General features: G+C 38.7%; 6 protein-coding genes across 12 annotated transcripts; 3 read left to right on the top strand and 3 right to left on the bottom strand.

Annotated features, from left to right (window-relative positions):
* Positions 1-2,451: 2,451 nt before the first annotated feature.
* On the top strand, positions 2,452-21,596 carry LOC104608976 (secretion-regulating guanine nucleotide exchange factor). 4 transcript variants are annotated; one of them, XM_088902196.1, is made up of 4 exons: positions 2,452-2,796; positions 3,348-4,724; positions 18,636-19,024; positions 20,895-21,596. In XM_088902196.1, exon 2 carries the CDS (start codon positions 3,350-3,352, stop codon positions 4,397-4,399), a length of 1,050 nt encoding a protein of 349 aa, XP_088758322.1. In that variant the 5' UTR covers positions 2,452-2,796; positions 3,348-3,349; the 3' UTR covers positions 4,400-4,724; positions 18,636-19,024; positions 20,895-21,596. The 4 variants fall into 4 exon arrangements, with proteins under 4 accessions (XP_088758322.1, XP_088758323.1, XP_010273407.1 ...); XM_088902197.1 differs by lacking the exon at positions 18,636-19,024 and having other exon boundaries at positions 20,895-21,595; XM_010275105.3 differs by lacking the exon at positions 20,895-21,596 and having other exon boundaries at positions 18,636-19,128.
* A 1,675-nt stretch (positions 21,597-23,271) lies between these two features.
* On the bottom strand, positions 23,272-24,910 carry PDF1 (protodermal factor 1). Its single transcript, XM_010275104.3, has 3 exons — positions 24,653-24,910; positions 23,977-24,313; positions 23,272-23,882 (listed from the first exon to the last, which is right to left on the bottom strand). The coding sequence occupies exons 1-3, from the start codon at positions 24,798-24,800 to the stop codon at positions 23,549-23,551; spliced, it is 819 nt and encodes a 272-aa protein (XP_010273406.1). The 5' UTR covers positions 24,801-24,910; the 3' UTR covers positions 23,272-23,548.
* A 31,602-nt stretch (positions 24,911-56,512) lies between these two features.
* On the top strand, positions 56,513-59,950 carry CYP718 (cytochrome P450, family 718). The gene is made up of 3 exons (XM_010275103.2): positions 56,513-57,869; positions 59,240-59,427; positions 59,551-59,950. The coding sequence occupies exons 1-3, from the start codon at positions 56,903-56,905 to the stop codon at positions 59,851-59,853; spliced, it is 1,458 nt and encodes a 485-aa protein (XP_010273405.1). The 5' UTR covers positions 56,513-56,902; the 3' UTR covers positions 59,854-59,950.
* Positions 59,951-60,807: 857 nt separating this feature from the next.
* LOC104608973 (5'-3' exonuclease family protein) lies at positions 60,808-84,260 on the bottom strand. Of its 4 annotated transcripts, XM_088901186.1 has the most exons (15): positions 83,845-83,860; positions 82,972-83,091; positions 69,960-70,251; positions 66,770-66,893; positions 65,449-65,586; positions 65,086-65,295; positions 64,693-64,867; positions 64,491-64,564; positions 63,172-63,295; positions 62,732-62,928; positions 62,555-62,606; positions 62,104-62,468; positions 61,954-62,005; positions 61,283-61,490; positions 60,808-61,194 (listed from the first exon to the last, which is right to left on the bottom strand). In XM_088901186.1, the coding sequence occupies exons 3-15, from the start codon at positions 69,977-69,979 to the stop codon at positions 61,110-61,112; spliced, it is 1,824 nt and encodes a 607-aa protein (XP_088757312.1). In that variant the 5' UTR covers positions 69,980-70,251; positions 82,972-83,091; positions 83,845-83,860; the 3' UTR covers positions 60,808-61,109. The 4 variants fall into 4 exon arrangements, with proteins under 4 accessions (XP_088757312.1, XP_088757310.1, XP_088757313.1 ...); XM_088901184.1 differs by lacking the exon at positions 69,960-70,251 and having other exon boundaries at positions 83,845-84,260; XM_088901185.1 differs by lacking the exons at positions 60,808-61,194; positions 69,960-70,251 and having other exon boundaries at positions 61,289-61,465; positions 83,845-84,260.
* Positions 84,261-123,795: 39,535 nt separating this feature from the next.
* On the top strand, positions 123,796-127,021 carry SWEET2 (Nodulin MtN3 family protein). Its single transcript, XM_010275100.3, has 6 exons — positions 123,796-124,470; positions 125,664-125,700; positions 125,798-126,014; positions 126,114-126,272; positions 126,467-126,586; positions 126,704-127,021. Exons 1-6 carry the CDS (start codon positions 124,410-124,412, stop codon positions 126,815-126,817), a joined length of 708 nt encoding a protein of 235 aa, XP_010273402.1. The 5' UTR covers positions 123,796-124,409; the 3' UTR covers positions 126,818-127,021.
* Positions 126,704-134,391, bottom strand: LOC104609028 (uncharacterized). Its single transcript, XM_019199711.2, has 2 exons — positions 133,044-134,391; positions 126,704-132,192 (listed from the first exon to the last, which is right to left on the bottom strand). Exons 1-2 carry the CDS (start codon positions 133,515-133,517, stop codon positions 132,151-132,153), a joined length of 516 nt encoding a protein of 171 aa, XP_019055256.2. The 5' UTR covers positions 133,518-134,391; the 3' UTR covers positions 126,704-132,150.
* Between the last annotated feature and the right edge of the window lie 9,788 nt (positions 134,392-144,179).

Genomic DNA, 144,179 nt, shown 5'->3' with positions numbered 1-144,179 from the left:
TCTGATGGAGACCTAAATTGTCAATAGTGGATTTCAACTGTACTCAAAGTTAGATTTATAAAACATATTTACTTATATATTATATTATTTTCAAAAAAATGATTGCAAAATGTTTTAATCTTGAGATCCATTGGAGCGGAGAGTATGTCACTACATTTTGCAATTAGTGAAGAGGTCCTTCTTTACGAGTAGTGTTTTGATTATCATGAGCTGAGAGGTTAAAGGAAAGAAACCATTAGAGGGTTGATAACCTAATTGCCTTTGTCTTACATAAATAAATTGTTTAAGTGTTGGGCCCAAACTGAGCCCAAGCTGATTGAGTTAGGGATTCACTATTAGGGGTGATCATGGTCCGAGCTGGGCCAGGCTTTGCACTTATGATAAGGGCTATAGCTTAGGCCCGGGCCCGGCTTGACCTAGGGTTCTAGGCCTGAAACATAAGCCCTAGCCCAAGTCTATATGGGCTTGGGCCGGGCCGGGCCTGATTCCGGGCCAATGTCATTCATATATAAAACATTATATAATATAAATTATACATGTCATATTATAATATTTATATATAAAATATATAATATAATGTAAAGTAACATGTATACATATGTATACATTATACACAAAATATGTAAGTTTAAATATATATATGCGGGTCGGGCTGGGCCTGGGCTCGGGCTTGAAGTATTAAACTCAAGCCCGACCCTAAATATTGCGGGCTTGATGTGGGCCCAGGCCCGGGTCAGGCCTTAACACAAAACTCAGGCCCAAAGCCCGAAATTTTTGGCTAGGCCGGGCCAGGCTGAAATGATTACCCCTATTCACTACCCTTGGGTGGTGAATTCAGCCTGGCCCTTTCCAAGGGTATGATTGAACCCTTGTAGACTTGTATGATACCTTTGTGGGTCCCACACCACACAATATTCAGGCCTTAATGGCCATGTAACACCTAGAGATGTGAACCATTAGAGAATATGAGCCTTAGGCCCATTACAACTTAAGTTGTCATAGAACATAGATCGAATGTGGGTATGATTAGCTTTATCTTTGGGTTTCAAATCTGGTCCGAGTTCAATGCAAGATCAATCCAGAAATTTAGATTTCAAAATGCCAAGAAACCAATTTTCGGATTGGATTTAAATTATTATTATTATTTTTAAAATTTCAGCCACAAGCGACTAGTTTTGGAGGGTATTTGTCTAGACACAAAGAATTATTATTATTATTATTGTTATTTAAATGTGGTTCGAAGTCAGCAAAAAATGCATACATGATTTCAATTGTCACAGTAGTGGTGGCATGGCCTTTTGTCTAGACACATGACATCTCGCGTGAAAAAGGGAGATGATGACTCAAACCAAATGTGAATTTCTAATTGGGTATTTGGTAATTTCAAATATTCCCAAGAGAAACTGAGGCAAGAATTAATGAATAATACATTGTACATGTTGAACATCCCTTTATTTTTTCTAAAGAGCCTAGGTTAGAGTTTTTTTTTTCTTTTGCAACATGCTATTCAACCTCAATTTAGGAAAGTTTCTAGGAATATAACTGGATATGATGCTTCTAAAAATTTTCTGGTATATAAATAAGATTTAATTTCAAATCTTTCTAATTTAGATTCCAAAATTTCTCTTACATCTGATATATGGACATCCAAATATAACATTACTTATATTTGTGTTACTACACATTTTTTTGATCACTAGACTAGAATGGACACATATCTACACTGCAATTTCTAGTAGTATTTTAAATACTTTATATGAATATAAAATTAAAAATAAAAAATTTATATTATTTTGATAAGGCTAGTAATAATGATTATACAATAATTATGCTAAAAAATTTATATTATTTCAGTAATTTTGTATGTAAAATAATTTATAAAATGGTAGAATGGGTATTTGGAAAAAACTGGTGCATCAGTCTAATGTTTCCATCTAGGATGATGACGGAAGGGAGGCTTTTGTTGAGTTTCTCAAAAGTTTAGGGGTGTCATTTGTTAAAATGAAACTATAGGAGAGGTTTTTGTATTTTACCCTTAATTCAATGGTACGACATGGCCCACAGAGTTTGGCTTCAGTCAAAGCAAGCCCGTGCTTACACCGGTTAGTATAGAGATATTCCCAATATAAGGTTGTAAAGGCTGTTTGAACGGTGTTTGCACTGACTGAAGCCGAACTCCCTCGTTAGAGGTCTAGAGCGAGGGCACTGATGTCAACAAAATTTTTTTTCCCTGAAATATTATTGTCCTTTAGTGAGGGCTTATTAGGATCCGTTTGGCCTGCAGTTGGAATCAGAATCGGAATTAGAATAGAAATCCTCCAAATCGAAATCAGAATGGTCCATTCCCATAATCTGTTTGGTTCAGACATAAATAGGAATGGCAGTTAGAATTAACATCAATGAGATTTCATTCCCAAGGTAGTGGTAGAGAATAACCATTCCCTCTCAAACGGGTGAATGCTATTCTAGCAGGAATGGGAATGGGATTCCGATTCCACCAAATCAAACATTTGGACATTCCGATTCCGATTCCGGACCCATATTCCTGCGAACCAAAAGGGGCAGTAGTTGCGCGTCGTGGTAGCACTCCTCCCGCCTACTTCTGAAAGTCAGGCTGAGCCGCTGAGGCTACCAAACCAGATCAACAAAATCAAACCGTTTATGTTCTTCCCCGCAACGGCATCCCCCCTTCCCCCCGGGTCAGATTTATATTTGCTGAAACGCTATTTCTGGATCACGAGATTCCTTCTTCCCTCGACTTCTATCTTTCTGGCAATCATTCTCTATCCTGTTCAGGTAAGTTTCCCATTATCCGGAACCCTTCTCTTGATTTTTAGTGAAAGACAATAATGTCTATTACATCGATCCCTCAGGAATCAGAGTAACATCGGGAATTTTTTATTTGTTATCCTTATTCTACGCTTCCATTTTTGGGCATTCTAAAGATTGAGAACTTTATTCCAATCTGAATCTAATCTGACACAATAAGATACTGGATTCTAATGGTTTATTACATGCACCTGTTCTGGGTAATTCCTGTTTATCCAAGAATCTTTCTATTTTATTTTACCATTAGAGGCTAGGGGGCTTTTCGTTCTTCCCCTGAAACTTTTCGTTCTTTCTTAATTTCATTTTTTGGGTCGATTGTTAAGGTATTGGATAACCTCGGTAGTCTGATATTAATTTTCCTGAACACCTTTCTAGTGGGTAACTTCTTTTGTATTGAACAAACTTAATTTTCATTTTTTGTAAATCCTATCATGCTCAGACCGGAAACTTGGGATTTTTCTTTCATTTGATTACAAGTCTTGATCAAGTACATCGGGTTGCCATTTTCAATTATGCAGAAATGTTTAGGCGTGGAAGCAAATCAACAAGGCCATTGCATGGAGCCCTGAATTGCCGATTGGTGGTTCTGATCATATCACTGGTTATAGCACTTACTCTCTCCTTGTTGTTTCTAAGTAGCAAGGAAGGTCAACCCAAAATTTCACCCAACATTTCAAGGCAAAAGTGGAACAGCTTTCGGTCTTCTGTTCAATTCCAACCCACTTTAGATCTCAGTAATGGAAGAGATGTGATATGGCAAATACCTGATTCTCCAAAGGCAGTTCTCTTTCTGGCTCATGGATGCAATGGCAGAGCTGTGAACTTTTGGGACAGATCTCCTGGCTGCCCCAATTGTGTTGGTCTGCCTGAAGAAAGGCTTATTGTCCTACATGCTCTTGCTCGGAAATTTGCTGTTCTTACCATATCTAGTGCTGGGAGATGCTGGTCATTTGAAGAGGAAAGAGTAATTATAAAAGAAATTATCCAAAAGTGGGTTGATAAAAACAGGCTTGAAAAGCTTCCTATAGTGGCTTTGGGAGCCTCTTCTGGTGGGCATTTTGTTTCTGCTCTAGCTACTGATATGAAATTTAGTAGTATCACGCTTATGATTGCAGAAGGATTGTTTAGAGGATTGGATATCCCAGATGACTACCCACCTACTCTTTTTGTGCACATGCCAAAAGATGACGAGAGGATGAAACTGATCGGTAAAAATATGAAAGCTCTAAGGAGGAAAGGAGTAGATGTTTCAGAGATTAAATGCATGGAGTTCCCCTTGGCCCCTAGTCTCTTAGCTGACAGAATCCCAGGTCTTGATGATACCATCTCTGTAAAATTGTTTGAATTGTTTCGCAATAAAGGTTTCATTGATGATAATGGATACATGAGGAAAGATGGTCGTGCAACAAAATGGAAGGAGGCTGTCAGGAAGGAGCAAAACCTTTTACCAGATAAGTATGAGTGGATCCATCATATTCAGGAGGAACTTAATCTTGCATTTGCGTACCATGAGATGACTAGCTTGCAATCTGAACAGATATTTGATTGGTTTGAATCTCACATAAGTTGATCAGGTTCTCTGAACTTGTCAACCCCAACCACATATAACAGGCTAAAAGCATCACTCAATTGACTACTTATTTAGACTCCCAGCCGTGCTTGAGATTGCAGACTACATGGGTTGGAATAAACTACTGATCAACAGCCCGATCTTCTGTTATTGCTCGATGGTTGACTCTGGAATTTCATGTTATGTAAAATTTTTCCAGATTTCTGAAAGGGACTAGATATGAGGCAAACAAATGATGATGCATATTTCTTTGGAATTATTATGGTGGCATATTGATCTTTGATGCCTCTAAGAGATGTTTAACGACAAAACACTGATCATAAAGGTATCCAAATTCCATTTTTCTACTTACTGTTTTTCCTGCACTAACACAGTAACTCTTACTTTGCTTATCTATTAATGAACTTATGAACTTGTGTATTGATGGGCCACAAATTTTAAATTTGGTTTTGTTTATATTGAAAAAGGTGCAATTGTTTGGTCGAATGGTGAAATCTTAAACTGACAATCATGTGAAAATGGGTTTGAGTCAGAGAGTTGCTACATGCAAAAAAGTGGAGGATGGGTCTGTGTCCAATTCACCTCTCCAGTATCCAGGACTTACAGAACCAGCACAGGATAATGGCCTTCTTTATTTGTTTATATTAAAAAGCTTCTTCTTGCTTTAGTTTAATTTGCTCATCTATTAATGAACTTGTGTATTGATGGTCCACAAATTTTAAATATGTTTTGTTTATATTGAAAAAGGTGCAATTGTTTGGTTGAATGGTGAAATCTTAAACTGACAAGCATGTGAAAATGGGTTTGAGTCTGAGAGTACATGCAAAAAAGTGGAGGACAGGTCTGTGTCCAATTCACCTCTCCCAGTATCCAGGACTTACAGAACCAGCACAGAATAATAGCCTTCTTTATTTGTTTAAATTAAAAAGATTCTTCTTGCTTTAGTTTGTAAATCAAATGGCCGGAAGAAATTGTTTTCATGGACTTCTCATACTAGGTATACCTTGTTAAGGTCAAACAGTAGATGAAGTTTTATTATGCAACATAAGATCAACTCTATCAAACATGTTGTTTAATGTGTCAGCAGTATATAAATGTTTGCTTGCAAATTATAACAAAATCCTATTCACCACCTTTGTCTGCTAAATTGTAGCTTAGAGTCAAACCGCCCCCATAAAGTCCTCCAGAAGTGACTAAGGAACTCTGTGTCACAATCTGAGGTAATAGACTTTGGAATGCCATGTAGTCTAACCACTTCTTTAAAGAATAGGTCGGTGTTGTATCAGCTCTCTTCCTGCAAGGAATAAAATGAACCATCTTTGAGAAACAATCCACTACTATAAATACTATATCATGTTGCATATAAATTCTAGGCAACCCAAGCACAAAGTCCATGGAAAGATCCACCCAAGGACCTTCTGGAGTAGGCAATGGCATGTACAGTCCTGTGTTTTGGGTATGCGGTATGCCCCTTAGATGTCTGGCAAACATAAAAACCTTGTACAAACTTTCCAACATACTTCTTGAGATGTGACCATTAATAACACTTCTCCACCATTTCAATGGTCTTGTCTTGACCCAAACAACCCCCTCTATGCAATTCTTTAATGATTTTCTTCCTCAAGGATCCTCTAGGAATGCATAATCAAGTTCCTAGAAAGAGAAAACCATCATGCAAGACAAAATCATTATGTTGTCCCATTTGGAGTTTTCTCATTGAACCTAGAAATCTTCATCTATAGCATAGAGTTCTTTTATGCATTCAAACCCTATGATTTCTGCCTACAATGTTTTCATCAAAATAACTCTCCTACTCAAAGCATCTCCTACTTTATTCTATTCCCCAGATTTATGCTTGAGAGTAAAAGTAATTTCTTGTAAGAAGGCTATCCATCTAGCATGCATACAGTTGATAGTGTTCGTGTTATTAATATACTTCAAAGTTTGATGATCATTTTATAAAACAAACTCCCTTTGGACCAAATAATGTGTCCAATGCTTCAAAGCCTACACTATTGCATATAGCTCTTTATCATAGGTAGATCATTTCCTTCTTACTTCATTTAAATTTTCACTATAGAAAGTAACATGTTGATTCTCCTAAGATAGTACAAGACCTATACCTGTCATTGAAGCATCACATTCCACCTCAAACAACTTATCAAAGTTGGGCAAAGCAAGTATAGGATCTTTGACTAGCTTCTCCTTTATCAATTGGAATGCCTTTTCTGCCTCCAATGTCCATTGAAACTGCCCATTTTTTAAGCAATAAGTAATAAGACTGACAATGCTACTGAAATGTCATACAAATCGCATGTAGAAAGTAGCCAAACCATGGAAAGAGCACACCTCATGTACATTTTTAGGTGTAGGCCAGTCTCTAACAGCCTTAACCTTTTTCCTCATTAACCATAATGCCTGAATCATTGACCACATACCCAAGAAACACAAGCTGTTTGGCCATAAAACTGCACTTCTTAAGGTTGGCATGAAGCTTATTTTGGTGAAGAATTTCAAATACTTCTTGCAAATGTTGTAAGTGTTCTTTATTGTCCTTATTATACACTAGGATATCATCAAAATATACTATCAAACACATTCCAATTAATGGCTTCAAAACATAGTTCATCGACCTCATGAATGTGCTAGGGGCATTGGAAAGTCCAAAAGGCATAACTTTTCACTCATACAACCATTCTTTTGTCTGAAAGTCGTTTTCCATTCTTATCCAATGCAGATTCTGATTTGGTGATAACCATTCTTCAAATAAATCTTAGAAAACATTGTTGCCCTACGAAGCATATCTAACATATCACCCAGGCCAGGGATCAGAAACCAATATCAAATAGTTATTTTATTGATGACCCTACTGTCCACACACATCCTCCAACTCCCATCCTTCTTTGGCATAAAGCTAGAACAACACATGGGCTAATATTGATTTGCACCATTCTTTTCCTAAGAAGTTCATCCACTTGCCTATTTCATGCTCCTTAGGACTCATTCTACAATGTGGTAAATTTAGCAAACTAGCCCCTGAAGTCAAGCCAATAATTTGTTGTATTTCCCTCGTAGGAGGCAATCTATTAGGTAGTCTTCTTTTTATCTTTAATGAAAATATAAAGATTATCCTTGACCCTGAGTGTCATCATAATGGAATTGCCAATTCTTCACGAAATAATGTGGCTATCATCAATATCCATAACATCAAATAGTAATTCATCAAATGTACAAAGCCTATTCCATTCTACTACTGTTAGGGGGCTGAAGAAGAGAGGGGAAATTCTATGGAGATGTGTAAGAGCAGCTGTATGTTGGACAGTTTGGGAGGAAAGGAACCAAAGGATCTTTCATGGGAAAGAAAGAAATAAAGGTGTAATTACTGAATTAATTTCCATAAGGGTGATTCAGTGGGCTAAGACTTTGCACATTTTTGAAAACTAGTGGAAAGAAGTGGCTTGGTCAGTTCCAAGGACGAATGTAATTCACCCAGTTTGGTCCCCACCAGCTTCAGGGTTCACTAAATTAAACTTTGATGGAAGCAGTGAAGGAAATCCAGGTCTGTCGGGTATAGGGGAGCTTTCAGGGATGATGAAGGTCGAATTATCGCATTGTATTCGGGTCCTATTGGCTGGGGGGACTCTCTTAGAGCTGAAATATTGGCTGTTATGGAAGGGTTAAAAAGAGCTCGAGAATTAAATATCAGAAACCTGATAGTGGAAGGTGATTCTAATTTGACTATCAACTGGTTAATGAAAGATGATTCTAGTTTGTGGAAGTTTCTGAATGAAAAGAAGAAAATTAGATATCTCATACAAAATATGGAAGTCAAATTTCAGTGGACTAAGAGGTGTGCCAATTCCTTGGCAGATTCATTGGCTAAACAAGGGGTGGGAAGAGATAATTTGTTCTGGGCAACATTGTAATCTGAAATGTTCTCTTGGGAGGGTTAAGAGTTTTTACCCCTCCCTTTGTATTTTTCTATATTAATATCTCTTAATAAAAGTATTTGTTATTTATAAAAAAAAAGTAATTCATCAAAATATACATTACCAATAGAGAAAGCCACCTTGCTCTGTTCTAAAACTTTTTCTGGTTGAATCTTCTTCGCCCAACCATTAATGAAGGGATCGATGCTAGGTCTTGTTGGCAAGCCCAACTACTCTACATTTGATTTAGAAATGACATTCGCTTTTGCCCCACTATCAATAGTTAAGTCACACATCATATCTTTTATTCTAAATCGTGTCTTAAAGATCTTTTCTTGTGTGTCAAGTATCGATCAAGGATAAAAATTTCGATACGATATGCCCCGTATCGATCATATCATATCATATCTTTTGGGTTTTGAAACACCAGGTGTTTGCGTTTCGGGAACTCTTTCTTTTTTAATATAAAAATATATAAAAACTTATATAAAAACCAAATTTAGAAAAAAACTAAAAAATATATAAAAGTGCATGGTTTTTAGTACCTATACACCTCTGTTGGTATATAGAGGTGTATCAATACTTTGAACCTTAGTATCGGTTGCTGTTGCATGAAGAATACGCTTGACCACAACAGCAAACCTATCTTCTTCCGGAAAAGCCCAAGGAACATAATCTCCCAAAACCTCTTCTTCATCAGCAATAGACTGTTCATTTTGAGGTTGAAAATCTGGGCTGTCTTCAATTTGTTCAATCATATTCACTTCTTTTGTGCATGGTTGTGGGCAAGACTAGGGATGCAAATGGATCGGATCGGATTCGAATCAAGGTATATCCGAATCCAATCCGACACTATCCATGTCGGATCTGATCCAATTCGAAGATTCGATCGGATCTGATAGGACTCGATTTCAATTCGAATCCTATTGGTAAGTTGGATATTTGGATATGATCCAATCCAACTTGTTTTCTTCAAAAATTAATAAATTATTATTTGTATCATATATATACATGTTTTTATAAAAAAACAAATAATATAACAAATTTATAAAAATATATTTATAAATAAATAAATAACATATATATGTATTATATATATTGCCCCCCCTATTCCAGATGGACCTGGATTACCCATACTGCTGCCATCAAAATTTAGTTTAAGAAAGCCATTAGATGGGGGACTCCAGCAAGAGAGTGATGCCTTCTTGGCTGAGGCTAATTCTGCAATTTCCTTCCAGTTTTTTACCATCTCATCTACTGAGAAGTCTGCAAACAAGGCCAAAGTTTTCAGCCAATGTATCACCCTAATATGGATTACCTCCAATATTACTTCTAAGGTTCTCTCCTTTTCTGAGAATATCTGTGAGTTTGTTGAGGGCCCGAGAATAGGATCTCGTCACGGGTCGATCCACGGGGAAAACCTCCTGTTTTCCCTTGTTCCTTCCTGCTCTTGATGAACCTATCTTGGCGCCTTGGTGATTTGTTCAAGAGATCACCAACTCTCCTAACTCACTTTTTTAACTGAATATTCGATATCTTCATTCAATAAAGGTGTCTCCTTAAATAGGAGATTACAAGAGTCCTAATCTTAGGGAGTCTCCTTGCTGAATAGGGAGACTTCCAGTTCTATCTTGCTAAGGATAAGATAAGTTAATCATAATCTGATAATCCACTAATAAGATAAGAGCAATAGAATAAGATAAGAACAAATAAGAGCAAGATGATCTAATCTAATCTGGATGAGGCTGTTGTTGCCGAACTGGGTAGGGTGAGAATAATTGAATCACTGCTGCTGCCGGCGGTGGGTCAGGTTCCTGTTGCTGTTGGCGGCGATGATACTTCTTCCCGAGGAATGCGTCCATAACATTACTCCCCTTCTAGACTAAGAGCTTGTCCTCAAGCTCGAACTTCGGATACGTGGCTTGGAACTCTGCCAATGGGATCCAGGAGGCTTCAACCGATGGTAAGCCACCCCATTCCACCAAGACTTCAAGAATTCCTCGATTGAAACGAGAGCGGGTGAGAGCCTTAGGCTGGGGAGCAAGTTTGCCATCTTTCAAGGGTGGCAGGGAGGGAACTTGGTTCGGAGGAACACCCGTAAATGGTTTCAGCAAGGAGATGTGGAAAACATCATGAATCCGGCTGTTCTCCGGCAATTCCAGCTGGTAGGCCACACTGCCAATCTGCCGTAGGACCTTGAAGGGCCCATAGAACTTAGGGGCCAGTTTTGGGGCAGCCCTGTGGCGCAATGAGCGTTGTCGGTAGGCCAGTTTTGGGGCAGCCCTCCTGGTTCGAACGACGGTTCCCGGTGGTGCTTGTCATAGCTGAGCTTCATGCGGAGTTGGGCTTGCTATAAGCGAAGGTGGACGTCGGCTAGGAGGGCGTCGCGTTCTTGTAAGGATCGATCAATTTCTTCCAAACGAGTAGAGCCGGGCTCATAAGACAGCAAGCGAGGAGGGTCCCGGCCATAAACGACACGAAAGGGAGTCATGCAGAGGGAAGAATGGTAGGCCGTGTTGTAACAGTACTCGGCCCAAGGAAGCCATTCCACCCACCGTTGTGGTTGATCCCCTACGAAGCAACGGAGATACATCTCGATCGTGCGGTTGACCACCTCTGTCTGACCGTCGGTTTGTGGATGATAAGGTGAGGAGAAGGCCAAGGTGGTGCCGTGCAACCGAAATAACTCCTTCCAGAAGGCACTAGTGAAAACCGGGTCCCTATCGCTGACGATGGATTCTGGTAACCCATGTAAGCGAAAAACATGTGTAAAGAAGGCGAGGGCAACTGAAGTGGCACTGTACGGATGTGATAGAGGAATGAAGTGGACATATTTAGAGAAGCGATCTACTACCACGAAGAGGACTGATTTGCCACCTACCTTGGGAAGTCCCTCAATGAAGTCCATGGAGTCGGCCCATATCTGTGTCGAGATTGAAAGGGGCTGAAGGAGGCTTGCCGGGTGTAGGTTTTCCCATTTATGCTGTTGGCACGTGGAGCAATTATGGACAAAATCCCGAATAGAAGTCTTCATACCTCGCCAATGGAAATCAGCCCGGACGCGGTGTAGCGTTTTCTGAACGCCTTCATGGGTGGAGTTATGGATGCTGATGATGATGGTGGAAATCAACGGGGAGTCCGGCCGAAGATGTACCCAACCTTTATACAGTACCAACCCGTCCTGAAGCGACCAATTGGAGTCGGCAGCGCCGGACAGAATCTTTTGGACCAGGAGCGACCATTCCGGAGACTGTGGTGTTGCCTTCTTAATGTCGTCTAGAGAGATCCGGGGTTGGGAAATTCCACACAGAGCCGTCGCGTCTTCATCTCGCCTAGACAAGGCATCAGCTGCGCGATTGGAGGATCCCGCCTTGTATTCCACCCGGAAATCGAACCCGAGCAGTTTGCTAACCCAATGCTGCTGAGGGGAAGTGGTGAGATGTTGCTCCAACAGGTATTTGAGGCTGTAATGATCAGTTTTGACGACGAACGACCGCCCCCACAAATACGGCTGCCAGTGCTGGACGGCTCTGGCTAGGCCGATTAGCTCATGCTCATAGGCTGGAAGCTTCAGATGCCGATCGGCCAGTCTACGGCTGAAGAAAGCAATCGGGTGTCCTTGCTGCTGTAACACGGCCCAGATACCCATTCCTGAGGCATCGCACTCGACTGTAAATTCGAGAGCGAAATTTGGTAATTGCAGGACTTGGGTGGAAGACAGGGCGTCTCTTAGTGTTAGGAAAGCTGCATCGGCTGCGTCGTCCCACCGGAAGGAATTTTTCTAACAGGTTGGTTAATGGGGCAGCCAACAGTCCATAATTCTGAACAAATTTGCGGTAGTAACCCGTTAATCCGAGGAACCCGCGTAAGGCCTTGGCTGATTGAGGCTTGGGCCATTCCTTGATAGCCTGAATTTTGGAACTGTCGACCGACACACCTTGCCCGTATATGACGTGGCCGAGATAAAGAACCTGTCGCTCCCCGAAGGAGCACTTGGACCGTTTGAGGAAGAGTTTGTGTTGGCGCAGAAGCTCGAAAACGGTCCGCAGATGGTGCACATGCTCTACCCATGATTTGCTATAAACAAGGATGTCATCAAAGAAGACAAACAAATTTGCGCAGATGGGGCTGAAATACCTCGTTCCTCAATGACTGGAATGTGGACGGGGCGTTGGAGAGACCGAATGGCATGACTAAAAATTCGAAGTGGCCGTGGTGGGTTCGAAAGGCAGTTTTCTTCACGTCTCCGGGAGCCATGCAAACCTGGAAATACCCGGACCTGAGGTCCAACTTAGAGAAGTACTGAGCACCATGCAACTCGTCCAGTAGTTCGTCCACGACGGGAATAGGGAACTTATCCTTGATCGTCCGATCGTTGAGCTCTCTGTAGTCAACACAGAACCTCCAAGTTCCATCCTGCTTCGCCACCAACAGAACCGGCGAAGAGAAAGGGGAGTGACTCTTACGTATGATCCCTTGTTGCAGCATCTTTGTACATTGCTTTTCTATCTCGTCCTTCTGTAGGTGAGGGTAGCGATAAGGCCGGACAACGACTGGTTCCGAACCCAGCACTAAAGGAATTCGATGGTCGCATGCTCGGGGAGTGGGGAGTCCCTTGGGTTCCTGGAATATATCTGAAAACTCAGCGAGGAGTCTTTCCATGGCCGCTGGTTCTGTTTGAAGTGCATGGGCCTGTGGTGTCTTCTCTTTTACCCTGCAACCGTGCCATGAAACTTGCTTCCCATTTAGGTGGAAGGTCATTGTGAGTGCGCTGAAGTCCCATAAAATCAGGCCTAGGGTAATTAACCATTTGACCCCAAGAACAATATCGAACCCATCCAAGGAGAGTACAAATAAATCAGCAAAAAATAGTTCAGAATTGACCTGTATCGGGGTGTTCTTACAAATTCCCGGACTGTGGACTCTTTCACCGTTTGCGACGGTTACCTGTAGTTGTGGCCGGAGTTCCATTGGTAGTTTTAACTGAAGGGCGGTATGTTCACTTATGAAGTTGTGTGTGCTCCCTGAATCGACGAGAATGCGCATCGGTTGACCTGTTATCTGTGCCTATAACTGCATGGTTTGAGAGGTTTTAATACCGGTGATCGCATGGAGAGAGATCTATGGCTCGAATACGACGGGTTCTTCGTCATCCTCCTCCTCTTGCTCATCGACTAGGAGGCAAAAAAGCCTCTTGCACCTATGTCCTGCCGAGTAGAGGTCATCACAGTTGAAACATTGGCCTCTCGCTCGGCGTTCTGCCATTTCTGCCCTGGTCAAACACTTAATGGGTGGAGCGACCATGTTGCTACCTGCACTTGTCATCGATCTAGAGGTGGTGGTTGTGTGAGATCTCAGTTCCCTGCTGGTTGCAGAAGAGGGGGTCGCTGTTGCTGATTTTGGGGGTGTCCATGAGTTCGGTGGGCGACCCACATTGTAGGTCCCGCGGCTGAGCTGCAGAATGCGCTTGAGCGCGCGGGCTAAGTTCATGGCTGTAACCAAATTTGGGGGATTCTGCATTTTGACATCCACCTGTAGGGGTTCTGCTAACCCTGCCGTGAACATGTCCACCTGCTGGTCCGGTCGCACGGAGGATGCCCTTGCGAGGAAGGTTTGGAATTGGCGCTGGTATTCTGCCACCGTTCCGGTCTGTTTAAGGTTAATCAGCTCTCCTAGGGGGTTGCTGGTCAGTGGGGGTCCGAACCTAAGAAGGCAATAGGACTTAAACTGGGGCCAACCGAGCCCGGGTTCTTCTTGCTCTAACCGATAGAACCAAAGTTGTGCTTCCTCTGTTAAGTGAAAGGCGGCTAGACTTACCTTATCCCGGTCGTCTGTCCGTTGATTCCGGAAATTCTAACCTGCTATACTTGGGGATGAGTGCGGCTCCTTGGCTAACGGACTGCTGTTCACCGGAAGACTCCGACAGATCTGGTCTGCGGCCGCTAGTGGCTGTCCCCCCTTTAGTGTTCCTTTCCTTGCTAGAGAGGAATATCTCCATTAGACGCCGCAGCTCCCGTACTTCGTCTTTGATCTCACGTACTTCGGAACTGGTCTCCACGAGTTGGTGCTCGAGGTCGTGGACCCTGGATGGCAGCTGCTCCAGATCTCCCATGACGCCTTGCTCTGATACCAAGTTGTTGAGGGCCCGAGAATAGGATCTCATCACGGGTCGGTCCACAGGGAAAACCTCCTATTTTCCCTTGTTCCTTCCTACTCTTGATGAACCTATCTTGGCGCCTTGGTGATTTGTTCAAGAGATCACCAACTCTCCTAACTCACTTCTTTAACTGAATATTCGATATCTTCATTCAATAAAGGTGTCTCCTTAAATAGGAGATTACAAGAGTCCTAATCTTAGGGAGTCTCCTTGCTGAATAGGGAGACTTCCAGTTCTATCTTGCTAAGGATAAGATAAGTTAATCATAATCTGATAATCCACTAATAAGATAAGATAAGATAAGAGCAATAGAATAAGATAAGAGCAAGATGATCTAATCTAATCTGGATGAGACTGCTGTTGCCGAACTGGGTAGGGTGAGAATCATTGAATCACTGCTGCTGCCGGCGGTGGGTCAGGTTCCTGCTACTGCCAGCGGCGATGATACTTCTTCTCGAGGAATGCATCCATAACAGAGTTCCTCTCCCAAACAGTCCAGCATACTACGACCCTCATACATCTCCACATAGCCTTGGCCCTTTTTGTTGGCCGACTAGGCATGAACCTGAATAAACTCTGCCCATTCATAGGGGGGGCCCACTTGCACCCAAACAAAGAAGTACACCATTCCCAAATGCTTTTAGTAAATTGATAGGAAATTAGTAAATGGTATTCAGACTCACCATCAGCTTTGCAGAGAGTACACCAATGAGGACACAAACAATTGTTGGGTCTTTTTCTTTGAAGTATATCACATGTATTAATTCTTTCTAGAAAGGCTTTCCAACAGAAACTCCCAACCTTAGGGGGTATAGGAAGACACAACACCTCTTTAACAGGGAAAGACAGACCCAAAGAAGGAGGTTGAGCTAGAGCTTTAAAGAAGGAAGCACATGTGAAAGAACCGGAGGGGGTGAGAGACCAAAATCTACTATCTGTCTTTGTAGGCTCTAAAAAGACCCCTTCAAGAATGGATAGCAAGGATAAGACATAATCAAATTCTGTGTCCCTAATTTCCCTTCTAAAGCCCAAGTTCCAGCTGAACCCATAAGTTGAGTTAGAAGGAACAAGGAAGGAGGAGACTGGTTCATTTTTAAGAGTGGAAAGAGTGAAAAAACTCGGAAATTGATCTTTTAAAGGAGAGTCCCCAATCTAGATATGTTCCCAAAAATTGATGAGGTTTTCTGAGTGCAAGTCATACCTGATCCATGGAGAGAACAAAGGCAAAATAGCTTGAATAGCTTTCCAAGGTGCTGCTCTTGTAGTCCTTGCCACAATCCCAGAGTCCCATCCATTGTCTGCTATCCCATGAATGCTGCCCACTATCTTCACCCATAGCTTATCCTTCTCCAAAGAAAATCTCCATAGCCACTTCCCTAGTAGTGCCAAATTCCTACTCCTTATATTCCCAATACCCAAACCTCCTTCCCTCCCTCTTGCTCCTACAAACCATCTCCCACCTAACCTTATGGTCCTTCTCCTCCTCCCCCGGCTCCCAAAGAAAATCTCTCATTTGTTTTTCTAACCTGCTAGCCACCTTAGTTAGAATCTTAAAGACTGATAAAAAGTAAACAGGAAGGTTAGCTAGAGTAGACCTAATTAAAGTGATTCTCCCACCAAGAGACAAATAGTTCTTCTTCCAAGTTGCAAGTCTCTTTTCAAACCTCTCTACAACCGACTCCAAAACTCATCTTTCTGAGGGTTATCTCCCAATGGCAAACCAAGGTAATTTAGGGGCCAATTAGAAACTACACACTCCAATATCTCCCTCTCCTCCATATTTACCCCCACTAGAGAGTTCTTCTCAAAATTCACCTTGAGGTTTGACATTTGTCTTTTAGCTTTTATAGCTAAACAAATAGCCTTATTCAAATCTCACACATCTTGGGCTGCAATTCTTTCTTTTGATTGGTTTGAAACCCTCAATAAACTGAGTAGCCTTTTGTGATGGGGTTTCAGCCACCTCATTAAGAACTGAAATCCTGAAAAATTCAGATGCATACTCCTTAACCCCATGTGCACTTTGCACACAACGCTGGTATTGTTGGAACAAGTATTGGTCATAATCACATGGAAGGAATTGAGCTTGATTCCACCAAGTAACAACTCCCCCTTTTAGCTTATAAGAGACCAATTTCACTTTCTTATTTTCTACTATTTCGGTAAAATCAAAGAATTTCTCCACCTTACGAATCAAATCTAGAAAATCTTCAATATGCAATTGTCCATTGAAAGTTGGAAACTCAATTTTCATCTTGTAATCCCTATTACCATTATTCCTTCTTCTAACTGGCTGTCTAGCATCAATTGGCCTTCCCATACCTCCTGACTTTCATCTTTTCTTTACTTTTTTTTTTTTAGAGTGCTACATAAGATAGGGGGTAGCACACCCTCAAATATCACAAAAGCAAATAAAAGCAAAGCAAGGAAGGTTGAAAATGTCTATAAGCAAATGACTATTTGGAGTTTGGATCCTTTAATTTTGACATCAAATGATTTTTTTAGTCATCAAAGCCTTGTCCTAGAGGTAGTTAAAACCAATGTTTTAAAAGCAGACTTAGAGGCTGAACTGTTTTTGCCTTTAGGTCATGGGCCACCGGTTCAACTGTCTGGGTTGAATGGGTCAGACCGCATTTTAATCTAAGTTTGTGGATACCTTGCCATATAGATAGGCAAGGTATCCACGAATCACCATTTTGTAATAATATATATATATATATATATATATATATATATATATATATTGTATTAGTATATATATATCCTCAAATCTAAGTTGGTATTAGAGCATCCGATCCAAAATCTTCCATAGCTCAAAACTCAACCACCTCCAGTACCTCTCAAAATAGCCAATATGCAAGAGAGCTTAACCCAACAATCACTTTGCTACTCAGTAACATCTCTCATTATTTTCCTGTAAAACTTAATGGGAGCAACTATAGTCTTTGGAAGGCTCAGTTTCTTCCTATCTTCAGAGCTCACTCCCTCATGGGATATGCCGATGGCACGTTCAAAGCTCCATCCGAACATGTCACACAAGAGCGTACCTCATCAACCAATTCAATTATGGAAGTCAACAAAGATTATGTTGTTTGGTATCAACAGGATTAAATGATCCTGAGTTGGATAATGGCATCTCTTACTGAGATGGTCATGCCATGTAGTAAGTGCTTCATCATCGTATGAAGCCTGGTCCATTCTACAACAGACTTTCTCGTGCTAGAGTTCAGCACTTATGGTATCAACTCAACACCATCAAGAAGGGAACGGAGACCATTACTGAATACATATAGAGCATCTGCTCCATTACTGATTCACTAGCAGCCATTGATCAACCACTCAATAGTGATGATCTACTCCTGGTTGTTCTTAGTGGCCTTGGGCCTGAGTATAGCCCGTTTGTGACAGCCATTAACACTAAGGCCGAACCAGTGACCTTTGAAGATCTTCACAGACTTCTTCTCAGCCAAGAAATCAGACTTGGAGATCTAACCTCTACCTCAGTGGACCTGCACTCTCCTACTGTTAATGCTGTCACAAAACCACCCACTCCTCTGTACAACAAATCTAACCAACAACATCATGGTGGTAACCATAACAGCAAGAATAATGATAAGACACAACAACTATCAAGGGAATCGTACCAACAATCAATATCAGAACTGAGGACAATCTTAAGGCAAGGGTAAATTTTTCAACAGAACAATGGTGGTGGCTAATATCAACATTTTCAACCTCGTCTGCTCTGTCAATTTTGCTCTCAATCAGGTCATGTTTCTCTTCATTGCCCACAAAGATTTAATCACACATTTACAGGTGCAGTGATGTCTAATCTTGCTACACATACTCCCGGGTTGTACCAAAATGTTTGGTACCCTAACTTGGTGCTTCTACACATCTCACAACTGATCTCTCCGATTTGTCAATACATTCTGAATACTCTAGACCTGAGCAGGTCACCGTAGCTGATGGCACAAGTTTGCCAATAGCATGTGTGGGCTCCTCTCATTTGTTATCTAATGGTTGTGTGCTTAATATGAGTGAAGTACTCCATATTCCCCATATCACAAAAAAAGTCCTCTCTATATCTCAACTTACAAAAGACAATGATGTTTCTATGGAATTTCACCGTGACTTCTTTGTTGTCAAGGATCGAATATCGGGGAAACCTCTTCTCCACGGCCAGAGTAAAGATGGGTTGTATCAACTAATAGTCGATCAAGTTCTGCACAATAAAGCTCCATCAGTACATGTTGGAGAGCGGGCATTTGTTGAAATGTGGCATTCCTGTCTTGGACATCCTAGCTTACAAGTAGTTCGTAGTGTTCTTCGTCAACATTGACTTCCTACTTATTATAATAAAGAGAGGCCCATGGCTTGTGAGCCCTATCAACCTGGCAAGTTCAAGCATCTTACTCTACCAACTTCAATAAGTCGTAGCACAACTCCTTCAGTTGATATTCTCTGACGTCTGGGGGCTTGCTCCCTTAGCGTCCTATGAAGGCTACAGCTATTATGTGTTATTTTTAGATGATTTCAGTAAGTATGTTTGGATTTTTCCATTGGTTCACAAATCGGATGTGTTGTTTACTTTCATTCAATTTAAGAATATGGTAGAATGTTTCTTTGATTGCAACATCAAATGTCTTCAGTCAGGTTGGGGTAGTAAATACCAATCCGTTTCTCAATTTCTTCAAAGTGAAGGCATTTCACATCAGGTATCTTGCCCTCATACCCACGAGTAAAATGGTGCTTCAGAGAGGAAACATTGTCTTATTGTTGAAACAAGACTCACTCTCTTTGCTTAAGCACAATTGCCTCTTCAGTTTGGGGCCCACGCCTTCAAAACCTAGCCTATCTCATCAACAAAATGCATCTTTCTTCCTTACAAGGGCAAACTCCCTATGTCACGCTATTTTAGTGTGAACCGGATTATAGATTTTTGAAGGTCTTCGATGTGCATGTTTTCCATGGCTCAGACCTTACAACAAACACAAATTGGCATTTCGGTCCAGTTGCTGTATTTTTCTGGGGTACTCTCCTCATCACAAAGGGTACATTTGTTTTGAGCCCACTCAGGCCCGCTTCTACACAGCCCAACATGTTATATTTGATGAAAATAGCGGTTTCCTTACAAAGAACTTGCACAACACCAACTTCAACAGCCCATTACAGACACCACTATTTAGTTACCAACTCAACTTAGGCCCACACCAAACCAATTTTGACCCACGTCTCATTCTCCTCTACCTGTAACTACATCCACATCATCCCCCTTACTTGGGCCCACTATTGTCACTAGCCTAAACTCAACTAATACACCAAATAGTTCATCCCCTCCAACATCTTCTATAACCACACCGTTGGACCCACTACCTAATTCAGCATCAGCCCAATCTACTTCCCCTAACATTATTCACCCCAATCCACCTCCATCCACTAATGTCCACCCTATCACCATTCGGTCAATGGCTAGAATTTGGAAGCCCAAATTGTACTCAGTTACCAAACATCCCCTTCCTTCCCCTAACCTACTTGAACCTACATCCTATTTTTAGGCTTTTAAACATGAAGAGTGTCGCCATGCTATGACCGAGGAATACAATGCCCTCATAAAATTGGGATAATGGAGTTGGTTCCACAACATCCTTCTCAAAATGTGATTGGTTGCAAGTGGGTGTACAAAATCAAGAGAAAGCCGAAGAGGTCCTCCATTGAACGATACATGGCTCGTCTTGTAGCCAAAGGATTTTACCAAAGAACTGGTATTGATTACAAGGACACTTTCAATCCAGTGATAAAGCCTACAATCATCCGTGTTGTTTTATCTCTTGCCAAGTCAAATGGCTGGCCCGTTCGTCAACTTGACATCTCCAATGCCTTTCTTCATGGCCACCTTGAAGAAGCTGTGCACATGACACAACCTCCCGGTTTTGTAAATCTCCAACTACCGACTCATGCTTGTCTACTTCGCAAATCCCGCTATGGGCTTAAACAGGCTCCACGGGCCTGATTTCAGTGGCTCTCAAATCAGCTTCTCACCATGGACTCTTTGGGTTCTAAAACTGATACCTCTCTCTTCATTTACAACTCCAATGACCTTATCATTTACAACTCAAATCAGCTTCTCACCAAGGACCTTGGCCCAATCCATTATTTCTTAAGTGTGGAGGCCCATGATTATGATGCTAGTCTTTATTTATGCCAAAGAAAATACATTGCCGACTTACTTCGCCACACTCATATGGATGGCTCGAAGCCCATCTCCACACCATTTTGCACATCCACCTCTAAATATGAGCATTGTCTTCCTGATGCCATAGAATACCGCAGCATAGTAGGAGCATTACAATATCTTCTCATCACGCGACCTGATATCACCTTTGTTGTTAATCGTCTCTGTCAACAGATGCATCTCCCAACAAAGAGGGATTGGTATGCCATTAAGAGAGTCCTCCGCTACCTGAAACGCACCATAGATTATGGGTTCATCATCAAGCCCTCGTCTACTTATCTTCTACAAGCGTACTCTGACTCCAATTGGGCAGGGTCCCCTGAGGCTCGGAAATCAACCACTAGGTATGTTGTCTTCCTTGGAGATAACCTCATTTCTTGGTGCTCCAAGAAATAGAAGGCTGTTGTACGTTCTTCCACAGAAGCAGAATACTGAGCCCTTACCACAGTTGTTGCTGAAGTTACTTGGTTACAATCATTATTGAGGGAACTTGGACATTTTTCTTCCCCATCCTCCGGTTGTCTGGTGTAACAACCTCGGTACAACTTACCTCATAGTAAATCCCATTTTTCACTCCCGCACAAAGCATCTTGAGATTGAATTTCATTTTGTGCGTGACAAGGTTGCTTCCCAGAACCTGAATGTTCAGTACATACCTCAGTTGATCAAACGGCTGACATCTTCACCAAAAGGGTGTCTCGAACTTGTTTTTTGATCATGAGAGACAAAGTGAACGTTGTTTCTGCCCCATTCAGTTTGCGGGGGCATATTGACCAATCTACATCAACGTCAGTTACATGCGAGACTTCAGCAACATAACACTTGAGAAAAAAAGATGGAATCATTTCTGGAAAGTCTCCATCTGCTGTTAATTCCTGTGGCTGTATTCTGTACAGCTGTATCTTGTATTTGAAATTCAAATTTTGTACAATACTTGTAATTTAAATACAGTTGAATGAAAGTGATTTTGAATTCTTTTCAATCCTCACATCTAAGTGTTACTTTATTTCTTGGAAAATGGGTGAGACTTCCGAGTTGTTACTTGAATATTCCAAATCCCACCCATTTCCCTACACTTTAATTTCCTTTTTTGGCATGGAAAAGCATTTTCATTGAATTGTAAACGCCCAGGATCAATATCACAGGACTGAGCCCACCTTATATTTCTTCAAAAAAAGAAAAGAAAGAAGAAACCCACTTTATATCTCAATTGGATTTGAACCGCAATGAGGAAACCGTTCCATTGGCCACATCTCGACTTGAGGGATGAACCCTTTTCATAACTTTTATCAAAACAATTACAAGGCAGAACTCTTTTTTTCTTCTTTCTTTCTTTCTTTTTTTTTTCTTCTTTTTTTTTTAAGCCTATGAGGAAATTTCATTAAGAAGAGCTCAGGGAATAATTAGTAACAATACAAGGCAGACACTTTAGGATTAAGTTTCTTAGTAATTCAAATATTTTTTAATTCAACATATTACTTATGAGTCGAGTACAACTTATGAAAGGTTGAAATGAGTTCAAAGCAATAACTAATTATTATGTTGAATATTTTTTCTTTTATAATTTAAATTAATTAATCTCAGAGAAGATCTCAATTTATTACTGTCTCACTAGTCACTGCTATTTTGTGTCTTAATGGGGATAGATTGACCGAGTGGAAGCATAATGTAGGAACCCTGTAAGCTTGTGAGTTGAGACAGGCCCTGTCGGTTACTAATTGACTTGATCCATGGATGCATGTGGGACCCATGCATTCCAAAGAATATTAACCTTGGATTCTTGTTGACTTGAGATGAAACAATTAACCAACAGTTGCAGAATAGAGAACAAAAAGGTGCAGGGCAGGTTACAAAACTAGAAACCAAATAAGCAAACTACAATGAGTTAGTGTGAATCAAAGAAAATCAAGGTTCTTCTAAGCTGTCCTTTACTGAGCCAACCAGCTACCCTAATCTGAAAGCTTCTTCAGTGTCACTCTATCATTTATCCGACCAACCTTCTTGATGGTTAGAATGTGTTGTTAACTACAGATCTCCATGTACAATTGCTGAACATCTGTCATCCTTCTGAGTTCTGAATGGGCTTGTTACGGTTCTACCCATCCTCTGTATACAGAACCTTTTATCTGAAATTAATGTTACACATACATACAGCTATGCCATTTATGTGTTTGTCGGAGGGCCCAGTCTAGTGCTCTCTAGTGTGAGCATTTATTGTCACAGAGAGACAAAGACAACTCCCCTCCCACTTAAAGGCATTTTCTTGGCCAAAGATATATTATTCCCATCAGACGGTGCCAACGCAGGAGTGGGACACCTCGATTCGAACCATTGGTGGAAAGGCTAGGATCTGGCCGGCCGGTTCTGGAGCTATGTCCAATCAATAGATGGCAGAGACCACTTGGTGATTATCTATCTTAACCCACCTATCCCACTTTCTTTTGAAAATTTCGTTACACCAATTGAGGTCCCTTTGTTGTCTGATTTTGGTTTCTACTTTCTACTGAGCTTTACAACAACAAATTAAACCATCTTTGGTTTAAAAGAAAACTAGAGAAAGTTCTGGTTTAGAGAATCATATATAAATGAAGAAAATATTAGACTACAGCAATAAACAAGCTAAGAGGTGTCCATGTCCATCTTAATGTAACAGAAATCACACGAAACCAACAAACCAGAAGTCCATCTAGGAGCTAATTAACACACAGAACCAAATGAAAATACATGCAACATCAATAAATAAAAATCAAAGGAGAAAGCACTAAACAGGAGCAAGTGGAACTTCAAACTTCAAAGTACGTAGGAGCTAACATTAATGGTGGCTACAATCAAGCTCTGAGCTTAAGTCGACCCTCGTTAGCCTGCTTGAAAATCTGGGCTTGAGCTGCTGCTGTCTTCTCAGATACGACCGAGGCTGCAAACCGATCCTTGATTTGTTGGGTTGTGAAAGGGAACCCCCTGTTAACCATGGAGTTAAGCAATGAAGCTGTTCCTTCTCTGTAGAGTGCGCCGAACCCATCGGTACGTGTGTTAGTGAGCGCCTGGTGCAAAGTAAGGCTCGGTGAGAAGATCATCGGAGTGCAGGCCGCTCCGAATATGCCTGCTACCGTTCCCCACCAGCCAAAGAGACCCCAAATCAGCCCCGGATGAGAGCCCCAGTAACTGCAACAAGCCATGCATGTTGTATCATTTGAATCATATCAAACAGTATATGTTAGTTTGAGTAAACCGACAAGGGAGTTTCGTGTTAATTTACCTGCAAGTACCGAAGGGCGATGGAGTATTTGGATCAAACGATGGTGTCGATGGAGGTGAGAGATCAGGAACTGTTGGGGTGGGAGTGAATGGAGTGGGGGTGATCGGAGTGGGAGTTGTTGGTGGGTTGACCGGAGTGGAATGTTCAGGAGGCGAATGGTAGTATCCACCAGAAGGTGGGTTGTAGCTTCCACTGCTTCCATGAGATGGTGTGGGTTGGTAGTTTCCACCAGGGGGTGGGCTGCAGCTTCCGCTGCTTCCATGAGACGGTGTCGTTGGTGTTCCGTAACTGCCACCTCCATGAGACGGTGTTCCATGAGAAGGGGTCCCATGCGAACCTGCATCCAGGTGCAGAAACTAGCGTTAATGGTGAAAACACGACGAGAAGACCGCTAGGCTGCATGAGGATGGGAATAAGAATTGCGCATCATCACTACCATCTTTTAGCTTTAATGGAATGAAAAATGAATCAATGATGCATGGTAGAATTACTTCTACAACTCCTCATTTAAGAACTTGACAATGTAATCATACCAAGCAATAAACAATAGAAAGACTAGACGACAGTTCTGTTCTGTAACAAAGCTTACTAAAAGGAGTATGGGCACTGAGCAGCACCTCTGTGTGTGTGTGTGTAAGAGAGAGAGAGAGAGAGAGAGAGAGAGAGAGAAACTAACAGGAATGGCTTCTACAAAGAACAGGACTGTAATAATTCTTCTGATCTGCAAAACTTCTACCAAGAACAGGAATGGCCAAGTTGTGAGAAACTAACACAGCAATCAAAGCCCACATTAAGAAGGATTTTTGAATTCTAGGCCTCTCCATCTTGGCTTCAACAACCTAGCAATAACAACCTGGAGAGAGGAAGGGAGAAAGGACTAAGAGAAGATAGGAATGGAGTAGTGAGGGGCTAGGCACAGAGAAGAAAGAGGAGAGAGTATATAACACAGGATTGAGAGGACAGTAGTAAATATTAGCAGGTAGTGGAGAGTGTGGGTTAGTTGATATGTTGCAGGTGCATTTATTCATATACGAATTATTATTACTACACATCCTGCTTTCAAGCTTTGGCTCCGAACTCCAAATAAATGTTTTAAGCTTAGAAGCTCCTCTTCCACAGAGCACAGACAAACAGACTCTTCTCGGTATCTACGACCTTGCCACCTCTATGTGTGTGGTGTCTCTCACTCCCGTCTACACATCTCCTCCAGTCCTCCACTCTTGGGTCGGTGCCTTTTCCACTCCTACACTCACTGCACATTCACATAGACAAAGAGGAAGTGAGGAACCAATGAAGAGAAATCCAAATACTCTTATGAACCGCAGCACACAAGTATATTTTAGGATCAACAGCTAGCTTCTAGGAGAACACTTTTGCATACCAAGTTGCAATATGTTTAAATAGCCACGTGGCATATCAAAGTCAGAATCGGGGTTGCAAATTCTTTCGTATGCCAACTTTTCAAATTCGACCAAACCCAATAATTCCCGCCCTCTCCCACTAAGACTGTCCTTGGTTGACCGGCAAATCATTGAACAGAAATGTGTAATTGCAATGAAGGTTTTTAAAATCGAACCGGATAGGAATCCGTTCTGAGTCCGTTCCCGAGTTGAACCGTCTGACTGTTTAAATCGAATAGATGGTCTATTCTGACAAAAAAAGTTAAAAAAAAAAGTAAAAAAGCGGCAAAAAATCCTTGTTCAATTGGGCAATTTGACCACCCGGATAAGAGGTTTGCTGACCAATTAAATCAATAGTTTTTGGCCAAAAAATAGTACTGGGGTGAAACGGCCGGGTTTTTCTGACCCAACTGTCCGGTCCAGTTTTGAAAACTGTAAACTGGATTGACCCAAACTATCCGTCCAGGTTTTACTTCGTGACCCCAATGTTCTTTTATTTGGGTGGCATGGATTTGACTTTCCAATCTGGAACAAGGTGCAAGGTATGGATATGAGCTCGGATCTGCTACCCATGAGATGTTCCCACATCTCTACTCACGGGGAATGTTTCCAATACATGGTGGGTGGTGCTCTGTGGGTATGGATGTGGGTACAACTTATGGGTAGCAGATCCCGTGTCTATTAATATGGTTTTCCTTGTATCAAACTGATATGGGCCAAAACAAACCAATACAAGGATAGATACAATGAAGTAAAGGTATCAATTGGACGAGACTTGGTTCAATCTGATTCGGTTCAATATGAGTTCATTATAGATGGACCAGGTAAAATCCAATCCAATGAATACTCTGTACCATTTTGAACCAATTTAATTCAATATCTGGATCATCCTATCTGTTCAAATTGGTTTTAATTTAGATTGAGACCTGTATTATTATCTTCTATCAATGGAGCAGATATTGATTCAATTCAATCCAATTCAATATAAACCCATGATTGATGAAATAGGTTCAATAAATACTTGAGACCATTAAGTTTGGACTGGTCCAATTCAATATCTTATTGATTCGTCTTAAATATCACCAGCAAATTCTTGTAAATAACATTCGTGAAGATGCATTTATGCATATCTTTCTTATTAATTTATCTATGCAAAAGCAGAAACGTTGATGGAGCAAGATGGTTGCTGGGAAATATGTTTGTTATTGGATTGCTTCCTTACCTTACCTAGTCACATATAGCACTCTGATTGATGGTTACTACAAAGAAAGAAGGGAAGATGGATAATGCAATCCATATTTATGGTATGATGGTAAAAGAAGGGAGGCCAAATTTGGTAACACACAATTGCATTGTTAGTGGTTCGTGGAATGGCACTTATGTTGATAGAATAAGGCTTTCAGTCAATGCTGAATGCTAGAATATTTGTTATGGTTCGGTTCAATGTGTATTCAAAGATTTTTCTATCACTTCTAAAGTTCTAGTTCAATGACAAATAAATCAACATCAAGTAAATATGTATAGTGATGGTCATATGTTGTTTGTCACCATAACAAGACATATAATAGATGTAACCCTTACTATAGGCCTAATGTTAGGCTATAGTGACGCCACTTGTAATGACGGACGGAATTTTGTCATTTGTTTGTCACTATAGATTCTTAGTTTATAACCCTTTTTTTTTTGTAGTGTATTAAGCTAACTTGATTTATGGGTTTCCAATTCCCATATATAAATAACAAATTTATATTGCTCAATTTGTAGCAAATGCTATTTACTTGACTTTTGGATGCATTTTGCATATAAATTTGTAATATTGGATTCGTGTCTATTTTGGATTTACATGTAAAAATGTTATTTAAATCGTGTAATTTTACATAAATTTATAAATTAAAGAGTTCTTGTATATTTTACATTTAAATGCAAATTACAATTGGTTAATGTTTGTATGTTAATAGTGATGATGCACAATCCGACCGATCTTAGCTGTCAACGATCTTGCCTCAGAACCGGGTGGAAGGGACCTGAAACGGAGGGAGAAGAGAAGCTCCGGGGAGAACCTGACGTAGGGGCTCCGAAGCTCAAGTTAGAGTTTTTCAAAGGCAAGATAGATCAGATAGCGCAAAAGTTAGCATACCTCGTTTCTGGGGGGTAGGAGCCTTTTATAACCACCTCGCGCACTCACTTCCAGGCTTCTGTCAGATCGGGTATGATTACTTCTGAACTCCTGCTAGTTCGGATGTCATTTCCTCTAGCCGGTCAGAACCGCCACTGTTCCTTTGTCGGAGCCGTCTCTGTGGCTAGTAACGACGGTGGTAGGTGGCGGTAGCAGGAGGCCGTTTGAAGTGCGGCTGTCAGGCGTCGGATCCCAAATCAGTCAGGTGCGTCGCCCAAGGATACGGACGTCCTTGGCGTCAGGTACGTTTGATCAGCCTGGTGTTTCGGAAGCGAAGTGTTGGAGTGAGCGAGATGTCTTGAGTTCGGTTTGGGGAGTGTTCCGAGCTGCCACGGGCCAGCTCGGGTCACAGCTTTGCGAGGCTTGGGGCCCAATATAGTTTGTGCTCCTTGCAGGGAGCTCGGGTTCTCAATAGGGAGCTCGGGTTCTCAGTAGGGAGCTCGAGTTCTTAATAGGGAGCTCGGGCTCTTGGTAGGGAGCTCGGCTCTTGGTGGGGAGCTCGGGCTCTTAATAGGGAGCTCGGACTCTTGGTAGGGGGCTCGGACTCTTGGTGGGGAGCTCGGGCCCTTGGTGGGGAGCTCGGGCCCTTGGTGGGGAGCTCGGGCTCCTAGTAGGGCGGTCTGGAGTTCGGGCTCAGTAGTGAGGTTGGACTTTGCTTTCGGTGTTTGCTTCGGGCGCTCTACTGTCCCGAGTTGCTTGTTTTTGCCACGTGTCGGGTAATTGCGAGGTCAGGCCAAATTCCCCTTCATCAATTGCCCCCACTCCCTGCGACAAGGGTCCCGTCTTGGCGTGGGGAGTTTGTAAGGTAGCAGGAGGGTTTTGGTCCGTGCTGAGCGCGCTCGCTTTAATTTGATTTTCAAAAAAGGGCGCGCGTTTGGGAGACGTGACGGCAGTCGTTCGAGAGTTGCGCTGCAGATGCTTTTATTGCGAGGAGACGTGCGCCGACACCCCGTCAGTTTCGGGAAGACGCGTGCTGACACCTGTCCTCTGACAGGACGTGCGCGACGCCTCGTCAGTTTCGGAAAGACGTGCGCTGATTGGCTTCGGAAGACGTGCGGTTTAGCGCGGCTGTGGGCCGTTGGATTGGCTTCAATCTGGGCCGTCGCTTTCCGGCCGCAATAGATATAAATAGCGCGCGCGCGCGCGCGGGGGGGGGGGTGTCCTTGCTACTGTTGTACCTCTTGAGCTCGCGCCTAAGTTCCAGTTCGCGTCTAGGCTCTTCAGCTCGCATCCCAGGTTCCTTGCCTGTTCGAGCTTTCGCGGTCTTCTTCTGTCTTCTTCCTGGGTGAGTGCTTTTGGAATCCTGTTCTATTCTCTGATGTCTAGTTCGGAGGGTTCGGACTGTTCAAGCGGGTCTGATGTAGGTTCTACCAATCGATTTACGTCCCCTGGTAGTTCAAGTGAGCCCGATGTAGGTCCTGAGGAATGGGTTGAACCTACAGGCCAAGGTGCTTCGGGTAGGTCGGTGCCCACCTCCCGTCGCGGCCGGGTTTTAGATCAGTTCGGTCCTTCGACTATGACGCCTGAGGGACTTCAATCCCTCATAGACTATTACGACTTGCCCGAGGAGCATGCCTACTTCATCCCTACGGGTAGCTTCCCTTGGGAACACGGTCCTGATGAGATCATGATTTTCCGGGAACAGCTCGCTGCGGGGCTGCGACTGCCCTTTCACCCTCTTCTCGTTGAGGTTCTAAACCACTTCGGTGTGACGGTTGGCCAACTTCACCCGAACTCCATTAGGAACTTAGTGGGGACGATCTCTTTATTTTGTGACGAGAACTTTCCTTTGGATCTGGAGATTTTCTCCTCCATTTTAATGCTAAAAATGCAAGCGGGTCCCCTTCCTGGGCGTAGGCGGGCATACTACCTGTCCCCTCGCCCAGGCTTCAAGCTCTTACACGGACTCCCTAATAAGGTCCCGGCGTGGAAGCGGGACTATTTCGGGGTGCGAAGTGCGCTGGGGTGGCCGTTTCAGACCGGCTAGGGGATGGCCGCTCCCGACTCTAGCGTCACACTTGATAAGGAGACGGCAAAGGGCTTCCGACAATGGGCGCGGCTCAGGCTGGAGTGTCAACGGTATCTGACGGAGGCCAAGCTTATTGCTGCGGGCCTGAGTTCGGGTAGGTTCTTTCCCTAGCGATCCTGTTTTGCTCTTCTTTTACGTGTCTTACTGATGCCGAACTCCTTTTCGCAGGTACGATGGACTCTCGAGGGACCCGAGGTGGGCACTTGTTCCAGGGCATGAAGAGGAGAAAACGGGTGGCTAAGCGAGCTCGCGCCGAACCGCCCCAGGGTGCGGAGCCCGAGGTGCCGGCCTATCCGACGGAGGAGCTCGAGATGGTTCCACCTACGCAGGAGCCGGCGGGGGCTCCTTATGCCGAAACCACACACACTGGGGCTCCTGCTTACTTAGAGTCCGCCCATACGCGAGCTGGGCCGTCGGGCTCGGAGGCCCCGGGGGGCTTCAGGAGCGTGCTATCGCTTGTTCATGCTCTTCAACGGAGTAAGGAGGCGATGTTTCCCGGGGAAGTTGTGGCGTGGACCGAGCTCCCTCTGCACCAAGTGGCCTGCCGTGCCGTTACTCATGCTATGGTGGTAAGTGCTCCCTTCTTTAGAGTTCTTCGGCTTTTATTCTTCTATTCGTTCCATTGATCCCGTTTTCCTTTGATAGGTGAACTCTTCTATTCACGCCTTAGCAAACCAGGTGGAGAGATGCTCGAGGCAGGCGCGAGCTGCCGAGGAGGCTGCTCGAACTGCCGAGGAGGCTGTTCGTGCTGCCGAGGCTGCTGCTCGCCTCGCGCGGTCTATGCAGGTGAGGTCTCAGAGAGATGCCGAGGTCATGGGAGTGGTGGTGAAGAATATGGTGGAATTGAAGCTGGACCTACAGCACCAGGTCGAGTATCTTCAGGAGGATATCAGGGAGGACTCAGATCTTCTCTCAAGGCCTCGAAGACGCGAATTGCTTCGCTGGACTTCGATGATCTGATGGTGGACTCCCACAGAAGGGGTTTCAAACTAAGCCGGTGGATGATCCGGAATACGTACCCCGAGCTCGATACTAGCGCCATATCCACTTCGCGCATCACTCAAGAAATGGCTAATGCTGCGGATGCCGAACCGGACTCTGAGGGGGAGGCAGGTCCTTCGGGTGTTGTCGAAGTGGCTTCTGATAATGATGAAGTAGCCCCTGGCTTGTAAAATGAAATGTACACACATCTTTTTTTTTTGAATGTACACATCTATCTTAAATGAAATGGCTTTTTGTTCAAGTGCTGGTTGTCCTGTCTTCGAGCTGTGTTTTTTGCCGAACTGACCATTTCAGTTTTTCAATTCGTTTCCTACCTAGGCTTCGGGGTACTTGCCTTGGTGGTCTATAGGTAGTATCTTCTTAAGTTGACGACGTTCCATGCTCGGGGTACTTGTTTTCCTTCTAGGGTTCCGAGCTCGTATGCTCCCCCACCGAGTGCTTTCTTTACTCTGTAGGGTCCTTCCCAGTTTGGTCCAAGTTTCCCTACGCCGGGTTCGGGCACCATGACCTTACGGAGAACCAGGTCGCCGACGCGGAAGTTCCTCTTCTTTACTCGCGCGTTATAATACCGAGCTACCTTTTGTTGGTAGGCCGCAGTTCGGATGTGCGTGAGGTCTCTCACTTCGTCCAGTAGGTCGAGGTTGGTGCGTAACTCACCCTCGTTTGTTTATTCGTCGTACGCTTCTAGTCGCAACGTAGGCACTTCGATTTCCGCCGGGATCACCGCCTCGGTGCCGTAGGTGAGGTTAAAGGGGGTCTCTCCTGTGGCGGTTTTTTCCGTGGTTCGGTGAGCCCATAGAACACTTGGTAGTTCGTCTGCCCACAATCCTTTGGCTCGGTCCAATCGCGCTTTCAGTCTGCGGAGGATGGCTCTGTTCATTACTTCTGTTTGGCCATTTGCCTACGGGTGTGCGACCGACGTGAAGTTCTAACTAATTCCCATACTTTGGCACCATTCTTGGAACTTGATATCTTCGAACTGTTTGCCGTTGTCGGAGATCAGTACCCGAGGTAGCCCAAGCGACATACAATGTTCTTCCAATGGAAGTTTTGTATGTTTCGGGCTGCAACTATTGCCAGGGGTTCAACTTCTATCCACTTTGTGAAATAATCTACTGCCACCACTAGGAATTTTCTCCCGCCTGTCGCTGGTGGGAATGGCCCCAGGAGGTCGATGCCCCATTGGGCGAAGGGCCATGGGCTAGTGAGGTATTTGAGGTCGGCAGCGGGCTGATGGTGGATGCTAGCATGCTTCTGACACTTGTCGCATTTTCTGACGAGCTCGATTGCCCCTGTCTTCATCGTTGGCCTGTAATATCCTTGTTGAAGTGCTTTTTGGGCGAGGGCTCTGCCCCCAGGTGTCCGCCGCACAAGCCTTCATGGGTGTCGCGGAGTACCAACTCGGCTTAGGCCGGGCGCAAGCATCGCAGGTAGGGGAGCGTGTAGGATCGTCGGTACAACCGTTCGTCTATCATGACGTATTTGGCTGCCTGGCGCTGCACCCTCTTGACTGCGTTGCGGTCCGTGGGATTTGCTTGATGAAGTGTGACTGGAAGTTGAGCAGAGCTTCCTTTACTTTTGCCAAATATGCAATCATTGTGAGTTCACGCGCTTCGTATTCGCCTGTAACTTGGTTGACTACGAGTTGGGAATCACTGCAGATAACCATGTGCTTTGCTCTAACCTTGTGCGCCAGGTTTAGCCCGGCTAGCAGCGCCTCGTACTCCGCCTCGTTGTTAGATGCCGCGAACTCAAAGCGTAGTGCGTATTCCAGTTTTGTTCCGTTCGGGCCGCGTAGCACAATTCCAGCCCCGCTACCTTGTGGGTTCGAGGAGCCATCTACGTGAAGGATCCAGGGCTCCTCCTCCCAGTTCGCGCTTGGTCTAACCAGGAGGGATGCCACACTGGCTGCTACTTCACGGGGTTCGGACTCGTTTGGTTTGGGAGCTCCGAGTTCGCCCGAGCTGAGGATCTCGGGCTCGATCGGCTCACGGGCTTCGGGGCGAAACGTGCACTCGGCGATAAAATCTGCCAAGGCTTGGGCCTTAATGGCAGTTCTTGGCTTGTACTGGAGATCGTACTTGCTGAGTTCGATGGCCCACTTCGTCAGTCGGCCGGAAACCTCGGGTTTGAGTAGTACTTGTCTCAGAGGTTTGTCGGTCAGGACGATGACGGTGTGAGCCTAGAAGTACGGGCGGAGTTTTCGGGCTGCTATCTCCAGTGCGTACGCTAGCTTTTCTATCTGCGGGTACCTTGTCTCTGCTCCCTGCAAGATTTTACTAACATAATATATGGGTCGTTGGACCCGGTCTGTCTCCTTTACTAGTACTGAACTGACCACCTCGTCGTTAGCCGAGAGGTCAGGTGCGTCGCCCAAGGATACGGACGTCCTTGGCGTCAGGTACGTTTGATCAGCCTGGTGTTTCGGAAGCGAAGTGTTGGAGTGAGCGAGATGTCTTGAGTTCGGTTTGGGGAGTGTTCCGAGCTGCCACGGGCCAGCTCGGGTCACAGCTTTGCGAGGCTTGGGGCCCAATATAGTTTGTGCTCCTTGCAGGGAGCTCGGGTTCTCAATAGGGAGCTCGGGTTCTCAGTAGGGAGCTCGAGTTCTTAATAGGGAGCTCGGGCTCTTGGTAGGGAGCTCGGGCTCTTGGTGGGGAGCTCGGGCTCTTAATAGGGAGCTCGGACTCCCAGTAGGGAGCTCGGACTCTTGGTAGGGGGCTCGGGCTCTTGGTGGGGAGCTCGGGCCCTTGGTGGGGAGCTCGGGCTCCTAGTAGGGCGGTCTGGAGTTTGGGCTCAGTAGTGAGCTTGGACTTTGCTTTCGGTGTTTGCTTCAGGCGCTCTACTGTCCCGAGTTGCTTGTTTTTGCCACGTGTCGGGTAATTGCGAGGTCGGGCCAAATTCCCCTTCATCAAATAGCAATATATTATTTCATATGAACTGTCAAAGGTGTTTCCTATATGTTTATGCCCTATTTGTTTCTAATTCAACTATAGAATAAGTACTTATTTATGAATTTGTGAGAGTGATGTGAGTTTCCCTATTATATCCCTGTGTATTTTCATTTATTCTACTGTATCTAAATATTTTTCAAGCATAACTTAATACATCTCTTAAAATTATTTCTCAAAAGTTTGTCCGATATCAATATATCTCTTTCTTCTTCTTCTTCTCCTTTCAAGGCCTAATAGTTTCATGGAACTACACAATTGGGGTAGATCCGAATCTCCACTACAACCAGCGCAATTGAACCACCATCAGTTATTCTCTTAATTTATTCTTAAAATATACACACATTGTCAGAGAATAAAAACGTAATCAGCGACTATGTTTTAAGAAATATCAGGGAGACGTTTAATTGCATGGGAATTAAGTTTACTCACACCCTTCGTGAGATGTGAGGGGAATAGATGTGTTGATTTCTTGGCTAATATGGATTTATCTGAGGAAATTTTAGGTGTTTAATTCAACTCAGGATTTTCCATGGGACCTCAGGAATCTCTTTAAGTAAGATTATATGAAGATCGGCTTTTTCTTTCGGTGCTTTAATTTTCTATTGTTTTGCTTTGTTTAAGCTTTGGGCAGGGTTAAGAGGGTAAGGAGGTGTGTTTTTATTTTGGGTTATGGGGAAAGTTGTGGCCACATCCTCCCCTATATTTAGAGGTGTAAAATGGACGAGGCATGCCAGCTATAGTGACAGACCGTGCTAGGCACAACACGACCCCCTGGGCCGGGCTGGGCCAAGGGGTTTTGGCCAATGGCGTGACATGGCTCGCAGCTCATCTGGGTTTGTACTGGCACGACCCATGGCCCAAAACGATCATAGCCTGACCCGGCCATGTATAGCTGTTATAAAGGGGATATAATGGCAAAAATACCCCCAATAGCTAGTATTTGTGTATTTTGTCAAAGGGGTGCAAAAATGACTAAAAATTGCCCCCAATAGCTATAAATAATTAGTTTAGGGGGGAGGGCATTCCAAGTAAAGTGATACATAAGCTTTATAAATGACCAATATTACTCCCTTAAACAACTATAAACAACTAGTTTAAGAGGGTATTTTAGTTAATTCAATTATTTCTAACCTCTATAAATACTCTAACCCTTATCCATTTTCATCATAAATTCACATTAACAATAAAAAATGATATCCCGTTCTCATACTCCTAGTCTCTCATATCATACTACTCTACTCGTACTTTTTTTTTTTTAATTTCAAAAAGAAAGAGGCTTAATTGAGTGTCTTAAATTAAAGTTGGCAATTTGGGAGATTTAAAGGCTTTGCATTCAAGTTGAAATACCAAACCGGTAAACTAGACTCTGATGACCGAAGTGAAATTGTTAGGTTCAGTGGACTTCTTTTTTATAAATTTTAGATTTTTATATTTATTAAAATAGTGGGTTCCTTTTGGAGCCCCTCTCAAACCCAATCTGATGCTGGCCTTCACAATTTTAGGGTACCGAGAAAGAAAACCAATAATGTTTGGAATTATTTTACCATGAAGGATGTAGCGAGAAAGGGCATGAGAGCAGTTTGCAATAAATGTAAATGTAATTTCTACTATCAAAGTAGTAGTATTGGTAATGGCCATTTGAAAAAAATATCTAGTATACTATTAGGTGTCCAACATAGGAAATTTTGATATTTTAGCCTGGTGGAAAGCAAAGGAAAATAATTGTCCTATTTTTGCTGCTATGACACGTGCAAGTGTCCACAGTAGCATCAGAATCTTGTTTTAATAAATAAGATACACTACAAGATAAAAGGGGGCATGACATGTCATCCAATGTATTACCATTTAGCGGGACTTTAAGAAAATTTCTTAAATTATTGTAAATTTTGAGATTTTTCATCAATTTATTTGTACTTTGTTAAGTTATTTGTAAATTTTTTAACTCCATTGTAAATTTTTATTTTCTATTTTATTGTATAAATTGATTATTCATATGGAATTTTAAGATGATTGTTTTTTCAAATTATTGTTATAATCATTGAATTTGTTATATTTTCCTTCAATCTTTTCATTTTATTTTATTTTTTTCTGTTTTTGGGTTTTTGATTTTTTGTAATGAAAACATAAAAAAAGAAAGAAAATGAAAAATACGAGCTGGCCTAGCCCAAACTCTTGCTGGCACGACCCACTATAGTAGTAGTGCTGGGCCAGCACAGCCTACTACAGTGCGTGTAACATGACACCTCTACCTGTATTATTTCACTTTTGTTTTTTATGTTGGTTGATTAATAAAAGGGTAAAATATAAAAACCTTCCCTAAGCTTTATTTTAACAATCATAAAAACATATCCTATGCTTTCGGACATTGTTCCAATAATGGAGACTTGGAATTTACTAAATTACTCTTAGTACTTGTTAGGGCATCTTTCTATATGATTCAAAATGTCAGATTTGCCCTTCTAGACTTTACTGTAGTTGACAAATTTATCAAGTAATTATTTTCAATTTAACCCAAAAAATCTTTTTATCTAAAATTCAAAGGTTCTTTTGGGGGTATTTTAGTAAATGTTTATATGAACTGATAAGTATAAGGGTAAAATGGATATTTTCAAAAAAAATAATATATTAGGCCAACATTTTCTCTATCTATATCACAATGATGGAAAGGAGGTAACTGCAATTTTTTTTTTTCAAAAGTACAAGGGAGTTTTATTAAAATGAAACATCAAGGGAGGTTTTATGATGGTTAGAAACCTCATGGGAGGTTTTTATATTATTACCCGTACTAAAATTTTAAGGTGCGTGCCCCTCCAACTGGAGATGATATCAAAGCATGTTTGATCAAGTGCTAGCTCTATTGTTCAATCATCATTGCTTTCGTTATAATTAATTAAATTTCAGTACAAAGTATGGATAGGCTTGTCCTTGTCCATGCTTCAAGCTCAATAAAATTTCACATAAGGGAACATATTAGAAAATAAAAACGTATTTAGAGATCTCACCTAATAATTTAATCTTTCAGGGCGAAGGGTTACTTGAGACACACACATACATAGTTCATAAAGAAACTTTGCAGCTTCAGGTAGACCTAGGCTGATCTTCTAAGTGTTTTTGTAACGAAGGCTGCCCATCCATTCATCCAGTTAGCCAACCAAAGCTCCTCATCTCTGGATTAGGCGTGTAAATGGATCGAATTCAAATTGAATTAGGCAACGTCCGAATTTAAATCCTATTAAAAAATTTATTTTAGATAATTAATAAATATATAAAATAAATATTTTATTATATAAAGTATATAAGTTATTTATATAATCTAATTAATTATTATATATAAAACATTCAAATATAATATATGTTATATATAAGAATTAAATAATTGACCAACTTCAGATATTTATTAAATCGAATCAGGTCATATCTGAATTCAGATCTAATTAATTATTCAGTATGAATAAAATATCTGAATTCGATCGATTAAATATTCAAATTATTAAAATCCGAATTCCATAAATCGATAAATTCTCGAATTTTCGAATACCGTTGATACCCTATAATTTTTATGCTATAGCTGCCAATAAATCAGATTGTTGAAAGAGTGAATTGACTGATGTAATACCTTGTCTTCCCTCCTTTGCACTTATCTTTTTAAAGGCGGTAATCCATATAAATACATGGACGTTCTTGGGACCTGATTTTCTGTCAACTTCTAATTTATTTTCATATGTCAAGAAAAAAATAATAATGTATATATCATAGGAATAGGGTTTACTGGGCGTTGGGTCAAATAGAAAAACTCCCTAGTTGACGACCGCATCACTATTTCTCCAACCCAGACCACCGGTTCATCAAGTATCAAGTAAGAAATGCATGCCTCCTTTGGCGCAACATATTATTCTGATATTCAAACTTCAAAGTCTCAATTTTTTAAACGCCTCAGTAAAAGATTAATACGTTACTTTGGCTACGTGGCAAGTTTACACACCTTGAACAAATACATGAAGTCTTTAAGCCCCAAAGTTATATTGCCATGTCAAAAATTAATTCATAGGTCGTGTATATACAACATTAAATCACTTTGGATCACCTCTGCATGCAGCATGCGTTTGAATTTGCCAGAAAAACCCAACAAATCCACACCAAATTGAGGCACATCATCAATTTAATCTTTTTTACAGTGTGAACATTTCATTTGCACCGATGTAAATATGCATGGGAGTCCAAATAGTAGTGTAAATTCTGGCTCACTTTTGCTTTAGAATTGCTTATTTACAAGAAGTAAAATAAAGTATTTTACCTTATACGAAGAAAATGGAGTTAGGATGAGTGTTATTTGTTTAGGAATAAGATAGAAAGTAAGATGATATGGTCTCCACCTTATATGAGAAATGATTGAAGTAGGAAGAAGATAGTGCAAATTTTGTATCAATTTTTAATTAAGATACAAAATTTTCAATGCCAGTGAATGTAGATTAGACAAAAAAGTACAGATTTTATATCAGGTAAGAATGCAAATCACAGCTAATCAATTACAAACAAATATGCAAAACTGAACCAAACAGAGAATTGGAAATGTCACCAAGACCTTCCAACTGCTGGCAGGCCTGTACCCGGATGTGTTAAAGTTCAACAAACGATGAATAATTTGTCAAAAATCAGAAAAGATGTATGTGATTTTCACTATTAATTATATCTGAACTTTATTAATTGCCTCCTTGACTGGATGAAGTGTATGTGTAATCAGTACCCGATATATGAAATAATGTAATGCATCTTCCACTTCATTGCAGCATTCATCAATCTTGTTTGGTCCCATAAAAACAATCTTCTCAATCTTGTCTGATATTTTGATGTCAAGTATTCCTTTTCATAGAAGGTCATCATCAACACCATGAAAATCTTATCCCAACTATAAGGGGGTGGGTCGGCCAAATTAATGCTACATAAATGGTGCTTAGTTGGCAAGATTAAATAAAAGAAATTAAGAGACAGCTCTAAAGGTTCACAATCTTGTAAGGCAGTACAACTTTGGCTCTTTCCTTTGAATTCTCTAAAAAAGAAAATTACAGAGATTGGAAAGCAAGAGAGTCTGCAAATTGTAGAGCATATGAGTGGTCACTGATAATTACCCAACTCTATGCATTGAGACTACATATGAAATTCATATATTGTGTTCCATCCACACCCATATATTAATGGTGGGGTTGTAGCTAGACTCATTCTGCTTATAAATCTTATTAAGGATCAAAATTTTGTTATGTATCGGCCTATATCGATTAATACGTATTATATTGGAGTTTTTTCAATACGTCTCTACAGGAAGTGTTTCGGGTTGCCGAGTGATTCAAAGAGTAGACTGACCTTAAACCGACCCTTCTAAACCAGTTTCAAAAAAAAAATTAAAGAAAACATACAAAACAGGTCCGATAACAATATATCGGCCTGTATCGATATTTTAAACATTGTATCTTACACCACTTGAATACTGTATGTTCTTTTGAAGAATTTCATGGTGTATGCATTGCATGTGATATTGCAGAAATGGGGTAGACTTCTTGTCTTTTTGACTCTTCAGAGATTTGCTTGTAAATGTCTCATCAAGCCCTCGAATCCTCTTGAATACAATATTGTGTTTGGTGGTGGTTTAAAATGAAGATAGATGGGGTGGACCTAGGTGTTATTAGGGTGTCACAAAGCTAGCTAGCTAAATCACCAGCTCATAGCTGGGAAATTTTCTTTTATACTCTTTTTACCTGCGGTGCAAATCTGAATCAGAATATATACAAAATTTGAACCTGGTTCAGTTTCACATCTACTTGTTTGTAATTATGATTTGTTCTCGTCTGATACAATTTTATACTTCTTGCTTATTCATTTGCACTCATTAACAGTGCAAATTATGATCCCAAATTTTGCACCACTTTCCTCCTACCTCAGTTGCTTTTTATATAAAATGGGGATTATATCATCTTGTTAGTTAATGAGAACAGATTGATTTACTGGAACCTAAATTTGCTACTCACAAAGCCCTCCTTAAACCAACCTCAGCTTTTTCAGCCATGCATGCATTTGGAATATTTACTGTACTTTATGTTGTCATTCTTGAGGAAATGTTTTCAATACACATCTGTAATGGACTGTGAGGTTGGTGTGAGTAGCACGTACTTTCTGAGGAGCAAACCCGGGTTCAAAGTTGACCGATCATTTTGCTGCCGACCAGCCATAAATTAAGTGTTTATGCCATATAGCCCACAACAACTCAATTTTCACTTGCATTTATGGCTGGTATGGAGCAAAATGATTGATCCCACAGCCAGTAGAAATGTTATTAAATTCAGTTAATTAATCCTTTCTAACACACTTCCAAACAAATAACAATTCTCCTCTTTCCTTCTTTTTTTATATAAAACGGGGTTCACTTCGTTTCATTTCTTATTTACTTCTCTCAAACAAACAAGACAGGAAATGAAATTTACATTCCAAACAAATCGAGCCTTAAATTTCTTTGGAATAGAAGTGGTAGATATGGACATTATGATGATACGACTTCTCTCCTTAGCCAAAATCGTAAGATTAAAAGGATAAAATATAGGGAGAATGACCGTTCAACGCACTTCAGAATTCCTAACCTTACGGTAAAGGTGGAATGAATCCTACCATAAATTGATGCTAAATTTACACCCAGGGTGCGAGGCTGTAATTTCAGAACTTTGCAGTGGAATGCAGTGTACATTTTCGTAAAATATATTCCCTACTTTTTAATTTTTTATTGTTACGGAATTCTACAAGGCCTACAATCTTGAATTCAGAGCCATTCTTGGTCCAATTAAGTTGTTGAACAACTCTCATATGGATGTAGCCCATGATCCCAACCTATGTAATTAATGTTTATAGTAGCCCTTGAGAAAACTAGAAGTAAGCTCTAAATGAGCCAATCGACTTCATTCATGAGCTCGGTGATGAGAGCCTGAGCTCAACTTTCAACCTCCCCAACCAAGGCCGAGCCTCAATCAGAGCTCATGCTCAGTTAAAGAAGCCGAGCCAAAAGCTCTGCACAAAACCGAGCCCAAGTATGAGGTCATGAGCCCAAACCGAGTGGGAGAAAGCTTGATGCCTTGATCAGTTGAGTTGGCTTATTAAAGCCAAGTAGTTTACGGGACCATTGGGGGGTGGGGTGGGTGGGGGTCCAAAACACGGTACAATGTACTATCATACTATTATTACTACGGAGCCTAGTCCTCTACCATACTTAAAGGTGTCCTGTTTGTGGGGTTCCATCTGGAAACTTCTTTAGGCCCAAAATTAATGAGGCTAATATATCATTTCATCTCACTCTTTCTAACACACACATTCTCTCTCTTAGAGAAAACTCTAATGAATAAGAAACTTAAGTGAGAAAGGCTGAAGTAACGCTGTAGGTTTAACGTCGTACATGCGATATTCACAAATATATGAACCCATGTGAAATCTACTATTCTCAATTAAAATGGTACAGCATTAATACGTAGACTAATTTTTATATCACCAAAGGTGTTAACTGACCGATTGGTAAGGTTTCCTTTTGGTTGTAAGAGAGATTTAGGATTTCTGCAAAATTCCAAGATTTAGAATTCCTCCTAAATGTTAAGTAGCTGGTTGAAGGTTTCCTACTAGTTGTAGTGGAGACTTGGACTCAATTTTGCCTGCACCAATGTTGGGACATTTATGGATTTGGGGGATAGACTATTGTAGCCCCATAGAGCAAAAGTAAATTGGGTTTCTCAAAGCCAAAGGGCATTCATCAATGTGAGTGGTTTTGCTTTGTAAAACAAAAAAAAAAAAAGACAATTACAGCAAAATAAATACATTTTTGCTAATGTAGCAATGTGGGTAATGGTTTTCCTCTTGAAAAATAAAATCATTTACATTGGTAAGTATCTTAATGTTTTCATAATTAGATTGTCGCTAAAACACGTACATTGATAAAATAAATACCCAAACTACTTTATCGATGATGCCCTATTTCACTTGTAATAAACCCTTTCTCAATACAAGTTGAATGAGCACAATAAAGTTAGTGCTTAGTACCATTGCCACTTCAGGCTCAAACATTTAGGTTGTGTTTGGAAACGATGCAAATAAATGTGAAAGTAAATATGTAGAGTGTAAAACGGTTCATATAAATTGTAAAATTGGGTTAGTTTTGCATTGACAAATGTATCTTCTTACCAAACATACTTTTAGCTGTATGGATGCAAACATGAATTTCAATAAAGTATATACTTTTTTTATCAAAAACCTACTTGAATACAAATTTACTTTTACGTCTTATTATTAATATAAATATACATTGATCTGTCATTTATCAATACATAAATGTAATATTGACAAACACAAGCAAAAGCGAATCAGAGTACAAATTTATCCTGAACCAGAATTTACACTCTATTTGTATTATTTCCAAATGCAACCTAAGGGAGGCAAAGCCACAAAGTCATTCCATGTCAAAACTTGTTTGGTTGAACAAGTAAAGTATTTTGAGAAGTGTGTTTAGTATTGAAGAACATGGTGACCATACATAATTAAATTCGTCGGTTCGGTAATTTGACACCCCCTCTTATGGGAAGCATGGTGTGGTTAATGGATCTCACGTGCACGCTGCTCTGCCCCATTCCTAATTCCCTGTAATGTATAGTGTGTCATACAAAAAAAAGCAATAAATGGTGATAGCCATTACATCATTGGGGACACTTGGCAATCAACGAGCCGGCCACCGGAAACCAGCAACCCATGTTGGTCCGGCAGAGGAGTGGCACATGGCACAAATTTGAAGCGAAAGCTCACCAAATTGCGAGGTTGTATATGTTTGAATTAATATATTTACAGTAAACTTATAGAAATCATCCAACCCGACCCGCCAATCTCATGTGACTCTTTTGCAACTCATTTACTTCTTTGACTGGAGGAGATGAGAGCTATAACCCATGCCAGGACACCCTACCTGTTGAGGAGTTACTTTCAACACTGAGACTGTATTCACATGAGTCATTGACCCGTTTTTCAAAGCCAAGTTCTCAGTTCTCACTCCCTATGACCAACTCCAACTCTCCAAAAGTCTGTAAAGACACAGCCACAGCCTTTACCAGCTACCATGGTGGCGTTTGGTGTTGCAGTAGTTGCCTGAGGCAATGATGGTAAAGTGGGAGAAAAGTTATTTCTCTGCAAACTCCACAGACCACAGTTTTACTTGTTTATTTATATTAATAAATATGTAAAGATAAAATTATTTATAATTTATGGACAATTTTTGAATAGTTATAAGTGGGTAATTTTCTTATCTGTTATAAGTGGGCAATTTTTGGAGTGAGAGTAAAGGATATATATGCTCTTTTTTATGCCCGTTGTATGTTGCTTAAATAAGGGGTAAAAATGTCTAATAAAAAGTTTAGAAAATGGAGTTATTCGCTCTTTTATTAGTAGTATAGATTTATTCAGATCATTTGCACCTCACAAAATGCACTTTTAGCATTTGGAGCCCCACATCGGGAACATCTCCAAAATTGTAAGTTGTGAGGTGGATGTGAAGGCTATTTCAAGAACAAATCCAAATTCAAATGCCTTTCTTAACAAGAAACATGAAAAAGATGCTTTTTTTGTAAAAATAATTTTCATATAAATATAAATCGAGATAAAAAAATTAAACCCATTTTTATTTAAATCAATCAATCAAATAAAAAATTGCATAAAATGCTAATATAGGCCCCATTTGGCGTGTCTTTCCACATGGTCTTTTGCTATTTATAAGCCGGGCAGACCACATCGCGGTCTTTTTCCGTTTGGTTTATAACAGATCTAGCCGCGGTCTTTTTTCGTTTGATTTATAACAGATCTAGTCGCCAAAAGCTGGTATGCCGAAAAGATGCGAGAAACTCATTTTGGGAGGCTTCAAATTAATTTTTTTCTCGCTTTATTCTCGCACAGAAAGATACGAAAAAGCACATGTAAATACATGCAATAGTCATAGATTCAGACTGCTCAGATCTTCATGCAAAAGCTCAATATATCTTTTGAGTGTAAGAACTACCCAAAGATCTTCCTAAGCCCACTGTTCCTAACATTGATAATTTTCTCAACCAGACTTGAGGTGGGGGATTAAAGAAAAATTAGGCAGCTTTAACCCGAATCCAGCTCAATCCAATTAACTCGCGTTTTTGCATGAATTGGAATGGATTCAGGCTGCAGATGGTTCGTGCTAAATTGTCTTTGAAATGTCCACTATCCAAGGTTAAAATAACCCAAAGCTCAAATTAGTATTATTTTTTTTTTTTTAAATTCAAAACCTACCTAACCTGCCCAGAACCCAGTGGCCAACCTGGTTTGAGCTTAGGCTGAAATTAAGCACCTTGCGTGGGTCAGTTAGGCATAGGTCAAGTTGGATTGGGAAGGGTGCAAATCAGGTACTCAGTTTGAAGAAGTGACACTTCATATATGGGCTTATTCAAATTTCAACCTGAGCCCATCAAAAGTGCAACCCCAACCAAAACTAATCATAAATTATTAGGACAATATATTTACATATCTGTCTTTGTGTTTTAAATATATTCAAAATTTGGACCAATATGATGTGTTAAAGAATCAACACAAGAACCGATCAGAGATAAATGGGAAAGAATATGAGAAATTTATAACCCTTTATGGTCTGTAAGTCCATATTAAAAACCCACCAACATCAACCTAATAGCCTCAATAACATGTTGCCAAAAATAAGAATTAATTCTCAAATTATTCTAGAAAGCAAGCATTCTTAGTGTCTGTTTGGGACGGCTGATGTGGTTTCTAGCTTTCTAAGGTAGGTCCTATACAAACAGTCTATAAACTATTGATGAAGGAAGATTTGGCCCGGCCTCGCAATCACTCCACGTGGCAAAAACAAATAGCTCGGCACTTAAAGCAACGTATCCAGGGCGCAAACACCAAGGGAAAGAAACCAGCAGTCCGAACTCCCCTCGAGAAGACCGAACTCCCTTCGAGGAGCCCGAACTCCCTACGAGGAGCCCGACCTCCCTACTAAGAGCTCGAACTCCCTACGAGGAGCCCGAACTCTCCCTTAGGTCCCGAGCCACACAAAGCAGTGACCCGAACTAGCCCGCCTCATGGCAGTTCGGGACACTCCCCTATCCGAACTCAAGACTTCGCCTCGCACACCACTCCAGCACTTCGCCTCCAGAACGCCGAACTAGACAAACCACACTGTACCTGACACCGAAGGAATCCGTATCCAGGGGCGGCGCACCTGACTGACTTGGGATCTGACGCTTGACAGCCGCACTTCAACGGCCACCTGCCACCGCCATCTCCTGTTACAGAGACGGCTCTAACAAAAAGAGAAGTGGCGGTTCTGCCCCAGCAGAGGTGATGACACCCGAACTGGCAGAAGCACGGAAGTAATCATACCCGACCTGACAGAAGCCTAGGAGTGAGTGCGCGAGGTGGTTATAAAAGGCTCTCTACCCCCCAAGAACATGGTATGCAAAACTTTGCGCTATCTGGTTTTATCTTGCCTTTGAAGGATTCTAACTTGAGCTTCGGAGCCTTTACACCGGGTTCCCCCCGGAGCTTCCTCATCTTCTCCATTTCAGGTTCCCTGCAGTTCAGTTTAGAGGCAAGGTCGTTCACAGCTAAGACCGGCCGAATTGCGCACCATCAATTGGCGCCGTCTGTGGGAAAGCTTCAAAAAGCCTCCCTCCAAACTCTCATAACCTCTTTTCTTCAAAAAACCCAACACTCATGGCTTCTTCCAGCAACGCCGGACATGGCGCGGAGACAAACACCACCGGGGAACAACTTCAAGTCCCCGTGGTGTGCGTCGGACAGTTCACCATCCCCCTTTCGGTGGATGGGATCCCCAGCTTGAATGCGCCACAAGCAGTGGCGCCCGTAAACCTTCCTGCCATGAGCGTCCCCTTTCCTCCCCCTATCGAGACAACCTTTACTGAACCAACTGCCGTCCCCCGGGCAGCCAGCCAAAACCGGTTGGATGACCTGATGCAGTGCATGCGGGCAATGCAAGCCCAAATGCAACAGTTCCAGCAACACCAGCTCCATCAGCACCAAGTACTGTAGAACATCTCCCAGTATCACTATCAATAGCAGTTCCCCCAACTGCCGCTGAACCAACCACTACTTCTACCTCAGCACCCTGCTCCGAGGCCGGTTAAGGCCTCCCCATAGGATGAACGCCCCCACCAGGGAAAGGCCTCCCGGCCCCAGAACCCCCCTAATAGCCAGGCCTCGTCCCCAGGCCAAAGAGAGAGAAAAATCACCCCCGCTTCGCAGCTCGCAGGCGGGTCAGGAACCTCACCTGCAAGGTCGGCACCTCGGCGCTCCAAGCCCGAGTTCCCGCTCACGGAAAACTGATTCGGCGCCCTGGCAGCAGACTACCAGCATTCCGGGCCCATCGAGCTCAGCAACACAGAGGCCAGCAGCACCAGTACCAGGCCCACTCAACAACGGAGGCGCCGGCGAAGTCGCCGAAATGCCACCCATGTCCTATCAGAGCTCAGAGGCAAGGAAGAGACGAGCTCGGATGAGGTAGGAGCTGCCCCGATTCTCTCAGTTCCTTCCCCCCTCGCATCTGAACTCCTGGCGGTCCCCTTGCCCAGAGATTTCAAGCTCCCACCTTTGGACAAGTATGATGGGTCCTTCGACCCCAACGACCACGTTGACGCTTTTCAGTCCCAAATGCACCTCGCCAGGGCCAGCAAATCGTGCATGTGCATGGCCTTCACCACCACCTTCAGGGGGGTAGCCCGCACTTGGTACAAGAACCTGGCCCCCGGGTCGATAAAATGCTGGGCCCAGTTCGTACAGGTCTTCACCGCACACTTTGTCACCAGCAAGCGGTGCCCCAGAACAGAGGAAAGCATCTTCGGAGTAGTCCAGAGGGAAGGAGAATCCATCCAGGGCTACATCAAGCGGTTCAATGAAGCATGCTTACAGATACCACGGTTAGACCCCACGGTGCAGCTCGCGGCGGCCAAGAGAGGAGTAACGCACAAAGAGTTTAAATGGCACATGGTAGCTAACCAGCCCGCGACCGTGGCCGAATTCCTCAAGCTCGCGAATAAGTTCATGAGAACAGAGGAAGAAATCAACCAACGAACCGAAAGAGGGAACGAGAAAAGAAAGAGGGAAGGCGAGCCCTCCAACCCAGTCGACAGGAAAAACCCGGCCCAAGAGCCGAAGCCGAACCAGTCGTTCCGAGCTCCCTAGCAGTTCAGACGGATTACACACCGTTAAACACGAGGCGGACCGAGATCTTAATGACGATCAAGGACGCCCCATACGTAAAGTGGCCACCTCGCCTAAAGGGAAATCCGAACGAGAGAAATAAGAGTTTGTACTGTAGTTTCCATGGAGACCACAGTCATAGTACCGAACAGTGTAATAATCTCCGGGACAAGATAGAGGGACTCATCCGTCGCGGGTACTTAAGAAATTTTGTACAGCATGACAATAATAACAATAAGGCTGGTCGGCAAGGGGAGCACAGAAAGGATGCCCCCGAATCTAGCAGCAGACCAGCCGAACCGTTGCAGCGACAGCCTCCGGAAGAGAGGCCAGTTCGGGGAACCATCCATGTAATTGTGGGAGGTTCGGTGGTAGCAGGGTGTACCTCGGCAGCAGCCAAGACGTTAGTTCGCGAAGCGACCCTCGAGGAACGGAACCCCCCAAAAAGACCGAAGACTGAAGAACCGATCTTCTTCACGGAGGACGATGCGCGAGGAGTCCACTACCCCCACGATGACGTGCTTGTCATTAAACTGAGGATCAGCGACTTCGAGGTCAGACGCGTACTCGTAGATTCGGGCAGCTCAGCGGACATCCTCTTCAAGTCAGCATTTGACCAGCTACAGTTACAGAGGAGCGAGCTGAAGCCCGCGAACACTCCTCTGGTGGGTTTCAACGGAGAGGAAGTCAGACCCCTCGAAAAAATAACAGTACCTGTGGAAGTCGGCACATGGTCTTGTGCGGTGAGACTCAACCACGATTTCCTGGTGGTCGGAACCCCCTCCCCATACAATGCCATAATAGGGCGGCCAATCACGCATATCCTGCGGGCAGTGGTCTCCTCCTACTATTTGGCCATGAAGTTCCCTACAGACTTCAGTGTGGGGGTAGCGCGGGGCGACCAGCTCGAGTCCCGCAAGTGTTATGTTGCCGCCCTGAAGGGAAAAACCAAGGTGGCCGACGACCTTCAACTGGAGCGGCCTGCGGAGCAAGGTGAGGAACGAGCTTCGCCCACAGAGGAAACGGTCGCAGTCCCGACTTCGGCTACAAATCCAGCTCGCACACTACAGATCGGTGCTTCCGTCGAGGAACCACTACGAACCGAACTGGTGAGTTTTTTACTTCAAAATTTAGATATTTTTGCCTGGTCCGCGGCCGACATGCCCGATATTAGCCCCAGCCTGATAACTCACAAACTTAATACTTACCCTGTAGTCAGACCCGTTAGACAGAAGAAACGCAACTTAGCCCCAGAGCGCTGGAGGGCGGTCGACGAGGAGGTCGAGAAGCTCCTCGCAGCAGATTTCATAAGGGAAGTCCATTACCCGAGTTGGGTAGCCAACCTAGTGCTGGTGAAAAAGGCAAACGGCAAGTGGCGCATGTGCGTCGACTACACCGACCTGAACCGAGCTTGCCCGAAAGATTGCTTCCCCCTCCCTCAATAAAAGCGGCAGCAGCACGTTTTTTCAAATTTTGAAAAAATGCCTGCTATCGCGCCTCCCAAGTGGCGCGCTTTTTTGAAATTTCAAAATAAAGCGTGCGCCATCGCATCTATCAGCGTTTAGGCAGGTCGGCACGTTTTCCGCCTTTTGGGCGCTCGAAGAAACCCAAGGAACTCTGACAACGCACCTCGCGCCATCAGAACCAAGATTCAAAGTACATGGCAAATCTACCTGACACCTTGCGAACTCCCCGCGCCAGGGCAAGACCCTTAGTGCAAGGAGTGGGGGGCAATTGATGAAGGAAGGTTTGGCCCGGCCTCGCAATCACTCCACGTGGCAAAAACAAATAGCTCGGCACTTAAAGCAGCGTACCCAGGGCGCAAACACCAAGGGGAAGAAACCAGCAGTCCAAACTCCCCTCGAGGAGACCGAACTCCCTTCGAGGAGTCCGAACTCCCTACGAGGAGCCCGACCTCCCTACTAAGAGCTTGAACTCCCTACGAGGAGCCCGAACTCTCCCTTAGGCCCCGAGCCACACAAAGCAGTGACCCGAACTGGCCCGCCTCATGGCAGTTCGGGACACTCCCCTATCCGAACTCAAGACTTCGCCTCGCACACCACTCCAGCACTTTGCCTCCAGAATGCCGAACTAGACAAACCACACCGTACCTGACACCGAAGGAGTCCGTATCCAGGGGCGGCGCACCTGACTGACTTGGGATCTGACGCTTGACAGCCGCACTTCAACGGCCACCTGCCACCGCCATCTCCAGTTACAGAGACGGCTCCGACAAAAAGAACAGTGGCGGTTCTGCCCCAGCAGAGGTGATGACACCCGAACTGGCAGAAGCACGGAAGTAATCATACCCGACCTGACAGAAGCCTAGGAGTGAGTGCGCGAGGTGGTTATAAAAGGCTCTCTACCCCCCAAGAACATGGTATGCAAAACTTTGCGCTATCTGGTTTTATCTTGCCTTTGAAGGATTCTAACTTGAGCTTCGGAGCCTTTACACCGGGTTCCCCCCGGAGCTTCCTCATCTTCTCCATTTCAGGTTCCCTGCAGTTCAGTTCAGAGGCAAGGTCGTTCACAGCTAAGACCGGCCGGATTGCGCACCATCAACTATGTTTGGTGAAAAATCTAGAGAACCCAAATCAACTGTCAGTCAGCTACTTGAAGGGCTATCTTCTCTGGCCTCTAAATAGTTTATCTGAAACACTTCAAAGCTGCTGAACCTACAGCCCAACCCTCCCAAACAGGCCCTTAATCATCGAGAGATGTTAGAACAATAATGTTCCATTTTGAGCATTGTTTTCTTCAATAAAAAATAAATAAAATAAAAAACTAAGGGTTAGTTTGGAAGCAATACAAATGCAAATATGTATAGTGTAAATATATACAAAATAATACAAAATATAAGATTTTATATTCTACATATTTGCATTTGTACTCCTTCCAAACTCAACCTAATAGTAACTAGCTAGTGATGTTTTGGCTTATAATACAGATTATGGGAGTTAATTTTTTGACCAAACCGTCTGTGGTTCTTAAGGGTGTTTTATCAAAAATAAAAAAAAAAAAATCCAATTAACTGAACTGATCAATTCAATTTCAATTTGGTATATTTTCAAAAGCCAAAAATACTGATTGATTCAATTCGCCTTTAGTTCAATTAACCAAACCGTAAACACCCCTAGTGGTTCTGTGCCCTAAAATGCAACCACAGCTTACTGAATGATGATAGCTTGCCTAGCTTTCCGCTCCCACAACAGGGAACTTTTCATCTTTTAAAAACATAAATTTTGGTTTATAATAGTGACTAAGAGTGTTCAGTAACCAACAAATTTGTGGGTTTTGTGCTCTAGCTACAAGCTCCTACAAATCACAGTTGCTGGTCATTTGACTGGCATTTCTTTCCAACAGAGAGTTAAATCCTAAAAAAAAAACGCTAAAGTTTAAAGCTTAAAAGGGTTGGTTGTGGTACTGCTTTGTGGTGTGCTATCAACTTTTGCATTTCATCCATCACGAAATCAACTTTTGCATTTCTCTCCATTTACATTAGACTGCAGACTATTAGTTTTATATTTATGCAGTTTGCCCATTAAAAAAAAAAAAAAACCTTATTTTTTTAGTCTGAATACAACTTTCCTCCGTTTGACTGCTTTTTCGGTTTTTCCTTTTCAATGGAAAGCCCATTGAGCAGCCTTAATCATGATAGGTCCAACATCCAAGGGTCGAGAATAGTGCTGCCAATATGGGTCGCGTCCGGTCCGGATCAGGGTAGACTAAGACCTGATCCCAACCCAATAAAAATGTGCAGGTCAGGACTATCGGGTCTTACTATAAGACCCAATTGGAGTTCACTGTTTCTCAAATTAGCTCATTAAGAAATTGAGTTAAATAAACTCTTTAGAAATAATAACATGATAACGGGTTTCACTATGATGCCAGAAACATTTGATATTAGAAAATCTTATAACCAATCACCAGCATTATAAAAGTGGCAACGTTTTCATCAAAATTCATAGGAGACTTTAATTGATCAAAATCTCATAAATTTTTCCTATGACAACAATATAAATATATCATGAGAAAGAAGAGTTCAACTACGATCCATTTACTAATATTGGCTATACATTAAATTCTGATCTTAACCAATCATGTTGGAATTTAGAACCTGCTTATTTTTCATTTATTCATATTTCACAAAGTATAATACTAAATTAGGATTATCTTTGTAGGATATTTATACGTACCGATGCTATCCGATCCGAGGTATTCCGAATTAAAGATACAATCAGATAGTCCTATCAATTGGTTAATGCCGAGGTGAAAGGATGAAGTTGTGCATCAAGATCTTCAATCAGGAGAAGGGTCATAGGCCTGAGGAGTTGTTATTTGGGTAGGCGCTCCGATGCTCAAGTTAGTAGGATAGAGAGGGATATGGTCGGGACGATCAAGTTGAGACAATGCTGGTCCGAGCTAAAGAGAGGGTTCCCAAAGTCCCTTACCTTGAGCGTGACGTACCTATTTATAGTTGGATGTCTGTGTTCGAGTCGGATAGGGCTTCCGAGGTTGTTAGGGTGAGATTGTTTATCGAGGTATTTGGGGAGTTTCCCCTTCCTTGGCGGAATCCGCTTCCCTATCCGTGTGGGACACTCCTTCCTAATTGCGCCTGTCCTTCACGTGTTTTTGGGTGACGATGCCAACATGGCCCTAAGAGGGCAGCTACGGAGTTAGCCCCATGGCGCCCTAGGCCAACTTAGCAACCACCCAAACACCACTCCCCCAAATCCGAAGTCGAAGAGTGTGGTGCTCGGTCGTAAATAGGCGGGAGAGTTCTAAAGTCCTTGGTTTAGGAACTCCAACTTACGAGCTAGCTTGCTGGGTGGACCAGGTGGTTCATTGCTCATAACATTCCCGTTATGGTTTGGCATACACGTTGTTTCGTCTTCCCGAGGTCACACGCATGCGAAGTGCAGCAGTGGTCCTATACTGTTGATTTGATTTGATCTGGATTGTTGGATGCCATTATAAAAGGGGGTAAGTGAGCCATTTCACTTTGTCATTTGGAAAGAGTCAACACCTTGGAGTTCGGCTAACGTCCCTTGCTTGGTATTTCAGCTACCCCAAGCTTCTTTTCTCTTTGGTAAGATGTCTTCTACTACATCTTCCTTATCTTCCCTTTTTGTTGGGTATACTTCAAGGGATGAGAGTGAGGGTAGTCCTCAGCGCGAGATCGATGTTTGGGTACTGGAGATCGACACCAATGCAGCCGAGGTTGATGGCGAAGGCAACACTGAGGTCTAAGAGATTGGTGCCTGGGAGACTAGTGCTGACGAGGCAGCTGAAGTCGATGTGGAGTTGAAAAGGCAAGCCGTCGAGAGGAAATTTGGGGAGTGGTTTGCCTCGGCTCCGTGTAGACTTTCTCTAGCTGATCTAACTCGAATCCAAGAAGTGTATCGCATTCTCGAGGAGTACGAATTGAGGTGTCCTGGGATCAGTGAGAGGGCCACTTCAGCCCGTCCCGAGGAGATTTGTGTGTATGTCCATAGTTTGATTGCCAGCCTTAGTTTCCCTTTAGATCTCGGGATAGTGGTCGGGCTACTCTGCTACTGCACTCTCAAGGATATTGAGATTACCCTACTGATGTTTAGGTACTTCCTCCACCTGAAGAAGCACAAGTAGGGGTATTACTACTTTCCAACTAGGCTGAACACCAAGATGCTCGTCGGGGCTCCTTGTTCCATTAAGCACTAGAAAAATGGCTTCTTCTTTGTGAAGTGCCAAGGAGGTTGGTCGTTCTCCCTCACCTTGTCCATTTCGAGGACCAAGGATAAGGGTCCTTCCCAAGCCAAACTATTGAAGGAGGAGATAGCTACTATGAGGAGGATAGTGCGGGTGCACATCGAGGAGTACACATCATCCCGATTGTTGACATTGGTTGGCTGATGTGCCCTTCGGCCGAACAATCCTAGTCTGATCCATGGACTGCACGATTTCTTTTTTTTTTATGAGTTTGTCTTTACTTGGCTCTAATTTTGTGGTGATTTGTGCAAATTTGGACATGGTTGATGCTAAGGAGAGAGCTCCATGTAAGCAAGCCACGACCACTAGGAAGGCACAAGTGACTAGGACCTCAAGCACCTAGCTCGGGGCTGCGGAGCTCCAACGCTATTCGGTAGAGTGAACGCCTCAGAAGGCAAAAAGGCCGAGGTCGACAGAGGAAGTCATGGGGGGATGCTCTGGAATATACTTCGATTGAGGGCTCGACCGGTGTGCACGTGCCACAATGGTTGGTTCGGCTGGAGGATACACTTGAGACGGAGGGGGTGGTCGAGCAGTTTGCTTGAGGTGTGATGCTCCTCGATATTAGGAAGGAATCTAGCAATTTCTTGGAGAGCACGACTCTCCATCAGGTCATGGCAGTAAGTTCAGTTCTACTTGTTCTTCCTTGTCTCTCTTCTTTTCTTCTGTACTAACTATTCAATGCCTTGCAGTTGGTTTGTTCGGTCTTTGTCCTTGTCAACTGCCTCCGTGGGCTACGCCAATTTTGTGAATCGCGAGAGATCAAGAACACCAAGCTAAAGGTGGAGTTAGCCGAGTTGAAGTGCAACATCGAGGAGAGGGATGAGACTGTCTGCAAGCTAAATGGCAGCGTCCATAATCTCAAAGAAGCATGGGAGGTGCTGAAGAAGAGGCTCGAGGAGGCCAAGGCGAAGATATTTCAGGCAAAGGAGGAGGGTGTCACCAAGTATAGAGCTTTGGAGGCTCATCAAAACGAGTTGGACGACTACGCTACCGACTCTTGGCAGGAGGGATTCGCTCTCTGTCAATGGCAGGTGATGCATCAGTGCCTAGAGGTAGCCGGCGTCGTTTAGGGGTTCAACTCGTTCAATACCGAAGAGCCTGCTCGTGATGGTGTTGTCATCACCGACACCTAGGAGCATGCCAAGGACCCCAACAGGATATCGATGTGCTGTCTCTTCCCCCCCTCCCTATTTTTTTGTATTTTAGGGTCTTTGTATTTAGCCCGGTATTGCTTCTCTCTTCTTTTTTTGAGTTGCTCCGCTTCGGAATTAGGTTGGTCAGTAGGGTTCATAAGCCATGCTCCTATACTTGTTCTTAGGCTAGTCGGAGTCTCGGATTTGACATTGTGGCTGGGGTCTTCGGCATTATGGCATCGATCTTGTGTTGGCTGAGGTCTTGGGCTTGTCGAGGTTCTTGGCTTCGTGGTCTCGGTTTCATGTTGGACGAGGTCTTGGGCTTGACACTAGATGGCCGGGGTCTTCAACTTTGTTGTCTTAGTCTCATGTTGGCCAAGGTCTTCGGTTTCATGGCCTTAGTCTGATGTTGGCCGAGGTGCTTCCGAGCTCTCAACGTTGTCAAGGAGCTTGGTAGCACCTGGTCATGGAGAGCATTATGCTCTTTGACTGGGCTATGGTCCTTGGTTAGCTCTACTCCGACTATGAGTCGGGAGGGTGCACGGAGTTTAATGGTCATCCTCTTTCCATTGTGGTGGGAACATTATTCCTGCAATGCTTGTTGAGGGCTTGGTCTGGCCTCGACCGTCTGTTCGGTCAGGTCTTTCGTGTGATGGTTGATGGGCCTCAGCTGTTATAGGTTGATCGGGTCTTTGAAGAGGTTGCTGTCGCGCTGCGTCCATTGGTTAGCACGGAGTTCGGTCTTACTATATGCAGGTGTTTGGTCATTTGTGCTTGAAGAAAATTCTTTATTTGCTGAGTTTGTACAGTTCAGTTGTTGTTAGTGCTTGATACCAATCGTCTTTAGTACATCTTAGTCCCAACGCTCGAACTCTTCAAAGTAGGTCTTCTGTGCCTAGTTTTCTCCTTTAAGGGCCGCCTCACTCGAGATGATGGCGACGACCTCGATCGGGGGAGCTTAGGCTAGGGACTCATTGGTGCGGTACGACTCTTCTCTGGATTTATGCACTTTGATATTGATGAACCCACAAAGGGAGGATATGGACTGCGATGGAAGGGAGGATATGAACCCACAAAGGGAGGATATTGATGAACCCAATAGGATATGGACCGCGGTGGAAGGGAGGCATACTAGGTTTTGGTGACTCTGTGGAGGTGGCGATGAAGGCCTTGCATATGAGACCCTCGAAGGAGCTATGCAGCATCATTATCGCCTTGAACCCCTCAATGTGATCATTGGGGTCCGAAGCTCCATCATACTTCTCAAATCGAGGGAGTTGCCAACTGGTTGGGGGAAGATCGTCAACGATCTCCTGGACGAAGACGGGTTCCTTTGTGGGCACTCTAATTCGGCCATCCGCTCTCTTAGTTCTCTGATTTCAATGTCTCTATTGACTGGGACTACGTTTGCAGACCTTTCCCCTTTGGGGATCGCAGTTTAGTCTTAGATTGAGCCGGATTTGACTATCGAGATCAGCGGTTGTTGCAGACATTAGTCGAGTCATTCTTTCACTGGTACCCAAGCAGCAGAGTGATGGGATCTAGTGCGGGCGTCGTGTGTACCGGTTGCCCCAGCATCTCCATCATGACTAGGATACGGTCGACTTTTTGTTGCATGGCTTGGAATTGCGCAGGGTCGACTGTTGTCTAATGTTGGGGCTCCTGAGGCTGGAAGCTGCGAAGTGTGTTGGATCCTCGAGATGGAGAACGGGCTCCAGAGCAGTCAGATGTGTTCTTAGGCATGGTTGCTTTTAGTGCACATAAAGGGGTTTGGGAAATGACTTTTTATATGTTTCACACAAACGGCGCCAATTTGATGTTATCCAATCCGAGGTGTTCCAAATCGAGGACACGATCAAATAATCCTGCCAACTAGACGAAATTGCGCACCGAGATCTGCAACTAGGAGAAGGGTCAGAGACCTAAGAAGTTGTTCCCCAAATAGGCACTCTGACGCTCAAGACAATAAGATAGAGAGGGATGTGCTCGACAATAGGATAGAGAGGGATGTGGTCAGGACGAGCAAGTTGAGACAGTACTAGTCCGAGCCAAAAAGACAATGAAAAGAGGTATTCAAAGAATGCAGAATTCCCAAAATCGCTTACCTTGAATGTGGCATACTTATTTATAATTAGATGTCCGTGTTCAGGCCGGATAGAACTTGTAAGATTGTCGAGATGAGATTGTCCGTAGAAGTCTTCGGAGGTTTCCCTTTCCCCCCAGCGGAATCCGCTTCAATGTCCATATGGACACTCCTTCCTAACCATGCCCGTCCTTCACGCGGTTTTAAGTGACGATGCGTGGCCCTGACAGAGCGACTACGAAGTCATCCACGTGGCGCCCTAGCCAGCTTAACAACCACCCGAATACATACAACCCATTTATAGTTAGGGCATGATACGAAAACCGAGAACAAATTCAAGAATAATTGGGTCGATTCTATTCGGTTCTCAGGTGACAGGTGTACCCAATCCATTGACAGGTAAGATAACAACTAAGTGGATCATTTCTGATCTTAGTATGTTACCTAATTAATGGGTTATGTAGGGAGATGGTCTCCACTTTCTTCACTTGACTTGCAACCAAAGTGAAAAGCTAGATTATCAAAGACACACCATGGAGTACAGGATATCTATTTTCCTCTCTTTTGTAATTAAAAATAAATAATTTCATTGAATCATGGGAAGCGTGGTGAATATATAATTCTCAAGCAGAATTATTCAAATAAATTATAGGAGTGACTGTTCATTGAGCATGATACGAGGAGAGATCACACACATGTTCATGGGTCCCACCTAGGAATGATCCAGCTTATGAGAGGATCCCAACCATCCAATCTGTGGACTTTGTCTAGTTTACCATTTAATAAATGGATCTGATGATTGTGCAAATCCAATGTGGTTGACTTTTAAATCCTTCAAAGGGGCAACAGCCTCCTCCAAGTGAAACCATGTTTCCTCAAATGATGTATAAATGTGCCATTGGGCATTGGCAATTCTTAACCCGCTTCGCTCAGGCTTCCCGTCGGATCCTTTCCCATCTCCAACGCCATATTGAATCCCAAGTTCAAAGTTCAAACCTCGTCCTAGACTTACTCGACCCGACCCGAGTATTATAACCCCATTCATCTTTGAACAAATTGTCAATGGTAAAGAACTAAAGATACCTATAAACCTCAAAAACTGTGTGTCTCCAGTCCTCCCATTTCTCCTTCCTCCATGGCTCTGGAGATGGATTCTGTTCCTTCCTTGGTGCTCTCTGTGTTGGCCATACTGGTCACTCTCATCTTTCTCATGTCTACCTCCAAAAAGAAGAACAGTATTAACAGAAGCAGCAACAAGAAACTACCCCCAGGAGAGATGGGTCTTCCTTGGATTGGTGAGACGCTGGAGTTCCACAAAGCACAGCGTAGTAACAGATTACTCGAGGATTTTATTCAACCCCGGATGACAAAACATGGAAACATATTCAAAACAAGGCTAATGGGATCGCCAACAGTGCTGGTGAGCGGAGCCGAGGCTAATAAGTTCTTCCTCTCAAACGAATTCAAGCTGGTGGTGAGCTCATGGCCATCTTCCTCGGTGCAGCTCATGGGAACAGACTGCATAATGCAGAAGCAAGGGGAGCGGCACAGATGCATCCGTGGCGCGATAGCCAGCAGCCTCAGTTGCACCGGGCTCGAGGCTCTAGTGCCCAAGATATGCAGCTCCATTGACAAACACCTGAGCAAGGATTGGCATGGGCGAGACACAGTAAGCCTCTACCCATCTGTGAAGAAGCTATCGTTCTCCATCGTGCTCGAGTGCTTGCTGGGGATTGATGTGGAGCCGGGCATGCTGGAGATGTTCGAGGGAGTTGTGGAAGGAGCCTTCGCAGCGCCCGTTAACTTACCAGGCTGCCGGTTTTGGCGAGCAAAGAAGGCGAGGTTGGAGATAGAGAAGAAGCTGGTGGGTGTTGTTAGGAGGAAGAGGGAAGAGATGGAACAGAAGGTGAGAAGAGAGGAGGAAAGGCGGTTGTTGTCTGGTCTGGTGCTGGGGTTGATGAAAGGAGAGATGAGTGAGAAAGAAGTGGTGGATAATGTGGTTTTGCTGGTGTTTGCAGCTCATGACACAACTTCTTTCGCCATTGCCATGATATGTAGGATGTTGGCTCTCCACCCAAACTGCCATTCTCGACTTGTTGAAGGTGCACATACATCTCCTCAACTGTCTTCTCTTTATGTTGCTAAACTAGTACCCAGGCCACAGCTATGCAGTTGCTTTCTCCTAGCTACCATATTTCCTGCCTATACAAGGTATTTGTAGAGATTAGGCTGTATGAACAGTCAAAAACAAAATGTTGCTCTGTCAATGGATTGGGTCTGGGCCCGTTCAGATAGATCTAGCCCCGAATTTAACACACACCAAAGACTTTAGCCTGGTATGGTATTAGAAAAAAATGGGGGATTCAAAATTCAGACCTGGCCCAGGCCCTGTTTATTAGAGTTGGGTCGGTAGTGGTTCGTTAGGTTAACCGAACCTCGTATACATGGAAGTGTTTCTTTGCAAATTAGAAGCAATACTGCAATGAATGAAGAACTACTGCACTACCAGCAACAATATGGGTATTATTATTCTCCCTAAAGAAGCATCGGATTAGATTCATGTCCAGACCAGTCCACACCTCCCGGGACCCTGGATATAAGTCTGAGTTCTATATGTGGGATAACATGGGCCACTTCAATGTTGGATTTCCATTAAAATGAGCTACTCCCTTGGTTTGATAATATAGCAATAGATTACATTTAAATCCAGAATAGAAGGTATCTCTGTTTACTGATTGCTGACATTGATTTATGTCAATGTTCTATCTTCTAGCAGCTTTTTTTTAATCTTTAGTGCAGCATCTGCTAGCTTTTAGCAGGAGGTGGCAGCACCTTTTGGTGCTTTCCTGGGTATTCCAAGAATTCCCTCCATCTAAATGTGAATCGTTTTATTCTTTCCTAAGCTCACCACCGGCATTGAATTGATACACAATGCATTATCATTACCAAAACCGCCCAGGTGTTGAGCGCTATCATGGTTGCAATGTGTTATGGGCGTGGCATGTTGGTGAACAGTGGTCCTCACTATGATGTGGTTAGAGATGAGATGGAAGCCTGTTCAATTTTCTGAGAGATTTTCCTTCACAAACCATAAATTGCTGGTTCCCTAACCAGGAATATGTTTCATAATCAAATGAAACACAAAACTGTGGCTACCACAGTACAGAACACCCCCTAAATTATTAGTTTTAATGTGTTTCCAGCAGTCTAAAAGGTCATTACCCAATGTGGTGAATTGGATATGGACCTAATTTACAGGTATTTTTGCACTACACGTCCTCTCTGAGACTTGAATTGAACCCATGTTTTCACACTTGTCAGACCCAGTGTTTCAACTAATTAAAAAACTCAATTTAACATCTGAGCTCTCCTTTTTTTCAATTTTTATTTCCAACTTAAGCAGGTTTACTTTCCATTCAAATAAATGTTCAAAAGATGACAGAAGATTACTTGAATTTCATTTCTCCTGCAGAGCATGTAGAAATAGCAGGTAGTAAAAGACCAGGTGAAAATCTAACATTGGAAGACACCAAGAAGATGAAGTACACATGGCAAGTGGCTCGTGAAAGCATGCGGATGTTCCCTCCCATCTTTGGCTCCTTTAGAAAAGCCATTGTTGACATTGAATACGAAGGATTTACCATTCCCAAAGGATGGAAGGTGCTCAGCTCAGCCTCAAACTCACTAAAATTGGTTTTCCAATACAAATTTTCATTTCAGTGATGTCAATTTGAGCTCACTAATACATGCATTCATTTTTTTTGTTGGTGCAACTCCGCACAGGTGCTATGGACAGCATATGGAACCCATTATGATTCGCAATGCTTTCCAGAGCCTCTGCATTTTAATCCAAGTAGGTTCGAGGAACCTATTCCACCCTATGCTTTTGTTCCATTTGGAGGAGGGCCTAGGCTCTGTGCAGGCTACCAATTGGCCAAGCTAAACATACTCCTATTCTTGCATTTTATGGTGACTCATTATGACTGGTCCCTACTGCACAAAGATGAAACCATTACCGCAGACCCCCTCCCCTTCCCTAGCCAGGGAATGCCCATCAAAATTGCTCCAAAGCAGCCATGTAAATGAAATGAAATGAAATCAGATGCTTGTATATATATAAACCTCTATACTGTAAAAGCTGTCTCAGACCATTTCAGTCTAACAGGTACTGGATTTTTTTTCCCGACAGTATTGTTACTAGATTAATTCAGTGCAAATCGTTATCCTCTGTAGTTTCGAGCACCTATATGATCAGGCCAACATCCATAACCTAATGCATCTATGCAAGGGTTAGGTGTCATTAACACCCAAACACAACAGGGGAATGGAAAAGTTTAGAAATTGAGAATCTGAGATTGGCTGGTTCATAAGAAAAGGCAACAAAATAAAAGATTAAAGGGTAGGGTTTGACTAAGATACCAGAAAGACATGATATCCAAAAAACTTGTGACCAATCATCCTGTATCATAAACGTGGTAACCAATCAAGTGGTATTTATCAAAATTCACAGGTGGGTTTTGATTGGTCAAAGCTTTTCCGGTACCATGTCTTTCAAGCATCATAGATTGCCCCAAGATTAAAACACACCTTTCCTCCATTGAATTTCTTAGAATTTGAGTAATATTTTTATATGATAACCACAAACAATGGAATTTGTCAATTCGACTGAGGCAAAATGTAAATGATCTCAAAGGTGCATTTCAAATACTTGTATCATGGGATAAACATATTGTTTTTAGCAATGTCATTAATTGCGGGAAAACTTAAGAAAAGATGGTATTGAAGTAGTTTTCACCACCTAAAGCCTCAGGCAAAATAATCTTCCCAAACTAGAAATATACTGTGAACTTGGATCCATAAGCAAGGAACAAATTCTGAACTAGAAATATACAGACCTATGGATGGTAATCTAATAAAACCTCTCAAATTAGTGAACTAGGATGATCATACAACCCAATAAATATTAACCGAGCAGAACTTCTCTAAATCAGAGACTGCAGGATTGATCAATCATGTAAGATCATGTTAAGAAATAATAAGGAAAAAAAAAAGAAAAATAATAAACTTTTGAAGCTTCTTCTGACAGAAAGAGAGCAGACATCAATGAAGACAAGAGAAACAATGATATGGACATACATGTATACAGATGGACGTATTGAACCCTGATTCATCAAATATCTTTTAGTTCCTTAGCCTTTAAAAAATTACAATGAAATGGCACAAGTAAATTGTGCCACTTATACCAAAATAAAGGTGAGATGACAAGCAGCTGCGACCAAAATGGGTTAGGAATTTAGGATAGTACCCAGCATTGAACAACGTTCTTAAATAATGTTTCAAAACTAATCTCTTTGACATGCCGAGGCAGTCCTCTTTTTATTTGGTATGTAGGAGAATTTGCTCAGATCCATAGGCACAGTGGATGACCTTCAATTAACAGAACCATCAAATGTTATTATGTAATAATTCCACAGTACCAAGGAAAAGAATATTGCATTGTGTTAATCTGTACTACCTTATTGTACATGTGTTCTGCACATCCTTCAGAGGGGCACGAAGACCACTTGCACGGGAACCAGATGAATTGCATCTGAATGATGACATTATTGAAACAAATCTTTGCATTGATTTCTCTGCTATATCAGAATAATGGCTCAAATGGGAAATGTTGCATCCAAATTTTCTTTCTTCAATATTCCTGTCAAAATCAGGAATGCAATTACCTGGAGGAAGAGAAAAACAATTACATCAACTGCATTTGTTTTAATATCAGGTCTAACAAAGCTACAGTTTGAAGTTAACATAAAGGACAGTGCAAAAGAAGAAAGAAAAAAGAAGTCAAGATAATGAATCCAACCAAACTTCATCCTTGATAAATTAGAGGTAGATTAACTTGACATCAATTAAGAGGGACAATAGCCAAGAGGGACAAAACTCACAGATTACATTAACATTAACTATAATTTTACCAACATTTAATAATCCCTTGAATACCCAAAATCCCAAATCATCTTTTTAATTAATATACTCCACCCTTTTGTTTTGATCAACAATAAAAAAAGACTTTCCTAAAATACTGGGAATTGAAAGGGGGGACAAAACATAATCAATCACATAAGGAATACAAGAATACAAATAACATATTTGGGGTGAGAGGTATAAAGTTACCAAACAATTGATACATACTTTTACTGGGAAGAATTGCATTTGACCGGGCATACTTCACCTTTGCAGTTTCCTGAAATGACCCAAAAAATTGAGAGAGAGAGAGAGAGGGAGAGAGAGAGAGAGAGAGAACAATATGAAGGCAATAAACATTGAAGAAAAAGCACATACAGTTGTACTTTCAATAGGGATGAACTTCCTTTTTGCAGCACCACTTTTGAGGTCATTACACCAAGAGGCAGAATTTTCAGGTACAGGTACAGTATTGTCACAATTAACACCAGCAGGAGAGTCATTCTCAACCAGAAGCTTTTTATTTTTATTATCAAGATCATCCTCATTTTTTAACTTATTCTTAAAATAAGAACTCCTAACAATGGCTTTTCTGCTCACCAATCCTGCATGCCCATCAACCGTATTGAGCATGGACTCATTTCCACCCTCCTTATGTGATAGTAAACATGGCTTGTGTACCGATTGTCTGGACTGGTGCAAGGACACAGAATGGTCTGAATTTCTCAAATTACCTACCACATCTGAATCAATCACATTCAGAAAGGGAATCAGTACTTTCCATAATTTGATTTTCTAGATTGACTTGGTGGAAAACTTAGATATTTACCAGTTGGGAACTCCAAAAGTTGATGACCATTAAGGGCAAAACCATTTTCCAACTGACATGAAAGAAAGATTCCATTTTTAAAGGCAATAGTTAAAATAAAAAAGAAACAAGCCATCAAAATCTTAATATATAAAAAGAGAGTTAACTAAAATTAACATTCCATATTATGTCACTTACAGGATCCTTGGAAAGCAAAGCATTTATAGTGTTTCCTGAATGAAGTGCAGACACTTTTGAGCAGCTTATTGTACAAGAAGCAGGCTTCTGAGAAGCTTGTTCTCCAGAGCTTGGAGAGTTTTCTTCAATTGAATCTAAATGTTTAGGTGTAACTCGAGGAGCTTTAAATTTCCTCTTTGCCTCGAGTGAAGCAAAGCCTTCAAGTGTTAAGAAAAAATTAAGAGAATACACCCACCCAAAAATAACTAGAACCATGAAGGTTGACACAAGGGAAACTTTATTATCAAGTGGAACATAAATATGTTAAAAACAAATTCTAATAAATACATTAAACATATAAAGATGAATATACAAATAAGAAACAAATATAATATATGTCAACATGTATACGTTCATCATCATCAACAATATCATCAAGAAAATTTTCCAACAATGGATACAGAAGTAGTTTGTTAATACATTTTTCTGAGCAGGCAAGTCAAGCTTTTTCCTTTCACTTTCAGGTTTAAATTCTTTGAGTGGGTAAGATCTATCAACTACAAGCTCAGCACAGACAGCAACTCCCTGTAAGCCAAAAGATAATGGAGGGAATAAGGGTTAACAACCAAAAATAAACTACACCTGGATTCATTGAACCAACTTCTTGAAGCTAAATGAATTGCAACTTGCAACTGTACATACTAGCTATATTCAGATGTAAAATATTAATTTTGGTTTTTTCAGATTTTCAAAGTTACAGTAACAAAATCTTAGAACCCTGGATAGAGATGAGACCAAAACGTGGAATTTGGAGACCTCAAAGTAAATTTAAAACCACATAGAGAATACTTGGCAAGATTAAGTCTAACGAGTAGTGACAAACATGGTTGTAAACAGAACCTACATGCATGCTTAGGATCACAAGAATAGTAGGGAACACAGCCAGAGTTAACAAGTTGTTACACATCAAAATTTGAATCATGTAACTAAAATTGGACCATGGAGGAAAAAAGCCACATAACATGATACACTTTCAAGAATGACAATAAGAAAAGAAAAACCCAAATTGCCTGACTACTTTTAACTAATATGACATGCTGCAAGTGATACTCAGAGATAACTCGCATCCATTTTCTAATATAAACTGACATTTCTTATGGTTAAAACTATTAGAATTTAAACAAAGGTACAAATATTTAACAAAAAATGTTTCCATATCTGTGACAGTTCAACTCTTAAGCATCTCTGTAAGATACTAAGATCATTAGGGAAAGTTATTTGTCCCCAAGGGAAACTATAAACATGCATATAACCTGCAACAAGGACTATTAGGTAACTCAAAGGCCAAAAATTACAAAGAGCATTTGAAAAGTAACAACTACTATTGTTATGTGGCTAGAGAACTATTACTGTCTTACATTGAAAGTTCTGAAGGAATAGGTGGAACATTATGACAAGATCTAACTATATAAAGTGGATGTTCATATTTCACCCTAAGAAATTTCCAGTTTGTGATCTATTAAGATTTTGTCAAGTAAGAGTCTTTTGGTGAATATAGAGCCAATGATGTGCAAACCACTCCAATCCTAGAGATGAGTGATTGCACAATTTTCCACTGTGTGCCTACAGCAGGGGAGGTGGGGAAAATGGAAGATAAGAAGGTTGAAACATAAGAAATGCACTATAAAGTACCACAAATGGCAAACAAAAACTAGTAAGGAAGCATATTTTTATCATTATAAGGAAATATAATTATAAAAAGGAAAAAGGAAAAGCATACCTGGAATGGCATTTTTGTAAATGGATCAAGATCTCCAACAGCAATGCCTTTAGCCAAGTTTTGTGGTATTAATGTAACACTGGTTAAGGTACAAACTTAAGAATTTTCAGTAAATATACTTAAGAATTTTCAGTAAAGTTAGAGTGAGGAATTTATTTGTACAAAATATTAGAAACAGGGCATGTATTGTGTTAAGGATATGGGCCTAGAAAGTCCAAATCATCACCAAGGTTATCACTAATGCCTGTTAGATGCACAATATTTTCAACCCTAGGATCATAAACTCGTTGGTGTTGAAAAGTCCAAATTGCCTTCTTGAATAATTCTTCATAAAGAGGAGGAACTGAAACAGTACTGTACTGCAAGTGCTTAATCACCTAGAAGAAAGAACTAATGTTTAGAATAACCAAACCTTATCAAAATTTATTAACAAGGATGTAAATATATGCTAGCAGAAAAACATAAGGAAAAAATTATGGGTTTTGCAATGTAATTGCATATGTATGTGCAGCTTAACTCAAATCATTTTAAACAAGTAAAGCATCAGTTTCCTCATTATGAGATCAGCATGAAATTCAATAACAATTATTCTAACCCTTTGATAGCTTTTGAATTTCCTTATAAGTGCATGAGCCTTTTTCAGGCCCATTCCTGGCAACGACTGCAGATAGTCACAACCACTTAATATACACATCTCAAGAACCATCTGCTTAGTGAATCCAGTAAAACTCATCTCTTTATTATGCTCTATCATGGAATATTGAAACTCAACGCCTTGCCCAAATTTGTCCATTTTGAAGAAAATCTGTTTTAAGAACAAATAACAGCATCCAAGGGCACAAAGTCAGGATCAAAATAAAACATCAATGCAGCAAGAGGATGACAACTCTACTACTCAAACTTAAGTAAGCCTAACTTAAAGAAGGTAATTTCGAAATCTGATTAAAAGATAACTCACTCTAGGACATCCAAATGGTATCAAGTCTGAGTCCTCAGTAATCACTGCATCAACAAGTTTGCTGAGGGCCAAAAAGGTCATCTGAGCATCAGCCTCATATGGAGCCACAACATAATCAATTTTCTCCTTCTTTAGAACCTTCCAGTGTAATTAAGCCAGCAAAATAAGGTATTATGTACCATATGAGAGAAAACCCCCTTTAAATCACTAAGAAGATATAGAAATTCATTTGAAGAAACAAGGATATTCTGAAGATAACATCTAGCAAGAAGACATCATTCCTTCAGAAATTAAGGCCTCATTTGGCATCATTCCACGGGAACATTTCTGGTGTTCCTGATGTTCCCACAGAACAGAAACACATTTGGACAGGAGGAACAACGAGAAACATTCTGTTTTCAGTTGAGAATACCCCTCCATAAACGCATTCCTAGAAAATGACGAAAATCAATATTTCTCTAGAACTATTCCTCAGGAACACGTGTGTTTTGACAGAAAGTTAAAAAAGCGTATACGTGTGGAATTCACACGTATAAGGAAGGATAATAAGGTAACTTTGGCCAAAAATTAGAAGATAGGCACAAAACTGAAAACCCTATCGTCATTCTCATCAGTTCACTGCATCAAAAATTGTCTGTTTGCCTCCACAACTCATAACCTCAGTCTTCAGCTTCTAACAATTGACTCCAGCTTCTGACAATCATCTCCACCTTCAACAAACAGAAATTATTGCTAGGGGTCTGTGAGATCATTGCCTGCAGGGAAAAGAAGGTATACCCTTCTCAATCTTTGTTCATTTTTCTTTTCAATGGCTCTGTTTTTTTTTTTCATTTAAGAATTCTTTCATGTCATGTTCTATGTTGCATCCTGTAACGCATGAGGAGACCAAATATTATATTCTTTCAAATGGTTGATGTTCATTTTAGGATTTTTTTTTCATTTCTTTCAAATGGTTGGTATTCATTCTTCAATGAATCTGAATGCATTCAGTGATGAGGAAAGCAATTGTAATTTGAGTTGGTGTTCATTCTTGGCTATGGCAGTTGTCTTCAAATATTGCTTGATGTTGTTTAAACTAATCCCTTTTCTTTATTTTTTATTAGTTGAACATATTTTTTAAGTTTTGCAAATTTTTGCCAACTATGGATGAGATTTCTCAGGAATAGTTTGCCAAACACATTCATTGTTTCTCAGGAATAAAAAATAAAAAACAAAATAAATGTTTTGAAACAGGAATTTTCTTAAGAACAAAAACAAGTAGAATCAATGTCAAACGGTGCCTAATTTTCCATGACATTACGAAGACAAAAACTTCACCTACTTGGATTAGTTCATATGCAACTGAAGGTGAAATGTCCACAGACTTCTGGTAGCACTCATAAGCAGCAGCAGAATTGCCAGATGCCTCATGCTCAATAGCACGTTCAAGGTTCTCCTTCCTTGCCCTGCACTAGTAAATGGTATTTCATTCTTTAATATCATTCTCCTAAAATGCTCAAGCATTGTTATGCCAGGATCCAAGTAAAGATGACAAAAAAGAAAAAACACACAGAGAAGAATGCGAATAATAATAATAATAACAATAACAATAATAATAATGTGATTTGGCAATTTGTTCCCATGTCCATGGATGAACTCCTGTAAGATTTCAATTCTCTTTGTGATTAAACCTGTAATCTTAGATTAAACAAGCAAAAATCCTGGTATAAACCAGGGTACAGAAATATGGTTGAGAGAACAAAACGTAGAGAAGAATGAGAAAATAATAGGGCTAAAGTCGGTCGGTATTGAGTGACCCAACTGCCGCCTCCTTATAACTTGTATTCATAAGAACAAAATTACATAATTACCCCTGTTTATGTAACTTAAGAACAGAAACAATAAGAACCAAAAATAAAGGAAAAGACTAAAAAGGCCCTGCACAAACACTATAACTTAACACTCCCCCTCAAGTTGGAGCATATATATTATAAAGCTCCAACTTGTTAGAAATTTACTTCATTTGTGCACCATTTAGGCCCTTGGTGAAGAAGCCGACTAGTTGATCTTCAGACTTCACATATGGGGTAATGATTTCTCCGCTAAACACCTTCTCTCTTACAAAGTGGCAATCCACCTCTATGTGTTTGGTCCTCTCATGATATGCAGGATTGGAGGAAATATGGATGGCTGCTTGGTTGTCACAAAACAACTTAATGGGAGTTGTGACTGACATTCCCATTTCTTGTAACAACTCTTTTAGCCACACCAACTCACACATAGTGTGAGCCATGGCTTTGTACTCAGCCTCAACACTACTCCTAGCCACCACACTTTTGCTTCTTACTCTTCCAAGTAACCAAATTCCCAGCCAAGAATGTGCAATAACCATTTATTGATTTCTTGTTTGTAACCGATCCTACCCAATTAGCACCTGGATATCCCTGCAAGGAAAGTTCTCTCCCTTTCTTATACAACAACCTTTGACCTGGAGCACCCTTCAAGTATTGTAGTACTCTAGCAATACCTTCCCAATGAATTGACCTTGGGTTCTGCATAAACCGGCTCAATGGTCCAACACTGAAAAAAATGCCTAGCCTTGTAATGGTTAAATATATAAGATTCCCCACTAATGTCCTATATTGTCTAGGATCATCAAAGGGCTCCCCCTCACCATCAAACATCTTCACATCTGGGTCTATAGGAGAGTATTCACTGGTTTTGCCCCTAATAAACTGGTCTCTTCCAACAAGTCAAGCACATACTTCTTTATGAGAGAGAAATTCCCCACTTTGACCTTGCTACTTCTATACCCAGAAAATATTTTAAGTGCCCCAAGTCCTTAGTCTACAACTGATTTTGTAGGAATTGTTTGAGTTCTTCAATACCATGTTCATCACTCCTTGTAATAATAATGTCATCAGCATAGATTGCTAGCACAATCTTCCCAAAGGTAATCTCTACTAAACACCGGGTGATCAACCCTACATTGTGCCATCCCAAACTATTGTACCACACTACTAAATCTCCTATACCAGGCCCTCGAAGATTGATTTAGCCCATAGATTGCTTTCTTTAACCGTCACACCTTTGCTACCTCCCCCTAAGCAACATACCCTAGAGGTTGCTCCATATACACTTCCTCTTTGAGGTCACTGTGGAGAAAAGCATTCTTGATATCCAACTAAAACAACACCCAACCAAAGTATGCAACCAGGGAAATAAGCACATGGGTGGAACTCATTTTAGCTATGGGTGAGAAGGTATTAGTATAATCAACTCCAAAGGTTTGTGTATACCCTTTGGCTACCAAACATGCTTTATACATTTCCACATTAGCATTTGGACAGTGCTTAACCGTATAAACCCATCGGCATCCGATTGCTTTCTTCCCAAGAGGAAAAGAAGTATGGTCAAGTGTGATTAGATTAAAGAGCATGAAATTCATCACCCATCGCCCTCTTCCACTCCGAAGAAAGGAGGGCATCATGAAGGGAGCTGGAAACAAATACAGATGAAAGAAGAAACACAAAATTCTGATATGATGGAGATAAAAGTGTGAAGGAAACTTAACAAGAGATAGGATGTTCAATACATGCATGCTTACCTTTGCAAAGAGCAATGGACAGGTCTAAGTGAGAATGATCAATCGACGAGGGAGGCGGTGATGGCTATAGCAAAGCTGGAGTACACTGAAACACTACACCACGAGGACCGTGAGTATACACTCTATGAATTGGTGGTCGCATGGGCTCCTGAACAATAGGAGCTAACACAAGTACCTCTTCCACAAGAAAATGGAGAGGAGGGTGTAAGTTACCATAACAGGTGGACTCAGCTGACGAAAAAAAAGGAACATTCTCAAATAAGGAAAAATCCAAAAGAACAAAGGAACGACGAAGAGAAGGACTATAACACTTATACCCTTTCTGGGTTCGAGAGTACCCTAAGGACACATTTAAGAGCAAGAGAGTCCAATTTATCCAAACCTGGACCCTGGTGATGAACGAAACAAACACAATCAAAGACGCATGGAGAAAGGGAAAGGAGACTAATAAGGAAAGACAATAGAGAAAGGGGAGTCTCCATGTAAAACTGATGAGGGCATACGATTAATGAAGAAACACGAGGTAAGAACAGCACCACTCCAATATTTCTTGGAACTAACATTTGAATCAAAAAGTGCTTGAGCAATATCAACTAATTGTCTATTCTTCCGCTCAGCCACTCCATTTTGTTATGGAGTAGAAGAACAAGAAGATTGATGTATAATGCCATGAGACTTATTCATCAAAAGAACTTCCATGAGTATCAAAGAAAGTACAAAACAGGTGTTGGAAATATTCTTTTGCATTGTTAAAACGAAAAAAAAAAAAAAGTTAATGGAAATACCAAATTAATTCTTGATTTCAGCATAAAAAGAGAGAAATATATCAAACACTTTTGTACGAGATTTCATTAAATAAATCCAAATCATTCTTGAAAAATCATCAATAAAGTAAACAAAATACTTAAAACCATTATGACTCAACTGGACAGTGATCCCAAACATCTGAATAGGCTCGAGACTCTATTGCATTCCCTTTGAGCAAAAGAAACACGATGATATTTACTAAATTGACAAACTTCACACTGTAACTCACGAACAAACACGACATTTGGAATAAGACTCTTGAGAGTTGGAAGTGATGGATGACCCAACCAACAATGCCACTATAACAATGTAATGGAGAAATGAAGTGCTTTCTATGATCCACCACTATCTAGATTGTACAATCCTCCAACTTCATGTCCGCCACCAATTGTCTTTCCCATCTCGAGATCCTGAAAAGCACAATAAGACTAGAAAAATGAGATGGAGTAGTTCAAAGATTCCGTTAACTTACTAACAGACATAAGACTAAAAGGAAATTTTGGAACATATAGCACAAAAGGCAAAGTCAAATCAAAATGTAGAGTCACATCATCGGTACCAAAAACAATAAAGGCAGTACCGTCAACAAGTGTAACCGACTAGATGGTGGAGGGAGGGGATAAAGATACAAACAAGTCTAAAGACCCAATCATGTGACTTGAGGCCCCATAATCAATAATTCATGATTTAGAAGAGGAAACAAGGCATGTTGTACCTAATTTTGCAAGGGTTGCAATATTACCAGGGAAAGGGGAGGATAGACAAAGCTTTTCATACTCTTCTCGAGTGATAGAGACCATTTCCTTCTCCTTTCCAGTGCCTAAAGAAATAGACTCATCACCTGTAGCACAACCATCTTCTCTTACAACAGCATGATTCACCCAAGTAGATGAAGGGCCACGCAAAGCATAATAGAAATTCACCATATATCCTTCCCATCCACAACAACTACACTCTCTAACCATGCCCCGACCACCAACACCAACACCAACACCAGAATCTCTGATTCTCCTATCTTTGCCACTACCACGACCCCTTCTCACTCCATGGTTACCCCCTCTAGGATAGCTACTTCTACCATGTGAGACACCCCTACCACCTTTGGTTGCAACTAGGGCAGACTTTTCTAGTACTAGAGAGTTATCTGTATGTGGGGTAGTAACTCTTCTAACTCTGGAGAAAACTTCTGACAAGGCAGGTATATCACTGCTACTTTGGGCATGCACTAGCTCAAATTCAAACCTCAATCTGGAAAAAATCTCGCCACATCCAACTAATCTCTTTGTTGTTGTTTCACCTTGAGATCAATTAAAAGGAGTGGATATGAATCCAACTCATTGCACAAAATCTTTAAACCAGCATAATACTCCACACTCCTCTCACCTTGTTGTTGAGGGAGATCATATAGATGGACGAACCTTGTAGGGAGATTGGGCGAAATTTCAAAAATTTACTTTCTCCCTTCCTGGAATCCTATTCCCTAATTTAGAAAACTGCATTTTCAATGTTCATTCTTGAAACAAATCGGACCAGATCTGAAATCAAAAGGAAGCAAGTAGGGATATACCTGATACGGAATAACAGTAACTCCCAACGTAGGTGTTCACGCCCAAAGAGGTGACCAAAACTCGCCTCCACTGAAGATGACAGTTTATGGTGAGGCAAGATCAGCAAAGCGGTTCTTCAGCAAGAATCACGCAAGGGAATGGTGAGCATGACTTTAGATTGTTTCTTCTAGCAAGAAACAATATCAAGAACTATTCTTGATCAAATCCAAAGGTGGAAATCGAACTGGGTAGGGGCGACAACTAGAGGAGAATTCTACAGATTGCTGAGTGTGTAAAACTGGTGAATTCGCCCTTTATTTATAGCTTTCTTTGGATCAGCTTCCTAATCCAATTAGGAAAGAGTTTCTTGATCCAAATCTGATATTTGGATATGGACTCTTAAATGGATAAGACTTATCTTATCCTATAGCTAATCCTAATCAAATTATAAACCAGAATTTGCCCCTTTTTAATTAACTTACTTAAGCCCAGTTCAAAATGGGCTTTAGGCCCATTTAGTCACATAGCTCACTTTCCCTTTAAATGCTGACTAGCTTAGTTCTCTTTGTATGGCGTGGGACCCTAGCATTGATCTACACATCAGCCACATGGGTTCAGCCCAGCCTTTGTTACAAAGCCTGGCCAAATTCACTGCAGAACACAGTGAACCCCTGAGTCCATCAGTATGGGCTCTTGATGGGCCAACATTTACACTAAATGGTCCTTAGGGCCAGCCACCTTATGCAGGCCCAAGAACTGTGGGCATATGCAAGATTAGCCCATCAGGTATAACTCTCAATGGTCTTACACTTAACCTCTCAGCCCATAATGATCAAACACTACCCGACAAGAGAAGACCTCTCCCTTGGCTGCAAGGTAGAGCGTTGCACTCTCTACTCACATGGATCCCGAGAATTAAAACATTTTGCAAACATTTTGTGAAACCGTAATATATATGCATATCTCTATATAAATATAGTTTGCAAAACAAATCTCAACAGTTTGAAATCAATTGTCGACAGTTTAGGTTTCCATCAAAGAGAGTGCATTCCTCGATCATTCACTTTGTCCGATAAAGGGGTTGATCCTGTCACTATGATCACCCACTTAGGTGAATTCTCGGACTGCCCCAACATACCCAAGTTTTGACCCGATTAAGGATCTCACTGATTGGCATATCAAAGACAGCCCAATTCGACACCCAATACAGTACCATAATCAAGTCTAGGGGTCAGGTGTAACATTCCAGTTTGGCATATCAAAGATAGCCCAATTCGACACCCAATACAGTACCATAATCGAGTCTAGGGGTCAGGTGTAACATTCCAGTTTTGTCCATCTATTTCCAAGGTCCAGGGCAATACTGGAATTTGGTCTGATTCAAGGTTTCATGAAAACCCACACTACATGTATCTCAAGTCTCACCCTAGCAGCTGAGATAAGCCACCCCAACCCACTTGGCGGCACATTAATGTCAACCTTGGCAAGATAAATCTCCCCAAATCTATCCAACGGCTATGAAGATTCTAAACTAACACAAGTTTCATAAGTGTCCAGTTTAAGGGTATTACACAGAAATACACCAAAATAACATGAATCAATTATGAACTTTATTCATTTACAATAAATGTCAATAAGTACATCAATCTGATTGGAGCTAAGGGCATAATTGTCTAACAGTTGTAGCTGAAAATATTCGTAGTATAATTGATAAATTCAAGTCACATTATCTTGTCCGGAATACAATTGTTTGGCATGTTCCCAAATTTCTTTCGTACTAGCAAAGAACATCATGTTCACACTAATATGAGGTTCCATATTGTTCCAAAGACATGTCATGATCTACGCATTCTCTTGTATCCAATCATTATACCCTGGAGCCTCTGGATCTGGTTTATTTTCTTTAATATATTCTAGTTTACCTTTGGCTATCAAATTTATTTCGACCGGTTTTGCCCATGGTACATAATTTGTACCATTGAGTTCGACTAAAGTCATCTATACAACCATGAAATCTGGTTATACCATCACATCATTTTAGTTTCACTAATAGAAGCTGCCATAACCACTGGTAAATTATTTCAGCAAACCACATCCACGGGTTAACACCTTCCAAGGTCAAAAAAGGCCCTCAGTCGATTCTAATACTCACTTAGGAACACCAACAGACTAGCCACAACATCTCTAAACTGAGATAAAACATCAAGAAACCCTTCTAAGAAACCAACCAACCTCACCACATCAATTAGAAAACAAAAAAAAATGGATCACCACATTGTTTCATCCCACCATTCATATACAAGAATCAACCTACTTGTACCATCCACACAGTCCCTCTTTGAACTGTCAAATAGAGGGAGTCTTGAACACCACCAACGACCCAACAAACAATGCAACTTGAGGCATGGAGGCCTCTTATAGCTCTAGGTGATCACTCTTTTTTTATTCTTTCTCCTCCCTTCACTATATATTAGTGGAAACTTTTAGCCAAACCCTGTTTCAGACATCCTTCACAGAGCAGGTCAACAAGTCGATGAACCTGGCTCTAATACCATGTGATTAAACCTGTAATCTTAGATTAAACAAGCAAAAATCCTAGTATAAACCAGGGTACAGACATATGGTTGAGAGAACAAAACGTAGAGAAGAATAATGAGAAAAGAATAGGGATAAAGTTAGTTGGTATCGAGGGACCAAACTGTCGCCCCACCTATAACTTGTATTATAAGAACAAAATTACATGATTACCCCTGTTTATGTAACTTAAGAATAGAACAATAAGAACCAAAATAAAGGAAGGAAAAGACTAAAAATGCCCTACACAAACACTATAATTTAATACTCTCAGTTGAACAATTACAACCTGAGTGCACAAGTTAGTTTATTGACAAATTAGGTTTATTTGCATTATTTTAGTTTATTGCCAAATTTGGTTTTCCGTTTTCTAAAGAAGGCAAGGTATTATATTGCAAAAGTAAGAGAACCGAATAAGCCAGCTCATGTACAATGAGAGCCTATACATTGGGAATAAGATGTGATTCCAACCAATAAAATTAGCAGAAATATTTAGATTAGAGCAGAAAGCAGGAAGGAAGAAGAGGAAGACAACAAGAAGAAGGAAAAATGGAGAAGAAAGGAGAAAGAAATGAGGAGTTCGATAACCTCCTCTTTCCCCTACTCTAATCTTTTTATTAAACTTACTTAAGTTACATAATTTACAAGGAGGCCCTTAAGTAGGCGTCCACATCAGCAATACACTTAAAAAACAAAACTGAAGCTAAAGGCCCATAAAGAAAGAAGACCCGATAAGAAAACATAACAAGAAGGAACTAATAAGAATGACACTAAAGGACTAGGGCCCTTCGGCTCAGTCTCTCTACACTCCCCCTCAAGCTAAGCATAAATATCAATCATGCCCAAGTTGCTTATATAGTGAACCAGCTTTCCTTTAGGAACACCTTTTGTCAAAACATCAGCCAACTGTTCTTCAAAAGCAACAAATGGTAGGCAAACTTCTCCTGAGGCAACTCTCTCTCGTATAAAATGCCTGTCAACTTCTATGTGCTTAGTTTTGTCATGTTGATAGCAGCCTGGTTGTCACAATATAACATCATTGGATTCTCACAGTCTATACCCAGTTCTTCTAAAAGTGATCTCAACCACAAAAGTTCAGAAACTCCATGTGTCATTGCCTTGTACTCCGCTTCAGCTGAGAATCTTGCCACTACAGACTGCTTCTTACTCCTCCATGATACAATGTTCCCTGCTACCATAGCAGAATAACCTGAAGTGGACCTCCTATCATCAATACATCCGGCCCAGTTAGCATCAGGGTATGCTTCCAGCTTCATGTGTCCATGCTTAGCAAACAATATACCTTTCCCTGGAGTCCCTTTTAGGTAGCACAGAACCCTCTCAGCAGCTGCTAAATGTGTATCTCTAGGAGAATGCATAAACTGGCTAATTACACTAACTGCATAGGAAATATCTGGCCGAGTCATACAAAGGTATAATAACTTCCCAACCAGTCTTTGGAACACTCCCTTATCAGGCAATAGTTCACCCTCAATAGCTAATAGCTTATGATTTAGGTCTATAGGAGTAGAAGCAAGTCAGGCACCCAGTTTACCAGTATCTGCAAGAAGATCAAGAACATACTTCCATTGAGAAATGAAGAGACCATCCTTAGATTTGGCAACTTCAATTCCCAAGAATATCTGAGTTCCCCCAAGTCTTTAATTTCAAACTCAGTGTTAAGAAAACTTTTGAGATGAACAACTTCCTGGATGTCATTGCCAGTAACCACAATATCATCAACATAGACAATCAGAAAGGTCAGTAAGGAATCTCTCTTCTTAACAAAAAAGGTATGATCCAACTGAGTCTGTATGTACCCCAAAAGCAACAAGAGAAGCCAGAAATTTGTCAAACCAGGCTCGAAGAGATTGCTTAAGGCCATAAAGAGACTTCTTCAGTTTACAAACCTTTCCTTGCATCTCCTTCCCATACACCCTTGGAGGTAAAGGCATATAGACCTCTTCAAGTAAAGTCCCCGTTCAAAAAAGCATTCTTTACATCAAACTGATGAAGAGGCCAATCAAAAGCAGTAGCTAAAGAAAGCAAAACTCGAACTGAAGTCATCTTGGCTACTAGGGCAATAGTTTCCACGTGTCAATACCATACATCTGAGTATACCCTTTAGTGACCAAACAGGCCTTATATCTCTCAACAGTACCATCAGAATAATACTTAATAGTGAACACCCACTTACAGCCAACCGGTTCCTTTCCCCCAAGCAAATCCATAAATTCCCAGGTATTGTTCTTATGCAAAGCATCTAGTTCAGTCATCATAGCATCCCTCCATTTTGGTTTGGACAAGGCTTCTGGGACAGATCTAGGAGTCACTTGTGTGAAAATAGAGGCAATGAAGGAATAGTAAGAAGGGGAAAAAAGGTTGTAGGACAGGTGTTTGGAAATGCAATGAGTTGTACATTTCCGTTTGCCTTTGCGAAGGGCAATAGGGAGATCAAGGTCAATGAAGGTATCCGAAGTGGTAAAAGAGGGCTGACTTGTTACCTCAGTAGTGATGAGAGGAGCAAGAGGCACATCTGAAGGCGTGGAAACAACTTGCATGTCTCTGAGTCTTTGTCTCTGGTACCACCTTTGGATAATAGGATGGGAAGGAAATGTGGGAGGATGAGCAGGAGGAGGGGGGGAGTAGGAACATGAGAAGAAGAGTCAATAGAAGACTCGATTGGAGGAGATTCCATAGAAGATTCAATGGGAACTGGAAGAGGAACAGATGGTGACAATGCAAACAACTCCTCTGAATGCTCCCCCTCAGGAGAAGTACCAAAGAAAGGAACAGACTCTACAAATGTGACATCTCTGGAAACAAAGCGAGTGCCACGAACCAGATCAAAACAACAGTATCCCTTCTGTGTGGAGGCATATCCCAAAAAGACGCACTTGTGTGCTTTAAGCTCAAACTTATGTCTTTGATGATTGTGAACATGAACATAGCAAGTGCACCCAAACACTCAGAGAAAGAGAAAAGAGATCCTCATTTGGGAAAAGCAAGCTAAAGGGAGTTTTAAACCCCAGAACCTGGGAAGGCATTCGGTTTATCAAGTATGTAGCTGTAAAGACAACATCCCCCCAAAACTTAATAGGAATATGGGAAGCAAAAAGGAGGCTCCTTGCAACCTCAACCACATGTCTATTCTTCCTTTCCGCCACTCCATTTTGTTGAAGAGTGTAGGAACAGAAACTCTGATGAATAACTCCAAAGGTATCAAAGTAGGAGGAAAGACTCTTCTCAAAATATTCCTTTGCATTATCAAATCGAAATATTTGAATCTGAGTGTTAAACTGGGTAAGTATAAGTTCATGAAATTTCTGTACAATATTTGGTACTTCATCCTGGGATTTCATGATGTAAATCTAGGTGTAACGAGAGAAATCATCAATGAAAAGAATGAAATATTTGTAACCCCCCATAGCAGGTAAATGATAATGGCCCCCACACATCAGAGTGCACAATATGGAAAGGAGAAACAGATCTTTTATTACTCACTGAAAAAGATTGTCTAGAATGTTTTGCAAGTTCACATGACTCACAATGAAGACCCGATAGGGATATTCCCTTAAACATTTCTGGAAACAAATGACTCAAAGCAGAAAAAGACAAATGACCAAATCTGAAATGGCATATCATGACTCTATCAACTAACTCTAATAAAACAGACTCCAAAGCTACTGCACTAGGTAATCCAGAACTTTGATCAGAGACATCCAACAAGTATATCCCATTCGCCTCATGGCCACTCCCAATCGTCCACTGAGACTTCAGGTCCTGAAAAACACAATAAGTAGGAAAGAAGGTTATGCTGCAGTTCATTGATTTTGTTAAACTACTAACAGATAAAAGGTTAGTGTTGAGTTTGGGAACATAAAGGACAGAGAATAATACAAGTGAGTTAGAGGCTCTAACATCCCCCTTGCCAGAGATGGGAGCAAGAGACCCATCGGCACGAGAAATCTTCTCTCTACCCAAGAGGAGCTGGTATGAACAAAAAAGGTTGGGTAAGCTAGTCATATGGTCTGATGCACCAGAATCTATAATCCAAGGAATTCTATGATTACCTGAGGCTGTAGCATGATTTGCAAAAGCACGAACACCTGAATGGGCAAAGGTGGATGTAGAGGGGGTGCCTAAGGAGGAAGATGCAATGGTAGATTCCAAGTGATGTATCAACTTCCCATATCTCTCAAATTCTACCTTCAGTGCTACCAGCTGTTGCACAACAGATTTTTCTTCACTTTCAGATACTGTAGCAACATTTGCATTCTTGGGCTTTCCAGACTGACCACCCTTGGAAGAAGATCTGGATGAAGTTTCCAACAAGAATCCTCCGTATGTTTTGGCTTCTTGCAATATTCACATATCACCTCCTTTTTTTCATTTACCCCCTTTGGTTTTAATCCAGCATGTGCAAAATGTTCTGGGGGAGGTGGGGTCTGTAGTTGTTCCTGTCTCCTGCTCTCTTCACTGCTCACCATAGAGTATGCCTAAGCAAGTGACACTTCATCCTTGGCCAGAATATTTTGCCTTGTAATATCAAATTCAGGATTGAGTCCTGTAAGGAATCCAAACACTCTATTTCTTTCCACAAATTTTCTGAAAATTTATGAATCTTTGGTGCTTTCCCACACGAATGCTTCAATAACATCTATTTCCTGCCATAGTGACTTCAACATCGAATAGTAGACAGCCACACTCTTCTCCCCCTGTTTTAAAATTTTCACATCATTCTTCAGTTTATAGGCCCTTGCAACATTTAATTTCTAAGAGTATGTTTCTATAACACTATCCCAAATCTCCTTGGCTGAAGTCATCCACAGATAGTGTTAACTTATATGAGGTTGCATAGAATTTACCAACCACCCAATAACTGTGTAGTTATCCTACATCCATTTCTCATATGTAGGATCAGTCTCTTCCAACATCACCTTACTACCCGTGAGAAACCCTAGTCTACCTCTACTACAGACATGGATCTTAATAGATTGTGCCCAAGCAAGTTAATTTGTTCCGTCAAGTTTAATTGTAGTCACTCCAGTCAAAATGGAATCTACGGAACCAACCCTCGACACCGGGATCTGCTTCATCTTACTTCCATATTGCTCCATCAATCAAACAAAAATAAAAAAACAATGTTTTCAACCTTTATAGACCTAAGTAAGGTCAATCAAACACTCAAAATCCCAAAACTAGGGTTTTCGTACCTGGCCTCCGGGGAGAAAGAGAGAAGAGGTAGCCACTCAAACCAAAGCAATCCAAACCACTTCCAACTGCAGCTGCCCACTTTTGGAGATAAAAAGGAACCCTCCAAGCCTTGAGCGCCACACCCAAACAGCCTCTTCAACCCATAACTAGAAACTCTCTAGTCGGCTAGGGTTTTGGGAAAAAAAAATCTGTAGTCCCACTTTCTTGGCAATCTTCGGCCAGGTTCTGACTCTCCAAACCCTCTACCAACTAGGCAAACAAGATCTCTGATTGATCAACAATTTATTTCTCCATACACCTTTCGATTAGAAAAAAAGTGTATGGGAAAAATGGAAAAAAAGGAGAAAGCGAAGGAGGACCTGCTCTGATACCAAGATGTGATTCAGACCAATAAAATTAGCAGAAATATTTAGATTAGAGCAAAAAGAAAGAAGGAAGAAGAGGAAGACAGCAAGAAGAAGAAGGAAAAATGGAGAAGAAAGGAGAAAGAAAGGAGGAATTCGATAATCTCCTCTTTCCCCTACTCTAATCTTTTTATTAAACTTAATCAAGTTACATAATTTACAAGGAGGCCCTTAAGTAGGCATCCACATCAGCAATACACTTAAAAAACAAAACAGAAGCTAAAGGCCCATAAAGAAAGAAGGCCCAATAAGAAAACATAACAAAAAGGAATTAATAAGAATGACACTAAAGGACTAGGGCCCATTCGGCCCAGTCTCTCTACAGAATATACAAAAAGACCTGAGAAATCAGCTAAAAAAGGACCAGCTTGCAAAAAATAAGAAAGTTGGACACCATTAAAAGCCCTTCATACACTTAACCAAGAACATAGATAGCTTATAGTTCTTCACTGCATTTACATCATTATAGTTATTGTCAAAAATCCAGTTGTTCCTTTCCTTGCAAAGAGCCCACAGTATAGTAGCTGAAAAAATCCTCCAAAGCAGCTTGCCCCTAACATTTAAACCCTTGAGAGTCCACCCTTGAAGAAGCTAAAGGACTAAAACAGGAATGCAGGAACAAATACCAAAACAAGACCCAGCCATTTCCCAAAGCTAGTGAAAAATACTGCAATGGATGAAGCTCTGATTAGAGGATCTAGGGACCTCATTGCAAAAAGGGCAGCAGATACTAGGAAGATGTATCCAGGAAGGCAGTTTTTGAGGGTGCATGGGAATTCCAGATTACAACCCAAGGGAAGTCTCCATTCTCATGAACCACAAGGTTGTTGTACAAGGATTTAGAAGAGAATTTACCAGAGGTCTCCCAAGACCAGATTCTTCCATCATCTAACTGCGGGTTGGGCTTGAAACCTTGAATGTGACCTAGTAGCTCAGTTAGATGGTCAATTTCCCAATCATTCAGATTTCTTCTAAAAGTAGGGCCACAAATTATCTCACCATTCATTGATTCAAAGCACTCTTCAACCACAACATCTTTATCTTGAGCAATGTCAAAGAGAGAGGGGAACCTCTCACTCAAAGCAAAGTCCCTGCACCATTGTGTCAAGACAAAACTTAAAGAGATTACCTTTGCCAACCTTGCATCTAATCCCCTTCAAGAAATCAGGAAGAATAGAGACAATATGACTCTACAGGGCACATCCCCTTGGAAGAAGACTAGGACCCGAGTCCCACCCCTGACTTGTGAGCCCATATTTATCCCCAATGATTCTTCTCCAGAGGCTGCTCCTCTCTTTGCTGACTCTCCAACACCATTTGCCAAGAAGGACCTTGTTGACAGCTTTAATGTTTCTAATGCCTAGACCACCAGCTCTTCTTGATTGGCGCACCGATTTCCAACTCACCAAATTGAATTTGAAGTTGTTCCTCCAGCCAGCCCATAAAAGGACACACAATTTCTTCTCTAAGAGCTTTGCAACACTAGCAGGGATATGAAATAAAGATAGGTAATAAATTGGGAGTGGAGACACTCCTGATCAGAGTAAGTTTGCCACCTTTTGATAAGTACCTAAATTTCCACGGTCACAATTTCCTGTCAAATCTATCAATAACCGGATCCCATATCCTCTTGGAACTGCTTTTGGCCAAGGTAGGTGGTAGGCAGGTTCACAGATTTGCAGCCCAACATACTAACCAGTCGGGGTTGGGAATAACTTCCTCTATCTTCAACAAGTCACTCTTAGAAAGATTGATTTTGAGGCCTGAAAAAGCTTTGAACCATCTAAGAATGAAGCCAGAAAAAAAAATAAAAAATCAGCTGGTCAGATGAGGAATCACAAAAGAAGATGGTGTCATCAGAAAGTTGAAGCAGGGAGAACTACTCACTGCTCTCCCCAACTTTAAACCCATGAATGAAGCCACCAGCTGCTGCTCTACAGGTAAGCTTACTCAAAGCTTCCATTATTATATTGAATAGGAAGGGAGACAAAAGGTATCCTTGTCTTAAACCCCTTGGGCTTTTGAATCTTCCACAAGAAACACCATTGAAGAGAACAGATAAAGTGGGAATGGTAACACAAACTTTGGTCCAATTTCGCCATTTGGAGGGGAAGTTCATTCGAGAAAGCATATAGTCCAGGAAATTCCAACTAACATGATCAAAAGCCTTCTCTATATCCACCTTGAGAATCAGCCCTTCTCTGCCTTCCCTTTTCCGCAAGTCAATCAACTCGTTAGCGATAAGGACCCCATCAAGAACCTGTCTCCCTTCTACAAAAGCACCTTGGGAGGGAGAAATGATCTGGCCCATCAATCTCTTCAGCCTTGAAGCTAAAACTTTTGCAAGAATTTTATAGACACTTCCTATGAGACTGATGGGACTGAAATCTGTCAACTCCAAGGCCCCATCCTTTTTTGGAACCAAGGTGATAAAAGTTGAGTTGAAGCACCTTTCCAAAGCCGCATTTGCATGGAACTCTTCAAAAACCTTCAAGGGATCCTTCTTTATAAAGTGCCAGTCCAGCTTGTACAGTCAATGTACGATCAAGTTGGACCCCGTTTTGCTTGCAACAGATCCCTTGGAATAAAGACATCCTTGTAAAATGCTCCCATCTAACAGTTAAAGGTTTTGCCACTTGGTGTAAAGAAAGTATATAACTAAGGTTAAAATGGCCATTACACAATGTTGGTCCCAACTATCTTGGGTCTTGGGAGGGCAGACTGGATACAGACCTAATCTTTGGGCACAAAGTGACTGGTCTCAGACTAGAACTCATATTCTCATGGTTATCAGCACGATATTTTACAATAGTTCCTATGTACATAACAAAGGTTAATACATTGAAATAACTGTTCAAGGAAGAAATTCAACTTCAAAAAGTAGAAAGCTTGAGGGAAATTAGTCTGGGTACAATGTCAAAGACAGAAATGAGGAAAATATCAAATCATTACTCATGCTGCCCACATCTTTCACAAACACACAATGTCTGTCTAGAAACTTTGGTTCTGGTTCTGCATCTTTTTGTGTCCATAAGGACCATAACTTACTTATTCATGCATCATATATACTTATATAGTATGAGTTAAACAGCAATATTTTCTTTTCCTCCAGAAAGAGTGGAACTTTTATTGTCTTAATTTAGGAAGAGCAAATACAAATATGTATAGTGCAAATACAAAGTTTAGAAATACAACATGCAAGGTTTTGCACTGTACGTATTTGTATTTGTACTCTTCCCAAACTGAAACTAAGAAGAAAGTGTCATCATCTAAAATGAGGCAAGCAAAACTGCAAAAGTACAATAACGGAAGCTGAGCAAACCTATGAATCAAGCAATAATGGAAACAAGCCATTTACGGTATAGCTTTTGAAAGATATGTAGCATACCTTGCACGCTTGTTCTCTTGTTCGCTTTTCATAGGTAGAAACCCTCCATCAAAGACAAGAATAGGTCTGACACCATAATGCCGTAACAAATTTACCCTATGCATGCAATAGTCGATATGCCTACAAGTTCAAAATAAAGAATTAATGAAGTATTAAAACACAATCCAGCTCTCATGACATATAATATAATACAAATAGTTACCCTCTATTCTTTTCTATTTTCCCCTTTGTTGATAAAGGTGAATAAGAATCACCACAAGAACAATCCTTTAGTGCCATCAAGCAACAAAGTTCCACTGCTCCTTAAAATCCTCCTATCATTATTACCTAATCTAGTTTACTTACATTGAATTAACATTATTTAGAGTGGCTTCTTTGCAGCTGACCGATATCCTGCGAAGCATAAGGTAGTCAAATTTGAACTAGTTATTGTGGTGGCAATTATCATTTACCTTTCCTTTTATCCTATATGCAGAGGCACTGTTGGATAAACCAATATCATGATTTCCATCTCTTTCCTTTTTCCCTCTTAAACACCAAACTTTCAAGGTGGAAATTTGTTTTGAAGAAACCTAGTGACTTATTCAAGTAAACACCAAACTTTTTCCCTCTATATGTTGTTGCTTGCCATGCTTCTAAATTTTGGATGGGGTCCTTTGTTTATTTTTTGTCAAGGCAAATGAAGCAATAAATCAAGAGAGAAGTCTTCATCTCAGCAGCCAAAGAATAACAATGCCAAGAAGAGGAAAACGCATAAGTTATGTTCTCTCTAACAATACAAAGGTTGGAATAACGAAAATAAGTTATTTAAGAACCAATGCGTATAGGATGAGGAGAATCCTTTTTTCCATTATTTTCTTTCTACTATATTACCTGGAGGTGGGCTCGCCCTTGCAGAGCTCCTTGCTGCAAAAAAACGCTCCTTTGTGCAGCCAAGAATAGGTATCGACGGCAACGGTGAGACCATTGAAGTCCTTAATGTGGGTCGGGATCATTATCGACTTCAACAGTGGGAGAAGACCCTGAATCCCCATTTCTGTTCTTTCGGGCAAGATAAGCCACGGGAGGACCGGGATGCAATCTCCGAATATCGAAGAGACAAGAAAAAACCTAAAATGCTGCCATTTTGAGAGAGAGAGAGAGAGGTACTCTGAATTTTACCAAGATCGAAAAGTTAAAAAAAATGGAAATAACACAGAGAGACAAAAAATGGCGGGAAGCAGGAACAACAGGAGAAAATTGTTAATTGTACATCTATTCGTGAAGATTCAGACTTTCAAAGGTAGCGTGGGTCGAATCGAATCGGATACAGGTAGATAGGGCTGTAAATGGATTGGATTCGGATAGGTTCCATATCCGCATCCGATTATAAAACATATGAATATGCATCGGATTATCATATTGGATTTTAGATGGGAATTCGATTTAAAATGACAAAAAAATTAAAAGTTTAGAAAAACATAATTATTTTTAATCTATACATGTATAATTTATAATAGAAATATTATTATAGTTTATTTATAATTTATTATTTTATTATTATTTTTCATTTCAGTTTATTAATATTCCATTATTTTGTTTATGATTTAAATTTACTTTATTATTATTTAATAATTAATATATTAGTATTTTATTATTACTTTCATTATATTATATTAATATTTCATTTGTACTTTATTATTATTTAATAAATAATATCTTAGTATTTATCATTCATTTATGAACATTTTATTATTACTTTAATAACATTTATATTATTACAATTTATTAATAATTTATAATTTTATTATTGTTTTAATTATTAATATATTCTTTTTTTATTATTATATATTATCATATTATTACTTTCATAACATTTTATTATTTAATTATTAATGTGTTATTGTTATTTTATAGAATATTATTATTATTATTATATTGTATTCATATTTTATTATTATATTGTTATTATTTTTATCTTATAATTAATTTAGTAATATTTTATTATTTTAGGGTTTGAAAGTTTTTTGTCATGAGTTCTTTACTTCTTTGATATACTTTAGAATGGGAAGCTTGGAATGGCCATTCCCCAAGAATGGGAGTCAAAACCCCATTCCCGCCAAACAAATGCTTGAAATCTAATTCTGATTCCAAGCACCCTATTCCAAAAAAACCAAATACATCATCGAGTCTTATGTTATTAACCAAAACGTTATGACATGTGATGATTTCACTTGTAACAAAAAAATAGATTTTCGGCTCTAAGAACACATGTACTTTACAAAAAGGCCACTTTTGCCCTTGTACAATTGGAAAGGTCAATTTAGACCTCAAACTTAAAAAAAAATAAAGGCTATCGTAGCCCCAAAACGCACGGTGTTCGTGATGCCATTCACAATCCATTAAATAATGAATAAAATAATAGAAAATACTGATATAACACTATTAAACTTAAAAAACTGAAAAATTGCAAAGGGTTCCATTAAATAAAATAAAACTATTTAATATATAATTAATAAATATTGAAAATAATATATAAACGGGTCCCACTTGAACTTTCCTCTTTTTAGAGAAAAAATGATAGGCAGGATCCACTTAAAATTATAAGTGGCCCCCCACTTGAAACTTCCACTTTTGAGAGAGAAATAATAGATAGGTCCCACTCTAACTTTCCTACTTTAAGAGAAAAATAATAGGTTGGTAAAAGAGGTAATTTCAAGTAGGACCCATTTATATATTATATTCAATATTATTTATTAATTATATATTAATAGTATTGTTTTATTCAGTGGGACCAACTTGCAATTTTTAGCAACATGCGTTTTGGGGCTAACGATGGCCTTTTTTTTAAGTCTGAGATCTAAATTGACCCCTCCAATTGTACAAGGGCAAAAGTGGTCTTTTTCCACAAAGTACAAGATTGTTAAAGCCGAAAATCCTAACATAAATTATCCATTATTCATGTCTCTTCTAACAATATAGTAAAAATCTAACTGTAATCATTTCGTTCATAACTAGACCTAATTCCACTTGTAACTAAACCTATAAAGAAAATGTCGAATAAAGAATGGATGTCCTCTTTTCATCATAGATTGTAGGGAACATGTTCCATCATCGTTGTTGAGCGGTCCTGTGATTCTGTACAAATCAAAAAGTAGAGTTAAATACTATAATCAACAAAATAATAAAATTCAAATTTCTTACCAATTCATGCCCATGAATATCGAGTTGATCTTGGTACAGAAAGCAATTCTTACATTCAAAGCAGACGAACGGATATTTCTGGTGAATTTGATTGTTATGTATGAAGTTGAAGAACCTTCTTTATCTTTTAATAAGATTTTCCCCACTGCCATCAATATACTCCATAATGAGCTATGGAAAGAGGGAGAGAAGAGAAATTGAACAATCTGCACGAAGACGGAGGGAGAGAAGAGACGGGAGAATTATAGTTAGAGGGAAAGGTTCAGAAATTAAAATAGGTCAAGATTCTTTTATTTTATAAAGAAGGATAAAATATAAAAATCTCCCCTGAAGTTTCTTACAATTACAACAACCTCCCCTAAGATTTTACTTTAACAAAAACCTCCTCTATAATCTCACAAAAAACTTGTAGTTACCTCCATTTCCATCTTTATCTCAATAATGGAGACTTCAAAGTTAGAAAATTACCCTTACAACTTATTAGGGCATCTTTCATTATAATTCAAAATGCCAGATTCTCCTTTCTAGATTTTACTAAACGTAATGTTTTATAGAGTAAAATTACTTTATTATTTTGAATGCGATTCAGAATTTTTTTAAACCAAAAATGAAAAGTTCTTTTTGGGGTATTTTAATGAATTTCCACCTGAATTAATAGATAATGGGGTAAAATGGATACTTTTGAATAACTAATGCTATAGGCCATTGTTTTCTGTCCGGGACAATAACAAAAGGAAGGTAGCTACAGGCTTTTTTATACTAGAGTGGAAGATTTTGTGAAAGTGAAACCTCAAAGGAGGTTTTTATCATTGTTAGAAACCTCAAGAAAGATTTTTATATATTGCCCAAAAGAGAAACCAAACTAGGAACGACAACCGAGCGGATCCGGGGCAAGGACTATATTCCCTATTCCCAACCTTGACTTTGAAACAAACCTCCATCACACCACCCCAATCCCCATTGGGGATGGGTTCCCTATTAGAAACCTAAATCCTTTAAAATTTTAAATAAAAATTATTTTTTAAAAAGAGATTTACTTAAAAGAAATATTTTTAAAATAAAAAAAAATATTTTGATATATATAATATAAATAATATCATAAATAATATTATATATGTATATATTTAATATATATAATCAGGGGCGGGGCGGGGCATGGAATTCACTCCCCATCCCTAGTCAGGTATCACTATCAATCCTTGTCCTTACCTTTTATCCATACTAAGGCGATCTTCATCCCCAAACCAATGGGGTCAAGGAAGCTGGATACTTGATGGGGACAGGGAAAATTGTCATCCTTAAATCAAACCGTCCGATACTAGTTGATTGGTGGCCTGGAAAACCTATACACAGGTTGAGCCAAAACTCCTCTACACCAACCATTTTAGAGGAGTACTTTAGGGCCCATTTGGTTTGCAAGAATACTGAATAGGGGTCTAAAATCGGAATTCAACTATTTGGTTAGGTGCAAATCAGAATCCCACTCCCATTCTTAATGGAATTCTTCCATTTGAGGGAATTGACATTTCCTCCCCTCCCTTGGGAATGAAATCCCATTCCAACCAATTTCAATTCCCATTCTCATTTTTGTCTAAACCAAACAAACTATGGGAATAGACCATTTTGATTCCGATTCTAACAGATTTTGATTTTAATCCTAACTATGAACCAAACAGACCCTTAAGTGCTTATCTCAAAATTTCCCCTCAACTTCTATTTATTTTGCAGAAAAATATTTTATAGGAAAACAACTTCCTCAACATTTAATAGAAAGTTGTTTTCCAAAATGCAAAACTAAGCATAATAGAGGACTTAAGACTTTTGTCACTTTGTTAAAACACTTAATCTAAAGGCCTCCACTCTCTCTACTCTAACAATTGATGTTTTGGTGGGCCCCACCTAGTTAGGGGCTTCAACTTATTGGAGAATTGAACTCACTTTCAAAGGTTTTGCCATGTGGAACCTTTATGTTTCACATTGCACTCAAAAATAAGAAAATTTTATGGTAACAAAATGTTTTTGAGAGAAAACAAATGTTCCACATTTCACAGAAACTGAAAAATTTCCCCATTTCCCCTGACAAAACAAAAGCCTCCTAAAAAAATCCAAAAATCTCTCCATATATAACCTTGATATTTAAAAAAATGCCACATGAATGAAACTTCATTTTTTTTAGTCATGTAAAGTAATGAAAACTTCAATTTGTTATCTATAAGCATTCCAATTTTTGGCAAAATATTGTGAAATTTTCACTTGTTTTGCAAAAATCAATTAGATGATGAGCTTCTCATTGCAATTATGCCAAATTGGAATTTATTTCCAATATGAAAGGTTGTACGTAAAACAAGAAAAAGGAGAGAGTAACTAGAGAGCTAGAAGAATTTCTAGAAGTAGAAATTGGAAAACTAAAATCTCTTTCACTCAAGTTATAGGAATGACCCTTTTCCACCAATCTATCACCTCTTTGTTAGTGTGGTTAGCTTACAAGCTACGAGGTTACCCATGAATCTGATATATCTATATTTATATATCTATCTATCTATACTAGCGGGGACTCGTGCGATGCACGGGAAAATCTGAAAGAGTTAATAATTTTATTTATTATTAATTAATATTAAATTAATAATAAAAAATTCATATGACTTTTTATGTATACAATTGTTTATATATACAATTAGACCTATTCATGGGCTAGGTAGCCCGATTGATCCGTTATTTTTCAGGCTTGGACAAAATTTTAGGCTCATGGGCACGAGCTCAGGCTTTCTCAAATAAGCCTGGCTCGAAACTATTACATATATAAAAAAGTACTTATGTTATATATAATAAATATAACATATATGTGCTTCTTAAATTATTAATAAATATCAATTTACCATTAGGAAATATAAATTAGTTTATTAATTTATTAAATCATTACTAAATTAATATAATATTAGTTTATAAAAGTAAATAAAAAATAAGACATTTTGTGTACAGTTCAGGCTTCGGGCTCGAGCTCGAGCTTTGGGCTTTATATAAGGGTTGGGCTTGGGCACAAGATCTAGGCTCGATGGTCGAGCTGGGCTTGGGCTTGGGCTTGCACATTTTTTGTTGATAAATAGGCTCGTGTTAATTATAAAATTATGATTTTTTTATAAATTAAAATTTTTATTTAATTATAGTCTAATATAAAAAAATATATAACATTTCTATATACTATATAAAATTTGTTATTTAAATGTTATATAATAATATTTATCATATATGCATATAACTTCCAAGTTTAGCTTATTAGGGGTTGTTTAGCTTGGCCCCATCCGCTAAAGCCATCATTGGAATCCAAAAGTTTAATACCCTATTATTAGGGGTTGTTTTTAATAATTTTTGTTATTTTTAATAATAAAATACTATTATTTGTACTTTTTAATTATTTTCAGTAAATACCCTTGTTAATATAAAATATTGTTAAGTTTCAATATTTTTAATTATTTTTTAGTATTTTAATTATCTTGAGGTTTTTCAAAATTTTTCAGATTTTTAATTAATTGTTGGTATTTTAAAATTATCAATTAATATTTTTATTAAGGCCACAACTCATAAGTTATCTAATAATATTATTAAAACTATTAATTAGTATTTTTATATTTAAATTTCTTATTTTTATTAGTGTTCATTAAGCTGGATTTTTAAGTGGATTTGAAACACATTTTTAATATTTACTAAGTTTTTAGTGAAAGTTTATTGGATTTTTAAATTAATAATTTTTTATTGTTTAACCTCAACCTATTTTATTATTTGATTTATATCATGGTTTTCAAAACCAAACCGGATCAGAAAAACTGGAAACCGGTTAGGTGACCGGTTCTGTTTTACCCCATAACCATTATTTTGCCAAAAAACTGTTGATCTAGTCCGCAAATCGCTAACCTTTGCGGTCAAACCGTTTGAACTGTCCAACGGCTTTGGCTACTTTTTATTTTTTTTTATTGTTTTGTTAGAACAGGCCATTTGTTCAGTTCGAATGGTCGGACCATTCAACCCAAGAACCGGACCTCTGACCGGTTTGGTTTAAAAACCTTGATTTATATTATTACTATTCTCTCTCTCTCTCTCTCTCTCTCTTTCTCTTAAATGCCTTTTTTAAATGTGATAATAGCATGCATTAAAGTAAGAGGCCTTGGAAAACCCAAAGGTTTCTCTCTAATAGTGTGTGCAGCCTTATTAATCTAATTAAGATAAGCAATGATTACTATTTTATATTTCTAAAACAAAAAAATAAGAAAAAATGCAAAAATTTGAGAAAATAGATAAAGAGTATTTTTTAAATGTAATAATAACATGCATTAAAATAAGAGGCATTGGAAAACCCAAAGGTCTCTCTCTAATAGTGTGCACCCTTATTAATCTAATTAAGATAAGCAATGATTACTATTTTATATTTTTAAAACAAAAGAAAATAAGAAAAAATGCAAAATTTTGAGAAAATAGATAAATAGCTTCTCTCAAAGGAGAGACATGCTGACATGGACAGACCAATTTTAGGCTCATGGGCTTGAGCTAAGGCTTTCTCAAATAAGTCTGGGTCAATACTATTTCATATATAAAAAAGTACTTATGTTATATATAATAAATGTAACATATATGTGCTTCTTAAATTATTAATAAATATCAATTTACTATTAGGGAATATAAACTAATCTATTAATTTATTAAATTATTAGTAAATTAATATAATGTTAGTTTATAAAAGTATACCTAAAATAAGACATTTTGTGTACAAATCGGGCTTCGGGCTCGTGCTCGAGCTTCGAACGTTATATAAGGGATGGGCTTGGGCTCAAGACCTAAACTCAATGGTCGGGCTGGGATTGGGCTCGGGCTTGCATATTTTTCTATTGATAAAGAGCCTTGTGTTAATTATAAAACTATGATTTTTTACAAATTAAAATTTTTATTTAATTATAGTCTAGTATAAAATAGATATAACATTTCTATATATATTAATATAAAATTTGTTATTTAAATGTTATATAACAATATTTACCATATATGGATATAATTTCCAAGTTTAGTTTATTAGGGGTTGTTTAGCTTGGGCCCCATCCGCTAAAGCCATCATTGGACTCCAAAAGTTTAATACCCAATTAGACTTTGGAACTGATTATCCGTGATAATGTGTGGGCATGGTGCAAATCTTAGGTAGACCAAAATCAAAAGAAAATAGTTGCTTGAACCTACAAATTTATAGATCTAATCGGGTTAAGTTAAGTTATAAATGATTTGTTACTTTTTATTATTAATTATAAAAATATTGTTATCTATTAAAATATTGTAATTATTAAATTACTGTATTTATTTAAAATATAATAATTACTGAAAATTATCACACTTTTAGAAATATTGCTAATTTCTTGGCTAAAACTAATTAAGTATAATTTTCTGGTAATTAAATATAACTTCAGTAATTAAATGTAATTTTCTACTATTTATAGCTTAAATTATAATTACTATGAATTTGCATTTGCTTTATGTAAAAACAAATTAAATAACTAAATGAATACCATAGTTAATAAAAAATATAGCTAAATTTCTATATTTTTGAGTAATTTTTGTCTTGGGTATTTTTTAATACTTTTTTTTATTGTAATAATAAAATACTATTAATTGTATTTTTAAGTATTTTTAGTAAATACACTTATTAATATAAAATATGCTAATTTTTTATTTTTTTCAATTATTTTTAGTTTTTTAATTATATTTTGGTTTTTTTAGAATTTTTTGGATTTTTAGTTAATGTAATATATACTAACGGGGACCTGTTCTATGCACGGGAAAATCTAAAAGAATTAACAATTTTATTACTATTAATTAATATTAAATTAATAATCAAAATTTGTTGTTAATTGACTAAAAGTATTCAAAGTTATTGTTAATATCTAAAATTTTAATAATTGTATTTTTCATTTAATGTTGATTTACAAAACATAATTATTGTTAATTTAACATGAATAAATATTTTTTAACAAATTTAGTTTTATTTATAATTTGTAGTTACTTTAATAATTGTTATTATTTTTATTATTTTTAAATGAAATTTTGATTAGCTTTAAATAAATAAAAATAATTTCAAAATCTAACATTTTTATTAATTTCACTAATAGTTGACAACTATATAGGAATAACAACGGGGTGGGTTCAGGGCGGGGCACCCCATCCCTATCCCTATCCCATAGTCAAGACACTCTACCCCATCCTCGCTCCATCCCTAGTGTCAGGTGTGTTTAGGGCAAGGCAACCACTCATCAATGTCGGGCGAATTTAGAGGCAAGGCACCCCACTCCTCATCAAGGATGGGGAATCCTCGAATTTCTCCGTCTCGTCCCCAATATTGGGCATGTTCAAGTAAAGGTGTAAATCGGGACATGCTAGGCTGGCACGACATGACCTACTGGCGGCTCGCACTTTGTGTGACCCGTGTCGTGCTGGACCACGAGGTATTTCGGGCCATGCCTCCCTCCCTTGGGATAATTTGAGGGGCCAGTTCAATACGACCCATGCCCCGAGCCTGCACGGGCTCGTGTCATTCCATGGGCCAGGCCAGGTCGTGGATAGGACCAAGCTATGAGAGGTCCATTTAAAAAAAAAAATTGATCTATTCATGGGCAGGGTAGCCCGATGGCCCGACCCGACTTGACGCTTTATTTTTCAGGTTGGACAAAATTTCAGGCCCGCGGGCCCGAGCTCAGTCTTTCTCAAATAAGCCTGGCCCAGGCCCGAGCTCGACCTGATACTATTACATATATAAAAAGTAATTATGTTATATATAATAAATAAAATATATATTTACATGCTTCTTAAATTATTAATAAATATCAATTTACTATCATTTAATATTTTTTATTAGCATTTATTAAGGTCACAACTCATAAGTTATCTAATAATATTATTAAAATTATTAATTAATATTTTTATATTTAAATTTCTTATTTACTAAGTTTTGTTATTATTTATTTTTAGTGAAAGTTTATTGCATTTTTAAATTAATAATTTTTTATTGTTTTACCTCAACCAATTTATATTATTTGATTTATATCATGGTTTTCAAAACCGGACCAAATTGGAAAAATCGGAAACCGGTCAGGTGACCGGTTCTGTTTTACCCCAGAATCGTTATTTCACCAAAAACCGTTGATCTGGTTAGCAAATTGTTGACCCTGGTGGTCAAACCGCTTGAACCGTCCAATTGTTTTGGCCATTTTTTATTTTTTTATTATTTTGTTAGAATGGGTCGTTCGTCAGGTTCGAATGGTCAAACTGTTCAACCTAGGAACCGAACCTCTGACAAGTTCGGTTTTAAAAACCTTGATTTATATTATTACTATTTTCTCTTTCTCTCTCTCTTAAATGTAAAAATAACATACATTAAAATAAGAGATTCTCGAAAACCTAATGGTCTCTCTCTCTCTCTTTCTCTTAAATGTCTTTTTTAAATGGAATAATAACATGCATTAAAATAAGAGGCCTTAGAAAACCTCCAAGTTATTTATGTTTTTAGATATTCATGACTTGGTATAGACATTTGAATATATGAGCACTATTTTTTTTTTACATTAACAACTTTATTTCTGAATTGTATATGTTTACTGTTATGTTGTTGATTACTATAGGTATTTTTAACATTTCTTTATGATAGTGTATGTACATGTCTATATGCTATTTATTTACTACATGAAATGGTATCCTTTGGTAGGGATGGTCTCTAGTAGAGATACGACAAGAACATCTACCAATAATAGGAAAAATGGCAATAAGGGTAAGGATGTGTTGTCTGTCTCTCAAACTATATCCAATAAGGGTGATCAAAGTCGACAAATAAGATGGAATGATGCCATGAATAAGGCATTGATTGAGCTACTTGTTGATCAAGTAGCATTGGACAACACAATTGATAAGGGGTTTCAGGCATCTGCATACACATCAGTATGCAAGGAGATGATTGCCCGTTTCAATATTGATGTGAGAACACCCCACATTAAGAGTAGAATGAGAACATTAAAGCCCATATACATCGAATCCAATAAACTACTCGGGACTAGTAGCTTTGGTTGGAATGAATTCAAGAATCAAATCATAGCTAACTCAGTTGTTTGGGATGATTACATCAAGGTAAATGTGGTTTATTTGGTTTTTTTAATTAATATTTAAAAAAAAAATGTAGCAATTGGTCATGATGCCATCTACAATGCAGGCCAATTCACTTGCATTATGTGTAAAAGGCAGGGTGATGGAGATGTTTGATGAGATGCAAACAATTATGGGAAATGATCATCCTACAGGTAACAAGGCTATGGCAAGGTTTGAGTCCATGACTGAGTGTAATGTTGATGTTGATGGTGCTGAGGAGGATGACCCAGAGATCAATGATGATACAACAACTCCATTGACTGTAGATGAATTCGTATGTGAAGATGGTATTCAATCGGTCTCCAACAACAACCCTAGGGCAGCTTCCTCAAGCTCAAAGAAAAGAGTGCATAGATAAAAAACCAAACCCCAACCAGGAATTTATTGATGCAATTGATAGAATGAATATTACAATTCCAAAAATTGCATATGCACTTATAGTGGAAACTGAAATGAATTTCTTAAATCGTTTATGGAGGGAAGTTATGGACTTGGAAGGGTATGACATCCATGTTTGGAACACTGTCTTTGGGTACCTAGGTGAACATGAGAAGGATAGTTGGTGGCAGCTATAATATCTATTATAACTCTTTAGAACTTATACTATAATGGTACTTTTGTAGTATCACATTTGAAATGCTTTAATTAATTAGACTTCAATAAGCTTTTCTTAGAACCTATCTAATGCCCATTCCTCTTTTTATGTGGGGAACCTTTTTCGCCTTTTGTCTTAATTTGTGTTGTTTGTCTCACCAATGTAAGTTTCACTATCACCCATTAATATTTATTATGATTAAGATTTCAAAGAAAAAACCACCATTTGTTTACCACACTTGATACTGTTTTTTGTTTGCTTGCCAGGATTGCTTTTATATATTTATGCCCTTTAATGTATGACATGACCATTGTAACACATGGTTTTATATTGGTTGCTACTTGCTACACTTAATTCCATTGTGGCAGTCTTCTTCATTACATATGCTAGAAAAGCAAAAAACAAAAAAATGATAAATTATGGATTAGTATCCTGTACTTCAAGGCTAGTCTCACTTAGTTCCTAGACTTCAAAACATGTCATTGTAGTACTTGAACTCCTAAAAACTGCCAATTTTCATCTTCATCTTTAGTGATGAATGGTAAGCATTGAGTGTCAATGCCCATAGATAGGATAATTTATTACCTAAAATGGCCTCAGCTGAGAATGAAGTTAGGGTAGTTTCTTCTAAGACATTTCGCACCAAAGTTATCGCTTTCAAATAGCTATCACCTTTGTGGGTCTTCATTCATTGAAATTGTGTTATGGTTTGTTATTCCGCTGCTTTCTGATTTCTAGGGTCAAATGGTGCAACATTCAGTTTCTATTAAAAATATTGAAGAGAAGGGGAAATGATGAACACCATGAGTGCGGTGGCAGAGTTGGTGTTCCGATGTGTTGCCGTCAATAAGGATGACAAACTGGATACCAAGGAGGTGATGGCCGAGTACCATCTACCTAGATGCTTTTAAGGTCTAATCCAAACATTTGGATTGGTTCCCATTTCCAACAAGGTGTCAAATGTTTTATTTTGAAAATTTAAAGAATAATGGGCAAAATAGTCTTTTTAATGCTTCTGTTAACGGACACTAACAATAAGGAGGATTTAGTCAATTGTTAAAAAACTTAAGGATACTTTAAGACAATAGATAAACAGTAGGGGTAGAGTTAATCAATTTCCCCAAACTTAAGGATACTTTAAGAAATTTGCCCTATTTTAAAACATTATCTCTTCTCTCCCTCTTATCCCTCCCCCCAACCCCTCCAACATTATACACTTGTTAAAATGCCTTAGTGCATCTCATATGTTAAGTTACTTAATTTTTCTTAAATATTTTTTAAGATTTTATTAATTATTTTTAAAGTTATTAATTTTAATTATAAAATTATTTGTTTTAAATTTGAGCAATTAATGTAATTTAAATATTTAATTAATTTACCTTATTTAATCAATTAAGTTAAATTAACTAATTAAATTACACTAAATTAATTTGCTTCATTTACCCAAATAACTAACTATAAATTTGCCTAGATGAATAAAATTTCCTAGTCAATGTGTTCTTGTATTTTTATTTGCCCGTCCAACCCTACTAATGCTATATAAATTTGGGTTCGCATTGCATTAGACTTATATTCTATTTTTACTGTGTTTATTCTAATATTTTGGCTGCCAACCCACTCAAAGTGCGGAAAACCAATCTCTCCATCTTTGTACCATTGGACCCAATGGCCACATATTCACCTTGTCACTAATCCTAGTGAACCACTGATTAGGTCTTGTGTATAACACCCGACTCCCTATGGGGGCTAAAGCTGCATCACCAATACCACAAACAAACAACAACCAAAAGAAATTTATTATTTTTTAATGAATAAGTAATTAATGAGTTATTTATTTATTTGTTTTGGAGGGGAGGAGGCTCAGTTTGGAAGGAGTATAAATACAAATTTGTAGCATACAAAACCTTATTTGTATTATTTTATATGTATTTGCACTGTACATATTTGTATTTGTACTTCTTCCAAACTGAGCCTTAATGGCTGAAGCTGAAGTTGCTGAATTGATTATCAATAGGAGTGCAATTTGGGTGGGATGGGTTGAGAGCCAACCCATGCCTAACCTTAAGATCCAAACATTGGGCTTGGGCCTAGCCCGACCCAAGGTCATAGCCGAGTTTACCAACTCAGGCCCACTCTAAGCTTAAACTGGGATCAGGTGGGCTTGGTCTGGCCTAGGTGGGTTAACTGGCTGTGAAAGATTTTTTTTTTTTAAATATGTTGCACACATTCATTTTTTGTTGAGCTTTATAATCCTCTTTAGGGTTATATATACATACATATGCATACATACATACATATATACATGCATACATACATACATACATACATAAATACATGTATACATACATACATACACACATATATATATATATATATATATATAAGAAATCATGATAAAAATATACTCCCACTCTTAATTTTCTTTAATTACTATTGCAAATAAACCATTCTTAAATCTTTCTCCCTCTTCTTTCTCCAACATTTTGTAACATCTCCGCCATCCCCTCATCATTTCCTCTTAAATCTTTCTAAACCCCTTTGACCTTCACCAATAAAATCAAAGTCCCAAGAGAGATTACAAAGATTGAGGGAAACAAAACCACTAGCCAAGAGTGAGCCTGATTAACAAGTCAATTCATCACTTGGTTAACCTCCCGAAACACGTGCCTGTAGTTATCTCCTCCGTCTATCTTCTCCTTCAACTGTAAACAGTCCACAATTATATTCCTTAAATTCGGCTGACCTAAAACGAACCCAAAATATAAGCCTTGGCTTAAAAGTAAATTAACCTCAAAACCCAAATTTGACAATCCAAACCTGATCAATTTTTCCATTCACCCTCATGCATTTTCATGATTTACTTTGAAAAATATAAATGAACGATGAGACCAGCAGCCAAAATGGACAATTATGGTCTTTGACCGGATGTATGGTCCGGTTTGGCTGTCTGGTCTCTATAACCTTCCATGTGCTATATTTTATAGGGAATAAGAGATCCAAAAAATCATCTAAGGTGCTGAAGTGGATAAATTGAATAATATTCTTTTGTTTTTTAGTGAATAAAATAATTAAGCGATAAAATGCCTGATGGTATAGAAATTAGGGTCACAACTTGTGTGGGTCTAACTCAAGCCCCTCTATGTCAATCCCAGATTTTGCATGGTTGGCCAACAAGTTATTTTTTTAGTTGGGCATGCAACATTTTATTTAGCAACAATCTAATAATGGTAGTAGGAGCCGACAGTAAGGCTTGAAACCGCATCTCTTCTGAGACTACCCAAATCACATACCAACCGATTGACCACTCAGTTGCTCGATTTTGTTTGGTACATTACCAAAACTAAACACACACAAACATTGTTATTAAATTCTCTTTCACTATTTGATTCTCTAAGGCTGTGTTGGGTTTGAAGGAAAAAGTAGGGAAACCTTTACAAGATCTACCTTTCCCTACTTTTTCCTTCAAACCAAACATAGCTTAAAAGTTCCCACTTGATTACATTAATGTACATACCACCTTTTGAAATTCCAAACGATTTTATATCAATTTACCTACTTGATGTCATCTCATCTATCTTTTAATGCGACCAAAATGCCCTTGGAACATGCTAAATGTCTCTCCCTCTCTAAGAAAGGAAAAAAAATCTAATTATGTTCATCTGTCATATGAATAAGGAAGCAAGGAAAAAGTTGATTGTGATCATGCACCAATACCTAATATCAAGGTTCTAAATATTGACACGGGTAGGGTGTATCAGCCTGTGTCGGTGGTTTTTTTTTATGTTTTACTTAGTTTTTTTTCGAAATCGGTTCAGAGGGGCCGGTTTAAGGCCCATCTACCCTCTAAATTAGTGGCTGACCCAACATAACCCCTGTAGGGGCGTATCAGGAAGCCACCAACACGATATGTATCGGCCGGTATAGGCTGATACATATCAATACTTTGAACCTTGCCTAATATTAATAATGATCTATCATTTCTCATACAATTTGTTAGTTGAAGTAGTCCAGGAGAGAATGAATCAAAGTATAGATACAATTCTGTTAATTCTTGTTAACATAATTAAGCCGTACTTGGATGACATTCCAGAGTGCGTTCATTCCAAATAGACAAATTATTGATAACATTCTCATTGTTCATGAAATGACGCATATTATGAGAAAAAAGGAAGGCAAGCAAGGGATACTTGCATGTAAGGTTGATATGGAAAATGCCTATGATAGGTTGGAATGGGACTTTATTAGGAGAATGCTTGTTAAATTTGGATTCCATATCAAATGGATTCATTGGGTGATGGAGTGCATCACTTCAATTTCCTTTCAAATTCTCTTAAATGGATCTCCTACTCGTACCATTAGAGCTAGTAGGGGTATTCGGCAGGGAGATCCCCTCTCCCCGTATATTTTTGTCCTTTGTGCTGAAGCCCTTTTAAAGTAAAGAGGCTATGGGAGGCAAGAATGATATTGACTGTAAAGCCTTTAAGGGAGGTTCGACAATTCCAATTCTTTAGTTTGCGGATGACTGTATCATTTTTTCTAATGCCTCCATTAATGCTTGTCTTAAAATCATGGAGGTATTGGACTGTTTTGCAAAAGCATCTGGTCAATTTCCCAATTATTTTAAATCGACCATTACTTTTTCCAAAAACATCCCTAATAGGCATCAGGAAATTATGGCCAGAATTCTTAAAATCCCAATTGGGAGTAGGAATATGACCTATCTTGGTGCTCCCATTATTGAGGGTAGAGTTTCAAAAGATACTTTCAAGCTCTTGAAAGAAAAAATGAATAACAAACTGGCAGGTTGGAAAAAAAAAATTCCCTCTCTCTGGCTAGGAGGTTAACTTTAATTAATTCTTCTGCCTCAATGGTGCCTCAATTTGTTATGCAAGCTTTTAAAATTCCAAGTAGTGTGGTTGCTAATTTAGAAAAAGACCAAAGGGACTTTATTTGGTCAAATGCAAAGAGCCAAAACCCCATTCATCTTCTCAGGCGGAGTAGGGTTTGTTCACCCAAAAAATGGGGTAGATTTAGGCGTGAGGAATCTCAAATGGATAAATAAGGCCCTTTTTGCTAAATTGGGGTGGAAAATTTTAACTTGCCATGACAATCTTTCGGTCAAGGTTGTGACTAATAAATATATTAATAACAACAATTTATGGGATTCAAAAAAAAAAAAAAGAATAGTTCTTCTTAGGCATGGAGAGGCATTTTGGCTTCAAGAGAGCTTATTAAAAGGGGTTCTATGTGAAAAATCGACAATGGAAAAAATGTAAATTTCTGGTTGGTTCATGGGCTAGTAATGGTCCTCTGATTGAGTTTAATAATATGAGAGATTTGATTGACATGGATTTGATTGTTAGTGGGGTAATTGACCTTGAAAGGAGAGTGTGGAAGGAGGATCTTATTAAGTCTATTACCAATCACTAGGCTTGGCAGCGTATCCAACCTATATTGATTCCCCCTGGGGACTATGAAGATGAAAGAGTTTGGAAATTCACCCCGAATGGTAACTTCTCGATTAAAACGGCTTATGAAGAGGAGTGTCGGTTTAATGGTGGTGAGTGTCTTGTTTTCAACTATCAAATAAACTTTTGGAAACTCATGCTCCCACCAAAAATTAAAATTTTTCTTTATCTCTTATTAATTAATAGACTTGTCACAAAGAATAATCTTACAACCAAGGGTTTTGGGATTGACCCAGCTTATGTCTTTTGTGGGGAGGTAGAAGATATTGACCACCTGTTTATTAAATGTGAAAGCTCTAAACAAATTTGGAGCAGATTAGATGAGGAATTTCCAATTCCCGGGAACTCATTCTCGTCAGTCAAGCAGTGGTGATCTTTGCTAAGCAAGCCAAATGGTTATTGCAGGGATAATTTACCAAGAGAAAAATTTGTTTGTGTTTCCTGGTTCATATGGAAGAATAGAAATAATAAATGTTTTAATGGAGGTTTCAGTAATACAGAGAATATTATTGGTAGAGCTTTTGCTTATTGGAATGAAATTAAAGAAATTTCTACTTGTGTGGGTATCACTAACAGTAAAATTTTAAATCTTGTTAAGTGGTATAGGCCGAAAACTGATTGCATCAAAATCAACTTTGATGCTTCTTGTTCGATTAATGGCAATTGTGTCATTGGGTGTGTTGCTAGGAACCATCGAGGTTATGTCCTCGAGACTGAAGCGATTGGGATTGGTATCATGATGATCAACCTTATGGAAGTGTGGGCTGCATGGAAGACTATCAACATCGCGATTAACTTTAGGGACCAGCAAATCACCATTTAAGGAGACTCTAAAGTGATTATAGATTGTGTCAATGGTCGAGTCTCACCCCCATGGAGATTGGTTAGTATCATTAGGGAATGTCGAAACCTTGTTGAATTTTTTAACCTGAATATTAGATTCAAGCATACGTATAGCGAATCAATTAGCTAATTGGTTAGCTCGTGAAGCTCTTAATAATCGAGAGGATAGTAATGAGTTTAGGTCTTGTGATTTTAATTTTATTTGTGATGCGGATGTAAGGGGAATAGCTACCCCCATGCTTGTATAGCTCACCTTTTTTCCATGAAAAAAAAAAGATATGATAGATACTGAAATATCTACTTTATATTACCTTGATTTTGGTGTAAGTAAAAAAAGTTAAATTTGATTATATAATGTTAATTTATATCTTTATTCATGCCCTTAGACTAGTTTATAAAAAAACAAATAGATTCATTCTCTTGTGAATTTGGGGATTGATTCAGCTTTGAATGTCTATTTCTCACCATCAATCAGCCGCAAAACAAGGTCTTTAGACGTGCTATTCCCTGTCTTGTGTAGCACAATTTAGAATTATAAAAAAAAAAAAACTCACAGGTTTATTAATTCCCAAGCAAGATTGATTGCTTATCTTCTCTTTGTTTTTCTTTGGGTGGGTGTTTGTGTATGAGGGAGAGATTGATACATATTGGGTTTGGAACAATGCGGGTTGTATCCTCTCACCTAATGGTGAGCAATGTTTTAAAAACCAACCCGGAGGCTAAACCGTTTTTGCCTTTGGGTTGCGGGTCACTGGTCCAACGGGCTGACTAAAACGGCTCAGACTGTGCCATGTCATCGCATATATATTAAGTATATATATTTATATACATATATGTGTATATATGTATATATTAGTGTATAAATAATGTATAAATATGTTTCAGATATGTTATATGTATTATTTTATATTTAATTTATGTTTTTTAATTCAGTTTTTTTATTTATAAAAAATATTTAAAATTGCAATTTGGGGCCTAAAAAAGGTTTTTTTTTTCACGAAAATAGCGGGGCAAGGACGCATTGATCTTGAAAAGATACCCAAAATCAAAAAAAAGAAAAATAAACCCAATCGAACAACAAAGTGTAAAGTTATTACCTTCGAAAGTTTGCATGTATTCAATGTGCAACCCATGACCCGGTCACCGAGTCAAATAGGTCAATGGTTGAACTGGTCGGGTTGAATGTTTCTTGACCAAGTCAACGGTTTTTGCCTGTCTGGCGGGTCTTGACTGAACTGGACCCGAAATCCTGGTTGGGTGATGGTTCGAACGGTTCAACCGATTGGGTCAACGACTGATCGAAAACGTTGATGGTGAATTTAGTTTAGCTTTGATTAAAAAAAAATTAAAGTGGCCACCCTCACCCTGGAATAAAGTTTGGGGTCTAAAAAAATAGTTAATTTCAGTCAATAAACTCTTTCTATCACTAATGCACATAGTCTTAGGGGTGCAAATTGGACGGGTTGGACTAGATTTTAGTTCAACCCAGGCCCAACCCTAGGAATTGGGCCTAAAGCCTGAGCCCAGCCTGAGCCTGAATTATTCGTCCAAGCCAACCTGCACTAAAATTTGGTCAATTAGTCTACATTAAAAATAGATATACATGTGTGTGCATATGTATGCATTTATGTATATATGTATAATTTATTGAAGAAATATGCATATATGCATGCAAATATGTTCCTATATATACATATATGTATGTATATAATCAGGTCAGACTTGGGTTGTTATAAGGTCGGGCCTAGTTTGAAATTCCTAAGGGCTAGGCTTGAATCCAGCCCAAAAAATTTAAGCTTAGTCCGTGTAAAATTGCATGTTGGGGTAGTCCAGACTCGGGTCGGGCCCGCCCAAGTTGCACCCCTACATAAATCTATTGTTATTTGAAACTAATAAGGCCCCTAATCTATATCTATATAATAAACAGGAAAGAGAGAGGTGAAGGGTCTTGCTCCATAATGCTCACACGAAGGCTTCTCATCTCTTGGTTCTTACACGTGTAGATGATTTTTACTTAAAAACTAAAACATAATAATATCTTTTATTTTTTGTATTAACACTTATCGTTGTTAATGTTATTAAAGTTGCATTTCTACCATTAGTGTTAAATAATTCCACATCATTAAAGATGGAGGGAGTACTTTGGTCTTTTTGTAAAATGGATGCCTTAAAAGAATTTTATTCTCTTACAGTTCTTTCAATCTTTCTTCCCCATCCTTTTCCCACTCTGCTACATTTTTGAGTCAAGTAACGATTGGCTTTCATGGCTTCATAAATCCAATGTACGTTACTTTGTAAAGGGTGAGTTCAATGTCAATTTATATTCCCCCTTCCATATTTGAACCATGAGGTATGCAGTACTCTTCCGATCTACTTCTTCTTCTTCTTCTTCTTCTCATTTTTTGATGTTTATTATCACAATCGTTTCTTTTTTTAGTGTATTGTTGCTTGCTACTTTTATGATTTCTAACAAATCTTCCTATTGAAGCTCCAAGGATGTCTTTATAGCCTAATTCCAATCCAATTCTTTTCCACATAAAAAAAAATCAAATGCTAATTCTAAAAGCACAATCACTTGCTCAGTCTCTCTTTATCTTTTTCACAATCAATTGATCAATCATCGGTTGAATGTTATTTTCTCATTTTGTAAAGGAGACTCAACAAGGTTCCATCTGCAGCTATTCAACCAGATTTTCCTACGTGTGTGTTGGTAGAAAGTTAAGGTTGAAGAAGACTTACCAACTCTTTGTAAGTTATTTTGTACTCTCCATGTTTATGTTTGATACTAATGATAAAAGGGTAAAACTACACCCTTCAAGTTAGGGCAAGATTAAGTTCTAGAATACCAATTGTCATTTATACAATTGATGGTACCAACATTATTAGTTCTCTTACCAATGAATTCAAAGAGTCACTTAACCGGTATGTTTTCTCCTTCGAAATATTTTTCTTCTTTAATGAATGATTTATATGTTTTCCAATGGGAAATTTTAGCTTGAAAGGAATTTGTCCTTTATTTTCCTGAACTTTCTTTGGGTTAAATTGGAGGAATGTGACAGTGGGGAAAATCAAATGCATAATTCACCGACCAATATGAAATGTTTATTCTTTTGATTGTTGGGTTTGTTCCAAGATTAGCAGTAGTCAATGTCATCCCACCTTTGTAGCCAAAGAGGTAAGGATGTTGTCCAAAATTCCCTTATCTATTTCCTTTGAAATAAATTCTCATTTTGATTCCTTAGCCTCTTTAAGATAAAGATCTTTTTTTGTGACCTATGAACCTCTTCAAAAGTCCATGACCGAACAAGTTTGTAATGACTGATGAATACAAGAATTATATAGCTTCATTTTTTGTTTGACCCCTTCAATGGGGATTTTGATGTTTACAATAAGGTTTTTAATTCATATGACTGGTCAGAGGGTTCTAACTATTCCAAATTTTCCAATGCAACTTTTGGTTTCTTCTATTTTTTACTTGATATTGAAGTTTGGAGTAACTTGGATATATAAACCTTGTGGATAAATGAAACCAACATGATTTTGTTGGATGCTTCCTTGCTTCTGCAACCTTCATGTGGTAGTCATTTTTTTTTTATCTAAGGCTACATTCGTTTTTTGGTAAATTATTTACCCGGGTAAATACAGTTATTTGGGTAAGTTTTTCCTGGGAAACACTTACCCGGGTAAGTGCATTTACCCATATTCTTTTATTTCTCATGTAAATAAGACAATGACCATTTTAACCATAAAAACCTATTATTAAAAGGGGCATTTTTGTCCCATTCAGGTGTTGGCAACTTTCCCCTTAGGTGAGAAAGTTATTTACCCACCTAGGAGATGGGTATCACTTACCCGGGTAAGTGGTACCCAGGAAAATAAACTTTTCCTAATCCCCACATAAATCTGAAAAAAAAAACATGGGATTCTTGGTCAATGGGAACCAAAATCTCATTGACCAACTTTCCCCCCTCTCAAAATCTGAAAAAAGAACACCCCCTAAGTGTCAGGATTACTTATAATTTAATGGTTTTATACTTTGTTCTTTGTCTTCCCATGGTTTGCTTCCTAAATATTAACTTCAATGGATGTTCAATTGAACTTGAACAACTTTTAATTTTCTTAATTGTAAGGTTTTTCATAAATTGCTTAACTTTCTTTACCATTTTTGTTTTAGTTGTCTTGGAAAGAAAATCATCTAAGCTAAAATGGAGGTGGTTTTGTTTTAGTTGTCTTTGGTTTTACTTTCTTTACCATTTTAGTTTTAGTTGTCTTTGGTTTGAAGAAGTTACTTTTAGTTGGTAATGCCTAAAGCTTTGGTTTTGTTTCCTATTTGCTCAATTTTAGGTTTTTAAGATGAACATGTAAGTTGTTCGTGAAGAAGGTGAACATACAAATTCATGAAAAATCAAATTGAAATCCCCAACTCCAAAATATTACATATTTCAACCTAGATATGTTAATACATAGGTTAATTGAAGAATATAATCCAATCAATTTCTTGACTAATTGGCTATTGCTAACCTTCAGCACATGGTAGGAACTTGATGCATTCTTCTGTTTTGTACAGTTTACACATAAAGTATGTTTCTTTCTTAATTTAGTTTCTATTGGTATCAACTCTTACACAATGTTTCATGTATTTTTCAGGTCTAGCATATATGGTTTATGTAAGGGTTGCACATTTTCAGTTTGAACATATATTGGGGGCTTATTGGCTTGCTCATGAAGCAGTTCAAAATATTTATATTGGATTAATCCAATATCCGGTTCATTGATATAAGATAAGAAATTAATAATATAGGTGTCAATGGACTTGGTTTGAGTTAAACTAATCTAAATTAAAATGAATTTGAACAAATTGGATGGTCCGAACATTAACTTGGACTGATCCAAAATGGTCCAAATTATTCATTGGATTGAATTGAACCTGATCCATTTATAATCGACTCACATTCGACTGGATCGGATTGGACTAGATCCAGTCCAATCGACACCCCTATATGTATTGATACTTGTAGGAGAGATTTAAACATTATCATTAAAGTCAATAAAATTTTTAAATAATTTCATAAAAATAAAGGCATAGCGTTTTCAGGGGTTGATTGGGATAGGCCAAGAACTTGATCATTAAAAAACTCCGGTGGGAAGCGTATGGAGATATCTTTGCCTTCATACAACATCTTTCTTTTGTTCCTTTTAAATTTCTTTCTTTCACGTAATATCAAATTTATCAATAATCAATGTCCAATTGGCTATGATGGCTCATGGTATGAGGCAGACATATATGAGTGATAGTGATTACTCCTGCTACCTGCTACCAATTAATATTGCTGGGGCCAGAGGGTGGGGGGTGGAGGTTTCATAATTTAGAGAACCTGGCTATTTCATTCTTCTTATCATACTATTTATTCAGACTTTTTATATGATAAAATGTGAGTTATTTTATTAATTTTATACAATATGTGCCATTTTATATCATTTTAATATATATTAAAATATTGGGCAAAACTAAATGGGCAAAATCCAAATGAAAAGAACGTTTGATACTTCCTGGAAGGAGAAGGAGAGGATTATAGGAAGTCTCCATCGAGGGTAGATACGTAATTAAGCAAACTCATGTTTGAAAGCAATGTTTATAAATTGCTGTTGATCGGATGGTTGGACCATTAGGATCAAAAGTTGTCTAGGTAATCGGTTCCGTTTTACTTGAAACCTGGTTCTTGGTCAAAAACTGTTGAATTAGTCAATGACTCGGTGACTTGTGCGGTTGAATCGTCGATCCATTCAATAGTTTTGGTCATTTTTTATTTTAATTATTTTTATCAAAACGGGCCATTTGTTTGAATTGGATGATCAAATTATCAACTCAAAAACCAGTGGTCAGAACGGTTCCAGTTTTGGGTAAGTTTTTAAAACATTATTTGAAAGCATGAGATATGGAATCCGGATTTGCTCATGAGCATACTCACACCAATGTCACAGCATTGGTAGCCATACATGGAATCATGGTTTTCAAAACCGGATCGGACTGGACAGTTGGACCGAAAAAACTGGGAACCGGTCACCGGTTTCCCCCAAAACTGGATTTTTCATAAAAACCGTTGATTTTGGTCAACAAATCACTGACCCAGGCGGTTAACCGTTCAAACGTTTTTGACTAGTTTTCATTTTTTTTTATTTTTTTGTTAAACGGGCCAACTGTTTGACCTGGTAACCGGAACCCTGACCGATTTAGTCTCCGAATCGGTTTTAAGACATGCTTGGTGAGGAGCAAATTTGAATTCTGATATTTGTGGGGCTTTCATATTATGGTGTTGTGTGTCTATTGTGATTCGATTTCAGTAACACATCAGCACCATATAGGCATTAAGCAATTGTACTAATTGTTTGGAGACCCGATTCAGTCCTCACAAAATTTGTCCATCACAACACTTACAATAGAACATCTCTGTACTTATATTTTTCATTCATGAGGAGTTTGTTCCCAATGTAGGGCTGCAAGTGTTGTGATGACTGCATGAGGACAAATTTTGTAAGGACTGAATATCGATTCTCTTATTTGATACACTATTCAGATACAAGCGTTTTGTACTTTTTATTTAGGTTATGTGCAATTCATTCTGAGAAGATGACACTATTTTTGGTGTTTCTATTATGTGCAATTCAATTACCCTTTTTTTTGCTCTATTTGTTTTCAATTTCAATATGGATCATATACCTAATTCAGATTTGCATTCATTTGTTTGTAATAGCGTTTCGCAATTTACACTCCTAACAAATTATACATCCTCCTACCTTCATTCACTCCCATACAAAGTGGGGATTACACCATTTTTTTTATCATTCCATTCTTATAAATCAGAATTTACATTCAACCCATATATATTTGATTTAAAGGAAAAGGTAGAGAAATCTATATAAGATTTATAAAAATTTTCCTACTTTTTCCTTTACACCGCAGACAAAGAAAAGCCTTTATGCCAAGTTGCAAGCATAAACTCACACAAGAAATAGCCGTGGGTGAAACTGTGTACACACATCAAAGGGGGAGATATGTCCCATCACGACTATGCTCTCGAGATGCGTATACGACTTTTTGGTTTTAGGGATCCCAGGCCCAGCTGGAAAAGACACTCCTCACGGCTCACGCATCCATGGAGACGAGAACTCCGGAACTCCCCCATCCATGAATAATTTGTCATGTAATGGAAGCTACGCAACCACATTTGTTATTTGTAGTTTGGGATTCCTACAGTTCACCATGTCTTATATGGAGGAGCAGAATCGACATTAAGACCAGTTGGTAGACTTTTCTTTCTTACTATTACGCAAGCATGTGGAAGTGGAAGACAAGAGATTGCTTTTAATAACCAACAACTTAGCTTCCAAGTTGCTTACAAATAATCACCTTTGTAATTAGTTAATGTGACCCAATTAATCTCCATCTTCCTTCCATTCACCCATGGTTTTGAAAACTCGACCGGAAGCGAAATTGTTTTGCCCATCGATTCCTTGGTGAATCAGTCCGATCGCCCGTTTCAACTCTGGGTTGAACGGTTTTGGGGTCCAAAATTAGACCCTGACCCATAAGCGGTTTCTGGGTCAATCAGTCCGACCATTTGATCCGGTTCGGTTTTCAAAACCATGCATTCACCTGTTCCTTCTCCCTTTGCAAGTCTGCAAGCAATGTTTTACATCCATTGTTAGTTGGAATGGTGACCTAGTGTTTCAGTCACAATTTCTAGTTCTGATGAATCATTAATAGACTTATTTATGGGCCGGGCTGGGCTTTGCCTCTACATTAACAGAATATGCTCAAGCCTGAGTCCGAGCCCGGCCTGATCATCGGGCCTAGGTCTTTTTTATTCGATTAAAAACTATTTTATTTATAATAAAAGGTCTTAAAACGTAAAAATAATAATAATAAAAGATCTCACTATTACTTGGGCTTGGACCGGGATTTTTTGAGAAAGCCCAAGCCCCACAGGTCTGAAATCTTGTCCAAACCTGACTTAGATCAGGCCAAGCCAGACCGACCCGTCGAGCTACTCGACCCATAAACATGTCTAATCATTAACATGTTGTGTTGCCAAAGAAAAACATTGAATTGATTGATGACCGGTTGACACAGTCAGTCGAATAGGTAACATTCATCCGATCTGCTTACTAGGTATATGTTTGGCATTGATGCAATACAGCACTGCTGATGTGTGGCTTGGAAGCACCATTTTATGAGAAAACGGTGTTTTTTTTTCATTTGGAAACGTTGCTGCCAAGTAGGACGTTTCCTGGAGCAACAACAACGTTTTCTGTTTGGTACCAATGTTCCAGTAAATGTTTTCAGCACTAGTACCTATTGTCCAGTGCCACATCATGTCCCTGTTACTGCCACATCATGTCCCTGTCACTGCCACCTCATGTCCTATTGGCAGCAATGAATTGTAGCTCTAGGAAATGCCATATTCAGCATTGCTCTAAGCCACACCTTCCCGACTTCCAAGGCACGTGTCTTAGAGCACTGTTTTTTATGGAAAAACGGTTCCAAACAAACAAGCATTTCCTTAAGCACTGTTTTTTCCAACGTAGCATTGATGTGTCGCCGTTTTCTGGAGTAACGACATTGATGCCAAACAGACGCTAGGTAACCCATTTTTATGAATTATAGTTTTATGACATCATGGATCTAATTGTTTATTTTATAGATTAAATTAGTGAATCGAAAATCAGCTACTCCACTTAAGTTGAAGTGGGTTAAAATCATAAAATCATGACCTCGGATGCATTGTTGTGATCTCGCTTTATGTCTCCAATTGAAGGTGAGGGTGTTGGGACCTCTTGTTGACAAAACTCGTTTCAATACACCCTACCAACTTGGTCTGATACCACACATCTCACTATGAAACTGGATAGTGGGACCTGCCATGGAGATGTAAGATGATGTTGGTAGGGTGTTGAATATATTTTGTTGGCATGTGATTCAGATTCTTTTATTGTTAATTTTGAAGGAGCATTGGAGTCTGGATCCATTCCTCACAGTGTGCCTCACACTGATCACACTGATCTCACAGCTTGTCTTGGCCGCACATCAAGAATATCTCCCATACTTCTATTTATTATAAATGGGGAGATGTTCTCAATACAGGGTGGGATGTAGCTGTGAGGTTGATGTAAGGGGGCACTTTGAGTAGCAGATCCCAATTCTAAAAACAACAGACAAAGAACAATATAAGTTTATGAGTTTAAGACACGAGGAAAAGGAGTTGGTCCATCCCTGATAGTGGCACAACCAGGAATTTTCCCTTGGTGGGGACCAAGAGATAAGGAAAAATAGAGAAAAAGAAGTGAAGGTTAGGAGAAATTTTCTAATAGTGCACTAATTGGAAGCAATGTTTTGGACCTGAACGATCAGACTATTCGGACTGGAAATCGTTTAATGATTGGTTTCGTTTTACCCTAAACCCAATCCCTGGTAAAAAATCATTGAATTAGTCAACAAATAGTTGACCCAGACGGTTTGACCACTGAACCATTCAACTTGGAGAACAGCTCGTGGTTTATTACTTATGACAACAAGAATGAAAAGATAGAAGATCTCTCGGATCTAAGAGAGAAATCAGTTGAGAGAGGTGTGAGAGAGATCCGAGAGATCTCAGGTTTAGAGATCTAGGAGAGAAGTCTAGACGACAAATATGCACGAGAGAGAGAGAGAGAGATCTGAGAGAAATCTCAAATCTACTTTGATCGCCAATTCACCACCTTCGCCGTCGTTGGTGCCACTGTAGTTTGTCATCACCGTTGTTGTCGCCGCTGTAGGTCGTCGTCGTCACCGCTACAAGTGACCTCCTCCCCCTCTTCCTTCTTCTTCTTCTAAACTCTCTCAGCTAATAGCTTCTCAAATCTCATTCTCATTCACAAACCTTATTTCTCTTGATATTTATATGCATCTTACCCTAATATTCCAATCTAATGGGTAAGATGATATATCACTTATTAAAGTATTTAAACCGTTTGACCCAGATGGTCGAACCACTAACCCAAAGACCGATATCTAAAACGGTTTTGTTTCCGAGACGATTTTCAAAACCTTGATTAGAAGTATTCTCCATTAACCTAAAATCTATACCAACCAAGAGCTAGCTCGTTAGTGTGTTAGATGGTTTATTCCAACGTTAACATAGAATCAAATCCCGCAACCAGCACTTTGGGGAAAAGTAGGGGTGATCATGGGCTGGGCCCGGGCTGGGCTTTGCACTTACGATAAGGGCTATAACTTAGGCCCAGGCCTGTAACATAAGCCCTAGCCCAGGTCTACACGGGCCTGAGCCTGATTCTAGACCAATGTCTTTCATATATAAAACATTACATATTTATAATATTTTATATTAAATGGCATAACATGCATATAAATTTTTATTTTATATATTATATAATATAAAAGATTACATATAATATAAATTATGCATGTCATGTTATAATATTTATATATAAAATATATAATATAATGTAAAATAACATGTATACATATGCATACATTATACACAAAATGTGTAAGTTTAAATATATGCGGGTCGGGCTGGGCTTGGAGTATTGAGCCCAAGCTCAGCCCTAAAATTTGTGGGCCTGATGTGGGCCCGGTCCCGGGCCGCACCTGAACACAAACCCCAGGCTGAAGCCCAAAATTTTCAGGCCGGGCCGGGCCGGGCTGAAATGATCACCCCTAGGAAAAAGGGATCAGGGGGAAGTTGTTAATGTTGCATTGACTACCCAAAAAAAAAAAAAAACTAAAATCCACCAAGGGAGTAATTTTAGAGAGGGTGCAAATTCCCTTGAAGAGCACTAGGAGTTGCCATATCAGCATGGCAATCTCTAATTTTTTAGCCCAAAAAATTAAGAAAGTGAGAGTGGGTAAACCCACCTTCAAAATTAAGTCTATCCACTAACAAAAAACTAGGAGTGGTTAACTCCACTCCTAAAAAATTGTTAACTTTAAACACGTCTCATCTAAACACAGAGCCATTTACGTTGGTTTTTTTAGCTATTTTAATTTTTCAAAATTTTCCAAAATTTTGGAGAACACACATGTCTAAATGTGTACACCAACACAAGGTTCAAAATATCGATATGCCTGATACGTCGGTAGGGGCGTATTGGGCAATATCGATAGTGTTATTTTGCCTTTTTTTTTCAAAATTGGTTCAGGGGGCGAGTTTAAGGCTCCTCCACCCCTTGATACAGGTTGATATGTATCGATACTTTGAACCTTGCACCAACGTTTCTTTGCAAAATTAATTAATTAGTTAACTAATGGTAGTCATTCATAAAATTATTCATTTGCTTTCTATTTAAAAATGAATAACATAATAAATTAAATTGATCTAAATCTATTTTTAAAATAATAAAAACACACAACAAGTTGGGTTCAAAATGGGTTTTTCTTCACACTTAATTTATAATAACAAATTCTAACATTATTGTAGTAAATTTAGCATAATACCATAACATGAATTAAACATTGATGGTGTGTGATCTAGTGCTCCTTTGCTGGCAGACAATTCGAACGCCAGACTGAGTAGGTTGCCTAGTCGATCTACAAGAAGAGAGAGATCAGTGTTCGGGTTTCTCTACCCGGGGTGGGCACTCTAATGCTTAAGTCAGCGATAAATCTTGGAGAGCTATAAAGAGAGAGCTAGTATATTTGAGAGATAAATCATACATACTTCTCTTAGAAAATGGGGGTGCATTTATATAGGTGTCGGTTGGCGTGAACTTCATGCATGGCATCCAAGACCCCTGAGAGGATGTGGCTTACCGGTCCAAATTCCTTACAGGGAATTTCCCATGCTGACTAGGCTTCTATGCTTTTCGGATGCCTCTTAGACGATCTTTGTAGGAACTGACTTCCTGAAGACCCGAAAATAGGGGTGGCAACGAGCCGAGCTTTTCACGAACTGCTCCAGCTCGGCTCGGTTTCAGCCAAGCTCGAGCCCAATTCAGTGGCTCGATTATAAACAAGCCGAGCTCGAGCCTACTAGAGCTCGGCTCATGAGTCTCGTAAGCCGGCTCAAATATATATATATATATATTTAATATTTATAATATATATAAAAAATATTATAATTATTAATTATTATAATTCTTAAATTTTTAAATATAAAATAAAAAAACTTATATGTAATTTTTTTTTATAAAATATATAGTAAAATATTTTTATAAAATATAAAATGAGTTGAGCCAAACCGAGATCGAGCTTATGAACTCTTGACACGAGCCGAGCTCGAGCTCGAACTTGATACTATTCAGTTCGGTACGGCTCGAATCCACCGATACCCGAAAATGATAAGATGCACGTAGTGGATGTTTGGATGCAAGGACAGAGCCCATGACAGAAGTACTAAAGGCTAAAGAGTGAGTCTGAAGCAAAAAAAATAAAAAATAAAGGCTAAAGAGTGAGTAATTCTAGACATACGAACTCGATGTCGGTCACAGACCACACATGCTTGGGAGTTGGGACATCTATAGTTCATGGAAAGATTGACAAACGGCTTCACATTTTTTAAAATAAGTGTAATAAATATAATTCAAGTCTCTCTTCCGAATTTATATTTTTTCGACAAAAATTATAAAAAAAAATGTATGATTAAGATTTCTTAAGAAATTAAGGGCCTGTTTGGCAATTTTTTTTTGGAAGATCTTTTGGTAGCTCTGATAGTTAAAAGATACATTGAGATTTTGCATGAAGATCTGAGCAGCTTGAAGTACGTTTGGCAGATGTGCGTCTTTCTGTGCAAGAATAACATGCGAAAGACGCAAGAAGCTTCATTTGGAGCTTCCTGAAATCAATCCAAAATAGGCTTTTCGTGTCTTTTTGGTGTTCCATCTTTTGGTGGCTAAACCTTTTGCACGACAAACGGAAATAGACCAAAAATCGATCTTCCTGACTTGTAAACAGCCAAAATACTATACGAAAAGACATGCCAGATAGGCCCTAAGAATAATGCAAGAAACTCATTCCACTAATGTCCTACTTATTTCTAAAACCATGCACACTAAGTCTAACCCTACTTCGTGGGAATGGGATCTGCTCCTCACACTTAGGCGCCTCACATGCACATCTATCATGCATTGGGAATTTCTCCCGTGAAAAATAACTTAGAAGTAGGGAGATGTTCCCAATGCATGGTAGGATGTGAGTGTGAGGCGCCCTATGTGAGGAGCATATCCGGTTACTTAGTATTACTTTAATATTCTATAATTTGAGCATAGAAATTAAAAAAAAAAAGAATTTTTTAATATTTTTTCCTACCTCCAAGAATAAAAGTGAGGGAAGTAAAGACTGTGATAGCTTTTATAAGGCATCCATGATCTCTAATAAACGACCCCACAACAGATATGGGATCCGCTAGGCACGAACAACACATCATTAACCATAGGACTACAGTTGTACATCTGGAATTGACATAGTTTCAACATATAGTTGTCGTTATATTGTCGGTCGGATAATGACCCCTCTTCAAAATTTCAAATGGATATGTTATATGACCACCAATCAATGTGTTGTGGTCAGTGGTCTCATAGTCTGGACTCCCCACAATAGGGGTCTAGACTATGGAATTAGAATCGGAATGGACCCAACCATCTGGTTGGACGGAATTGGAATTCCGTTCCCATTTCAGGTGGAATGGCATTCTCTCATCTAAGAGAACAACATTTTCCCTCTCTAGTGGTGGATTCGAGTTGAGCGGAATACATGGCTATTTGAGCTTGATTCGAGCTAGAGACTTAAGCTCAAGCTTAGCTCGGTTTATAGCTCATAAATTCGAGCTCGGCTAGGTTCGCACTTGACTGTAAGTCAAGTTTTTTTTTTAAATAAAACTTATATGAATAAAATTATTTTTAGACAAAAAATTAAGAATTATAAAAATTATTTACTATTATACATGAAAAATAAAAATATTACATATATTTATATTTATATGTATGTATGTGTGTGTAATAAAAATTATTTATTTAATACTAGGCTTGCGAGCCTCATGAGTTGAGCTTCACTAGGCTCGAGCTTGGCTCAATTAGAAAACCAGTCTATATATCGAGCTTGAGTTTGGCTCGAAGCTAGGTTTAAACCGAGCCAAGCTTGAATAGCTCATGAAAGGCACAACTCATGGCCACCCCTACCTCTACCTCCCTTAAGAATGGGAATACATTCCAGCTAATTTTGATTTTTATCTGAACCAAACAGGTGGGTGGAATAGACTATTCCAATTTTATAATATGAGGGATTTTTATTCGAGTTCCATTCCAACTTTGAACCAAATGGACCCTTATAGAATCTTGGTTAACACACATGATGGCCATGCATGCATAGTAAGAGATTAGAGTGGTTGTGAGGTATATACAATTACAATTTGGATCAAGTAGGTACAAACAGTGACTAAACTAAGTAAGGGCTTGTTCGTTTGCACTGAATTCTGAACTCTAAATGCCTATAAAACTGTAAAAATTACATTTAGAGGTGTATTGGAGTTTGTAAGCTTTTCTTGGCACTTAAGTCTGAATGTAGAGAATGTTGTTTTGAAATCTGAATGTTGAGTTTTGAAAAATGACGATTTATCATTTTAACCTTGGATAACAGAAAGCTTGTTTAATTAGTTAACAAACTAATTAATAATTAATAAAACGAATACAAAATATAAATCATAGAATTGATAAAATAATAAATAATTAAATATTTTTAAAAATTGAGTAATTATTAATTAATTAATATATAAAAAATAACAACACAAATATTAATTAATTAATTTTATGATAACTATTAATAATATTTTTTATAATTAATTGCCTAATTATTTTAAGATATTAAGCATTAATTAATAAAATATTTAAAAATTATTATTTTAATTAATTCATTATGAAATACATAATTGTTAATTGCTATTTAATTCATAAATCATATAAATTAATTAATAATTAATTAAATAACAATTAATAGTAATTAATTAATTATTTTGAAATTAAAATATTTAATTACTTTAAATTAAAAAAAATAATTATTAATGAATTAATTTTTAAATAAATTAATATATTAATGTTTAGCAACTAATTTTTAATTAATTAAAATAATCATTTATTTTAATAATTAATTCTTAATAATTAAATAATAAATTATTACTATATAATAAAAATAATATATTTAATATTAATTAAGTTTTATTACTAGTTAATTACTTTTTAATAAGTAATAATTAATTTTGAATAATCAATTATTAATTATTAATTAATTTGTAGTAATTAATTAATTTTTAATTTATTAAAATAATAAAATGTTAAATAATTTAGTAGATAATAAAATAATAATAATTGTTTATTATTATTATTGTTGTTTTTATTATTATTATTATTATTATTATTATTATTATTATTATTATTATTATTATTATTATTATTATTATTATTATTATTATTATATAGGTTTTTCAAATTGTAGTATATATGAAAGGAAGAAGCTTTAGGGAATACTTTTGGAAAACAAAAAAATAAAATTAGTGAAAAACAAATGACCCGTTTGGCAAGTCGTTTTTAGAAGATCTTCTTGTTGCTGTAATAGTCAATAGACGCATTGAGCTTTTAACATATGATTTGAGCAGCCCAAAAACCGTTTGGTAGACGTGCATCTTTTTGTGCGTCATTTCGGGTCTTTCCGTGCGAGATTAAAACGCGGAAGACGTGGGACGCTTCGGGTCTTTCCGTTTCGGGTCGTTTCAGGTCTTTCCGAACGTTCTTATTGCCTCTGAAAATGCATGAGTGCTTTTCGGCATTCAGCGTTAGGAGGCATCGAACAGGCCCTAAGTATTTGGGGAATTTTATGACACTTGTGACTTAAATATCCCCAACCTACCCTTCAAAAAGAATAAAAGCAAGTTTCCAAGACAACTATCATAATATTCAGGAAAAGACATATTGTTTTCACCCCTCATCGTGTGTCTATCTACTAGATTCGGACATATACAATTAATGGTTGATGTGAGGCGTTATCAAGGTTTAAAATTTCAATACGATACGCCCGATACGTATCGTATCTTTTAAAAACCGATATAGGATACGCATTCCGAGAGTGCTAGATTTGCAAAATTTTGCAAGAAACAAGTGTGAACTGTTAATTTTTTTTAAAGATTTTTAAATTTTGAAAAGATATGGAAAAAATAGGTAAATTTTTCCAATCTTTTATAATATCTTGTGATTTCTTTTTTTTTTCTTGAATGTTTAAATTTATGTTGATCTACATTTCTTACATTCAAAATCACAATTTTTTTTTACTATCAATAGATTTATGGAAATTTCATGAAAATGTTTGGGGAAAATATAAATTAACAAAAAATTTGAAAATGTAAGTTTTTTCTCTACCTATAATGACTAAATATGTTTTTGATCTATGGATTTATCTATTATATCCATAGAGCAATTGAAATGTTTTCTTTAACATTTTTGTTTGGTTTTTTATATTTTTAGAATTAAAAAATAAATAATAAATAATTATATTTTATTTTATTATTTGATCATAACAATTGAATATATTAGAATTCTATGGATGATCTATCATAACCATAGACCAATTAGAATATCTTCTTTAATAAATATTTTTTATTTTTTAGAATTAAAAAATAATTAATTATATTTTATCAAATGATCACAATGATTGAATATATTATATTTCTCTGGATGATCTATCATATCTACAATTGAAATTTCTTCTTTAATAACTATTTTTTGTATATATTATATAATTTTTATTTATTTATTATAATTTTTGGAAATGAATAATAAAAATAATTATTAATTATATTTTCAAATAGAAGTTGTGTGCATGTTTTATGGTTGGATAGGAGAGTTGGGTTTTTCTCATCCCATAAAACATTAAAAGTTAAGAATTATAATTTATAAATTATAGTTAAGCATATGATTTTTAATGAAAATTAGCTATAATATATTTCTTCATAAAACCATGAAAATATATTAATTTAATGTATATACATCTCATTGAGGTCTTATATTTAGTGTTGTTGATGTATTTTTATGATTTATTAAAGTATTTATACTGTTTCCAAGCATATCTATGCGTATCTTAGTTTTTCTCCGATACGCATGGGTATCCAAGGCGTATCCCGATACGTATCTTAAAATTGCCTTTCCGATACACTTGGCGTTTCTGATACTTTGAACCTTGGGCATTATCACGGATGAAACAGCCTCTAATGAGTGCGCACCTCACAAGGACTTCACAGCATGTTTCTGTCATGTATTTAAAACATCTCTCATGAATAAAAATTTTAAAGTATCTCATAATAAGATAATTTCTTTTTAATTTTTTCTTTTTATTTTTTGAAAGCCCTTAGGTAAATTCATTCAAATAGCCAATTCAGTTTCATCTTGGTCCAGAGAAGGAGTTCACATCTCCACCACACAAGGGGCCGTCCCACAACGCCCCATAGCACATTTCCGCCGTGTATTGGGAAATGGGAACATCTCCCAATGATAGGACCAGAACCGGTAATATCATAATCGAGAGATGGTCCCAATACATGGTGGGGATGTATTGTGGGGTGTTGTGGAGCAGAGATGTGATCTCCTAGAGAAGAATGAAGAAAATCTGGAGGTTGGGATCAGGTCTTAGGGGAATTGCAAGAAAGAGCACATTTTGCAAAGTTGTGTGTGACTCCGGATCTCCTACCCATGAGAACTCTACCCATGCCTACCCACAATACACTACCCCCCGTGAATTGGGAACATCTCCCTTGCATAATACTATGTAGAGGATGAGATATTCTCCATATATGGCTGCGATAAATGTGGGCAGAATTTTCATGGGCAAGAGATCCGTACTCGTTGTGTGCAACCCGATTACAAGGAGCCCAAATTTCCTACTCACTTTTCCTACCCACTCTCTATCCGTCGTAAATTGCAGCCACACATCTCTCAATTCATAATAGAGATGTGTGGCTCCAATTCACGACGGGTAGAGAGTGGGTAGGGAAAGTGACTAGGAAATCCCTAGTGGATTAAAAGACCTAGGAGTACAATTTACTGACACCTAAAAGAAGGTGAGATAAAAGGTTCTTGCAGCCAATAGGAGTGTGATGACACTCCAAGTAGGCCGGGGATTATCCTTCCAACAAGAGTTTGATTAAAATCTCAGCATCACCTTCAAAAATGACGGCATTTGTGTCCATAGAACAAACTTCATAAAATCCAAACCTAATCCAAAGTCTCAAACCTTAAGTTTGGGCTTTGATTAACTTAATTATGACTAAAAAAGTTAACTACAAATTAATTTAATTATGACTATAGCCTAATTTTATATATTTATTGATCTTTAAGTATTTTAAATATTTATGTGATATTTACAAAAAATAAAAACATTTAACCATTAATAAAGTAAAATAAATAAAATAGAACATTAACAAATAATATGGAAAAATAATTATTTTATTAAGTAATTAGAAATAATTTATTTTTTGTTAAAAATATTAATATAATTCATCTAAATTATTAAATTACAAAATTAATAAAACATTTCTGAAACAAATTATTAAAATAAAAATTTATTTATTTTAAATAACATTATATTATTTCCCATGTGCATGATTTTTGTCTCCTACCAATCTAGCAACGCCCACAACTAATAAAAACCAATTGCCTTAAAAAAAGGGAGAGTGATGGTTCAGCCCAGCGTTAGAATTCATAGGCTCAAAGTATAGTTGGGGTAGATGTTAGCTCGGAATTGATGCCAATTCACAGCAGGCATTGCTGTATAGGGTGTGGGTAATCTTATATATATATAAAAGGATATGGGTGCTCTCTACACTCAGGAAATGGAATCTACTTGTGCGAGTAGATCCCACATGCGAGCACTCATTTCCAATAATTAATTACAGTAATTAATTATTAGTTACTAACTAATAACAATAATTATTAATTAATTATAGTAACTAATAGTGTAATAACATGCACCCATTTCTAGTAATTAGTTACTAATTAATTATTAATTAATAACAATAATTTCTAATTAATTATTGTAATAATAATTACTGATTATCACAGTAATTTAATAAATATATAATTAGTGATTATAATTAATAATTACTATTATTATAAATATTGTTAATAACTAGATATTTACTTTAATTTTACTTTAAATTAAAATTATAAACATTGTTATTAAAAAATACTGTTAATAAATTTAGTGACCCAATTTTAATAATTACTGATTATTACAGTAATTTAATAAATATATAATTAGTGATTATAATTAATAATTACTGTTATTATAAATATGTTAATAAATAGATGTTTACTTAAATTTTACTTTAAATTAAAATTATAAATACTGTTAATAAATATAGTAATTATTGTTATATTCAAAACAATTAAAAATGTTATTGTTATTGATTATTTAATAAAATATTATAATTACTGACTATCACTAATAAATACTGTTAATTTAATTTAATTTTGGTAATTATTAATTTAATGAATATTGTTAATAAACCTTATTCATAAATTTAATAATTACTGTTATATTAAAAATAACTAAATAATATTATTAAAACTATCATTAATGATGATTTAATTAAATAGTATAATTACTTACTATTATTGATAAATGTTGTTAATAGCGTTCTAACAACCGACTCTTCGACTGTTTAGTTCGAACGGGTGGCCCGTTATGACAACAAAAATTACAAGCAAAAAATTACAGAACCATTTTGGCCACCGATTTTCGGGTCGACGGTTCGATCATCTGGTTCAAACGGACAGTTCGTTCTAAAAAATTATAGGCAAAAAATTGGGTTTGTGAGGTCCATTAAGTAATATCATGTGTTATGTCATTTGTGTGTGTGACTCATACGACCCGAAAATGGAACCATTTTGGCCACCGGTTTTTGGATCGACGGTTCGGCTGTTAGTTCAAATAGACGGCCCATTCTGACAACAAAAAATTTTAAGCAAAAATTTACGGAACCGTTTTGGCCACCGGTTTTCAAGTTAGCGGTTCGATTGTTCGGTTTGAACGGACAGTCTGCTCTAACAACAAAAATTATAGGCAAAAAATTGAGTGCGTGAGCTCCATTGAGCAATATCATACATGTTATGTCATTCAAGCATGTGACTCATATAACCCAAAAATGGAACCATTATGGCCACCATTTTTTGGGTCGACAATTCGAACGGCTGACCCGTTTTGACAACAAAAATTAAAAAAATAAAAAAACAGCTAAAAACCATTGAACGGGTCAATGGGTTGACGGTTTGACCACTCAGGTCAATGGGTCGTTGACCGATTCAATGGTTTTTGGCTAGGGACCAGGATTGGGGTAAAGAGGAATTGGTTGCCTGGACAGTTTCCAATTAAAAAAATAAAAGAAAACGGGCGACCCATTCTGACAACAAAAATTACATGCAAAAAATTGAGTGTGTGAGGTCCATTAAGCAATACCATACGTGTTATGTCATTCGAGCGTGTGACTTATACAACCTGAAAACGGAAACCGTTCTGGCCACCGGTTTTTGGGTCAATGATTTGACTGTTCAGTTCGAACAGATGGCCTGTTCTGATAATAAAAATTAAAAAAATAAAAAAAACGACCAAAAACCATTGAACGGGGCAATGGTTCAACTGCCTTGGGTCAATGGGTCGTTGACCAATTCAACGATTTTTGGCTACGGACCGAGATTAGGATAAGATGGAACCGGTTGCCTAGATGGCCAATTAAAAAAATAAAAAACAATCAAAAACCATTGAACATATCAACGAAATCAATAATTTGACTGCTTAGACCAATAGATCATTGACCGATTCAACAATTTTTTGCCAAAAACCGAATCAACGGATCGATAGGTTGACAGATCCATTCTAGGGGCTGTCCGTATTTTTTCATAAAAAAAAAAGATTTTTATAATTCAGTCCACCTCACAAAATTAATAAAACCCGTCCACAATTTTGTCCTTTTTAGAAATTATGGTCGCACGTAGGCCCTACGGTGACAAACACAATTCTATATAAAGAACTTCGCAACATCACAATTCACACGTCAGAGAGAGAGAGAGAGTCGGGACTTATCCGCACATTTTTAAAAAACTAGGCCTTATCTTATCTGCGTTTCATAAGCAGTATCTGCGTTTCATAAGCAGATGGCCAGATCATCTTTCCTGCTCTCTATTGTTGGTCAATTTCTTTAGTCTATAACAAAAATTAGGCAGAGGAAAGAGAAAAAAAAACAAGTCAACAAGAGAATAGTGATCAGAAGGACAAGAATCTTACTATGCCAGGCAATGCTGAGCTGGATGTTAAGGATGGGATCAACCCTATTATTGTTTTGAAGCGCAAACAAAGGTGAGTGGGTCCCGCCACCCTGGTACAGTGGAGCCCCTTCTCCTTAGATTACAAACAATTTGTCTTTTGTCCAGGATATTAAAATAGATTGTGTCTCACTGTCTTTATCCACGGCAATTACCACGTTTTCGGTCTTCCCCACAAACCAGCAACTCTCCATGATCCATGTAATTTTGATTACCGAATATCGATTAATTAATTAATCATCTTCACCCTTTTCCTTAGAATTTTGGTCGTGCTGGACCCCCTACGGCATCTTCCAGCGATCACTATGATTAGGTCGATCTGGGCCGTCCGTTTCCTAGGTGTGGGACATGGAATAATAAACAATTGAAAACTGATTATGAACTTAGATATAGTTGACCATGGATAAGTCCTCACATCGTAAGGGTGTTAAATACCTTAATGCCATATCGAAAATAGGGCTGTGTTTTTTTGAGGAAATTATACGGACCGCTGCACCATGTGGTCGCTGGCATGTGACAATTATCCCTCGTGAACTTTCCTTTTTGATAAAGACTTCCTGAACTTTTATATTTTTAAAAGATTCCCATTCGGCGTTTAAAGTTTTTTAAATTTAATTTTCTAAATTACCCTTTTTCTTACTATTTTACCCTCAGTTAAAAAAAAATATTTGGCTAACCTTGAAATCTTATTCTACTTATTTGCGCTCTTCAATGATTTGCTTTCTTCTGCTCAACTTCTCTATCGTTTTATTGATTTAGGGGCGATGTTATTGTTGGGCATGAATGCCTCAGCACTAGAGTAATTGACGCTGAAACTTCTGTAGGTTGGCCAATTTTGGTGATTTTTAGAAAATTGGCCAAAAATCGTTTCTTAAAATTAGCTTTTTTAAGGAATTATTATTTTTGATGGTTTCCTAATTTCCAACTGATTCTGGTTTTTTGAGGATGACATCGCTTCCAATGTGACATTAAATAATAACTTCAATGTAGTCATTGAGAATTAGTATCAAAGAAATTCAAAGTCAATTTCTCAAAAATTGACTACATGATAAAAATAATATTAAAGAACAAAATTTACCAATTTTTAAAAATCACTGATTCCAAAAATCATCAATTTTTAAAAAAATTAGTAAGAAAAAATCAACATCAATACCAAACACCACTTTATTTTTTAACCCTAAAACGCAACAGGTTTCCATTCATTCTTTTTCTCACAACGACGATCAAACATGCTTCAATTTGTTCCTTCTTCAGCAACAACGATAAGCTTCGACTTGTTTTTTCTTCTCCGAAGATAGTGAAGAAACAATGGATTATTTCTTGTTTTCGGATAAGGTAGGCCCATATTATAAATACGTTAAATGAGCGCTTAAAATTAAAATATAAGGGTATTTTAGTAATTTAGTGTATTTTATCATTCGATTGGCGACTCGACTAACGACCAGAGTATTTATGGCAAATGAAAGCCGACGATCCATAGTAGGGGGTTCCATGTAATTTAACCTTTTGTTTTCCATTCGAAGAATCCGCGAGGATATTCGTGACTACAAATTTCCTCTCTTTTTTATATATTTTTATTTTTTTAGAGACTGCAGAGTTATTTATGTGAGTCCTACCTTTGAGAAACTTGGAGGTGGAGGCGTGGAGCCTCCGACTATTTGTTGTCGATTCCTTCAGTTTTACAAAACGGGAAAACAAAACGTAGAGAGAGAGAGAGAGAGAGAGAGAGTTTGAGTTGTGTGTGTGAGAGAGAGAGAGTTTGTATGAGTTTGAGTTGTTTGTGAAGCGTCAGGAAGATTTGCTTCTTGTGTCCGTCGCCCTTGAAACGATTGATGATTTCTCCTGGCTTGGTTTCCTCATATTCAGTTTGCAGCGATGCAGCTGGAGTCGCGGGTACCCTTCTATTCCCTTTTATGCTTGATTTTAAATTGTTGCTTGATATCTGTTTTATTTTTATAATTTGCCTGATATCTGTTCGATTCTCTTCTTTTTCTCATTTTATTGGTGTTGACGAACCAAAAGGCATGATTGCTTTTCTTGTGCAATGAAAAACAAGAATCCATAATTGAATGTGTTTTTTCTTGGAAAAATTCATTTTTTCTTCTCCAGGATTTTTTCATGTTTCTTCAACTAGCAGAGCATTGCAACAATTTATTGCTTTCTGGGTTTTGTTTAGGATCAAGTTCGACAGCATATCATGATTTTAAATGCAATATATATCACCCCCCTTCAGAGGTAGTGGTGTGTTTTGGTAGAGAGAATTTCTGACTGAGAAAGAGCCTTTTCATTTGGTAAAGGGTTCCAAGTAATTTGATCTTAACGCAAAGGAATGGTTAAGGGGGTTTTATTTGTGCTTGTTAAAGAATTAGGAAAGACAATCAAGCTTGAAGTCGAAAGTATGTTTTCCAATTTCCTCCAAGGGTCTTCTCCCTAAGATGAAGGAGACATACTTTTACTTCAGAAATGCGAATATTTTGTTGAAAATTAAAAATTGATAATCTCCCACGCATTTCCAACCATTTGGAAGCCAAAGTGGAAATTCACCTCAGAATACCTTTGCACCAGCCGTTTAGAGAAGGAGTCCTATAATTGCTTATCTCAAAATTTCCCCTCAGTTTCTGTTTATTTTGCAGGAAACATTGGAAAAGAAAGTACTTTCCGGGAAAACAACTTCCTGAACTTTTAACAAGAAGTTTGTTTTTTTTTTTTCAAAAATGCAGAACTGAGCATGACAGAGGACTTGAGACCTCGGCTCTATCTACTCTGACAATGGATTTTTGGTGGGTCCCACCTAGTTGGGGCCTTAGCCTTATTGGACTCGCTTTGAAAGTTTTGCCATGTGGAACCTTTGTTTTCCAAGTTGCACTAAAAAATAAGAAAATAAATTTCTAGAAAATTTTATGGTAACAAAATGCTTTCTAGAGAACAAAATTTCCAACAAATAGGGAGCCTTGAAGTATTTACCCGACTTTCTACCATAACAATAATTTTGTGCATCTGGTATCACATTTTAGATGCTCTGATTAATTGGACTTCCATAAGCTTTGCATAGAAGATCTCTAATGCCCATTTCTCCTTTTGTGTAGGGAACCTTTTTGCCTTTGTGCTGTTTGTCTCACCAATGTAAGTTTCTCTGTCACCATTTTATTTTTTATGATGCAAGACTTCAAAGAATTATCTGTTTACCAGACTTGATATTGTTTTTTGTCCTCTTTTCCAGACCCACATTTAGGAGAATTGTCCGAAATCAATCGACAGAACAGTTTTCAGGATTGCCTTATATATATGCCCTCTTGAACTGCTTGATCTGCCTCTGGTATGGCATGCCCATTGTAACACCTGGTATTATATTGGTTGCTACAGTCAATTCCGTTGGGGCAGTTTTCCAACTTATCTACATTAGCATCTTCATTACATATGCTGAAAAAGCAAAAAAAGTAAGTTTCTTATCTAGATTTACCTGCAACTATCACTGTGAAGGGATCTCTGATGGTATGATATATTTGCTATTATTAATTTATGGATATTACTGGCAGGCAAAGATGGTGGGATTATTGTTGGCAGTTTTTAGCTTATTTGCAGTAATAGTACTCGCAAGCATGAAGTTATTTGACTCTTCTACAAGGCCAATCTTTGTTGGATATTTGAGCGTTGCTTCTCTCATATCCATGTTTGCTTCCCCATTGTTTATAATTGTATGTTTCTTTGGAACCTTCTGCACTTTGCTTTCTTGTTGGCGTTCTTCTTGTTTACTTTAAGTCTTTAACTAGCTCAAAAGAAATCATACACATTTTTTTAAACAGCTTACTGCTTATTTTGTGTCATTAATTTTATTTGTTTTGATTTCCCACACAAGAATTTAATTTTCTATAGATATTTACTTGTGCAGAATTTAGTGATCAGAACAAAGAGTGTTGAATTCATGCCCTTTTATCTTTCCCTTTCAACCTTCTTGATGAGCATCTCTTTCTTTGCTTATGGGATGCTTAAGTGTGATCCTTTCATTTATGTAAGAATCCTTTAACACTTGTGTTTGTTTTCCTTCGTTTCAAGTAATTCATATTTTCATGAACAAAATATTTTAGTATATGACTGATTTTTTGTTACTCTTCCTTATAAATTTCAGGTTCCAAATGGAATCGGAACTATTCTGGGAGCAGTACAATTAATTTTGTACTGTTATTACAGCAAAACATCAAGAGAAGACTCAAGAGAACCTTTGATAGAATCATATGCTTGAGTGTATTTGTTAGTAATTAATCCAACTTGCAATTTGTTTGTTATACTATTGCGAGGCATTTTTTTTTTTACCAATATTATGTTTTGAGGTATCTTGCATCATTTGTTGATGGAAAAGTTGGAAGTTGGAATTGTAAATCTTCACAGAAACATGTTTTATTATTCACTGCATTTAATAAAAATAAATATACATCTTATGAAAAAATGGATATTTTGGTACTTCATCCTTTTGTTATTCCTTCTGCTTAGGCTTTATTAGAGGAAATGAACTCAATATGAAAGACATAAGATGGAGAAGTGGAATGCAAGAGTTAAAATAGGAACTAACAGACTTGATGGCATTATTTGACTACTCAACTTTATCTGTTACTTTCTTTTCTCAGGAGGGGAGTGTGCTTAGTTATGGTCTGGCATTGTTTTTTTCTCTGTAAGGTGATGATTTTAACTGCTTGTCTGTAGGATTTTGGCAGACGAGGGTTTGTTAAGTTGAGTTGAGTCTGGGATTCTGTCCTTATCTTACTGCACTTTTTTTTTTTTTTTATTTCTTTCAAAGGCCTACACAATGGGGGGTAGTCCATCCCCCAATCCATAACCCCCCCCCCCAACCCAAGTGCAGGCGGGATTTGATCCCAAGTATCCGCTATGACCAGCAGGAGACCTTACCAACCAGCTGGTTGGCACCTTGCTATCTTACTGCAGATTGTTTCTGTTTCTTCACTTTGAAAGTAGTAGACAAGAAGTTCCTATTGCATGATTTCAATGAATAGGCTGTAGTTAACCTCGAAAGGACAGTGTCACCACTGCCTCCTCCATCACATGTGTTTGTGTTGATGCATTTAATAGTCACATTAGAGTCCCTAGCCCTTTTTACACAAGGGACTATGTGGCTGATGCGGACTAGGGGGTGAACATGTTGCTAATCTATCAGGTTTTCTACCATATGGATCAGCCGGACCATCTCTCCAGATGGGAGGAGGAGGCCATATCATATTTGGGAAGATCCAAAGGTGTCTGGTTAACCTTATTAGTTTATGTTCTTTAGCAAGTCACGTGTGTAGATAGACATAAGGTGCCACATTTGCACAATGCACACATATGCTACTTGTATAACTGAAAAGACATGTGATAAATTTAGATTTGTGCAGTCTGTCTGACAGATGCAGCAATTAACTCAGCCCTTGCCACATAACCATCATGATGCAACTCTCCTCTCATTATTTTCTTGAGTATCAATCTTTAGATGCCTGAGAACAATAGTTGGTTACAAAAGGTATGAACTTAGAAACATTGCCCACTCGAAAAACTCTAAAGGCAAAAAGAGGTAAAGGTCTTTGTTTTTTTTTTTGTGTTTAAAATTTCTATCAAACGCTAACTGTTGTGATGGACCCAAATTTGGCGGGTCAGAGACTGGGTACCAGGCTACCAGCAGGGGCTACTTCAATTAACCAGATCCATATCTTCCTGTAGATGATCTTAATCTCCATATGAATTTGTTCTTGTACATTTTTAATTTGTTACAAGGATATTATCAGTCTCACTTCTGGTGGTCTTTATAATGTTAATTCCGTTATAGGTATAGTGTTTCCCGTTGTTAGTTACCATCTTTTAGTGGTTACCTCATAAGGATGTTATCATACTTTTGTCTATAGCTTGTCTAGGTATCATTGGGTCTCATAGTTGTCAAGGCAATGCCTAGGCGGGCGCCTAGGCGACAAGGCGCCCTTTGAGGCTCGCCTCGCCTAATCGCCAAATGGCTTTGTACTATGTATTATAAAATGCTTTTTTATTCTTTATTTTTTGACATTATAATTATAAAATAGGCATTATTAAACTAAAATATTCATTCTGTGTGTTTATATACTAATTTCTTTTTATTATTTTCTTATTTGTTAGGGTTTAATGAATATAAACATTGCTAAATGCTGTGTTGAACCCCCAAAGACTTTAAAACCTGAACCAATAATAAGGAAGAACTTAAAATTTTGTCTAATCAACACATTTTCTACTACTACTACTACTACACTACATTTTCTAATCAACACATTTTCTTTTCTTCTTTTCCTATAACAAAAATAAGGGTTCAGCCCCTATATTTTTTTAAATTTCTTTTTCATCTCATGAATATGTTGATTTTCTATACTTTAACATGAACTCTATATTTTTCTTATGAAAATTATGAATAATTATGAAGGAAATATGGTTATGGTACCTAGGGAACTACCCTAGGATCTATGTTTTCTACATAAAAAATCCATCACCTAAGCGACGCCTAGGCGACTAGGCAACAAGGCACCCCCCTGTCGCCTAGCCTCGCCTTGGTGCCTTGAAAACTATGTTGGGTGTAATGTTCCAACATATCATATTGTTTATTCAGATTGCAGATGATAACATCCTAAATTATACCTTTCTGTGTACATTATGGCCTTCAACCGTTGTGCTACTAACCAAACCAGCTTGGTGATTTTATGCCTTTGCTAAGAAAAGAGATGCAAAGTAATTTCTTAGCTTCTCATCATGATTTTCTGTCTCCACTTTTTTCATTAATAGCTCACTTGAGCAGATTAGGTCTCGTCCCTTCACCTTATCCATTCATCCCATCAATATCAAAATGCATATTTGAGAATTTGGAATCTTCATTTGCATAGGGATAAGTGCAATATATGCCAACATCTTGATTTCTGGTTTCACCAATTCATGGGGGGAGTAGGAGTATGTCTGTCAATTTTCCTGCTTGATTCAATATATATGGGATAGCTATCTTTGATTATCTTGAGCACATTATTTTTAGGTGTGTGAAAAATTTTCTGTTCAGACATTTTTTTCCGATCATGTAATGACTGGATGATATATTATTCTTGAAGCATTATCTTAATAGTTATTTCAATAAGGGAAAAACGTAATGCTTAATGCAGTCTGCTGGTTTCTTAGTTTGTTGATTAGGGAGAGTGAGAACAAAGTTCTGAAGAATCTACCATGAAGCCTGACCCCCACATAATTCTTTTTTGATTAATGACTGAAATGTTATTAATATTGAAAAAAGAATCTGTATATACAGTGCCCATCACCACACAAACAAGTGTGGCCAAAGCCAACCCCTATACCCAAATCTTAATTCTTACAACCATTCAGCATTTAAAAATCACCAAAGAAAAAAAAGACTGTTTCCTTTGCACTCTTTATATAGCTAAAAGTATCAGCCAAACCATTGGCTGATCTTTGCACCCAATTGAAGTTGAGGTTCCTTTATTGTCAAGCTTAGTATTTCCTTTAATGTCTGCCAAACTGCTAATGTCCTATCTTTGTTCTGGAAACCAGCTAACCACTACTCTTGAATCACCTTTCACTGTCACATTGCTGTAATTTAGTGTTCTTTCCAGTCTCAAACCTTGCAAGGCTGCAGATGGTTTAGCCTTAGAGAAGGTTTCAACACATAACAGACCAGAAAACATTGCTAGTATTGTTCCATTTCACCCCTACATAACACCCCCAATTCCTGAAGGGCCCAGATTACCTAAGCCACACCCATCAAAGTTCAGCTTCATCTGGGCTGTGTGCCACACCCATCGAAGTTCAGCTTCTTTGCCTAGCTTTAGATAAGGATGGAACCTGCCGCCAACCTCTAAGAATGCCATTCACTGAAAAGTGAGCAAACATATCCAAGGGTTTAATCTAATGTGTCACCAACATTGTTATGGAATCAGGCACAATTTCCTTTCTCTTTTCTTTCTCTTTGAAAATTCTTCCATTTCTCTCCTCCCAATCTGACAAGACTGTAGCTCTTATGCATATCCACTTTACCTTCCCTCTCTTCGAAGTTGATTAAGCCATGCATCACTAATAACTCCCAAATAGAAGTTATTTGAGGGACATAGTGAGGAGCGTCCCGGACTTCCAATCAGAACCATAATACTGAATGGTCATAACCTTCTCTATGATTTAATTGGTCAAAATATTCTCTGTAGCACAGGACATGTTTAGGGTTTTGTGAATTTTAGCAGTTGACAACTTTAAATTTCTATTTACTGGTACTTAGAAAATGTAATTCACATGGTGTTTTTTGTGGTTATTTAAATGAAATCTAGTGCGAGCAAAAGTTACTGTTCTAAAAAAATATTGTTCTTTCGCACAAGACAGAACCATTTGAGATGAAACATTATTGCTCCCACTTGTGAAATTTTCCCAGAGGGCAATCCAGAGCTACATTGAATGTGGAATTCTCCATTTTTAGTATCACTCTATCCCTTGTTACAGTCCAAAGTTTGTAGAGGCTGATTCTGAGAAAGAATAAACTCTGTTTCTTGGGTAATAATTCTTCCCTCTGTTACGGATCTGATGCTTCATGAGAGGACAGTGGTAATTGTACCATCTCTCAAAAGAATTTTCATTCAACCGTCTCAATTCTGGCAGAAAGGACTGGTCGATGACAGATGGAGATGGGCAAATGTAGTGATAACATAGACGTGGGTCAAATGATAGAAGATGTTGCGGATACCAATCTATGAACATGTGGAGATACTATGGACCCGTTTGGTTTGCAGGATTAGGGGTGGTTATTCCGATTCCAACTGTTTCATTAGATGGAATTGGAATCTCATTCCTAAAATGGCATTCTCCCATTCGAGGGAATGACCTTCCGCCGCCCCCTCCCCCCTCCTCCCTCTTCCTTTTGGAATGAATTCATAGACCATTCCCATTTTAATTACGATTTCAAAGGATTTTGATTCTAATTCAAATTCCAATTCGACTGCAAACCAAATAGACCCTAAAAGCATTTTTTTACGTAGTTGGTACTAGAATTGAGGTTATTGAAGGGCCATGGCACTGGTGTATATGCTTTATATACTTGGTTATACCCGTACCAATCACATACGGGGATCATCGTATCTGATTGTCCATTTGGTGGATGTTGCGAATCCAAAACGTTGGTGGTTCTTTGACCTTCAGTGGAGAAACACGAGTCTATACCTGTTCATGGGCCGGGCTTCGGGATTGGCCCATGAACATTTTGCATTTCTAAGGGTTGGTGTTTTCTCGAAAAAAAAATGCCAACCAAACAGAGAACGTTTCTTTGAACCATGAAGTGCTGATGTGGTGCTGATACGTTATCGTTTTTTAGTGAAACAGTACTGGTTCGAAACATCTGAAAATTGATATGCATCAATACATTGTAATATTTTGAATTGATCAATTTACTTAGACATGGGGACTGATGCTGGTACTCATTGAGAAATTAAAACAATTTTTACATAAATATTCCTGATCAAACAATGAAGAAAACACTTTTTTTCTTGCATTCTGACTCTTCGGAGACCAGGTAAACAGAGAAACCAAAATTTACAGGAGATCTCTGAGAGTCACAACTGCTTCTCGTTTTTCCTATCCAACAGAGCAAACGAATGAGATATTAGAACAACTTTTATTTATCTGACCCAAAAGCGTCCAAAACCCAGGACCTGGTCATCCGTCCAAGTCACCGGTCACCGGTTCAACTGCCTTGGTCAAGGACAGTTTGAAATGGTCTGAAACGTTTTTAGACCAAACCAAACCATTGTAGTATAGAAGCCAAATAAGATCAAACTGTTTTGTTACAGTTTGGTCAAGTTTCTAATATGATTTAGCCATTATGTTAGGTGTGGAATTTAAAAGTTCATCATAATATATATCCTTGATTTATGTTTGGTTTGCTTTCTAAAATTAGTAAAACTAAACCAAAATTATAAACTAAAATTTGAAATTATCTCAAAATGAACTAGACCATTTCTAAGTCCAAACCAAATCAAACCGTCAACTCATTTTGGTTTGATTTGATTTCACAATCTGGACCATATAATGAACACCCCCTCCCCCGGTGCACCTGTTCATGGGTCGGGCTTGGGCTTGATTTTTGCCAAAATTATAATTGGGCCTGGCCCAAAGCCCAATATCAATAGTGTAAAATCAAGCCCAAATCCCGGCCCATGAATAGCTCTCATTTAATAAATATTTACCCTTGGCCGAAAGTCTGACCAATCTGAGCTGGGTTAAAGCGGTAAACGAACTCATACATTTGGGCCGGCCTTTTTTTGTACTTCTGATCTTGGTTGAGTATTAGGCTGCATTTGGGATTAAGAACTTTATCTCCTTTTTTGCTGTTAAAATGCCCATATGAATACAGAGTTTTTAACTGCAAAACGAAAATAAATCATTGAAATGCCAAATGCAGCCTCAGTCTATAAAGTCCAAATCACCTGGAGAGTAGTGGATCCTCCGTTGGAGTTGGAGTGATGAAGCAGCCTTCCTTGCTCGTCATAAAGGATGAGCCCGCTGAACTTGGGTAGCTCGCACTTCTCTCCCATCAGAATCGGCCTTTGCCACACTGGAGACACCGAGTTATGGCTCTGCCACCTTCCATTTGCTTCATAGCTTCCTTTCACCAGCAGTGGTGGCCTGCGCTGCTTCCAGTTCCCGGCGTCCATGTCCTCCCACCTACACGCTCCACTCCACCGCACCGAACACATCAATGCTCTCTTTATCGTTCCCCAACCACCTGCTTTAACAGCACCAGGGCCTTCGTCGATGAGCTCCTTCCCTCCGATCTTCTTCCTTTTCAGCATCGTCGTGGCGCAGAGTCCGACGACGGCGAAAGCAGCGCACACAAAGAGAAGTAGTGTTTCCTGGGTCGACAGCTTCAGTTTGTCTTCCAAACTCCACAAAGCTTCCATGGCATCTTAGGCTGTGAACTGTGTGAGTCGTCTCAGTGTCTCACTTAAGACTTGAGTGGTTTACTTATTGTTTAGGCCTAATGAATAATGGCTAGCTATTCCACTGTGGGAGTTGGCGAACTTCCCGTGACGTCCACCGGCCACCGGACCACCGCTGGCAGGAGAGTGGGCCGTGGCCCGTGGGCCAATCTGACGATTTGGGCTGGGGGTTACTCCACCCGGTAGGGAGCTAGGGCTTATATAGAGGCACAGGCACTTCACGGGACTTGTAGCCTTTTCCGATTCTCGGATTTATTGCTTAAAATCTTCCAGACCCAGGTACAAAATTACAAGTAAACCCCTCCATCTTCCTTCCACCATGACATCAAAGCCATACAATAAATTCCATAGGATGGATGATTCGGTGGTTTTGATCTTATCATCTAACGGTCCGTTTGGCTTGCAGGAATAGGGGTCTGGAATTGAAATCGGAATGGGCTATTCTGGTTCCAACTGTTTGGTTGATGGAATTGGAATCCCATTCTCATTCCTACTGGAAGGCATTCCCCCATTTAAGGGAATGGCCATTTCCTGCCCCTCATTGGAAATGAAATCCCATTCTTATTGATTTTAATTCCAATTTTTATTCTTGTCTGAACCAAACAGATTATGAAAATGGACCATTCCAATTTCGATTCTAAAGAATTTTAATTTTAATTCTAATTCCAATTCCAACTACGAACCAAATGGACCCTAAATTGATTTGTGAGATCGTTAAATACAGTTGTGGCCCACCAACAATTTGTATCTGTGCCACATATATTTTTTAACGACTTAAAAGATTCAGTGAGTTTTCAGAAATTGACTTAAAGATACTTTATCTTTTAAAATAGATTTAAAATACCTTCTAACTCTTTTACCTTTTCATTTTAAGAAAAAGGGTAATGAAAATATAATTCTTCTGGTGTATTATATTGTTATTATTCATTTGTGATGCATTTTGTGGTTCACTTGTGTTCAACAATTGCAATTAGTATTCTCTTTGGAAAAACATGCAGCCCAATACAACAAAACCTTAGAATTCAAATTATTGACTGTTCGGCCCATTGTATCATGAATAGTAGGGTTTCATGTTTCACCTAGTTAAATAGTCATATTTATTCACTGTTCATTCGAACCAAAATGTATTATATATAAGGGGGATCCGTTGCATAGGATTTATCAACGAAAAGTGAAACAATGGAAACTGTTAATTATATTAATAATTTTAGTAATTTATTATAAAAATAGTTTAATATTTTAGATTAATTATATTAATAATTTTAACAAAAATAATAAATTATTTCTAATTATTCAATAAATAATATTTTTCTCTTTTTATCCGTTAGTGTTATTTTATTTAATTTAGTCTCTTAATCATTAAATGTTATAATTAAATTAATCTATAGATTAACTTTTTAGTCATAATTAAATTAATCTAAGTGCAAGCTCAACGTTTAAGACTGTGAAACAAATCTTCGTCCCTACCTCCATCCCCATCCCTGCCAAGGCAATGTATATAAGTATAAAAAATTAAATTTATCAATTATAAACTTTATATAGTTATACATAATATATATGTATACATAAATATTGGATTTTGATCATTGTTGTTTGGTTCATTTGGAGTTGGAATTGAAATCAACTAATAATTAATATCTTAGACTTGTTTCTAGATAGACCCTTTTAATATGTGTATTAATTTTAGTAATTTTTATTAATTATAGTTATTAGGTTTTAAATATTATTATTATTATTATTATTATTATTATTATTATTATTATTATTATTTATGTCATGTATCACAAATTACAGGTTTCTAGACAAACCTGTTTAGCTTGTCTTCTTTGTATAAGTGACAAAACGGGTTCTATATTTTAAATTTTTGTTAATTTTTTATTTTTATATCATTTTAATGAGTCTTCTATTTTATATAAATCTCTTATGTAGTGTGGGCACTATGCACAATAAAGGTCTCAACTCATAAAAAATATTTATTTCAACAATATTATTAATTAGTTAATTAAAAATATATTAATACAAGGTTATCTAATAAAATAAAAAAAAGAATACACAAAGTTACAAAACAAAATACAACATTAGGACACAGGTTTTATTTGCAATATATCAAACCCATATTTAAATTATAATATTATTAAAACTATCAATTAATAGTTTTTGTATTTAAATTTCTTATTTTTATTAGTGTTTATTAAGTTTAGGGGTTGTCTCAAGCCAGTCCCCGAACATCAAAACGTGTCTCTATTGTACCCAAACTTTTAGAATGTCTCTAATAGGTCTCATCTGTTAACACTTTGTTAGTTATCTGTATCATGCGATGACATGTGCCACATAAAACTTTTAAAAATATCAAAACTACCCTTCAAAAGAATAAATTGTTCATTATCTTCTACCTTGAAAGAAGATGTTGTTCATTGTCTTTTACATTGAGATTGTTCGTTGTCTTCTACCAGTTCTACAACCGACCTATTCTACTTTTGTGAGGATGGAGTGCTCAGGGGAAAACATTGTGTTGGTAAATGTTTTCTTTTTGAATCTGAATATGAATGAATAAAATTTGGAGGTAGATGTTTTCCTTTTCCAACACCAATCCAGTCCTTTAGGTAGTTTCCAGTATGTTAAGGTCCGATAATCCACTCTGGTGAATGCTAGTTTTCTTGTAAGATTTAATCTTTTTCTTTTTATTTTTTTTTTTATATGAGGAGGATTGAATCTTTGACCTTCCAAGATGTGACTTAGTAGCCATTTGGTGGTGGGTCGTGATCCAGGTCGTACATGTATAATGATAATTAGATCATTTAACTTTGTACCCAGATGGTGAGGCTGGCAAAGGTGGTGGAGCCACAACAACAATTTGATCCAAATGTTTAGGTAACACGTGTCATTATTAGATTTGACACTGCTTTTCAATTCAAAGTTAAATAAAAACCAAGCTGAGCTTGTTGCAACTGGGGTAGGAGAGTTGTTGACGACCAACAATAAGAACAATTGAAGGACATCATAATTCGGTTGAGACCCATTATGACTACATTCACATAAAGAGATTATTTCAAGCCTTTTGTACGAGTAATGCTTTATTGTGGTCGTGCATGGTGAGCATGGAAACATTTAGAACTACTGAAATTGGTTATCCAAAAAAAAACGTTGAGAAAGTGATCGAGGAAGAGAATGATTGATTGCTAAATAATTTCATGTAGAAAGGCTTTGATTTCATTGTGTCATTTTACAGAAGAAAAGCACCTTGTGGACTTAAGAATATAGATGGTTCAGACTTCTTAGGATAAGGGCATTTGGGTGGTTGATAAGAAAATTAGATGATTTATCTATTAAAGTCCCTATTAGATACATTTAGAAAGTTCGGGTATTGCAAAGACATGTTTTGAAGTTTGGGGGCTGACTTGAGACAACCCCTAAAGTTCAAGGTCCTCATAAGAAATTTTTCCAAAAATAAATAAAAAGCACACAATTTAAAGTATCAATACACCCTTCCAGTATATTGGGGTGTATTGAAATTTTGAACTTTGCTAGAGAATCCCCCCCAGCCACTCATACTAATTATGGGGCCAATATTCTACTATTTTTTATTTATGTATTCTAAAAAATTTTGTTTGAGGCCCATTTTTTATATTGTAAATTTAGGTTATTATTTTATTTGATATATAAATTTGTTATTTATTTTAAGGGATCAAAACAAGTTTTATTTCTAAATAACAACCCACTTTAAGGATCCTACAGTAATTGAAATGAGTTTAGTTTTTTTTTTCCTTTTTAGTGGAGGTAACTACCATTTCAAGCTCATACTTTCTTTCTTTTTTTTCAAGTGAGTAAAGACAGGTATGAGGAAGTAAGTTTTGTTTGTAAGTGGAAGTATTCACTTTTGAGATTCTTTCTTGAGAAAATAAGATGCCACTTGTCTAGGGGTCAACCTTTCTCTTATGAGTGGTGGACTTAGGTTGTGTGATTACCTATAAGAGAATAATTCTTTTGGGTGTATCAAGATAGCTATACTTTGGTTTTTGTTAGTAAACATAACAAAACAAATTCATGTTTCAAAATAAGGCCTTGTCTCTTAGGCTCAGTTTGGAAGGAGTACAAATACAATCAAGATAGCTATACTTTGGTTTTTGTTAGTAAACATAACAAAACAAATTCATGTTTCAAAAAATAAGGCCTTGTCTCTTAGGCTCAGTTTGGAAGGAGTACAAATACAAATATGTACAATACAAATAGATATAAAATAATAAAAAATACAAGGTTTTGCACTATACATATTTGTACTCCTTCCAAATGGAGCCTTAGAAGAGAATAGGAGGGTAAAATTGGATTTCTAATTTTTTTATGTGTTTAATTGTGACCTTTCACTAATGGAGGGTATGTTTTAGTCCAATGGGGTTAATCCACAAGGTGTATTTAAGTTTATTTTAAAACATTAGGGTATGTTCAAGTCAATTTTGAAAATTCACGGTATGTTTAAGTCTTTTACCCTTTTTATTTAAATACCTATTTTTTGAGCTAGTCCTACAGTTCTTACCCTTTGATCACATCATGGGTTGATCCATTTGACTTGATTGGTTGAATTGCTTAGCTGCCACTAAATGAAATAATAATTCCATTTTTTTGATTGGTTTAAAAAAACATGAGTTTTATATTGTTAAAAGTATTGTACATAGATATAATTAATAGAATTTATTGGTGATAAAATACATTAAATATAAGATTTAATGAGAGAAAATAGAGATTAAATACGTTAAATATAAAACTTATGAGAGGGAATTGAATGAGGTATGTAGTAGCTCAAATTACATTTTCTTTCCTTAATTCAAAAATAGGGGTATTTTGGCCAAGATGTCAAATGCTCATTCATACTTTTAATAATAGTGCTAATATAGATCTAGATCGTATTTGTGTCATCAATTGTTTAAGGAAGGTGGTGGATCCCGTGTGGAGACCAAAGATTGTGCTTGATGAATGCCTTCAAGGTTCAAAGTATTGACACAATATGCTTGATATAGGGTGTATCATATTGTACCTTTGAGTGTTGATACACTTATTTACAAGTGTTGTCAAGAACTCCTTTTTTATTTAATAATATATATAAAATGATAGTTAAAGGTGAAATTTGAAAAAAAAATAATAAAACAAAAGGCACATCAATTAAAGTACTGATACACAAAAGTGTATAAATACTTTGAACCATGCCTTCATCTGTGCAGCCTCATGGATCGTAGAGTTAGTTATTGTCATGTTTTCCATGAAGCCAATCAAGCAGTTGACTAGTTGGCGCATGCCGTCTTCATTGAGTCTTTGTTGAGTGTTTATAGGTTGACTTGGTATTAGCACCCGATTTTTGCTTGGTCCTCTGTTAGAACCCCAATTCACCCTCAAACACCAATCAAACCTTTCCAACCTTGCCAAAACCTAAAGAATCCAAAGAACTCAAGTCTCAACCACCCAAATCTTGAAATTCCACTATTGATCTCACCGGATACTGAAGATGCACATTTTGGCAGCTCCCGGCTGGCAAGTGACTTGGATGCTTGGCTGAATAATCCCTACCTGGAATGTGGCTTGGACGCCTAGCTGGATGGTGACAAGCTAGAGAGGTGGCTCAGATGCCTCGCTGAATGGTGATGAGCTAGAGAGGTGGCTCTAATGCCTAACTGAATGGTAACGAGCTGGAGAGGTGACTAAGATGCCTAACTGAGTGGTGACGAGCTGGAAAGGTGACTTTGATGCCTAACTGAGTGGTGACGAGCTGGACTAAGCTGCAAGTCAGAGGATTAGAGAACCCAGGGTGGCTAACCCGGCAAGGTTGTGCATACCCTGTGTCATTAAGGTTGGTGCCTTTATATAGGCATTGTTTGGTGTAGGCTTCATACACCGCATCCGAGATTTTCAAGAGGTTGTGCCTTACTGGTCCAAAATCCTCGGAGGTAACCACTATGCACATTGACCATCCTTTGGAATATTCGGTACATGGGCCAACTTCAGAGAAACCTAGGAGTGTTGGGGTATGCATGCCGAATTTGTTAGTGAGCACATCTACAAGTCACTGCCTGGTCCTCAGTTAGGTCGGCAAGCCCTCGAGAGAGGTCACGCCTTGTGTCGAGGTCACTTCAGTCGGGGATGAGGTGCTACAGGTTGGCTCTGGATGAGGTGCTGCAAGCTGACCTAAGTTGTGGTCAAGGTCGCCAAGTCGGGGCGAAGACGAACTACAATCTAGGACTCAAAATCATCACTTAGGTGGCATCTGGGTGTTATCCAGTTGTTTCAGGATGCCATGTGTCATGAGGTTTTTGGAGGGCCAAATCCGCCCTCATCAATTGCGCCCCACTCCTGAGCTGAGGTCAGCTCGACGAAGGGAGTAGATTGTTCCTTTGGCCTGGAATGACTGTTAGATGAGCTCGTAGTCGTTGGCATCAGTCCAATTTGCTCCTCAGGTCGGAAGAGTCCAAGTGTTTGCAGCCTTATGCAGGACCTCGCAGTCTTGATTACCGGGGCACAAGAGCAAATTCATCCGCTCGAGGAGAGGTGGAACAAGTACCCCGAGTACATCTACCTTATTAGGGATGCAACCATCAAGGGGTTTTGCAATCCGACTAAGTACCTCAAGAGCAAAGCTCATCATGCCGTCCTCAAGAAGAGGTTGTGTGTGACTGCTTTATCAGGTTGCTCCACCTAGGTAGATGTTGTGCAATTTATGCACAGTTAAATAAGGCAAATGTATCTTAGTCAAATGTGCGTATAATGATGAGAAAAGTATCAATCCCACAGAGACTAGATCACAGTACCAAATCAATTTTAAACTAACATAAATTGAACTCGTGAATCAATTGAATGAATAAAAACTAAAAGAATTAATGCAAATCCAAGAACTTAATAAAAACTGAATTGATGGATGAATGCAGCTAAGGTTTAGATTTCATTAAATCAAGGTTGCATATTACCTATTTAATCCAACTCAATACCGAAATTACCCTAAGGTATATTAAAGTTATTTGCATGTGATGGTGGATTTTCCTAAATTAATAAATAAGTTTTCTCAAGTCATATTAATCCAATTCTACCATCTAATTTCTAAGTGGTTGTCAAAAGGAAAAATAAGCATTAATTCTTTGGAAAACTCTAATCGTAAAAGGGGATTTGACTCACTAAGCTTCCTTGATTCTCACACATGAGCTAATCATCTTTCGATATCATAGTTTATCATGCGATTTTTATTGCCTAGGGATCTAATTCAAAATAATCCTTTGGTTAGTCATGCATGAATCATCAAATCATTAAAAGATTGGCCAATTCTTTTAAAGCATTAAGCGTAGCAATAAAAATTTATCATGCAAATAATAAAGGTATTGAACTGAATTAAATAAATAATTATATAATCTTAAGATCAAAATCCATATAAACCCTAGCTAAGAGAATTTAGATAGACATCGTTAAATTCAACATACTCAAAAAAATTTAAGGGAAAACCCAGCAAGAACACATCAAAGAATGAATAGAATAACAAGCAAACTTTAGCCTTTAAAGGTAGAAGACAAGTGCAACAACTAAGCCTTTCTCCCTCTTGAATTCGGATTCTTCCTCTCCTTCTTTGGCGTGTTGAAATTGCTTCCTCTTATCTTCTGATGTGCTGAGACTGCTTCCTCTTCTCTTCTCTGCTGAATTTTCTCTAAGGATGTGCCCTTTTGCCTTGAGTCTATGGTCTTTTTTATAGTGCAGCCTCCCCTCAATTGCCTCTCAATGCTGACTCCTAATTCAACACAAAATGGGTCTCTTAGTCTTTATCTCAGTTGAATTCCTATCTCTTCTACACTGCCAATTGCCAGACCCGAAATTTGTAGCTTGAATTGCTCTTGATTGGCGGTGGAATTAGGTTGAGTGATACACACAAGAGTTATAGCCCTATTTCTTAGCTTTAATTAGCCATTTGAATCACCTCAATCCGAGTTGTAGGCAGAACGTTATGCCCAAAATACGGGAACTATATCAAAATAGGAAATTTCTCGATTTTTGTGCATACATATCAAATCCGATTTCAATGGATTCTCTCCTTCATGAAGCCACTGGTAGTGTCACCGGTCATCCACTCTTATAAGAAGCCACTAGGAGCTCGACCTGTGGGGGCAGCACTACTGAATTTAGGTCGCCTGCTTGCACAGGGAGCCTTGTAAGGCTCGACCTGCAAGGGCGTCCATGCAGTTTGTTGGTTGTCGGCTCCTGTGGGAGCCACAAAGAGCTTGACTTGTAGAGGTGACCTCGCGAAACGGGGCTGATGAGGCATGGGTTTGGCCTGAATATGTCTGATTGTTAGAGGGGAGTTCTCAAGGTTCATCACAGATGTTCTTGCCCCCTAGTAATTGATATACGTTTTGGATGTTGGTGCTGCTCAAAAATGCTTTTTAGTTCATAAAAATGGAAATTAGAGAGTGAAAACTTAAATTTTTAAAAGGCGAGATCTTAAGTTTCTAGAAGATGAGGACTTAGCTTTTTAGAAGGTGAGAACTTAGCTTTTTGTAGCGTTTCCCACAGACGACGCCAATTGATGATGCGCGTTTTGGCAGCTCTCGGCTGGCAAGTGACTCAGATGTTTTCTGAATAATCCCTATAGAAGGTGTCTTGGACACCTAGCTGGATGGTGACGTGCTAGAGAGGTGGCTCAGACGCCTAGCTGAATGGTGATGAGCTGGAGAGGTGGCTCTGATGACTAACTGAATGGTGACGAGCTGGAGAGGTGACTTTGATGCCTAACTGACTGGTGACGAGCTGGAGAGGTGACTCTGATGCCAAACTAAGTGGTGACAAGCTAGACCAAGCTGCAAAACAGAGGATTAGAGAACCCTGGGTGGCTAACCCGGCAAGGTCGCTCCAATGCTTAAGTTAGTACTAGGCGGTGCGAGCTAAAAGTTTGTATGTTAGTAAGCTAGTAAACAAATAATCGCGTGTACCTTGTGTCATTGGGGTTGGTGCCTTTATATAGGCATTGTTTGGCGTAGGCTTCACGCACCGCATCTGAGATTTCCGAGAGGTCGTGCCTTACCGGTCTGAAATCCTCGGATGTAACCTCTATGCACGTTGACCATCCTCCGGAACATTCGGTACGTGGGCCAAATTCAGAGAAACCTGAGAGTGTCGAGGTATGCATGCCGAATTTGTCGGCGAGCACATCTCGCAGGTCACCGCCTGGTCCTCAGTTAGGTCGGCAAGCCCTCGAGAGAGGTTACGCTTTGCGTCGATGTCACTTCGGCCGGTGGCGAGGTGCTACAGGTTGGCCCTAGATGAGGTGCTGCAAGCCGACCTACGTTGTGGTCGAGGTCGCTACGTCAGCGATAAAGGCAGGTCGCCAGGTCAGGGCGACGACGAACTACAATCTGGGACTCCAAATCATCGCTTAGGTGGCATCTAAGTGTCGTCCAATTGTTTCAGGATGCCATGTGTCATGAGGTTATTGGAGGGCCAAATCCACTCTCCAATTTTTGCTTGGTCCTCTGTTCAAACCCCCAATTCACCCTCAAACACCAATCAAACCTTTCCAACCTTGCCAAAACCTAGAGAATCCAATGAACTCAAGTCTCAACCACCCAAATCCTGAAATTCCACTATTGATCTCACTTGATACCAAAGCTACTAAAATGCCCATTCTTTTAAATCCCCAAAATACCCCTATGACCGGAATTACCAAAGTACCCCTTCTTCCAAATTCCCAAAATACCCATTGCCCAAATCCCCCAAAATACCCTTTCTTCCAAATTCCCAAAATATCCCTTAACTAGATTACCAAGATCCCACTGCCCAAATCCCCAAAATACCCTTTCTTCCAAATTCCCAAAATATCCCTTAACTAGATTATCAAGATCCCCTTCCTCCAAATTACCCATTCTTCTAAACTCCCAAGATATTTTTCATTCCAAATTACCAAAATACCCTTGACCAAATTACCAAACACCCCTCCTTCCAAACTTCCAAAAATACCTATCATGACAAATGTCCAAAATGCCCTTCATTCCCATAAGTATCCATTTACAAAATTACCAAAATACCCTTTAGACATAAAATTACCAAAATGCCCTTGTGCCTCAAATTACTTGAATGCCCCTCTAAGCTTGCCCTTCAGACCCTAAATTACAAATTTGCCCTCTGAATCCAAATCACTAAATTTTTCTTTTATCTCAAATTACCGAATTATCCCCAAAAATTATGAAATTACCCTTTGGACCCCAAATAATTGAACCCTCCTATCCGTTTAAACCCCAACTTGCTAAAACCCCTCTCTCATTTTGAGAGTTGTCTGAACCTCCCCCTCCCTCCTATTATAAAAATGAGGCTTCGTTCCGAAGAAAAGAGGTCGTTAGGAAAAGGGAGGAAGGGCCCGAATTGAACCGATGAGAAGGGTCTTTAAGAGGGCTTTTCAAATAGAAGGGGCTCGAGAAGAAAATAGAGAGGGGAGAGACCGAGGAGAAGAGAGACACTTTTCGAGAGAGAAAGAATTAGAGAGAGATCGTGAGAAAAGGTTCTTTGAGGAAGAAAGAATGGCGAACCAAGGTTAAGGGAGTTCTGCTCGTCATTTCTTCCTCTAGGTTTTCATCAAACCCTAGAAAAAGAGCCCTATAATCGAACGCTTTA

This window comes from Nelumbo nucifera, chromosome 3 (genome assembly GCF_055504915.1).
Source record: "Nelumbo nucifera cultivar China Antique chromosome 3, China Antique-T2T, whole genome shotgun sequence".
In the NCBI taxonomy this organism is placed as follows: Eukaryota; Viridiplantae; Streptophyta; class Magnoliopsida; order Proteales; family Nelumbonaceae; genus Nelumbo; species Nelumbo nucifera.
The sequence above is the reverse complement of the archived record's forward strand: the minus strand, read 5'-3'. Positions and strand labels throughout refer to the sequence as shown.

Coding starts and splice junctions, on each gene's coding strand:
- LOC104608976 (XM_088902196.1), top strand. CDS start 3,350: ATGTTTAGGCGTGGAAGCAAATCAACAAGGCCATTGCATGGAGCCCTG.
- PDF1 (XM_010275104.3), bottom strand. CDS start 24,800: ATGGAGAGGCCTAGAATTCAAAAATCCTTCTTAATGTGGGCTTTGATT. Junction 24,314..24,652: donor TCTTTGTAGAAGCCATTCCT/GTTAGTTTCTCT, acceptor ACCTGGATGCAG/GTTCGCATGGGACCCCTTCT. Junction 23,883..23,976: donor TCGCCCTTCGGTACTTGCAG/GTAAATTAACAC, acceptor GGCTTGTTGCAG/TTACTGGGGCTCTCATCCGG.
- CYP718 (XM_010275103.2), top strand. CDS start 56,903: ATGGCTCTGGAGATGGATTCTGTTCCTTCCTTGGTGCTCTCTGTGTTG. Junction 57,870..59,239: donor CCATTCTCGACTTGTTGAAG/GTGCACATACAT, acceptor TTTCTCCTGCAG/AGCATGTAGAAATAGCAGGT. Junction 59,428..59,550: donor CCATTCCCAAAGGATGGAAG/GTGCTCAGCTCA, acceptor AACTCCGCACAG/GTGCTATGGACAGCATATGG.
- LOC104608973 (XM_088901184.1), bottom strand. CDS start 84,005: ATGGGGATTCAGGGTCTTCTCCCACTGTTGAAGTCGATAATGATCCCG. Junction 65,587..66,769: donor TTGCATATGAACTAATCCAA/GTAGGTGAAGTT, acceptor TTACACTGGAAG/GTTCTAAAGAAGGAGAAAAT. Junction 62,469..62,554: donor ACTTTTGGAGTTCCCAACTG/GTAAATATCTAA, acceptor TGATTGATTCAG/ATGTGGTAGGTAATTTGAGA.
- SWEET2 (XM_010275100.3), top strand. CDS start 124,410: ATGATTTCTCCTGGCTTGGTTTCCTCATATTCAGTTTGCAGCGATGCA. Junction 124,471..125,663: donor CGATGCAGCTGGAGTCGCGG/GTACCCTTCTAT, acceptor CCTTTTGTGTAG/GGAACCTTTTTGCCTTTGTG. Junction 126,587..126,703: donor AGTGTGATCCTTTCATTTAT/GTAAGAATCCTT, acceptor TATAAATTTCAG/GTTCCAAATGGAATCGGAAC.
- LOC104609028 (XM_019199711.2), bottom strand. CDS start 133,517: ATGGAAGCTTTGTGGAGTTTGGAAGACAAACTGAAGCTGTCGACCCAG. Junction 132,193..133,043: donor GAGGATCCACTACTCTCCAG/GTGATTTGGACT, acceptor TCTGTTGGATAG/GAAAAACGAGAAGCAGTTGT.